The sequence below is a fragment of the Castor canadensis genome, chromosome 19 (assembly GCF_047511655.1).
Source record: "Castor canadensis chromosome 19, mCasCan1.hap1v2, whole genome shotgun sequence".
NCBI classification, from domain to species: domain Eukaryota; kingdom Metazoa; phylum Chordata; class Mammalia; order Rodentia; family Castoridae; genus Castor; species Castor canadensis.
Genome location: NC_133404.1, coordinates 40,556,544 through 40,700,111, shown reverse-complemented (window position 1 = coordinate 40,700,111; position 143,568 = coordinate 40,556,544). Strand labels below are relative to the sequence as shown.

Below are 143,568 nucleotides of genomic sequence, written 5' to 3'. Positions count from 1 at the left end.
GTCCTGTGTGGCTTTCTAAATTTAAATTCATTTGAGTTAAATAAAATTTAAACTTCAGTTCCTCTGTCATGCTAGCCACATGGGGGCTAGTGCCTTCACGAGGCACTGTAGATAGGGAAGGTTTGCATCGGTCAGGGGTTCCCCTATAAGAGGATTTTGAGGCAAAGGTCTGTGTGTCTGCATGTTCTAGACAGCCTCGTTTCCTTCCAGAGCCTCTAGTTACCTGCATTTTCACCAGTAAGAGCAGAGGGAGAGGAGAGCTCTTTTGTTTCAGGACAATAGTGTGAGATGTTGGAAGAAACAACGTTCCCTGGACACTGATTCCAAGGACGCTCTGTTTCTGTCTGGTGTCCATGTTGCTCCCTTCAGAACAGCTGTTCCCACTTACAGTGGGGTCTCATGCAGCGCAGCGTGTCTCCTCTGGAGGCCTGGCCTCTGTCACATTACAGGGAGCCGCTTTTCTGCAGTTCTAGGACTCTCCTCCCCTCCGCACACCCTGACCCACGGCCCATGTGGTCACAGGGAAAAATGCCGATCCCTCATAGATTCCCTGTCACCAAGAGGTGTCCCTTACCAGGGACTTGGCCCTTGGTCCAGATCTCCTTTTCCTTCTCTTCCAGCTGTTCCCCAACCTGCCCCTTTGGTGAATCACAATGTCCGTGCTACGGACCCCCCCGGGCACCTTCCAGGGCTCATACTTCGGAGCTCCTAGCTGACCTCTGGTAGCATTCTGCACTGTCCCTTCTGTCTTGAATGCTGGCCTCCGAGATGCCTCACCCTCCTCTCCCTACCACTCCACCTGCCCCTTTACCGTCTCCCCTCCCCCTCCCTCTGTCCCAGCTGCCCCCCCCCCTCCTTGCAGCATTTGCTGTGCTGGTCTTCTTTCCTCACTCTGCTTTGTCTCATCCCCAGGTGGCTCTGGTTAGCATCTCTAGGTCAGGGATGATGGTTACACATTCTAATTCGCCATTGGTTAATTACTAGTCACGCTTAACGTCTTTACACCATCGTGATCTCCTCTATGTCTGCCTGTGTAAAAGCAGGCTAGAAGCAGAGCAGATATTGGATGTTGGACAGATTCCAATGCACATCCTGGCCAAGGCAGGGCTCTGGCACTGGCCCCGCCCGACACTGTTGGGCTCTTGTGTTTCTGCACCCTTTCTGGGTCTCCACCCCCCGAAATTATTCAGCTACCCTGCCCTAGCCCATAGCTGTGCTCTTCTCCAGGACTGTCAGCCCTTCTCCAGGGTCCCCACACCTCATTCCCAGCACTCCTTCCCTCACACCCACCTTATCTCCAGGGCCTAGTGACCGCTGCCACCTTGCTCCTTCTCATCCCCTTCTGGACATGGCTCTCCCACCTCCACCATGCAACAGTCCCTATCTTTTGAACTTCCTACTGTCTGTTCCTTCCTAGACTCTGGGCCACTCAACTGCGTTTAGGGACTTCACATCTCTTAGACCTCTTCTGTTCCTCTTCCTGACTTCCATTTTTGGGACTTCAGCACTGAGACAGCCCTCTTGGACCACATCTTGCAGTAACCTGGCTTAGGCCACAGGGACTTCTAGTTCAGCTTTGCTTCAGACACCCACATAACTGAACTGCACCTCCCGTAAATGAGCTATGGCTAAGACCTGGCTCTCAAGTTCCTTTTTGATCACACCTGCCCCCTTCTCCATCCCATCAGTTGAGCCCGTTACTCATGGTGTGACTGTTTGTTTTGTTTCGCCCTTCCTTTTCTCCAATCCTTGGTAAGCTTTGGCCTCCACTTGCCTTCTTATCTAGTCTGAACCCCATGGCCCTCCATGCCAACTGAGCCATAGCCAGTGCCCTGAAGGATTCTCACTCCCTTACCTTGTGTACGGCGTGGCCAATTTCCAGTGCTGAGGATATGCACTGACCCGTCTGTTGGTCTCACATACCATCTCCTCCTCGAGCTTTCTGTTCCATATCTTAAGTAGTAGAGGCCATTTCCACTCAAACACCAACCACATTTATGCCTGTTTAATGGAACTTCATGTTAACTTAGCCACACCCGTCTAGCCTCCCTAGACTGTGAGCTTCAGGGCAGTGAGTGACCGTGCCAGACCTCTGTGCTCTGCCTTTGTGTTTGTGACTAACTCACATTGGCTCAATTTGGCTGAGTGGACAATTTTTGCCTTTGGCAGTGATCACTCCATCACTTTGGGCTGACAGTACTCAAATTTATAAAAAGCAATATGTCTTTCCAAACTAGGAAAAAAAAAGAATAGAGGAAAAGAATAAAGGATCCCAGTGGGGGGAGGTATCCATGCATTTTTAAAAAAGAAATTCTGGAGGCCTGCTGCCAGGAAACAAGGAAGTGTGCCACACAGGCTGATGCCAACACTGTTCATGCAAACACTCAGGACCCAAGCACTGGGCTCTGCCTCTTCTCTGTCTGCCAGAGGGCAAGCATACATCCCACACATCCTCAGGGCAGAGTGGCTTTTACCAAAGTCCAGTGCTTTAGCAAAGAAAAAAATGTCTTGATTGGCCAGCCTTCTGGGAATATGCAAGAGAGTGGGGACCACTTTGGAGAAGCCAAGACAAAGGACTGACATGAGTGAGAGTGAGAGAGAGCGAGAGAGAAAGAGAAACGGCTTAAGACTGCAGTTTTACTGGCCACTTGGAGAATGGGAACCACAAGTGTACACCGACAGCTCACGACAGTAAAGCAGTGGGCATTTTCCAACACACTTGGGAAAAGAAAGCCCACACACAACCAGCTCCTGGAGCTTGGGCCAGGCATCCATATCTGGGCTCATGATCACTGATCCTTGAGGTCTTCAGTGTCCTCCTGTTTGTAGGTTCTCCTGGGCTGTGTCTTCTTTTTCAAAGCCCTCTTGTAAATAAAAAAAAAAAACTTCCTAAAGCCACAGCTCGAGGAAGATTTCACTTTCAGGAAGCACAGAAGGCATCCGTGCTTGCTTTATGACATGTGCCCCTCACTCCATCCTGCAGCCTGACTCCTCTGTTTTGGTAGTACTGGCCTTGACCTCAAGGCCTTGCACTTGCCAAGCAAACTCTCTACAGTCAAGCCTCCAGCTTTCATGCTACTGTAGAACCCCAGCCAGTGATCAGTGGGGCAGGCACTCAGGTCATTTTTTCCTCTCCTTTCTGCCAGGTCATGGTCACTATTCCTTTCCCTGCTCTCAGGCCTACAGTGATAGTCCTGAGTGCCCACCACCTTTTGTTTATCCTCTTGACCCAAAGGGCCCAGTCCTCTGTTGAAAACCTCCACTTAAGCTTTTCTTCTAAACCCTTTCAGCTGTCTGTTTCTTGCTTGGGTCCTGATAACTGTCAATTGCTCCAGGACCTCTGCCCACCTGAACAAAGAACAAAGCATAGCAAATGGCAAACAGCAGTTCTTGAGTCCCCTTTTTTTTTTGCTCTTCTATTTGGTATCTTTACTTCTACTGTCATCCATGCAGAAATTGCTATAGTTCTTAGACCTTTCATTATACAGCAATTGTTTTAAAGTTCTTTATGCATTGTGTTTTTATGTAGGGTTTTTTTTTTGGCAGTGCTGGGGATCAAATCCAGGGCCTCACACACTAAGCAGGTAGGTGCTCTACAACTGTGCATCCCAGCCCTGTATGCAGTTGTGATGGAGCCCCTTCTGGTAGTGGCTGTAACACTGCCTTGGGGTCGCTGGTCTCAAGACCACCGGCACGTCTTGCTAAAACTAAGAGAAGGCAGACACATTTTTCCTTCTAAATTCTGGTCTGAATTGGTCTTTCCTATTCTCCAGTTCTAACACAGCTCCTCCTGCCAATGTGAGGGGCACTTGTGGATTTCACTATGCTGAATTCAGGCAGATCCAGGGCTTGGCTGGCTGGGCACTGAAGCACTCTCCACAGTGCTTCCTGCAGTTGTTCTGGGAGAAGCGCTGCTTCATGTACTTGGCTGCTCCATTTCTGCATCTGTGACTCTCACTCTTGACCTTCTCTGTAAGGACCTCTCCTGTCCTGTAGAGCCCTCGCCCTCATTTTCTGAGCCATACCAGGGACTGCAGACCTTTGACTGAGGTAGCCAGTCCTGACTGGATGCCCTGAGCTGTGCCCATCTGGTAGCACTATGGCTCCATAGCAGCTCACTCTCCTGCACTTCCTGGTTTGGGGTGCCCCAGAGTCCATCCCACCATCCACCCTATTTCTAGCTGTTTCACATTAACCCTCCCCCCCCACTTTGAGACACTCCCTTGGGTGCTGGCACTGCCAAGGCCCACGGAGTTTAAGATGATGAGCGCCACTTACGTGTGGGAATCTGACCACTCCCAGAAAACCTGAACTGCAGACAACCCTCCCACACCCTCGGTGCTGATTTTAAGTGTGTCCACTAACTGAAATCTATCATAATCCGGAGGTGTACAGCAAAAAGCTCTCTCCTTCTGAACCCAAATTACAAGTTGGTTGTGAGAAGAGCTGCACGATGAACTCTGGCCACCTGGGTTGAGGTGCTACAAAGGAAGTGCGTGACACCAGAGGAGCCTGGAGAGCAGGCCCTTCCACCTAGGGCCACACTTCAGTCCATAATCTCTTTCAGGAGAAAGAGGTGATTGCTGTTTGTTACTCTGGGAGCAAAAACTCAAAATTACTAGAGATGGTACAGATAATTTTTATTATCTCATAGCAGAGGGCAGAGAGAGCCAGGGCCACAGCTGCATCTGCAGCTTCCCTTCTGTCTGGAGAGGCTCAGTCTCACTTGTGGGCACATCCACCTCTTGTCGTCGATGGAGGTGCACAAGGACGTGAACCTGCCCTGAAGGAGGGCCTGAGGGTTCCAGCAAGCCCTCCTGTGGAGACAGCTCTGACATGAGCTTCTGCAAGGTCCACTGATGTGAGACTTGAAGTCAGTTCAAGTGCAGGCCTCCTCCTATCACAGCCTCCGAGCCTTCCTGGGACGGCAGCCGTTGTGTGGGATGGGGGTGTTGTCTGTGATTGAGATCACCTCCAGGCCCCCCATGGTCAGCCCCTTGATGGCAGACTGGAGGGAGCAGAAATAGAATGGTCCTAGAACAATGGTCACCGTCTCCACACAGTAAAGGGATGGGGAGTGGTAGGGAAGGGGGAGAGCAGGGAGGCTCCTCGGCTCCAGTGCTATCTGCTCTCCCAGAGGTCTCCCTCCTGAGCCCCTCACCCAAGCTCTCAGCTGTCTACCTCTGCAACTGCACTTGCCAACTCCCCCCTGTAGTTTATAACCTGAGAATAGGCTCCTTGGAGGCCTTGGCATGCTTCAAGAATCACACTTCTTTTACTTTACCTGGCTTTACTATGGAGTGTGCACCTCATTATCCTTGTGAAGTCAGAGAGATGTCACCTTCTCTGGGAAGCTGAAGGTCATCCCTCCTGGGCTTGGAGCTCCCTGAAGATCCCCAGCACCCTGGCCCATGCTTCACCACTGCACTCACTAGTCTGTGCTGTGGGACTGGTCTGTGCCAGTTCATGGGAACCACCTTCCCAACCCCAGCACACAGCTGGCACTCATGAAGGGTCTGATGAATTAAACTAGGTAATCAAGACTTGCTTTGAGGGGCTGCACCCGACAGGAACTTCAAGCCATGCCACAGAAACCCACTAAAGAAGACTTTCCCCTCTCTCCACACCTAGCTCTGAGGAGCTCACATGCACTGTGAGACCGGCCAGCACTTACCCAGCGCCCTGGCCCCAGGCCTTTCACCACGACTCGGACGTGGGTCACACCCTTCACTGTAGCTTTCTGGAGAGAAGCGTAAGTGGTTAGTGCACCCCAATCTCTTGCTACTGCTTCAAGGAGGAGGGGCATCGCACGGGCAGAAATAAACACGGCGGCAGGGGCAGCTAAGAAGTGAGGACAGACGGCTGCAGAGATCCACAAAGTGCAGTGAACCACAAAACTAAAATGCATGGCATCTTTTAGCCTAGGACAGCACTGCCACCTAATGGAGGTTTCTAAGTATCGCTCAGATTTTTCTCAGCTGCAAGTGTAGAATTTCAGACCTTGAGGTATCATCTTGAGTTTCAAGGCAGAGCTCAAATATTCACTTAAAAAGTATTATTTAAAATCTTTACAGGTAAATGGGTCTTTTTAAATCATAAATGCAGTTCATTACAGAAACTGGGAAACACACAATAGTTGCTCATAAGCCACTGTACAGGAGCTGGGGCTAATACTAGGATTTCTTTAATTGTGTGAGTCCATCCACCGATGGACATTTGTAACATTTTGATTTTTGATGGTCATTAATGCTTAGCAATCAAAATTTCAGGGTGTCAAACTCTGTTTGAAGATCAAGGTTGTCTTCAGGGAAGACTTCTGGCTGGGAGGGTAGAAACACATAGAAGGCTGCACACAGACTGTGATTCCAGGCCAAGCTGGCTCCAATCAGGGAACTGAACTGGCTGCTCAGCTCTGACCAAATCACACACACTCTCACTTTCACCTGACCTTTAGTAGATAATGCTGAAGGTCTTTGAAGACTTGTGATCAAGTGTCTGGAACACAGTGGCTGTTCAATAAATATACCAATCGCAGTACACTGACTATTTGCTTCTAGAAAGGCCTGTAACAGTTCACCCTGGAACTGGTACATATGAGATTCCTCACTATACTACACAATCTCTGAATAAACTATCACCCCCACCCACTCCACTGGTCTTTAAATGGAGGGGAGGGTTTGGTTCTAAAGCCTTCAGTACCCTGGCTCTCTTCATCTTGAAACGAACCACGTGTTTTACCTCTAATAAAGCTAAGAAAGAAGAGAGAGCCTTTCCACACAAGCCTCTTCAAGCCACCTGCAGCATCAGAGATCTAACAAGGGCTGGCAAATACCCCACTGCTTCCCGGCTAATTCAAGGAGAATTCTCCATGATCAGCCCATGGAAGGCAGAGCACAGCACACAGAGAGCCACAGTGCACACACACTCACCGCGGCGGCGGCTATGCCAGCTGTCTGCGCTGCGATGCCGGTGCCCTTCTTGGCATTCCGAAAGCCCTCTGTGCCACAGGAGGTGCGGGCCAGGGGCACATGAGTGGCAGAGACGACCTGGATCTGTGTGCTGGGAAAAGCAGAGGAGATGTGGATGTAAGTGCTGCTTTTTTTTTTTAAGGACATAAGTTATATTAGCCTGAGAAGGGAAGGGAAAAAATCCAGTTGCTCTGGTTTTAAGTTTATCCAACAAATGCTGAAATGAATCCTGTGGTATTTCATCTGTGCTGTACACTGTGATCTGTCGTGCTGTTCTTTATGTTGTGTGGCAGGCAGGCTGTGACCAGACACAGATCCCACTTCCAGGTGGGGGCTGACCTGCAAAGCTGTCGAGAATGTCAGTGATGCTTCTGTGGCTGAGCACCCCCATGACACCTGAGTGTGCACCACACAAGAACAATCTTGTCACTTTAAACTCATCATTCCCTTAAGGCAGAAGGCAGAGCCTAGGTGCCCAAGGTGAGTGCAGGAAAGCAACAGCACTGATTTGGAGCTTTACATTCTGGTTAGTTTGTTAACAAGTCATGTATTGGTAACTGCCCCTCTCTATTACGTATCACCCCTCTGCTCCCCAGTACTTAGCAGGACTTTGATACACTTCCTCCAACTCTCGAGCAGGACCAGGAAATATTCCCAAGGCAGGCAAGAAACCAATGTTCACAAGGTATTTCACAATTTCATGAAACTTAAATAAACTTTACAAAGCCAAACACGATGGAGCTAGCCCTCGGCACCCTGACTTCTACTCCAAGAAGCGTTAAGGCAGAAGAAACCCAGCCAAGACCTGCCTGGTACTTCCTTCCTGCTTACTTGTTGTAGGATGCTTTGATGTGCGCAATTGGGATCTCCTCAAATTTCTTTCCTGCCCACCGCAGAGAGCTCTCCTGACCTGGGACTGGAGGGTAAATGCTGCAATGAGAAGAAACTTGCTTAAAATTATCCTGATTTTTAGAAATCTAAACCACAAATAGTACAGACAAACCCAGAATGAGACCTGACAGCCCTCAGCCTGGTCCTGCTCTAAAGTGCTCACATCACTCCTCTTCCACACACCTTCTGGGGGGCTACCAGGTATATGTGAGTGCTATGGGGCTATTTTTTTTTTTTTTTCCTGAGGATGTGCCTTGTACTTGCTAGGCAAGCCCTCTGTCACTGAGTCACTGCCCTGACCTGGGGATATTTCTTGACTTGCTGACTTAAGATGTGTCCATGACTTTCTGCTGAGAAAAAATAATCCACGTCCCCACCATCCCTTGTCTCTGCTAGCATAATCACATCATGATTTTCAAGTACTTTATGAATTACTTCTTTTTGCAGTTTAAAAATAGTCAAACTTCTGTTTCTTTACAATTGTAAATTAGTGTGGGTGTTCCAATAAAACTTTATTTATAAAACCAGGCAACTTGTCTATAGTTTAACCCCTACTCTAGACCAGTGGCTCTCAATGTGAGACCTGTCAGTCACCTGTGAGCACCAAGATACTTAAGACCCAGTTCCACCATGGTCTTAAGAATGGCGTGGAAGTCTATTTTTCAAACACCCAGGTGAAGCAGATGTGAACTCATTAGAACTGGGAACACTGGCTTAGCCACTATATTGAGTTCAAAGTCTTTCAGCTGTCTGTCTTCTGACTTTCTCTGGGTCTTCGTTTCCAGGTGGAAGAACTCAGGTACAAATCCAGGCGTAGGTTTAGCAAGGGAAGTCAGGTCGTGGACCTAGGAGATCGGTCTCAGTTCAGAGCTTTGCTTACCAAGCTGTGTGTCTTAAAAATTTAAACACACACAACTGTCATTCAGTGTTCCAGATGGGAGTAAACCTGCTATTCACTCTGCCTACACGACCGTATCAGGTTCATCTCATACCCACACAGGCACGCTGTTTCTAGTTCAACAAACTCCATTTTAGAAAACATGCTATAATCTGAGCAACCTCCCCCCATTCCTTGCCCCCCCGTTTTTCCAGGGATATTTTCAAAAACAAAACGGAACAAGAGCACAGTGCGCTGCTTCCTGTGGGCCTGATCTTAGAGATGAATTAAGAGTCTCAGCAGGTTGCAGGCTTATCAGTTTACATGCCAAGAAGGAAAGTGGTTAAGTCTTGGAGACCACATTCACGTTTAAGGATGATCACCGCCTCACTGATAAATTCCCCTGGTGACTTGGGTGTCAACAAATACAAAGGTACTAAAATCTGACTGTTACCGGTGTAATGCTTTTTTTAGACAGCAAGAATATGGAACCAGGAAGGATACAGAACATGAATCATTTAACTGAAGGAATGGCCAAAATCAGGTTTTAAACCTCTCAGGCTCGATGGATAAACTAACAGTGATTCATCCGAGGAAATCCTAAAAGAAAAGACAAAGCTTTCTGGCACTGCTCACCTGCCTCTTCCTACCCACCTTCACACCAGTGTAAAGTGAAAGGGCAATCCATTTTCTGATTACTGTCAGATCAGCTTTTAAAAACTCAAATATGTAGAAAAACACACAGAGCCCAATTCCTGGCTCAGTGTCCGTTAGTACTCCTGTCATGACTGGCAGTGACTTCAATAAGATCCCTCTGACCTCTCGGCTTTTTGTTTCCTTCAATGGTCACGTGTCCTCTGTGCTACCTTGGCACCCCCAGGATCACACTTTATCAATACTTTATTACCCTATCATAACCTTGGCTTTAAGCACCACATTCCACGGCCACCACCCCCTGGCATCCACTTGCTCTCCTGCTATCTTCACCCCCACAAGGACCTGCAGTCCAACAATTCCACCAGCTCCCTCCACCTCTCACACACCTCATGAGCCCACTTCTCTCCTCACCTGAACCAAATCCAATGCCCCTCTCAATCTCCTGTTCCCGCTTATTTAACTACACTCTCCTGGCAAACCCCAGCCCTGGATAAAGCCCTATCTCCAGCCATTCTGAGCCTGTGCAAATACACAGCAATGCTGACTGGTGCATCTCTGCCTCAGGGCCTCTCAGCCTCAGCACTAAGATGCTTCTTTGATGTGAAAGGCTGTCCTGTGAGCTGTGGCATGGTAAACAACATCTCTGGCCTGTATCCAATAGACAGCCCCCAGGTTATGACCATCATAGGTCTTCAGGCATTACTCAAAGTGTCCTGAGAACAAAATTGGTCTGCACTGAGACTCTGGTCTGCTTTAACGATTTCTAGCATCAAGCAGGCCCTCCATGCTGCCTGGCAATCATCTCCAGTCTGATTACCTTCTGTTCCCTGGATGACTCTTCTAGACCTTCTTTTATCTCCTTAAAGGGCCACCTCCTTCCTGCCTCTGATTGGCAGCAATCTGAATCTCCTCCAGCTTCTGTCTCTCTTATCACACTGCTTCACTTGTGTATTGGCCCCTCAAAGCCACTGCTCCAGCAGTGTTCCCACACAGTGTCATCGATCTTTCCCCTCTCTACTGCATTGTCCCCAGCAGCAAAACACAGTCAAGTTCCAAACCTAAAAAACAAACCCAAAGCTCCCTTAAAATGCCCATTTCTCTATTCCCCCTATAGAAAAGCCCCCTAAAGAGCTGACTGTCCTTATGTCTCTTCCTATCTCCTATTCTCTTGGAATCCACGCCAATCAGACATTAGCCCCTACCATTCCACCAGAAATGCTCTAATCAAGGTCACCACCAACCCCACATTGTAAATCCAATGAGAATTCCTTTGAGTGCCTTGCTGACCCCTCATATAAGCAGCATTTGACACGACTGATATATCCCCAATTTGCACATTAAAAGAAAATCTGCTGCTGGTTGCAGTGGCTCATGCCTGTAATCCCGGCTACTCAGGAGGTAGAGATCGGGAGGATCTTGGTTCAAGACCGGCCTGGGCAAAAAGTTAGTGAGACCTTATTTGGGCATAGTGGAATGTCCTGTGATCCTAACTAGGTAGGAGAACATAGGTAGGAGGATGGCAGTCTGAGGCCAGCTCTGGGCAAAAATGTGAGACCCTACCTGAAAAATATCTATAGCAAAAAAAGGGCTGGAGGTGTGGCTCAAGTGGTAGAGTGCCTGCCTAGCCAGCAAGGCTTGAGTTCAAACCCCAGTACCAGCCCCCACCCCTATTCCCACAAATCATCTTTCCTGGTTTTCTTACTATCTGGAAGTTCCTTGTCTCACTTGCTGGTTCTTCCTCATCTCCAAAACTTCTAACAACCTACATTGTATCTCTACTAGTTACTAGGCACCCAAACTCCTGCAGTCTCCCCATCTTAATAAGTAATGTTTAGGCCAAACATTCTGGAGTCTTCCTGTATTTCTCTCTTTTTCTCACACCTTATATTAATAAATCCTGTTAGCTAGACCTTCCAAATATATGAGTGTGACCATGGTTATCACCCTGGTCTAAACCACCATCAGTTCTTGCCTGGATTATCTCAATAGTCTTCTGAAAGCTTAGAAGACTTCTCCCATCTTCCATTTTTGCTCTCTATGATCAACACAGTGGCCAAAGAGACTCCCTTTAAAATGTAAGCAAAAAGATCATGTCAAACCTTTATGCAACTCTTAAGAGAAAAAGCTCAAGTCCTAGAGACAGCCTACAGAATGTGGTTGTGCACACTTATTGGAACTGCCACCTCCCTCTGTTACACTCCCATGTTCTGCTCCTTTTCTGTCTGCTGTCTCTCACCTATTGGAATCTAAGTTCTATAGGGGCAGGTCTTTTTATGTTTGGCCAGGGATATAGCCCCAACACTTTGAATAGTGCCAGGCACTGTTGAGTGAATGATCACAACAGAATGTTGGTTTAATTCCCTTTAGCAGCTCCTCACTGCCTGCAGTGGGGTAAAGTATAAAAGCACCAGGATGACAAACAAGACCTTCACCATTCTGATCCTTGTTGTCTTATTAGCCTTACCTGCCACCACACACATAAATACACCATGTTCTTTCTAACTGCATGCCTTTACACAGACTGTTCTTTGTCAACAGTGATCCCTTTCAGCTTGTCCATCTGAACTCCCATTCAAATCACTTCTGAGCACCACATGATCAGTTTTGCCTGATTTCCTCAGAAGCAAGACACTTCCTTCACACCTCCAACCAGTTCTTAACTCCATTATGCTACTGGTCAGACTATGTTGGCAATATTTGCATGTCTGTCTTCCTTGGAAGACTGTGAACTACTTGAAGGGAGGAACCGATTTTCTATTTCCAGTACCTAGCATGGTGTCTTGGCAAATAGCAAACTCCCAGTTAATGTCTATTAAATGGATGTGTGTACATGGCCTACATGCAGAGCTAGTGCTGCTGCTACTGGTGGGAAGCTAGATGTCAAATCCTAGGGCTGAGCACAAAACTCACCCTGGACCTTTGACCAATTCCAAGAAGCGTAGGATAATCTGTTCCAGAGTGTAGTGCCCGGCTCTGCACATTTTGTGTCTGAGACAGGGAAAGCTGTTAGTCTGACATGAAATCAGGAAAGAAAGCTAATTATTTATTATACATATTTGGTATTTACTCATTCATCCAACAAATGCTCACTGAGCAGCTACTTTGCGTCGGATCTCATCTTCATTTCATTTTCCACAAATGACCTCTCTAAGCATTATCTCCACTTTTAGATGAGAAAGCTGAGGCTCTCACTGATGGGCACAGGGCTCCACAGGGGGCCAGTGACAGCGTGGAGAATTCCCTGGTCCTCTGACTCTGAAGGGTGGCGGGCAAGAGTGTTGGGGTGCAGGTCTCCCCAGCGCTGGCTCGGAGCTGCCCTCACCTGAAGCTGCCGCGGCTCGGTGTCGCCTCCTCAACTTCCTGCGTGGCAGCCGCGTCCTGCAGTTCCTGGGCGCCGGTGTGGATGGTCCGACATGGGGCCCGGGCTACAGCCCTGCGGAAAGGAAAACTCCGTGAGGTCCTGGTCTGGGTTAGCTCACTGGGGCCCAAGTGGCACTTAGACACGGGCAGGAGCGTAGTCCCAAGGATGGCCGCATTCTTACCCGGTTCCCTGGGACCGAGTCCATGACCGCAGGAGCCAAGACCTCGCATTTCTTACAACCTGCATGACTTGAATTGATCCCAGTGAGGTCCCGTCTGCGGCGTCCTGCGCGAGGCGCCAGCACCATGAGCTCCCGGAGGGGAGAGCGCAAAAGGGAAAGTCATCTGATTGCCCTTGGTAAGGGGCATTAAGTATTTTCATTCCAATTTAAATGTTCTATAAAACTATAGTTACGAGCTCACCTGGAGATTCCTCCCCTTTTAGTATTCCGACATGAGAACTTCGCTCCCCCCCTCATCATGTTAAAATGGTTCGGTCCACTAGGGCCCGGCGCTGAGCTCTAGCCCACCTTGCTCCTGCCGCGTTGCCTTATGGGAACAAAGGATTGGCTGAGGTCCCCGCTGGGAGCCGCGGTGCATTGTGGGAGGCCAAAAGATGGCGACGCCCGTGAGGCGAGCTCTGTTAGGGGTGGCCAGGGGCTGGCGGCAGTTCGGGAGGCTCTGCGGTGGTACCTTGTGTTCTCGCAGCCTGGCCGTTGAGGCCGCACCTTCAAGCAGTGGGTCTCCTTGGCGCTTGTTGGGCGCGTTGTGTCTGCAGCGGCCACCGCTAATCTCCAAGCCTCTGACCCCATTGCAGGAAGAGATGGCGACTCTTTTACAGCAGGTAGTACCGAGATGCGGGCTGCAGGGTGATGAAGGGAACGCGGTAGCTGCTTGCGGGCCTTGGTTCTATCCAAGTCTCTGTGACCTTGAGCTATCCGCGAGATGGAACTAGCCTTACTGAGCTGGGTTTGTACATAATAAGCGACCAATAAATCGTTTATTTTCGTTGGCTTTCTCCGTGTCACTTCGGGTAGCTCTTTGGAGATGCTTTCTTCCCCGTTTATTCACCACAGTAGAGGTGGGATGTTGAACAGGAATCAGCCCCTTTCGCAAGGAGCTCGCAGAGCAGATGAGAGAAAGTTTTTGGAATGTGATGTGTGTTAATAAAATACAGGAGGCAGTTGGCCCATCTGTAAGACACCTGTGATAAACTCGGCTGTTTTACCTCACAAGGCTATTTCTGTGAAGGGCAAGTGAGAAAATTTGGGTAAATATGTGTGTAGTGGCTGTCAGGGTGTTATTAGGTCCCCACAGTTAGTAACTAGAGGGTGTTAATTTCCCCCAGAATCTGAAATGTTTTTGTCTTGGGCACTAGAGCTATTAATTTCTCTGGAACACTCTTAATTTACTCATTTCCTTACTCACTTGACAAATAGTCATTATTCAGCTTACAGGTATCCATAGCTCATACGATGCATCAGACTGTGTTAAGTGGTAGAGATGCAGTAGTGAATAAGACAAACATAGCTCTGGTTTTCAGAGAGCTTCAGTGCAGTGCTGTCAGGGGTTCACTCAATGACCACAATCATGTGACTTACTGCAGACTCTGGGGAGAGTTGTAAAGGAAAACACAGAGTATCTGTCCACAGGAGCAGGCAGCTAAGTTTGGTTTTATGGGAAATGTTGAGAAAGGGAGGTTTAAAATGCTATCAGAAGGATGAGTAGAATTCTGGGAGAAAGAACACAAGGAGAAGCATTCTATGAAGAAGAGACAACATGTGTCTGTAAAGTCCCTGAGACAGGAAAGATGAGGAAGATGTGGATCAAAGACTAACATGCTTGGAATGTGATAGGTGGCCGGTCATGCCTGTCTCTGTCCTGTGTTCTTTGTAGCCATCTTGACCCACAATCACATTCTGAAACTTTTGGCAAATGTAATTCAAGGATAAAGGGCAGGAGGCCTTTTTAAAATTGTTTTCTCCCTGTGCAGTGTCTTGATTGTATTTCTGGTTATATTAATTGGTAAACTTTTAAATCTGTCAAGGGTGCTGTTTTTACTTCCTGTATTGCTTTTTTTTTTTTTTTTTTCATTTTAATTTTCCAGATTGAGATAGAGAAAAGCCTGTATTCAGACCATGAACTCCGTGCTCTGGATGAAGCCCAGCAAATGGCAAAGAAGAAAGCTGACCTCTGTGATGATGAGCAAGACGAACAGGGTGTATTCCTTGTGCAAGATTTGGAAGATATGTGGGAGCAGAAATTCCTACAGTTCAAAACTGGAGATCGTATAACAGGTTTGTGATCTTTTTAGGCCACTAGTAGGGAGGGAAAGTGGGATATTCTGGTCCCCCAACTGAAGCACAATTGCTTACCTTTTGCTAAGTAATAAATACTTTCTAATAACAAAACAATTTTCAGGAAAGGAAAATCTTTTCCTTATTCTTCACATCCACCCTAATACAAATTTTAAAGGCTTATGTTATTTTTGAATGGGAGTTAAGGGTGTTGGGGTAGCCTTTTTTCTTTCAGTTAAACTTCGTTAATGCTAGCTGAAGTTCACTCCTACTCTGTGTCAGAGTGGAAGAAATTAAGCCATTTCCCTCTAACTCTGTGTTTTATTGCAAATCCTTCTTCATGCAGGAATTTCATTAAGTTCTATTGTCTTTGTTTCATAGATGAAGACTGAAGAATAGAGAAAACAGGGGTCAATTAGGGCAGTAATAGTGTGAAATCCAATGATACTATTTTTTCTTTCTTTTTTTTTTTTTGTGGTACTGCGATTGAACTCAGAAACTTGCCCTTGCTAGGAAGGTGCTCCACCTCTGAGCTACATCCCCAGTCCTTGCTTTTGAATTATTATGGGTGTTACTTCTTCTTCAAAGGCTCAAACTATGTTTTGTTCTTAAGAGGAGATGTTCAGCTCTTGGTTTCCTATTCCATCTTTCACTTTCCTACAGAGTGTGAGACTCACCCTGCAAGAAGTCAGTTAGAGATGGGTTAGGGTTGTAATCTGTCTCTAATTTCTTTGAGTGCAATGTTGTGTGGTTTTCCCTTAAGGAAGACTTTAAAACTCACAACTCCTTGGATCTGGCAGGTCACAGTTTTCTTGCTTCTTATGACTCTTTTTCTTTGTAGAAGCAGATAAACAAAATGACCGAACCTCATTGAATCGGAAGCTAGACAGGAACCTTGTCCTGTTAGTCAGACAGAAGCTTGGAGACCAGGATGTTTGGCTCTTGCCACAGGTAGAGTGGCAGCCTGGAGAGACCCTCCGAGGGACAGCTGAGCGAATCCTGGCCACAATCTCAGGTGAGTTCTCTACCTTCCTCTAAATCCCACAAGATTCACTTCAGACTCAGCCAGGGGACTTATAGGCCGACTGTGAAAATGGGCTTAAGGGTAGAGAGTGGGAAGGTTAATGGACACTGATGTTTATAAAAATTTCAACTAGAGAAATCCAGTTAGAAGTTTCTTTGGAACAGGTGAGTGTCTTGTCTTTGTCTTATTCAAAATGGATGTTCCTTCCATTCTCTCAGCCTGCTCCTCTCCTGATCCTTGCAACCTTGTTTGTTGGCACCACTGCTTATTCATTCACTCAACTAGAGACCTCAGGGTTATCACTGACCTCGTTCCATTGTCCATATCATTGAGTCTTACCTGGTCTGTTTCAAATAGTCCTGTCTTTATTCCTGCAGCTTTGGCTGGGATCCCCTTTACTTCTCAGTAGACCAGAGCTTACCAACTATTGTACTATTGATGTTTGGGGCCAGGTCATTCTTTGTCAGGGGATGTTCTGCTTATTGTAAGGTGTTTAGCAGTGTCTCTGGCCTCTGCTCACTAGGTGCCAGTAGCACCATGTCATCCCCCCACCCCCACACCCCCTTCTCTGTGACATCTAAAAGTATCTCCAAATATTACCCAGGGAACAAAATTATAGTGGTTGAGAAACACTGTTGGACTATTGAAGAAGAGGCTAAAGAAGTTCCCCTTTTGCTTTGTGTCATACACTTTAATGCTGTTAGCATGAGCATTCTGAAACACAAATCCCTGTGACTTCTCTGCATGGAATTCTTCAGAGGTTTCCCGTAAAAGGTCAGACTCTCAGTCGTAGCCTACAAATCCTTTTTGCCCAGCTCCCAGTCTCATCAGTCTTCCATCTTGCATTAATGGTAGTCCAAGCTCTAACCCAGCAAATCTTTTGTACTCTTTGGATTATGTGGCCTTTTATGCATCTCTGCTTTGGGGCGTGTTGGTCCTTGACAGAGTGCCGCCTCCAGGTAGAGAGTTCTTCCTCTCCTCCCGGTCTCCTGTAGCCCTTTGTGTGCCCTTATTCAACGCACACATGTCATTTTTGCCTACCATTTGCCGGGCCCTCTCTGGCAGTGGTGTCACAGTGATGGATTGGGCTTACATTCTGGTAGAGAATGCACTCCTTCTCCTAGGCCATTGCAGTACACCTGCCGATTAACACATTTCTCTCCCCAGCCAGAAATTTGAATTCTCTGAAGGTGTGGGCAAAATCTATTCCTCTTTATGACCCACTCTCAGCAAAGTAGCTGGCACATACTGATACTTGCTGGGTAAATGGACTTGGTGGTGTAGGTGCACAGTCACTTGACTGGCCGTACCCCAGCATAAGTGCTCCTAACAAAACATTAGCACCCAGTGTGTGTCTCTTGACCCCTTCTCACCAGGGACTTTTTTGGCCTGGAGGAGAGGCAGCAAGGTGCAGTGGCTTGTGGGGAATTGTGCTACTCTCAGACTCTCAGCCATCACAGGAGTTGGCAGCTGGGTTTTGTTCCAAGATCTTTGTGTTCAGGGGCTCAGCTGTCTCACACTAAGCCTCTTGCCCAACATTACCTCCTCTGTGCCATGTGAGAGAAGGTTCTACCTCAGCCCTGTGCGTTCCTCCTTGTAATAAGTGAGCATTAAAGCAAATAGAAAAAGGTATATTTATGTTTAATAGATGCATGTAAAGTGAAATGTATTGATTTATTGCAAATATATTTACTGCAAATTTAATATGCAAATAATATAAAGGCAAAAAAAAAGGTGCATTCTTTCTCCACTGGCTCCACACTTCCATGTTTCTGGAAGTGGAGTTAATGAGTCATGTATGCATGCTTAAGCTGCTGATAAGTACTGCCCCCTGTCCTCCAGAAAGTGCATAGCAGTGAATGCTTCGGGAGGAGTGTACAGGAGTGCCTGTTTGCCTAGACCTCACCAACAAGTGAACTAGTTCCCTTTTAGTTTTTACCTGTCCAGTTGGTAAAAATCATCTCTCGTGGATTAGTACGTCCTCTTTGCTAGTGAGATTATCTCTGTTTTATTTATTTATTTTTTGTGTGGCGTCATTATTGCTAGGCAAGTGCTCTATCACTTGAGCTGTACTACTAGCTATTTTGTTTGTAATTTGTTTTTGACACAGAATCTCTCTACCTTTGCCTGGGCTGATCCTCCTGCCTCGACCTGCCTAATGGCCACAATTGTATGTGTGCGCCACCAAGCCTGATAGAGACTGACCATCTTTTTACGTGTTTATTGGCTGTGTTTGTTAATTCTGTGAACTGCCTATTCAGAGTCTTTTTCATGTTTGAAATAGAGCTGCTTTTTCTTTTTAATTTGTTTTTGGCAGCACTGGGATTTGAACTCTGGGCCTTATACTTGCAAGGCAGGTGCTCTACCACTTGAACCATACTCCCAGCCTTGATTTGAGACTTTTAAGTCCATCTTTTCCAGATTATAGAAAAGTAGTATGCATTATTGGGAGCTTGTTTGTAGGTTTTAGCAGAGGAGCGCAGCTACTCACATACCCTTGACTGAAGAACGGTCCTCCTCTATCGGAGATGGTCGTCCTCTTTGACTGAGCCAGCCAGATCACCGAATCAACCCTGGCGATCAATGGGGTGACAGATGTCACAGCCAGATCACCCTCACATCCAGTATGCATTATTGAATTAAGTGCAGAAAATTCTGGAAAGTATAAAGAACATAACCATATAATATCAATACTTAGAGATACCTACTGCAAACATTTTGAATTGTGTCTGAGCTTACACCATATATAAATTCTTCAACTAATTCTAGTAGTGTTTTTGCTTTTTTAATATAAGGAAAGCAATTCATGTCTGTGGTTAAAAATTACCATATAGCATGTAGTGAATGCATCATCAGAAGCAAGTTTCCCTCTCAGAGACAGTCCCCTTTAGCAGTTTTTCAGTCTTTTAGAGATGTCTGTGCATACACAGCACATAAATAGTTTACATTTCTGTTTTCCATATCATGTGGACACACACACACATACGGTTAGATTCCTTTTTTTCTCCTCTTACAACTTGTTAGCCTTTTTCCATATCAGCATATAAATTCTGATTTTAAAACATTTTTAACACCAGCATACTACTTCATAATATTTAGGTATGTGTTTGACTCGTTTGTTGCTGCTACAAGTAAGGCTATTGTTCACGTTCTGTGTACTCAGCTTTTATCACATGTATTTGGGAGAATGAAGTTCTGCAAGTGCAGTGATTAGGTAAAGAGTATGTCCAATTAAAACTGATGCGTCTGGTCAAATAATGGCAGTTACACTAATTTATATCCCCTTAATATATGAAAGTACCGATTTTCCCCTTATTTCTCACAAGCAGTGTATAGCTCAGGGCTTTGTTTGTTTGTTTGTTTTTGGCAGTATTGGGCTTTAAACATTGGGCCTCAAACCTGCTAGGCAGGCCCTCTACCACTTGAGCCATGCCCTTTTTGCTTTGGTTATTTGTTGGGGCAGGGTCTTGTATTTTTGCCCAGACCAGCCTGGAACTGCAATCCTCCTACTTACGTTGCGTGCGTAGCTGAGATGACAGGCATGCTCTGCCACGCCCAGGTTTTGTTGAGATGGGGGTCTCACTTACTTTTTGCCCAGGCTGGCCTTGAATCACGATTCTCCTGGTCTTCACTTCCTGAGTAGCTCGGATCACAGGTGTGAGCCACTGTGCCCTGCTTAGCTCAGAGTTTTTGAACTTTACTAATATGGTTGTTTTTCTGTATCTGCTGGGTATTGTTTCCTCTGGTATCAAAGTCTGCAGATGCTCAAGTCTCTTACATCAAATGGTATAATCTTTGTATACCTCATGTACAGTTTAAATGCTCTAAATTATTTATGCATGTACAATGTAAATATTACACAAATAGTTCTACTGTATTGGGAATGACAAGAAAAAAGTCTATATGTGCAGTACAAATGCATTCCCCCACCCCTCCCCCCCGAATATTTTCATTCCACAGTTAGTTGAATACATAGATCTATAGTGAGATGTTGTTGTTGTTTTAATTTGTATTTCTTTAATTATCAGTGAGTGAGTACCTTTTAATGTGTATCTATTTTTAGGTGAACTTCCTGTTAATATACTTGGTAAAATATTTTCCAATAGGTTATCATTTTGTGTTTGATTTCTTACTCATTTTTCCATGTAGAAAGATTTATTTTTATGTAGACAGGTACAAACCTTTTCTTTTAGTTTTTTTTATTTTTTATTTTGTATCTTGCTTAGAAAGGCCTCTTCCCTTTTCAGAAATGATAGGGGAAGAGGCTGGGCCTAGAGGCTCACAACTGTAATCCCAGCTACTTGGGAGGTGGAAGTAGGAGGATCAGGGTTTGAGGTCAGCCTGGGCAAGTTAGCAAGACTCTAATCTCAAAAAATTAGCCAGACATGGTGGTGTACATCTGTAGTCCCAGCTCCTTGAGAGGCTGAAGTAGGAGGATTGTGGTCCCCAAAGTGTGAGATCCTATCTGAAAAACAAAACTAGGACAAAAAGAGTTGGTAGTTCAGGTGTCAGAGTCCTTGCCTAGTAGGCACAAGGTCCTGAGTTCAGACCCCAGTACCACCAAAAAAAAGAAAGAAAAGATACAGGAAATACATCACATTTTCTTGTATTTGTTTTTTTAAATGAAAAGTTTAGAAATATGGAAGAACTCAGAAAATATTTATTGCCCAGGAAACTACGTCTTTTGTGAAAGTTTAAAGTTTCTGTTGACTCGTGGACTTATGGTGTCAAGTTTGATCTGAGTACTGAGGTTGGGATCAGGTCTGTTTTTCCATTTAGCTAAATAGTTCTTCAGGTGCCATGTAGTAATTTTTCCTCTATTTGCCCATCCTTTGAAATGCTGAATTAGGGTTATTGACCCTAATTGTAGATTGTACATACAGTCTTTTAACTTTATGACATTCTTGCCCTGTAGAAGTCAAATCTGAGCTGGGTATGGTGGTGCTCTTCTGTAATTCCAGCACTTGAGAGGCTGAGGCAGGAGGATCACAAGTTCAAGACCAATCTGGGCTACTTCTGAGTTTCAGGCCAGTCAGGCTACATAGTGAGATCCAGTCTCTAAAAACATCAGGAAAAAAAAAAAACAACAAAAAACAAAAAAAAAAAGAAGTTGAATCTGGGGTCCTTTTTGTGCTTTGCATGTGACATCCTTAAAGGCAGTGAACTTTGCTTTAGGGCTACCAAGTGTCCTGGTTCTTCATCAACAGATGGTAACTGGCTGAGTGCAGAAGCTGGCTGCTCCGACTGTCATTCATGCTGCCTAACTGCAGTGCTGACTTCCGGTCTCAGAGCAGAAGCTAGGACCTGGGAATGACCCAGAGAGTTTGGCTTTCATCGGCCAGGAAGTGCATGGGTTCAGGGTGTGTGGGGGGTTCTTTTCAGAGATGGCCCTCCACCTCCCTCATAGGGGTCACTTTTACCTTGGGCTACCAGCAGCTTTCACAGAGACTTCTTGTGAGTTGGAGAGCCAGAATAAATATATCCTTATCTATGATTCTCTTCTATTTTTCCTCCTCAGAAAACAATATGGAAGCCAAGTTCCTAGGAAATGCACCTTGTGGCCACTACAAGTTCAAGTTTCCCCAAGCAATGCGGACAGAGAGTAACCTCGGGGCCAAAGTATTCTTCTTCAAAGCACTGCTACTAAGCGGAGACTTTTCCCAGGCCGGGAAGAAGGGCCATCATGTTTGGGTCAGTAAGGATGAGCTGGGGGACTATTTGAAACCAAAATACCTGGCTCAGGTTAGGAAATTTCTTCTGGACCTCTGATGAACAGGACTACCCATGGATGATGTTCAGACAAGCCAGGGTTAGAGCCTCAAGGCATCCTGTGATTGCCCGCCATTTGCAGGGAATATGAAGCAGCTGTGTTCTGAAAATTAAATAAGTCTGTCATTGTGCAGGGCTCAGCTGACTGGCCCTTTGAGGACTTCTCCCAGTGAAGAGAGAGCCATCTGTTAAGGTGCAGAGAATCACATTACTTTATAGTGAGTTAACTGGCTTACTGGGCCCAAGAAGAAAGAACAGAAGGAAGCAAATTGACCTAAACCTTGAGTTCTGTGAAGCTTGTAGGTCCGTGAGAAAAACCTGGTTCTGTACAGGGTGTTAGCCCTTTTCCATTTTGTTCTTCCTTTCCTTTCCATTTGGTATGAAGGTGTTTTAACTTAGCCTAGGAAATAATGACTTCTTTGCCTCTCTCCCTTTCTTTTTAAAAGTGTTTTATATTTAAAAAAGAATCACGTTATTCCTGTTTTGAAACAGTCATGCAAACTAAACAAGTTCAGTTTATCTCCATTCTACAAATGGGGGAGTCGGGGCCGGCCATGACGAGGCTTAGTCAGACTTCCCATCCCTGAGGCAGCTGGGGAAGAATGCTGGCCTCTCACCTCTCTCTTGAGGCTGTTGGCTGTTCAGTGTGTTGTTTGAGTCATCGCTGGTTCCCAGTTCCTGGTACACAGAAGGTACAAATAAACATTTGCTACATGAGTGCAAGAGGGTGAACAAGCAGGTATAACTGTCCCAGGGAAGGATCCCATCAGACTAGTTTCCCGTCATCTGGCCTCTGGGTTAACTGCCTGGCCCTTAGGATGTGAGCTTGTGAAGTAGGATTTCTATTTCTATATCAGTTGTAGCTTCGGGGTTTTGCACAGAGTTGGGGAAGTCACTACATGTGGTCCAGGTTAGGTTTCTAGTCCTGATATCCCCCACCTTGCCCTTCACCTCCTACACATGTTCTTTCCTGAGCTACTGTGGAAGGTGTCCCCTCCGTGAGGCTTGCTCATCAGGACTGAAGCCTGGGTACAGCCAGAGGACCAAGATGCACTTACTGGGTTCTTGGAAAACATCATGTATGTGAACTGTGCTGCCTAATGTTAGGGTCTCAGGTACCTCTGACTTAGAAGGAGCTAGAAGGGCGGGAATCACCAGGGTGAAGAGGTAATTATTTTCATAACCACACATAAGATGCTCTGCTCTTCACAGCATTGTTTCTGGTTTTACTTTGTTTTGTTCTGGTTTTTTTGGTAGCGTGAGATTGAGCCCAGGGCCTCTTGCATGTTAGGCAAATACTCTGTCACTGTTTCTTTAGTAGAAAGCAGCATTGTTAATTGGTAAGTGAGACATGGTGTCAGGGTAACCTGACATGCTAGTAGTTCTTGAGTTCCCGTGCGATTTTCCCCTAGAACAGGACAAGATTGAATACCTCAAGAAAAAATGGAAAATTTCTTAACCGTGCCTTACTTTATTGCAAATAGGGACTAGCTTAGCAGCTTCAAGAATCTCCAGTAGTTCAGAGCTATGGTTCATGTCTATAATCCTAGCTACTCAACAGGTGGAGATAAGGTTGGTGGTTCAAGAGCAACCTGGGCAAAAAAGTTCACGAGATCCCATTTTAATCAATAAAAGCTGGACATGGTGGTGCATGGCTTTCATCCCAGCTATGTGAGAAGCATAAACAGAATCACAGTCCAGGCCCACCCAGGCATAAGCAGGAAAGACCTAAAGCAAAAAAGGACTGGGGTGTGGCTCCAGTGGTAGAGCAGCTGCCTAGCAAGCACAAAGCCATGAGTTTGAACCCCAATACTGCCAAAAAAAAGAATCACGAGTAATGTTTCTATTATATTCGGCTATCTGGCGAAACAGAATGGAAAGAAGGAAGTTGTGAAGACACCCTTGGTTTTAAAAAATTGATAGAGAAGGCCCCATCCTAAGCCATGTTTTTAATTTTAATGGGCCCACCACTCAGGAAGTGGCGTGTGCCCAGGATTCAAGGCTGCCAGGGACTAGTGTATGAGGCATGGGATTTGACTGCCCGGATCTTCACTGGGCTTGCTTCCGCACTGTTAGTGCTCTGCCTGTAAAATTTTACAGGTTTTGAGTGGTCTTCCCCAAACCCTTTTTCTGCTGTTCTGCAGTGTGATTTTCCAGAATGTAAGGTATTCAGCATTGGAGGGAAATTAGTGTGTTTGCTGAATGCCAGCTTGAATCTTTCGTTGGCAGCCAAACCTGGTCAAAAATTGTTTCTAATGTATCCTTTGGGGAAAGAATGCCAGGGACAAACTTAAGGTGATGGTCTGTTTTAGGGATTGGTTCCTTCAAAGCAGAGAGCTTGGGAGGACAGTGCTGTGTGTGGTGGTAAGGGGGTTTGGAGTTGCAGGTTAAGGTGTGTGTGTGTTTGTGTGTGTTTAAGGTAGGGTGTGTGTGTGTGTGTGTGTGTGTGTGTGTGTCAGGTTAAGGTAGGGTGTGTGTGTGTGTGTGTGGCAGGTTAAGGTAGGGTGTGTGTGTGTGTTGCAGGTTAAGGTGGGGGTGTATGTGTTTGTGTTGCAGGTTAAGGTAGGGTGTGTGTGTGTGTGTGTGTTGCAGGTTAAGGTAGGGTGTGTGTGTGTGTGTGTGTGTGTGTGTATAAAACATGTAAAACAGACTGCTCAGCTCACCAGAAGTTTCATTTTACCTGGGCCCATCCTCCCTTTCTCTCTCTGTCATTCCTTTCCCAAATGATTTCCGTCTCCTGGTTCCCCTCTTTGCTGGCTCTGTGGAGCACATACTGCTGCACTTACAAATTTGTTTTCCTGGTAACTTACCTTCATGGCGATCTGTTGGGCCATTTTTGCTTCTAGTTACCACTTTATAAGATAGTCTGATGGTTAAACCCAACTGAACTTCAAAAATTATGCAAGTAAATCAGTTTCTCTCTCCATGAGCACCAGGCTTGGAGGATCAGAAAAACAGGGTTTGAATTTGTGACCTCAGACACATCCCAGCAACCATCACTGTAAACAACAGTGGAGTGGTGAAGCCTTAAGGACAAGAAAGGTGTGAGGCCCTAACCTACAAGGTGCATTTTTATTTAAGCCAGCAGGGTAGATGTCATTATTCCTATTTCATCAATTAGAAAATACACTCAAATAAGTTAACTTGCTCTGAGTTACTTGCTGCTATGTAAGGGACCAGGATTCCAGCTCAGATCTGTGTACACAGCTAGTTCTGAACCTATCTTAACTTCTTTCTTGTTTAACATGAAGATGCTGCTGTGTCTTGGTTGATGTGATAATGTATTTTAAAGTACTTAGCACCAGGCATGACTTGCTATAAACACTCAGTAAGTGTTTCCCTCCTTCCACCATAGTTAGGCAGATCCTGCCCCTGAATTCGCTGTATCATCAGTAGCTGTTACGACTCACACTCTCACCTTTTCTAGGGTATTCGTGGTTGGCGAGTGTTTCTGACCTGTTTGGAAAGGGACATGGTAATGTGGATGTTAATGGATTCCATGAGCCCATCTTAAAATGGCGTGTGGCAGGTCAGTCCCATGACTGCAGCCAACTGCATAGGCCTGTTAGCCCCATCCCACTGTGGGTCAGGCTTATGGGGCACGAAACACAGAAGAGACCTGCTCACTTATTCTATTACCTCAGCAGGGGAGGAGACGCCACTGAAAGGTCAGCATCTCAATTATTAAGAGCTTACATATTGCTGAGCTGTAGGCACGCACAGCAAGATAAAACCTGTTGGCCCCAAGTCTCAAGGCAGCCCCACCCCCCATCCTTTTCTCTTTTATTTCCTAGAAGCTTCTGGAGCCTGGATTATAGCCAGTCACTTTAGACTGTCGGTCACCTTTCACCTGCCTCAGGATTTCAGTGCTCAAGACAGGAGGTGAGCAAGGAAACTGCTCATTTCTTGCTTCTCAGAGGCATCAGGAGTAGGGGTGGGCTGGTGGGTCCCTGGGAGTCAGGGATGGGGATGGGTAGGTGTACTTGAAGCACTTTTGTGCATGTGTATATACACACACACACAACCTTGGCTACCCTATTCTGCACCATTTTGAAGTGGGGCAAAAAAGCCAGCAGCTGGTTTTGTTGGGATGCTGTGGTGGACAGACACACTACTGATCACTGAAACAGTAGGTTCCCTGCCCCACGTAGCTGCTGAGTGGCTGAAGAAGGGCCAAAATTGAAGAGAGAACACTTCAAATTCTCCTTTGGCCCAGTACAGGGAAAGCCATCCTGATACATTTGGGAGAGGATTCATGAGACTAGAGGCCTTTGGGAGCATCAGGGCTGATAGGTGGGATAACATCCCAGATAACACCATGGTGGTGTACATCTCCTGATCAGGAAGCCTGGGGGTAGGTAGAACTGAGAAGAGGACATCACAGGCTGAAGCTAGGTGAGGATGGAGGGGTGGGGTTGTTTCATGGCTGGTGGGCGGGGTCGTATGCATAAGCACCCCAAGGTGGCAGAGTTTGCCTGAGGAAGGCATTTCTTAGGTGCTGAGAGCCAGTCCCTGGAAACCCTCACACACCTGGCCTTAGGCTGCTGCCTTGGGGCAGCTTCTTCCCTCTCGGGGTCAAGGGTTAGGCATTTGGGAGAATATGAAGAGGACCCAGAATCATACCGAGTGCCATGAGGTGCTCACACACACTTTGGGGATCCAACATGGTGTCCCCTCACATCGCAAGCTCACTCCAGAGTGGGAGCCTGTGGGTGAGAACAGTGGATGGAAATACTGTAAAATACTGGTTAGAGTATGATTTATCTCACATTTAAAGATCCCAGTCTAATAGTTTGAATTCATAAAAGTCATGTGCGTATATTATGATTTTCCAGCTCTGCAGTATTCCTTGGTCCCCATTTGTTTTATTGCTCTCCACACATGCTAATCTACAGGTAACTATCAAGCAATGAAATTTTATTTTTTTTTGTGATGCTGGGGATCGAACCTAGGACCTCTTGCATGCTAGGCAAATGCTGTACCACTGTACTACTACCACTGTACATTAGCCCTGAAGCTTGTTTAAATCCATATACCCAAAGGAAGCTGGGCCTCAAAGGTGACAAAGTAGAATCCCTCCCACCCTTTGGGGGACGTTTTTAAGCCAGCAATGGAAGTGATTTAAGCAACCAAGTTGGGTCATTCTAGCCTTAGTTGATAAGAATATGTGATTATGAGTAGAGATTGGAGATTCTTTTTTGACTTGGCACATAGACAAATTTGAAAAGCAGGTGTAAAATTTTAACTGAGCCATGACTGCAAGTTGAAGAATTTAACTTCTTGAGCGATGACACTCATTTGGCTGGAAGAGTATGTTTGTGAAAACAAATTTTAATGTTTCTTGTAGTCATACCTCAAGTAAAACCTCTGAACACCATCATCCTAGCCATTTTGTGTGCATGAAAAACTTAGCATACATATCTATTCCCAAAGAGGATGCATGGCCACAATTTTTCTGCCATATACTAGAGGACAGTTGTGTTCTCTACACCCCCATCTCTGTTTTCTCTCTCTGCCATTGTGCTGTGCTGTGCTGTCTGTCATACACACACACCCTTGAACATCACATCACACAGCTTTGATCATTCACATCACATATACACCACCTTGGACATTCACAGCACACATACATACACACCAAGAGCTTTAAATATTCTCATCACACATCCACATACCCTTGAATGCTCACTTCACACACAAATCCTTGCATGTGTGTTCCTATCACACCCAGATACTAACCCTTGAGATCTGTCTTGGATGGTCACACCAACATACACACATACATCGCACACCTTTTTGAAACTGATACAATACACAAGCATGCGCTTGAATATTCACCTCACACACTGGTCAGGTCATTTGCCTGTTGCTCTTATATTCTTTCCTGCTGTGTTTTGCTTGTGTGTGTGTATGTGTGTGTGTGTGTGTGTATGTGTATGTGTGTGTGTGTATGTGTGTGTGTGTGTGTGTTGGGGAATATGTGTGAGGACCCCTGTAAGTTACATTTCTTGCTAGCTGGATTTGGTCAGTAAGGGGCTGGTGAGAGACTGAAGGGAAGAGAAGTCAGGTATTCCCCCTCATCCTGCACTTAGGTGGCATTCCCAGCATCTCTGTGGTTCCACATTCCCCTAGCAGCTTCTTTGTGACTCACACACTTCCAGAACGGTAACTCCACCTCCTTCCTCTGTCCCTCCAGTCCCACAAGTGCTGGTGGCTTTTACTCCTTGTAATCTCTGGGTTGCCTTACCATCTTCTCTTTCCACTTTTCAGTCTTTCTAATGCTTTTATAACTGGTTCCCTGTATTGAATTCTGTCTTCTGAGCTACCTGGCATGGGCTCTTTTTTTCCTAACTGGATCCTGACTGATGCTCAGCCAACACCCACACTTTATAATATACTGGGGTTCGTCATGACAATTTGATACGTGCATATAAGGTACCCTCTCTTACTTCCCTTATCTTCCCTGATAGTCTCCTCTCGTGTCTTTGTTTTTCCTCTAGATTCCATGTAAGAGAACATCTGGTATTTCTCTCTCATGTTTATTTCACTTAACATGATATCCATCCCCCTCCATTTTCCTCCAAGTGACATGATTTCAGTTTTCTTTATGGATGAATAATTCGGCCTAGTGTATGCTATGTTTTCTTTATTGCTCTGTTGATGGACACCTAGGCTACTACATGACTTGGCTATTGTGAGCAGTGCCATGATGGACATAGTCATGCAGGAATCTCTGAAGTATGTGGGTTTTGATTGCTTTGGATTCATGCTGGAGCAGCACCCATTATTGGAATGTCCTCACCCTTGGCCTATAGCCTTTCCTCTGCTTGTGGTCGGATCTTCCTTGGATCAAACCCCTGTTCAGAGCACTCATTGGAATAGTGACAGCCCTTGCCCTGGCTGCTCCATGTTTTCTTCTGGGGTGGAGCTTGTTGCATCTCTGAATCCCTGAACTTTGGCCCTCTGCAGATGGATTGCAAATGACAGCAGTGACAGCTGCCACCCAGCCTCATGGAGATCCCGATCTTCTTAGGCTGAGTCCATTTGGGGGGTTGGAGAGTGACCTTGTGGAATGTTCAAGGGGCATTGTACATGACCAGATTTTTGCATCAGTAATCCAGATGTGGCTTCAGAAGTAAGGGACCATCATAGTGTAGTCTAAGAAGGAAAGAGTAGGGCTATCTCTGTCTCCCTAAAATTTAGGTACACTTATGGTTCCCTAAATCTTAAATTCCCAGCTCTGAAACTGATTCAGGCAAGTCACACTTGGCCTCAGCTTTCTTGTTTCTAGAATGATGGGCATTGTTACCAATCATGTATTCCTGTTTGAAAAATGCCTGTGGAGCTGCTTAATCTTGAACAAGTTTTATGCCCGCACTCAGGCCTCATTTTCCTCACCGGCAGCATAAGAAAGTTGGATGGAAGTTGCCATTGGTTGATTGGCATTGGTTCTCTGGGTAGGTTCCATGCAGTACATGTAGCGTCCACATGGAGGCGCCACACACAAATGTATACACTGCCCAGTCACTCTAGGACAAAAGCGCTGTGAGTCGCATTTCTACTCTAAGGCCTTCTGCCATGTGTGCACCACTGGGTGGCCATCTGCCTGTTATGAATCAAGTCCAGGTACTGAAGACCAATGCAAATACACAGCTACCGTGTGAGGCAGAAGTCACCAACCAAATCATTAGCACACGAGAATGAGCTGATGGGATTAAGCAGAATCATGATGAGGATGTGGGAATTCAGGAGAGGTAAAATTTGAAAGGGTGGAGAGAACGAAGGAAAAAGGCAATAGCACTGGCCTCCACACGTGTTCCCGTGTTTTTGATTTAATTGAATGTATTTTTACTTGGGGCCGTCTGATCTGGATTCTACCTGTAGTCCAGTGCCCTAAATTTCTGTGATCCTCACCAGATATCTGAGGAAAGAGAGTGCAGAGCAGGAGGAGTGAAAGGGACTATCGGCTCCTCAGCAGCAGAGCTGGGTCACAAGTCTAATTCTCATGAACCAGGATGCCAGCCTCAGGAAGGATGCCCCAGGGAAACAATGAGAGGGTGGGGAGCCCTGTCACCTCGGGGTGGTGACAGGGAGGTGGTGCTGGCCTCGGGCTCACATATGGCAATGGGCAGAGCAAGGGTGGGGCTCTTTTAAATCATTTACTTCCACCTCATTTCTTTACATTTGGGGGCAATGAGGCCCACAGAGGGAGAGTCACTTGTCTTAGGCCTGAGACGGAGCAAAGGGCAAAGTGAGAGACAATGGGAGTCTTGATTTCCAACCTGGGCATCATGTGGGCTCTGCCTGGCCCCAGCAGGGATCCCTGGTGCCTGTTAGGAGCCCAGGGACCAGCCCTGCTGTCCTCAGGTACCAGGCTCCTAGGAGCCAGTACTGTCCTGGTTCTTGCATCTCCTAAACCTGGCAGAATTTCTTGGCCTTGGAAGACCTGTTGCATAGAATGGAGGATTACCCAGCAGGCCAGGCCTGTGGAGGCGGGAGAATCAGGCTCTTGGCTCTGCACAAGATAATGCATATGAAGAAACATTAGCTCATCCAACTTTATGGATTATGTGGAAATCAAACCGTAGCAATCTCCCTGGCCATCTGCTCTTAATGACATGAGCCAGGACCTCCCAGAGGTCCCCACCCTATGCCCCATGCAGGACTGGGGCCAGGGCTGGTCATGTTCTTGATGCCTGGGGTCCTTGTTTCAGGATTATCGGAGGGGCCTGGAAGGCTAGCCGGGTGTGTGCCCTCAGTATCAGTTGTAGCCAGAGCAGGGATGCGGAAATCCATTCATTACCAATAATACCACATATGGAGGGTCCACCTGTTTTTGTAATGAAAGCTCGGCTTTGCATTTCAGAAAGCATCATTAGGCACATTTCTGGGGCCAGGGTGGTGGGAGAGACTTTTTCCCAAGGTAAGATGGTCATGTGATTCATCCTTTTGAAGAAGGGGGGCCTGAACAATGGGGTACACATCTGAAGCCCCCGGCCTGCCCTGCCTTTGAGGAAAGAGAAGTCAGGTTTTCTGTAGCTGGTAACTTGGGTTCTTTGCTCATGAGTGACAGGAAGTCCCTAGCCTTCTGGAGCTTTTGGAAGGGAAAGAAGAAAGATTTTAGCTCCAGCCCACCAAGTTTGAGCTCAGCTCTGTCACCAAGTAGCTGTTTGACTTTGGCAAGTCACCTGCACTTTCTGTCCCCTGGCTCTCCATCTGTAAAATGTGGATACTAATAGGCCATGCCTTCTGGAGTTGCATGTATATATTTATTTATTTTGTGGTGTGGGGATTGAGCCCAGGGCATTTCACATGATAGGCAAACACTCTACCACCCAGCCCTTCGTAAAGCCTGCCTGTCACCAGGGTCCCTGAACCTAGAGAACCCGAGTCTGAGTGGGGTTTAAGCTGATAATTAGTGCCAGATGTATGCTGATGGAGATAGGGTTGGTGGCAGTGGTGGTGGTGATGTGATGTGTTGTAGTTTTTGCCATTTCCCATGGTGTTAGTACTCTCATCATGGCTGATTTTGAGTCCTCACAAGTGCAGAACTGGGAAGAGGTACTCGCATCTGACTCCCAAGAGTTGGTGTGATCTGATTCTTGTAGGCTGCATCCCAGTACCCAGTGGGATAAGAAGGCTACTTCATAAATATTGTAAAGCTGGGGGTCAGTGGTGGAGCACTTGCCTAGCTTAGGCGAAGCCCTGGGTTTGATCCTAGCACTGCAATAAATGCAGATGTTTATAATGTTTGATAAATAGCCACCACCTCAAAGGCCCTTGCCCTACTCCATTAGCCCTGGCCTCTCCCCTAATGAGTTTCCCAACCTTCCACCGGTGCCTTCCCTGCATAGTTCTGAAGTCCTGGCTCCAGTGTTTCAGCTAGGGTTAGTTCTGAGTGGTCAAGGCTGGGCCAGTCCCAAAAGGTGCCAGGTCAGTGTACTGAGTGGCTCTGATTTATCTGCATGACACCCAGCCACAACTATCAGCTACTTCATGAGTCCCCTTCCCCGTATTGTCCCCAGGCATGGCTCTAAGACGAAGGTGGAGCCCTGTGTCTGAAGGCTGAATTGGGGCAACAGGGAGTGTCTAGCTCTGTTACTGCACATGGTTTACCTAAGTGATTAAAAAGGCAGTCAATAGGACCTGCATTACCAGCTTGGAATGCAAATATCATCACATTTCTTTTATTTCTCCAATTAGTTGCTTGAGCAGTCTTTATTATTCAGAAGTTTAAGACCTCTTTTTTGAGGCTTCCTGCCTCATTGAATTGTTGTTGGCTGGATGTGAAGGAAGTAGACCTATTTCCCAACACCGGGCAGAACAACAGCTAGTGTTGGGTTAGTCTGCTGGATGGCAGTCCGTGTTGGTAACTTGTCATCCTGCCCCTGCTCAGGACTTCCAGCCTGACCCATGTGCCAAAGTGGTTGGATCTGATCTGGGGAGTCTAGAGCCAGGTAGGCAGCAGTATTGAGTATAGGGAGCTGGAGGTGAACAATAGAGCGTGGTGGGGTCTGTGGTGAAGTGGCACGTGCCCTCTGCCAGCCAACTGTGGCCATGTGGGAGCATGGACTCTGTGTGGCCAGATTTTTCTCACGTTTTCAAAAGAAACCAGATATATGTGGGGTTTTATTTTTGAGGCATTCTTTGCATACAATAAAACTGGGTGCCAGTGGCTCACACCTGTAATCCTAGCTACTCAGGAGGCAGAGAACAGAAGGATCAGAGTTTGAAGCCAGCCTGGGTAAATAGTTCACAAGACCGTAGCTCAAAAAACCCATCATGAAAAAGGACTGGTGGAGTGGTTCAAGGTATAAGTCCTGAGTTCAAACCCCAGTACCACAAAAATAAAAACAAAAACAAAAAACCCACAAATCTTAAAGAATTTTCACATACGCATATCTTTTACATAGGTAACCTCATCATATAAAGATCAGAACTTTTTCACCACCGTGAAAGATCCCCTGTGCTCCTTCCTTCATTCAGCTCCCCCCAAAAGGTAACCACTGAGTTCAATAGCGACACTTTGCTTTGTCTGATCTTGGACTTCCTATGACTAAAATCTTACATACAGCCTGCATTATTTTGTTCAGTATAACACCGTCCAGGTTTATGTACATTATTTTTTGAGATGGGATCTCACTACACAGCCCAGGCTGGACTCAGACTTATGATCCTACCGCCTCAGCCTCCCAGATAGCTGGGATGACAAGTGCGTGCCACCTCTCCCGGCTCCACTCTCAAGACACATCGCGTTACGTGTACCACTAGTTCCTTTCTTTTTCTTGTTGAGTAGGACTAAATACCCAAATTTGTTTAGATAGGGTAGGGTAGGGTATTGTGAATAAAGCTACCTGAATCTTTTTTGTAGATGCATGCTTGATTATCTTGAATGCACATACATGAGTGGTACTTGCTGAGCTGTAAGAGAGGAAAATGCAACTTTGTTAGCAAATGAGAGTTTCCCATAAAAGTTCTGTTGGTTTATAAGTGACACTCTCACCAGCAACGTATGAATTCTAGTGGCTCCACGTCTTCCTCAGCTCTTTTAGCTCTTCTAGTGAGTATTCAGTGGTACCTCACTGGACCTTTAATTTATATTTCCCTGATGCATGAGGATATCGAGTGTCTTTATGTGTATTTATTGGCTTTACACATATTTATCTTCCTTTTCAAGGACTGGGGGTGTTGCTCAGTGATCAAGCATTTGTGTAGCATGTACCAAGGCCCTGGTTTCAATCTCCAGCACTGCAAACCTTAAAAAAAAAAGGTTGCTATTTCAATTCCTTTTTTCTTTTTAATTGGGGTACCTCATTATTATTTTGTATAATATATGTTTTATGTACATACATTTCATTTAAGTTATGTTTAGGTTTTGTTAATCATCCCAGTTTGTTTGTTTGTGCAGTACTGGGGTTTGAACTCAGGGCCTTGTTTGTGCTTGCTAGGCAGGTGTTCTACCACATGAGCCACACCCCCAGCCCCAGTGACTTCTATTTTAATCCACTGTGGTCAGAGAACAAACGCAATGATTTTAGGCTTTATCAAGATTTGCTTTATGTCTCAGCACAGGGACTGTTTTGTTTTGTTTCTGGTGGGACTAGAATTTGAGCTCAGGGCTTCACACTTGCAAATCAGGCATTCTACCACTTTAGCCAATCCTCCAGTTCATTTTGCTCTGGTTATTTTGGAGATGGAGTCTCACGAACTATTTGCCTAGGTTGACCTCGAACCATGATCTTCTAGATCTCAGCCTTCCAAGAAGCTAGGGTTACAGGCATGAGCCACAGGTGCCCAGCACATGGGCTATTTTGGTGACATTCTATGTGAATAATGAAAATTATATTCTGTAGTCGCTGAATACTGTTTTCTGTGAACATCAATTAGATTAAAGTAGTTGTATTTATAGGTGGACCTGTTAACAGTGTCCAAACTACCTAAATGGTTGAGTTTTTGATGAGTTGCTCAATCCATTTCTGAGAGGATGTGCTAAAGTCTTCAGCTATGATTGCAGGTGTGGTTATTTCTCCCTTAGTTTATGGTAGGCTTTGCTTGAAGCTCTGTGGTTAGGTGGGTATGTGGGTATGATGTTAGGTCTTCCTGTTGAGTTGGTTCTTTCATCGTTATAGTGTGCCCTTTTATTTCCAGTAGTTTTTTTTTTCTTTCATTTTTCTTTTATTATTCATATGTGCATACAAGGATTGGTTCATTTCTCCCCACTGCCCCCACCCCCTTCCTTACCACCCACTCCCCCCCTCCCGCTCCCCCCCCTCAATACCCAGCAGAAACTATTTTGCCCTTATTTCTAATTTTGTTGTAGAGAGAGTATAAGCAATAATAGGAAGGAACAAGGGTTTTTGCTGGTTGAGATAAGGATAGCTATACAGGGCATTGACTCACATTGATTTCCTGTGCGTGGGTGTTACCTTCTAGGTTAATTCTTTTTCCTCTAACCTTTTCTCTAGTACCTGTTCCCCTTTTCCTATTGGCCTCAGTTGTATAAGGTATCTGCTTTAGTTTCTCTGTGTTAAGGGCAACAAATGCTAGCTAGTTTTTTAGGTGTCTTACCTATCCTCATCCCTCCCTTGTGTGCTCTCACTTTTATCATGTGCTCATAGTCCAATCCCCTTGTTGTGTTTGCCCTTGATCTAATGTCCACATATGAGGGAGAACATACGAGTTTTGGTCTTTTTTTTTTTTTTTTTTTTTCATTTTTCTTTTATTATTCATATGTGCATACAAGGCTTGGTTTATTTCTCCCCCCTGACCCCACCCCCTCCCTTACCACCCACTCCACCCCCTCCCGCTCCCCCCCCTCAATACCCAGCAGAAACTATTTTGCCCTTATCTCTAATTTTGTTGTAGAGAGAGTATAAGCAATAATAGGAAGGAACAAGGGGTTTTGCTGGTTGAGATAAGGATAGCTATACAGGGCATTGACTCACATTGATTTCCTGTGCGTGGGTGTTACCTTCTAGGTTAATTGTTTTTAATCTAACCTTTTCTCTAGTTCCTGGTCTCCTTTTCCTATTGGCCTCAGTTGCTTTAAGGTATCTGCTTTAGTTTCTCTGCATTAAGGGCAACAAATGCTAGCTAGTTTTTTAGGTGTCTTACCTATCCTCACCCCTCCCTTGTGTGCTCTCGCTTTTATCATGTGCTCATAGTCCAATCCCCTTGTTGTGTTTGCCCTTGATCTAATGTCCACATATGAGGGAGAACATACGATTTTTGGTCTTTTGAGCCAGGCTAACCTCACTCAGAATGATGTTCTCCAATTCCATCCATTTACCAGCGAATGATAACATTTCATTCTTCTTCATGGCTGCATAAAATTCCATTGTGTATAGGTACCACATTTTCTTAATCCATTCGTCAGTGCTGGGGCATCTTGGCTGTTTCCATAACTTGGCTATTGTGAATAGTGCCGCAGTAAACATGGATGTGCAGGTGCCTCTGGAGTAACAGTCTTTTGGGTATATCCCCAAGAGTGGTATTGCTGGATCAAATGGTAGATCGATGTCCAGCTTTTTAAGTAGCCTCCAAATTTTTTTCCAGAGTGGTTGTACTAGTCTACATTCCCACCAACAGTGTAAGAGGGTTCCTTTTTCCCCGCATCCTCGCCAACACCTGTTTTTTTTTTTTCTATTTTTTCCTTACACTTGCCAGGCAAGTGCTCTTCCACTGAGCTAAATCCCCAACCCCTTCACCAACACCTGTTGTTGGTGGTGTTGCTGATGATGGCTATTCTAACAGGGGTGAGGTGGAATCTTAGTGTGGTTTTAATTTGCATTTCCTTTATTGCTAGAGATGGTGAGCATTTTTTCATGTGTTTTCTGGCCATTTGAATTTCTTCTTTTGAGAAAGTTCTGTTTAGTCCACATGCCCATTTCTTTATTGGTTCATTAGTTTTGGGAGAATTTAGTTTTTTAAGTTCCCTGTATATTCTGGTTATCAGTCCTTTGTCTGATGTATAGTTGGCAAATATTTTCTCCCACTCTGTGGGTGTTCTCCTCAGTTTAGAGACCATTTCTTTGGATGAACAGAAGCTTTTTAGTTTTATGAGGTCCCACTTATCTATGCTATCTCTTAGTTGCTGTGCTGCTGGGGTTTCATTGAGAAAGTTCTTACCTATACCTACTAACTCCAGAGTATTTCCTACTCTTTCTTGTATCAACTTAAGAGTTTGGGGTCTGATATTAAGATCCTTGATCCATTTTGAGTTAATCTTGGTATAGGGTGATATACATGGATCTAGTTTCAGTTTTTTGCAGACTGCTAACCAGTTTTCCCAGCAGTTTTTGTTGAAGAGGCTGCTATTTCTCCATCGTATATTTTTAGCTCCTTTGTCAAAGATAAGTTGCTTATAGTTGTGTGGCTTCATATCTGGGTCCTCTATTCTGTTCCACTGGTCTTCATGTCTGTTCTTGAGCCAGTACCATGCTGTTTTTATTGTTATTGCTTTGTAATATAGTTTGAAGTCAGGTATTGTGATACCTCCTGCATTGTTCTTTTGACTGAGTATTGCCTTGGCTATTCGTGGCCTCTTGTGTTTCCATATAAATTTAACAGTAGATTTTTCAATCTCTTTAATGAATGTCATTGGAATTTTGATGGGAATTGCATTAAACATGTAGATTACTTTGGGGAGTATCGACATTTTTACTATGTTGATTCTACCAATCCATGAGCATGGGAGATCTCTCCACTTTCTATAGTCTTCCTCAATCTCTTTCTTCAGAAGTGTATAGTTTTCCTTGTAGAGGTCTTTCACATCTTTTGTTAGGTTTACACCTAGGTATTTGATTTTTTTTGAGGCTATTGTAAATGGAATTGTTTTCATATATTCTTTTTCAGTTTGTTCATTATTAGTGTATAGAAATGCTAATGATTTTTCTATGTTGATTTTATATCCTGCTACCTTGCTATAGCTATTGATAATGTCTAGAAGCGTCTGAGTAGAGTTTTTTGGGTCTTTAAGGTATAGGATCATGTCATCTGCAAATAGGGATATTTTGACAGTTTCTTTACCTATTTGTATTCCTTTTATTCCTTCTTCTTGCCTAATTGCTCTGGCTAGGAATTCCAGTACTATGTTGAATAGGAGTGGAGATAGTGGGCATCCTTGTCTGGTTCCTGATTTTAGAGGGAATGGTTTTAATTTTTCTCCGTTAAGTATAATGCTGGCTGTAGGTTTGTCATATATAGCTTTTATATTGTTGAGGTACTTTCCTTCTATTCCTAGTTTTCTTAGAGCTTTTATCATGAAATGATGTTGGATCTTATCAAAGGCTTTTTCTGCATCTATTGAGATGATCAAGTGGTTTTTGTCTTTGCTTCTGTTAATGTGGTTTATTACGTTTATTGATTTTCCTATGTTGAACCACCCCTGCATCCCTGGGATGAAGCCTACTTGGTCGTGGTGAATAATCTTTTTGATGTGTTGCTGAATTCGGTTTGCCATTATTTTGTTGAGGATTTTTGCATCAATGTTCATTAAGGAGATTGGCCTATAGTTCTCCTTTTTGGAGGTGTCTTTGCCTGGTTTTGGGATATGTGTAATACTGGCTTCATAAAATGTGTTTGGCAGTTTTCCTTCCCTTTCTATTTTATGGAACAGTTTAAGGAGGGTTGGTATCAGTTCTTCTTTAAAGGACTGATAGAATTCAGCAGAGAATCCTTCAGGTCCTGGACTTTTCTTTTTGGGGAGACTCTTGATTGCTGCTTCAATTTCATTTTGTGTTATAGGTCTATTCAGGTGATTAATTTCCTCTTGGTTCAGTTTTGGATGATCATATGTATCTAGAAATCTGTCCATTTCTTTAAGATTTTCAAATTTATTTGAATATAGGTTCTCAAAGTAGTCTCTGATGATTTCCTGGACTTCCATGGTGTTTGTTGTTATCTCCCCTTTTGCAATCCTAATTCTACTAATTTGGGTTTTTTCTCTCCTCATTTTAGTCAGGTTTGCCAGGGGTCTATCGATCTTGTTTATTTTTTCAAAGAACCAACTTTTTGTTTCATTAATTCTTTGTATGTTTTTTTTGGTTTCTATTTCGTTGATTTCAGCTCTTATTTTTATTATTTCTCTCCTTCTATTTGTTTTGGGATTTGCTTGTTCTTGTTTTTCTAGGAGTTTGAGATGTATCATTAGGTCATTGATTTGGGATCTTTCAATCTTTTTAATATATGCACTCATGGCTATAAACTTTCCTCTCAAGACTGCCTTAGCTGTGTCCCATAGGTTCCGGTAGGTTGTGTTTTCATTTTCATTGACTTCCAGGAACTTTTTAATTTCCTCTTTTATTGCATCGATGATCCACTCTTCATTAAGTAATGAGTTATTTAGTTTCCAGCTGTTTGCATGTTTTTTGTCTTTACTTTTGTTGTTGAGTTCTACTTTTACTGCATTGTGGTCAGATAGTATGCATGGTATTATTTCTATTTTCTTATATTTGCTGAGGCTTGCTTTGTGCCCTAGGATATGATCTATTTTGTAGAAGGTTCCATGGGCTGCTGAGAAGAATGTATATTGTGTAGAGGTTGGATGAAATGTTCTGTAGACATCTACTAGGTCCACTTGATCTATTGCATATTTTAGATCTTGGATTTCTTTATTGAGTTTTTGTTTGGATGACCTATCTATTGATGATAATGGGGTGTTAAAGTCTCCCACAACCACTGTGTTGGCGTTTATATATGCTTTTAGGTCTTTCAGGGTATGTTTGATGAAATTGGGTGCGTTGACATTGGGTGCGTATAGATTGATGATTATTATTTCCTTTTGGTCTATTTCCCCTTTTATTAGTATGGAATGTCCTTCTTTATCTCGTTTGATCAATGTAGGTTTGAAGTCTACTTTGTCAGAGATAAGTATGCTACTCCTGCTTGTTTTCGGGGGCCATTGGCTTGGTAAATCTTCTTCCATCCTTTCATCCTAAGCATATGCTTATTTCTGTCGGTGAGATGAGTCTCCTGTAAGCAACAAATTGTTGGATCTTCTTTTTTAATCCATTTTGTCAAACGGTGTCTTTTGATGGGTGAATTAAGTCCATTAACATTAAGTGTTAGTACTGATAGGTATGTGGTGATTCCTTCCATTTAGTTGTCTTAGTTATTTGAAGGTTTGATTGTGTGTACCTAACTTGATGTTACTCTCTACTTTCTTGCTTTTTCTTATCCTGTGGTTTGGTGCTGCCTGCCTTTTCATGGTTAAGTTGGGTGTCACTTTCTGTGTGCAGGATCCCTTGCAGAATCTTTTGTAATGGTGGCTTTGTGGTCACATATTGTTTTAGTTTCTGCTTATCATGGAAGACTTTTATTGCTCCATCTATTTTGAATGATAGCTTTGCTGGGTAGAGTATCCTGGGGTTGAAGTTATTTTCATTCAGTGCCCGGAAGATCTCACCCCACGCTCTTCTTGCTTTTAATGTTTCTGTTGAGAAGTCTGCTGTGTTTTTGATGGGTTTACCTTTGTATGTTACTTGTTTTTTCTCTCTTACAGCCTTCAATATTCTTTCCTTAGTTTCTGAACTTGTTGTTTTAATGATGATATGTCGTGGAGTAGTTCTATTTTGATCTGGTCTGTTTGGTGTCCTGGAGGCCTCTTGCATTTGTATGGGAATATCTTTCTCTAGATTTGGGAAATTTTCCATTATTATTTTGTTGAATATATTGCGCATTCCCTTCGCTTGCACCTCTTCTCCTTCTTCGATGCCCATGATTCTCAAGTTTGGTCTTTTGATGGAGTCAGTGAGTTCTTGCATTTTCTTTTCACAGGTCTTGAGTTGTTTAATTAATAGTTCTTCGGTTTTTCCTTTAATTACCATTTCATCTTCAGGTTCTGAGATTCTGTCTTCTGTTTATTCTATTCTGCTGGATTGGCCTTCCATTTTGTTTTGCAGTTCTGTTTCGTTCTTTTTTCTGAGGTTTTCCATATCCCGGCAGTTTTCTTCTTTATTGTTGTCTATTTTTGTCCTGAGTTCATTTATCCATTTATTCATTGTGTTCTCTCTTTCACTTTGGTGTTTATACAGTGCTTCTATGGTTTCCTTTATTTCTTCTTTTGCTTTTTCAAATTCTCTATTTTTATTGTCTTGGAATTTCTTGAGTGTCTCCTGTCCATTTTGGTTGACCCTATCCAGTATCATCTCTATAAAATTCTCATTGAGTACTTGTAGTATGTCTTCTTTTAAATTATTCTTGTGGGCTTCATTGGGTCCTTTGGCATAGTTTATCTTCATTTTGTTGGAGTCTGGATCTGAGTTTCTGTTCTCTTCATTCCCCTCTGGTTCCTGTACTAATTTTTTGCTGTGGGGAAACTGGTTTCCCTGTTTTTTCTGTCTTCCCGTCATTGTCCTTGGTGTTGTTACTGTCCCTGTACTGTGTGTAATTAAGTATTTCCTAGCTTGTAATAATAACAATGGTAATATTTAGAATGGAAGAGTGAGCTGAGATGGAAAGCAAGAAGTTAAAGAAAAGGGGAAAACAAATATACAGACAAGAGTGAGAAAGCGGGAAAACAAATATACAGACAAGAGTGAGAAAGCAGAACAAGGTATCAGACAAGAGAGTTTCAAACGTATAAACAGGGAGTGTTAGTGTACTAATCGACAGTAAGCTGAACAGACATTAGAGAGACAGAGAGAGGATTGAAAATCAAAGATAAAAAAATAAAAAATAAGTAAATGAAAGTAATATCTATATATAAAAATGAATTAAAATAAAATGGAAAATAGAAAATTAAAAAAAAAAACAAACCAAAAAACTTCCAAGTTTATATGCAATGCAATTTCAGTCTTAATAATTTGGATGTCCGTCTCAATCTCCAGTCCTGGAGTTGGTGCCTCAGATGTTGTTCTGTAGTTGTCTCATCAAAGGGGATGCATAAAGTAGAACAAAACTACACTCACACACACACACACACACACACACACACACACACACACACACACAAAAGCCCCACCAAGTGTCCCCAGTTCAAATGCAATACAGTTTCAGTAAGTTTTTCGGCTTGCAGGTGTTATTCGGTTGTTCTCTCATCAAAGGTAGGGAGAAAAAGAAAAAAAAGCGTCTGGAGGCAGTTCTGAGAGTGGTATCTGCAACTGTGGCTCGCCTGCCTGCTGCTCTCAGCCTGTAGCTGGCGGCGTTATTTATGCAGATCTCTGGGGTGAGCTAGCACTCACCTGGTCCCACAGGCTTTGTTTGCTCAGAGTTCTCCTGTGCGGGGGCCTCTGCTACATGCTTTCCCCTTTCCAAGCACTGGGAAAGGTGACACTGCCCCGCGTTGTCAGGCCTGCGTGTTTATTTACAGTTCACTCGTGGGAAGTGGGTCTTCCCTCCTCTCACAAGCTTCCCCGCTCCTGGTTGCTGGGCGCGCCCCGCTCCTGCCAGAGCCTCTCCGGCCCGTCCGGCTCGTTTATTTACAGTCCCAGGAAGGATTCCCTTCCCCCAATCTTCAGCGCTCAGGGCGCCCCACCCTCTTTCCAGTGTCTTAACTGTTCTTATTGCTTAGTACTCAGTTTCTCTTTTTTTCCCGGGTGGAGGTCAGTCTGTCCAGGGGGCTATGCTGCTCTGGCCCAGGCTTGTCTGTGGGGGAACCGCGGTACCGCGAAGCTCACCTGGTCCGCATCTTCCCGAGCCTATGGGCGCCGGCCACTGGCCACCCGGGGACCCTCCTCGTTTCTCCGTTTAACGTGAAGTGGAGATTCTCTGCGCCGGCTGGAGATGTGGAGAAGTCAGTTATGCCTTTTCTCGGTGATTATGCCTGCAAAGTGTGTCTCCAGCGTCTCTCCAAGATTTCACTATAGGAGGGTCGCTTTCTGCTTCCTACCTCTAGCCGCCATCTTGGAATCTTGGTTTTGGTTTTTTGAGATAGGGTCTCATCATGCAGCCCAGGCTGACCTCAAACTTATGGTGCTACCATGCCTGGCCCTATTTCTAGTAATACTCTTTATTTTGAAACCTATTTGTCTGATATATATAGCTTTCTTCTGATTACTCCTTTATATTATATCTTTTTTCATCTTTTTTAGGGGGACAGGGTCTCACTGTATAGCCGAGGCCAGCCTGGGAACTCATAATGCAGCTCAGGCTGGCCTTGAACTCGTAATCCTCCTGCTCCACCTCTTGAGGATTGGAATTACAGGTGTGTGCCACTTTTTTTTTTTAATCTGTTCACTTTCAAACTATGTCCTTATATTTAAAGAGCCTCTTGCTAATGTGAGCTTGTTTATACAAACAGTTAGTCTCTCTCTATTTTTAGAAGTTGAGTATCTTATGTATTTATAATTAGTATAACTAAAGCCCCTTCCTATATGTCCAGTCTCTTTATATCTTTGGTCCTCATTTCTGGATTTTTTTTTTTTTCATTTTTCTTTTATTATTCATATGTGCATACAAGGCTTGGTTCATTTCTCCCCCCTGCCCCCACCCCCTCCCTTACCACCCACTCCGCCCCCTCCCTCTCTCCCCCACCCCCTCAATCTGGATTTCTTTTGAATTAATACAAGTATTTTTTATTATCCTATTTTATTCCTTTGTTGAATTTTTTTTTTTTGAGATAGGTTTTGGCTATGTCAGCCAGGCTGGCCTTAAACTCATGATTTCCTGCATCTGCCTCCCCTCACCCCAGTAGCTGAGATTACAGATGTGTACCACCATGCCTGGCTAAATTATACTTTTTAATATGATTTGAAATGTTTACTCTAGAAATATATGCTTCCTTAACTTTTAAATTTTAATAAACCACGTATGCCCGTCAGCTTTTCATTGCTCTGACAAAATACCCCACCAACTTATAAGGAGGAAAGGATTATTTTGGCTCATGGTTTCAGATTCTGGTTGCTTGGTCCCATTGCTCTGGGCTTGTGATGGCTCAGTACATTGTGATTGGAACACATGATGGAGGAGGTTGCTTATCTCATGGCAGCCAGGAAGCAGAGAGAGGAAGTGTCATTGTCCCAGCATCCCCTTGAAGGGGATGGACACCCCAATGACCTAACTTCTCTCCACAGGTCCTCACCTCCAAACGTTTTCTCCACCTCCCAGTAGTGCCACAGGCTGATGACTGAGCCTTTAACATATGGGCCTGCAGGGGATGCTCAAAAACAAACCACAATACCATGTAATTAGTATTATATACAATTAACAGTGTAAGAATCTTTTTTTTTAGTAGTGTGGGGAATCGAACCCAGGGTCTCATGTATACTAGGCAAGCTCTCTACACAGAGCCGCACTCCCAGTCCAATACAAAAATCTCACAAAGTATAATTTCTTTACTTACTCTTGTATCATTTGTGCTATTTATTTATGCATTTTACAACTAGACATGACAATAAGCCACACACTTCAAAGATTTTTTGCTTTAGTCAGATGTATTTGTGTACGTATTTGTAAATATTTACCCTTTTCCTGGACTCTTCATTCCTTCAATTTCTTTTTAAACCTTGTGGTGTTGGGGATGAAACCTGGGGCATTTGGGTAGGACTGGGGTTTGAACTCAGGTTTTCAAGCTTGCAAAGCAAGTGCTCTACCACTTAAGCCACACCTCTAGTCCATTTTGCTCTGGGTATTTTGGAGATGGGGTCTCTTGAACTATTTCTTCAGGCTGGCCTCCAACTGTGATCCTCCTGATCTCGGCCTCCCAAGTGGCTAGGATTACAGGGGTGAGGCACCCGCACCTGCTTTTTCATTCCTTCTTGAAGATCCCAGCTTCCATCTATTCCTCAGCTGGAAGAACTTCTTTTTATGTTTCTTTTAGTTCAGTCTGCTGGTAACACTTTCTTCTTTTGTTTTTCTAAAAATGTCCTTATTTTGAATTGTTTTTGTAGTATTTACAATTATAGAGTGACAACTTTTCTTTTAGCATCTAAACAATGTTCCATTATTTCCCAGAATTCCATTGTTTCTTTTGAGAAGTTTACTGTACATCTTTTTTTTTTTTTGGTGGTACTGGGGTTTGAACTCAGGGCCTCATGCTTGCTAGGCAGGCACTCTACCACTTGAGCCACTCCACCAGCCCTTTTTTGTGTTGGATATTTTTGAGATAGGGTTTCATGAACTATTTGTCCTGGCTGGCTTCAAACTCATAATCCTGATCTCTGCCTCCTGAGTAGCTAGGATTGCAGGTACCTGGCTCCTATGTACTTTTAGTAGAGCATTTTCATTGAACTTATGTCACAATTCTTCCTTTTTTTTTTTTTTTTTGGTGGTACTGGGTTTTGAACTCAATGCCTCATGCTTGTGAGGCAGGTGCTCTACCACTTCAGATACCTCACCAGTTCTTTCCTAATTAAACCCCAACTTTATTTATATGAAACTGATTTTTTCCCATATTACTCTGATGATTTTTTAAATTCTTTTTTTTTCTTCTCTTTATGCTTCAGTTTCCCTGTTTTTCTTATTGACCTGGTTTTAATTTTACCCATCTACTTGTTATTAAGTTGCTTCATTTCGGTCATACATTTTTTTGTGTGTGGGAATCTGAAATTTCTATTTGATTTTACTTTAAAATTCCTGCTTCTCTGATGAAATTCTCTTTTTACCCACTACATTTATGCTGTCCATTAATTTCTTAAAATATTCGTAAGTGGTATTTCAAAACTTGCCTGTCAATTTCATTTTCTGAGTCATCTGTAGGTCTGCTTCTATTGACTATTTTTCTCTTGAGTATAGTTGCTGTTCTCTACCTTTATTGGAATTCTGGAGCATGAGCTAGATGTAGTGAATTAAAGAACAGTAAAAATTGATATAGGTAACATTTGTCCCCTGGAAGGTAATGTCCTTTCTTCTCCCAGCAGCAAAAATAATGGTTCCATTGGTTTCAGATGTCTTGAGGATAGGATCAGGCCTCTTCCTACAAGTCTAATTATTAAATTATTATGAGATCTCTCTCTGATTTGCTTTCTATTTTTCCATTCTGTGGAAGGTCTATTGCTCTGCTTTCCCTAAGTCTGGATGTTGCTATACATTCATGAAAAGTCCTGTGGGGAGAACTGGTGGCCAGTGAGAATCCAATCTGTTGTCAGGCATGGTGGCACACACAGGTAGTATCAGCAGTTGGGAGGCTAAGGCAGGGGGACTACAGGTTTGAAGCCAGCCTGGCCTATATAGCAAGACTTTATCTCAAAAAAAAAAATACAACCTGTTATTCTAGCTTTTATGGTCATTAATCTTGGTTTTCCTTAGTTCAGAGCAAAGTAACCACCATCTATTGCAGGTTTCATTTTCTGGCTGCCCATGTCCAAAAAAATAAAAGCAGCCATTGGTCTCTATTCACTTATGAGAGGCTTTGTCTCTAGAGTTCAGTTCATTGAGCTTTTTCTGAATCCTTAATTCTCCAGTGGGTTTACAAAACATGCTTTGGAGTTTGATGTTTTCTCATTGTTGTTGTGTAGGAGCAGAGTGATTGCCCTTCATGATGTTGTCCAGCCTAACTGGAAGTCCAGATCTGTTCTTTTAGTGGGAAATCATCCTCTTTTTCAAGGCAGTGAAAAATTCAAATATTTAAAAAAATATTGTACAGACCAAAGGAAAAGATTCTGTGAGTTAGTAGGCTTCTTTGAATCCATGCATTATAAATTTGTAGTCCTTGATCTAAAGTAATTCAGCAGTGAATTAGCCTGTGAATTATTGTACCATGTTTCTTTCCTGAAAAATGATGGGAAGTTTCTGTTAAGACCTGCTTGTGCATAGAGGATATTCCATGTTTAAGTTCTCCTATTTCATAAGGGTCATGATGAGAAAATGTTAAAAATCTGTTTGATAAGGCCATTGGTGCTCACAGATGACAGTCCTCCAAACCACTTGGAATCTTACAAGGCCTACCCTGAATGAAAACACAATAGGATCTTCTGGTGGGCAGAAGAGGAAGAACTCAGGTTGCCAGGGTCACACATGTGTGTATGTGCACATATGCATGCATGTGTGTAAGTGTGCCCTGAGCAAAATTAATTACCCAGGAGTCTTAAATCAATTCCAGTGTCATCTTAACCCCAACACCCTGGATATTACGTCAAGCTTTTCCAAGTCCAGTGAGTGTCTGAGGTGTGGACCCGAGTGTTTCTCAGAGCACCCAAAGAGTATTTAACAGCTTTAGGATCAGGGGCTGATGGGAAATGAGCCATTCCTAGTGCAGCACACCTCATTCCAACAGACTTTACCTGCTATTAATAAAATCCCATTTCCCCATCCATTTCATTGTGAACAGTTAATCTTATTCTTCTCTAATATAACTTTTAATGAGCCCAATGATCAAACTCTTGACAGAGCATACCATTCTCTAGGATTTGAAGTTCTGTCAAAAGTTTTTCCCTGGGGCTTGTAGCTGATCGGTGAAAGAACCAGGAACCTGATCTTTTGAGTATGGAGGGCAACATGGCGAGTGAGAGGCAAAGAGTGTCCAAGTTCACTGTGATGCTCCGATTTGTTACAGATTTCCTCCCTGGAGCCCTGCCATGCTGATTAAAGCAGTTGATGACTGATATCTGGGGAGGGCTCTTTGTCTTTGTTCTGCAGCATTTTCTCTTCTCCCATCCCCAGTCTTTTTTTTTTTTTTTTTTTTTTTTACCCTCAGGCCTCTGCTCCTCTGCTGTCTTCACTGTGACTGTTTCAATACAGTGTTAAGAGTTTATTTGATTACCTTTCTAAAGCTGAATAAGCCATTCCTTGGTGGCTTCTCAGAGTTCTTACTTTTGGTTAGCCATTTTTATCCTTCTTGAAAATTTAAAAATCCTCCATTAATTAAATAAATGCATACAAACACATACACATTTTTTGATTAGGTGGAGAAATGCTCCAAAACAACGCCATGCTCATGTATGTCTTTATGCACTGTGTTAAGAGAAGAAGGGACATGCTTAATGAGGCACTTTGCAGAAATTCAAAGGTTAATTTAGAAAAAAAAAACAAAACAAAACAAAGGTTAATTTAGAAGATTCAATAAATACTTGGAAATGCACACTGTTATTATAAACATTTTTATATATAGTTCAAAATAGGTGACACATATTTAATAGCGAGGCTGTAAAAATTCTAAATTTAATTTGGAATTATTAAATAAACAAATGCTCTAAAGCTTATCAATTCTCTCAAAGGCAGTAACCAAATGGACAGGCGTGTTTTTCAGTGGCTGGAGTTATTATTTAAAAACAGCAGGCTCAGCGGAATCTTGGGGAAACAACCCTTGGATTTTATATGTCAATAAATGAGGTTCAGAACTCAGCTCAGCCCTGGCCTCAAACCTAGCAGAGGCCTAAAGAGGGCGAGGAGGTGGGGGCACAGTGCTCAGCTCTGCATCTATTCCTGCCACAGGGTTCTGTGTCCCAGGTGACACAGAAGCAGGACCATCCCTTGATCTGTAAGAAAGAAGATCCTGCTGTCTGCCTCAGTGTGTGGGAAATGGCTCTTTATGGCTGATGCATTCTACACTGGGGTAGCAGGAACCCAAACTCCAGCACTGACATCTTCTCCTTTCTCTGTACAGTGGACAGGAAGTAGCCCATACTTCGGGTTGAGAAATGCTAAGTTTGAGACTTGTCTTCACACTCAGCAGTGGGGGCAGTCACCTAGCTTCACTGATCTTCAGTTTCATACTTATATAGTGAAGCTTATAGCTGAGCATGGTGATGCATTTATGCATTTTAGGGAGGCTGAAGCAGAAGGATTGTGAGTTTGAGGCCAGCCTGTGATACATTGAGACCTTGTCTCAAAAACGAAAATGACAGCAACAAAAACGAGCCTGATATTGCCCTTCTTAGAGGGCTTTTGGGAAGATAAAGTTAGATAACAGATAAAAGAGTGCTTGGTAAATTACATAATGGGTTGCCTGCAGAGCTGGTTGTGATTAGCAACTCTGAAGATACTCCATTCAACCCGAGAAGCAGGTATTAAGTGCTTACTGTGCACCAGGCAGACCCAGTACTAAGCACTTCAGGGGGCGGGTAGAATGGTAAGAATCATCTCTTGGTAGAAGGCTTTTCCATGTGCATTTACATCTTAGTGGAAATTCCCTTTTAGCAGTATTCCAGTTTAGGATAACTTGGGATGTACATTGTTTGTATTCCAAGCATCCATTCTGCATTTTCTCACAATTATCATTCACAGCCTTTCACCCAAGGATCTGCCCCTTCCTCTGGGCTCATGTGGTTTGGTTGGATGCACCCCCAGCCCCAGGGGTAGAGCATAGGCTCAGCTTATGCCCTCAGTGCAGTTCATTCCCCTGCTGACAGTGGTTTGTTCAGGATCTAGCCTATAATATAGGCCAAGCCAATCAGAGCTAGTGAGATCCAGCTCTGGGATTTTGTTTGATTAGTGAAGATGTAGATTCACAGTTTCTCATAGGACTTGAACCTGGAAGTATGTGGCATGGGAATCACTACAGTCATTTTGTGGTTATGTTGGGAGAGCCTTTCTGAAAATGGACCTGATCCAGTGAAAGCAGTCCTTAGAGTTGAAGAACCAGGTTTGTGCTCGTATTCTTTGAGTGACTGTATCTAGCCATGCCTGAAGCAAGACCTACCTCTGAACTTTTCAACTGCATATGGTACTGAGTTCCCATTTAAATAAGGACAATTTGGATGCAGTGTCTGTGCCTTAACTCACACCAGGAGACCCTAAAGAACCCCCAACAGGCTCCTTGAAGGCATTATTGAAACTATACAAAGCAAATATTCCACCTCACGGCTGCCTCTACTACTCCAGCTTCCAGATGGATACCTACACCTACTGCAGACCATGAAGCAATATCAGGACCAAAATCTTTCAACAGGATATCCACCTGCTGCCAAGCCAGATATGCCTGTCCTGGGACAGTGACCTAGCCCCTTCTCCCAGTGGCACCAGGCCTGAAAACGCTTTCCAGCTGTTGACCACTGCCCTCTCCCTCTCTTGTCTATATGTTTATATATGTGTATATGTATGTATTTACTGGTACTTGGGTTTGAACTTGGGGCTTGTGCTTGCTAGGCAGGAGCTCTACTGCTTGAGCCGTGCCTCCAGCCCTTTTGCTCTGATTATTTTGGAGATAGGGTCTTGCTTTTTGCCTAGGCCAGCCTTGCCTGGGATCCTCCTAATTTAGGCTTCCTGTCATAACTGGGATGACAGGCATGCACCACCACACCCAGATTTCTTTCTGTTGAGATGGGGTCTTGCAAACTTTTTGCCTGGGCTGGCCTGGAACCACAATCCTCTCAATCTTAGCCTCCCAAGTAGCAAGGATTACAGGAATGAGCCACTGGTGTTTGGCTATCATTTCCACCCTACTTTTTTTTTAAATCGAGTTCTAGGAGCCAGCCTCATCCAGAGAATCTTTTATGACTAAGTAGGGGAAAACACAAACTATCTTCCCTTTTCTGTACCACTCACTAATCCTATCCAAGATGTCCCCAACCAAAGAAGAACATAGCCATGGAGGCTATCTAGGTACAGAAAGAGGAGGAGACTTGGTGGGCTAGTTTCAGGGTCAGGCTAAGCAAGCAGCTCTCTGCATTTCTTGTCCAGTCCTTCCTCCTTCTGCCACCCCAGGATCAGTTTCGTGTATTTTCATATTTTTGCATTGTGATATCTCAGATGCCTTGAGATGAATGTGGTCTGTCTTGGCACATAGTCTTTTAAGGACCAGAGATGGATTTGATTGATCTGGGTCATAAAGCAGCTTCTTATTTGGTATTCTGCTCACATCTCAGTCTAAAGGAGGTTCTTATGACAAGGTTGGGGATGGGAAGCTTGTTTTGGGATAAAGGCTCAGGTGGAGCAAACCTGAAGCCAGTCAGTGGCAGATACAGGATGGATGAAGTTGGATGGGTTGTTCCTGGGGACCCAGTTCAGTTCCTGATCTGCCACAGATCATTCTCCTTTGGACTCATTATTCCTCTGTAGGAAATAAGACTTGCTGTCATTTCCCTGTTGGGGAGTTTACTGCAGGGTAAGCTCTTCCAGTGAGATTTAGAAAGCTGGGGCCAGCCTGCAGTGAGTCTGTGAGTGAGTTTGTAACTCTGCCTCTGCCTGCACCCTACTTATTCATCTGATGGGGCTTCCAGTCCCTGGAAGGGGCAGCTCTCTGTACCATGATGATTACAACAGGAGTGGATATTTGACCTAATCTGTTCAGCGCCTCAATCAAATCAGTTGTCCCATGAATTTGAAACAGAGACTCAGAGAATGAGTTGGAGAGTTGTGAGGCTGAGGATGGAGACCTGTGGCTAAGTCAGGTTAGCCCAGTGATGCCCATGAAAAGTCCAAGTTATGAATGAACCAGAACCACAGTACCTAGATGAAGCCATTCTTCAGAGAGACCTAGAAACATGGCACTACCCAGAAATAAGGGGAGAGAGAGGAGAGAGAACCTAGAATGACTTTCCAGTTTTTGTAAGAATTACTTTCGTTTCCTGCTCGTCTTTTCCTTGAGTTTTTTTGGTAGCCCTTGAATTAAACCTCTGTTAGTTGAGCTAGTCTGGGGTGGTGATCCTTTATTAAGACAACGCCTCTCACGCTGCACCCCCAGTTCTTCCCAGGCAGCTCCACATGTTTGCTGAATGCATGCGTGTGCCATCCAGGGCTATGTGTCTGCCACATACAGCAGGCCCTGGCCCAAGACCAGAGCCATAAATACAGATGCTTCTATCTGAATGATGGCATTGGTGTCACGAGCAATCTATGTCAGAAAAATAGGCAGTTACCCATCTTCCCACAATGTTGGAATTTACTGAATAACAATAATCCCACAAGCAACATCAATTTTGTTGGCTTTAATTTGCCAAGTACTACCAAGTTCTCTTGAAAGCCATGAGTCTTTGGCAACATAGGTTGTTTTATTCCAATCTTAATTATTAATATTAAATCTCAGATCACACATTCTACTCCAAAACATAATACTTCTTTATATGGAGGAAGCTCAGGATGAGTGACCTGGTGATGGGGTCAGTATGCTTTCCACATTTTGGTCTTGGGGTGCTCCTCCTTTTGTAGTCCCAGGTGAGGGAGTTCTATCTGGTGTGATTGATAAGTTCATGTGTCTGGTGTTTCTGATATGATTTGATACATTTATAGATGTAATGGTTTATCGTCACACATAAATTATTTATCAGTTTGTGCCTCATGGTGTGCTGGCAGATGGTAGTTGTTTACTTGCATAAACAAGATGTACTTATAGTCAAAATGGAGTAGCTTATATCAAATCTCTTGCTTTATAAAATGAGTAAGTCAAGGCCAGGCATGGCCTTAAAAAGTTGCTGTTCTGTACAACAAAGAGTGACCCAGAGCAGGCCCAGTCTTTCTTGTTGATTAGAAGGGGGCAAGCCACTGGATGTTTCTGGGATGTTGTGAAGGAGGCTTAGCTTTAGGAACAGAAGGTAAATCACTCTAGCGTCTTCTTCACTACCGTGTGGGACAGGAACATTGCTTGCCTCCAGAGTTCTTCCTGCCCTTTTACAGCAAAATGCTTTCCCTTTGCCTGAACTGAGGTGTTCCCTGATCCCCAGGGTACCCTTAATCAGTCCTGCCTTGATTCTTTGAATCTCAGTCTCTTTCTTCCTCTCCTTCTTTTCTTTCAATATTGAAGCCTGCATACCTAGCATTGAATTTGGGAATATACACTTTATATAATGGCATGCCTTCTATGGGGTCTTTGGCAATCTGAGGGGAGATGTGGAGCTTTAAGGCCCTGGGGACTATGGAGAAAAGGGGTTGCTGGAGTCCAAGCGACACTCAGAGATACAGGAGGAAGTGGGAGAAACCAAACATATATTTGCAGCCCAGTTACTCAGGATAGTCCAATTGCTGTAGCAGAGAAATTCAAGATTGCAATGTCTTAACACTATAGAATTTTATTTTTTGCTCAAATATGAGTGTGATATGGGTGTTTGGCAGGTGGCCTGCCATGTGGTAATTCAGGCACCCAGGTTCCTTCCATTTTGTAGCTCTCTCATCTCCTAGGACCTGAAAATACTCTGCTGGATGCAAAGGAGGGAGAGGGAGAAGAAAAGAGAGGAGAGAGAGAGAGAGAGAGAGAACGAGAACTTTCAATTCTGCTCATATTCTGTTGCCTAGAAATTCAATCTAATGACTAAAGTACAGGTTTCATTATTTAGGTATGGGGAGGTCAGCAGATCTGGTCACTGCCACTGAAAGGATATAGTTTACCGCTGATAGTTAAGTAGAGGGGGCGTGCAGGGTGGCATGGGGCCACACATGGAAGCATGGGGTCAGTCAGAAGGCCAAGAGAGCAGGGGAAACTTCAGGAAGGAACCAGTGAAGCGGAGCAAGCAGTTTAGGACTGGCTAAGGTGGGTGATTTCAGCTGGCGGTGGTGGTGTCTGGCACCTGGCTTTCGGTGATGAGGGTGGGGGGTAGTGGCCTGTGGTGTCAGAGCCCAGTCAGGCAGGTGGTTAGGGTGTAAGCTTCAGACTCATTAGTTTGCCTTTGAAGGGCGAGTTCTTGGGAGAGTCACTGTCTCTAGCCCTCTGCTAACACTGGGCACTGTCCCCTAGCACAGTGACATCCAAGCTATCAAAATATCAGTCTAAAAAACAGTACATAGTTCATGGCTCACACCTCACTGCAGGGAAGACCAGGAAACGTATTCTGGCTTCATCGAAGTTTGGGGCTAGTGAGGTCATTTAGTGTCTACATAACTAAGTGGAAAGAGCTTATATTTGGAGTTAGAAGACAAGGGTTGAACTCCCAGCTCTAGAACACGTAGCTGTGTGAACTTGGACAAACCACCTTTCTCAGAATATCAGTTTCTTTCTTTCTTTCTTTTTCTTCTCAGTACTGGGGTTTGAACTCAGGGCTTCATGCTTCTAGGCAGGCACTCTATCACTTGCACCACTCCCCAAGCCCCCGTTTCTTTAGCTTTAAAAAGCGCCACACCTCACGTTGGGTGGTTGTGAGACTCACACAAGATGGTGTAGTGGATGCTTTTGGCAAAATCCAGAGTGCCGCTCAAATGTTAATTTTGTTTTTTGCAATTTTTCCAAGTTTGTGGCCTTAGGTACCTCTTCCCCTCCTCCTAAGGAGGGAGCCCTGCTGTCATTTAAATGCAGGTCCCACCCCAACCTGCTTGGAGAGGAACCCTTTGGCTTCCCAAAGCCACATGCAGTCCCTAGGAAGGTCTTTATAGAGAAGGCTGAGGATTAACAGATGTGGCTGGGAGATTTCCTGCCGTATCCAGCCGGGAACACATGTGGCCCAACAGGAAAGATGCTGATTAGCGTTCTGCCAAAGCTTTGTAAAAGCAGTTCTTTTTCCTATTTTAAATCAGTACATGCTCATTAAAGAAGTAGGGTTAAAAATAGAAAAACACAGAAATAAAGAAGTAAAGGCACTCCTAGTACCACTGCATAATCACTGGTGACATTTTGTTTCTGCTTTTCCCCTTTCGGTATTTTCTCACTAGGAAATAGCATTTAATTCATTTATTCTTAACCAAAACTTCATTTTGATACATAGTACATATAAAATTCAAACATTATAGAGGATTATACAGTGAACAAGGATCGTCCTCCATCCCCCCCCACCGCCTCCTCCCCAGTTCCCTTCCTGGAAGGCAGCCTTGGTTACCAGTCCGTGTTTCCTTCCAAAGTTAATCAATGCACATATAATATATGCATGTCTATCCTTTCTTTTTAAATGTGTTCTACTTGGTCTATACTCTCTTCAATAGCTTGCTTTTCTACATAGCAACCTATGTTAGAAAATGCTTCACATCAGTCCTTGGGGAACTGCTTTTTTTTTTACATTTTAAAGGCTGTATAATAGTCAATTGTATGGATTCTATCACAATTTATTCAACCAGCCTGACATTGAAGGCTGTTTAAGTTGTCTGCAGTCTTTTCATTTCTGAACGATACCACTGTGAAAACTCGTGTGCATCTGCCATTTCATATCCATATGTGCAAGCATATCCATAGGATGACTTTTGGGATGAAAGACTCTGCACGTTTTAAATATTGTGGTTGCTGCCTCCATAAGGGTCACGTGCATCGAGAGTGCCTATGAGCGAGCGTGTCGGTGTCTTCACGTTCTTGCCAACAATCTGTTATTAAGCCTTGTCAACTTGGCCAACGTAATAGGTAAAAATGATATCTCATTTTAATTTGCAACTCTTTTCATGTGTCTAAAAATGCACTCGATTTCAGTTACTGTTAACTGTTTTATCTTTCTCACGTTCTCCTACTGGACAATTGAGCTTATTGATCTGCAGAATCTCTTTATATATTATGCAAATTAGCCTTTGTGACATGTGTTGCAGGGATTTCCTTCACTTTGTTAGTCTTCTGATGATTCTACCATTATTTTTCATCAAGAAGTTTTTTTATTTTTTGAGGTTGAGGTAATCAGTCTTTTCTGGGATTGTTTCTGTGTTTGTATCATACTTTGTGTGTGTGGTATTGGGAATCAAACCCAGGGCTTTCTGCATGCTAGGCAAGTGCTCTGCTTCTGAGCTCCACCTCAGTTCTGTGTCTCACTTTTAAAAAGACCTTTTCTGCTTCAAGAATATAAAATTTCTTCTGAAACTTTTGAAGTTTTATTTTTATACATTCAAACATTTCTTCCATCAGGAATTCATTTTAGTGTAAATAGTAAGATCTTTTTTTTTTTGTGGTACTGAGGTTTGAACTCAGGACCTTCACCTTGAGCTACTCTGCCAGCCCTATTTTGTGATGGGTTTTTTTCGAGATAGGGTCTCTCAAACTATTTGCCCTAGCTGGCTTTGAACTGTGATTCTTCTGATTTCTGCCTCCTGACTTGTCGGGATTACAGGTGTGAGCCACCAGTGCCTGTTTTGAGATCAAGTTTTTTTCTCCCAGCTAGACACTTAGTTTGTCCTAGTACTATTTGTTGAATTCTGCATCGCTTGTTCTACTGATTCAAAACATGGAGTTGATCCTGTGCTCTACATTCAGCACGTTTCTGGAATCTGAAATCTTTTATTAGGGCTAAAGGTGTAGCTCAAGTGGTAGAGTACCTGACCAGCAAGTGCAAAGCCCTGGGTTCAGAGAAGGTCTGTGTGAGGAGGTAACATTTCTAATGAGGCCTGAAGGGATTGCCTGGCTAAGTATGGGAGAGTGGCAGGGCCTTTCAGAAGGAGGAACCAGACTCATGACAGCTTTGTGGCAGGAAAGGCCTTTGTATCAGTCTGCAAGGGCTGCATAACAAAACTACTTGTCAGAGTGACAGTGCGGCTTAAGCGACAGAAGTTCATTTTTACACAGTTCTGGAGGTCAAGGTGCCACAGGGTGGATTTCTGGTGCACCCTCCCTGTCTCTTTGGCTTGCATATGGCTGCATCTTGCTGTGTCCTCACATGACCTGTTCTCTGTGTATTTAATATAAGCTCCTCTTCTTCCTATAAGTACACCAGTGCTATTGATTAGGGGCACTCATTTAATCTTTATAGAGTTTTCTTTTAATTAAAAAAAATTTGTCGTAGTGGGGGTTAAACCCAGAGCCTTACAATTGAGTGCTCCTCCGCTTGAGGTACAACCCTACCTAGGCTTATTTAATTTCCTAAAGACCGTTTTCCCATATATCATATTGGGGGGTTAGGGCTTCAAACTGCGAATGCTAGGGAGTGGAGGTCATAGCTCAGTCCATAACGAACTTGGTGCTTTAAAGGAAGCAGCAGAGAGAAGCCCCATGTGGTTGGCCTCCCAGTCAGGGAGCAAGTAGTCCAAGGTAAGGCTGAAGAGGCAGGGGGAGGGGCCTGATTAGGATTTGGGTCCTGGATTGAAAAGCTTGTACTTCATCCTTAGACAATTGGGAACCTGTGAAGGTTCTTAGGTAGAAGAAAGACAGGTCAGGTTTACATCAGTATTTTTAAATCTCCTCTCTTAAAATGCATAAAATGCGGTCAGGTGTGGTAACTCGTATCTGTAATCCCAGCTAATTTGGGAGATCAGGAGGATTGTAGTTTGAGGCCAGCGCATGCAAAAAGTTATCAATACCCTCCCGCATTTCAACCAACAAGCCAGGTGTGGTGGCACACATCTGTAATCCCAGTTACTCAGGAGTCATGTTTAAGAGGATCTTGGCCTGAGGCTGGCCCAGGCAAAAGCATGAGACCCTATCCAAAAACAAACAAAAAATCCCCCCAAAACTAAAGCCAAAAAGGGATGTGGGTATGGTTCACGTGGTAGAGAACCTGCCCTGAGTTCAAACCCCAGTTCTGCAAAAAGTAAAATATGTAAGATGCTTGCTGAAAAGAGGAAGACACTTCTGCAGGCCCTTGTAGGGCGCCTCCGACACAGTCGTCAGATCAGCCTCCTGTGTTGAAAGCAGTGAGACCTGCATATTTAACCAGCAATTATCTTCTAATTAGAAAAGCATGGCTTTGCCTTCACAAAGGGACAAATACCTTTAAAAACTGAATCACATTAATTGAATAAATCTTTTACCAGATTGTTCTGAAAATTCTAGTCCTTTCATTATGAGCCCCATTGAGTAAAGCTTTCAGCAAGTGCTGGTTGATCTAGCAGACACTGAGGCAGCATTGGGAGTTCAGGTGTTTTACCAGGGAGGGGCGCCCAGCTCTTGGTGAGGTCAGTGCTCATTTGGATGCTCGGGGTGTCCTGGCAGGTTCATGGGAGCAGGGTTACTCAAAGTGTGGGTCACAACCAGTAGCATCAGCAGCAAGTGGGAGCTTTCTGGAAATGCAGACTCTCAGGCCCCACCCCAGACTGTTGAATCAGAATCGCTGGGGCATGGCCAGGAAATTTGGGTTTTTTTTTTTTCAGTTTTATTAGGATAAATTTGTTGTACAGGGGGATTCATTGTGACAATTCCGCCTACGGTTATATTGTACATTGGTTAGATCACCCCCACCATCTCCCCCTCAACTCCCTCCCTGCCCCTCTTAAAGCAATTACAAGAGGTTTCTTTGTTCTATTTCATATAAGTATATGAAGTCCATCGACCATATACCCCACCCTCATCTCCTCCATTCACCCTCCCCCTTCCCTCAAGTGCCCCCTCACACTATACCTATTTTACAGTCCTGTCTTTCATTATTAATTCCAAAGTCAACGTTCAAATGGGTTTCTTGAAGTATTCCTGCTGTGAGTACACTTTACTTTGATCCATTCAACCCTTTCCATTACTCTCCCTTACCATTTTGCCTCTCACCCCTCATTTTTCAATAGCTTTCAGTACACATCCTTATATCCTCCACCTTCACAGATGTTGATATTGTTGATTGTCATTCTCTTTTCCTTTTCCTCTTCCTCTGTGTTCCATGAAGTAGTTCATTGTTGCAGACATGTTTGACATATAAATGTGTACATGATCATGCTTGTTTCTGAGTACATGTTATCTTTTGGATCTATCTTCCACATATGAGAGAACACATGCAGCCCTTGTCTTTCTGAGCCTGGATTACTTCACTTAACATGATGACCTCCAATTGCACCCATTTACCTTCAAACCACATTGTGTCATTCTTCCTATGGCTGAATTAAATCCATTGTAGATATGTACCACATTAGGAAATCTGTTTTAAAAAGCTCTTTGGGCAATTCCCAGGCCCATGGAAGTGCCCAGAGGGCAATTAACAATCTTTGTCTTGCCAGCCTGTCACCTAGTGGGTCCTCAGGAAGTGGTACTCACATAGAACCTCAGTCCACTTTACAGATAGATTTGGAGCAACTACAGAGTGCTCACCCATCTCCTAGGGATTATGAGTACACGAGAGTCTCTGTCCTCTAAGAATTTAATCTAAATTCTTTTTTCTGGCATGGTGGTTCACACTTGTAATGTCAGCTACTTGGGAGACAGAGATAGAAGGAATGAGGTTTGAAACCAGCCAGGTCAACAAAGTTAGCAAGACCCTATTTAAAAAAAAAACCAAGCTAGGCATCTCAACTAATCCCAGTTACTTGAGAGGCAGGAGGATTGTGGTCCCCAGTGGGCAAAAGTGAGAGACCCTATATGAAAAATACCAAAGCAAAAAGGGCTGGGATTGTGGCTCAAGTGATAGAGCAAACTCAAGGGCCTGAGTTCAAACCCCAGTACCACTGGAAAATAACATCTATGTTGCCATGTAAGAGGAAAGTCCAGGATTCTGTGGAAGCCCAGAGGTATATCCAAGGTGGATCAGTTATTTGGCTGCCCAGTGTCAGTCCTTCCTTCTTGGAATTTATACTTTGTAGGAACCACTGATCTTCCACCCTCATTATTTATGTCAGAACTGCTACCATCTGGGTAGTCTGGGCACCTGTAGGTTGTGAGTGCTCCAGGTTCTTGGCAAATTGAACAAAGAATTGGATAAACCACACAGAAGTAGCAAGCAAAGCGTAGATGTATTGAAGGTGAAAGTACCTCAAGCTCCCGATTCTCCTGTTTCTGTTGTAATCTAAGGCCAAAGCTGGGGCTGAAGGGTTCGTCTGAAAGGGGGCTTGAGAAGGGCCTCCCTATCTGATTCTTTTTTTTTTTTTGGTGGTGGTACTGGGCCTTGAACTCAGGGTCTTGCACTTAGAAGGCAGGCACTCTACCACTGGAGCCACTCCATCAACTCTATCACGATTGACAGCTTTGATTGATAGGAGGATGTTATATAACTTGTTTTGTACTTCACATGCTCCTTTCCAAAATGCAGCAGAAAAAACCCACCAAAGGGCTCAAAACCGCAATGCTAATGATATGCTAGTGACCATGGGGTTAGCTAAAGACAGGGTCCTGGTCCTTCTGCACACAGGCTGATTCCAAGACTTTCCCTTCTCCACAAACTTCCTCTTTATCATGATGTAGCTGCTATTGTGTTGACCACAAAAAAGAGGTTCCAAGGACATTACTAACCAGATGCTTTCTGAGGAGGGTACACCCTAGGTGGGATTTGGGGCATGTACTAAGCAAGGCTTTTAAACTCAGTGCCTACACCTTGGGCCATTTGAACAGACAATTTTGTGATGGGGTTTTTTGAAACAAGGTCTTGCAAACTATTTGAACTGTGATTCTCCTGATCTCTGTTTCCTGAGTAGCTAGGATTATAGGTGTCAGCCACCAGCGCCTGACTTAAGCAGGACTTTTAATGATATTTTATCTGGTCAGTCTCCACACCCTCTTGACTGACCCATACTTTCGTGTTCTTCTTGGAAACAGCTGTGTCCATCCCAGACCCCAGCAGTGGTTGAGGCTCACGACCCAGGACCCAAAAGACACTTTAGCGTGGCCACAACAGCCCTGCCCCCCCAGAGCCCAAGAGAGGTAAAGAACTGCAGCGGAAGTCTGAGAAAGAGGCTCCTCCTTACTGGATGTGAAGTTGAGTGGCTATGAGGCCTCCAGCTGCTGCTGTCGCCTGGCCATCCCAGAAGGAAAGTCTCTTGAAGACTAGATAATTTGTGGAGAATAGAATGAGGCTAAAAGACTGAGCCCCTGGCCCTGGTGACACTGTTTAAGCCCTTATACTTAGAGCCTGAAGCTAGGCCCTCCTGGAATTTTCAGATATGTCAGATAATAATTTCCTTTCACCTAGCAGTTTGGGTTGGGTTTCTTATCATTTACCAGTGAAAGAAAACCGATTTTAAATATCAAAACACAATGAGAACACCCTATTTGAGTATTTCATGTGACAGAAATACAGATGTTCCTCCACTTATGATGAGGTTTTGTCCCCATAATATTGTGCATTGGCAACATTGTAAATCCAGTTGCATTGGATGCACCTAAAGTGTCCAACCCTTTGCACAGGCACACAGCCCACTACAGAGTACTGGTTCCCTTGGTGATCATGAGGGTGACTGGAAGCTGCAGCATCCACCGCCGAACAACACGAAAGAGTGTCACACTGCATATAGCTAGCCCAGGAAAGATCAAGATTAAAAACTCAGAGCACCATTTCTGCTGAGTGCATGTTGCTTTCCTACCATTGGAAAGTTGAAAACAGTAAGTTGACCATTGTGAGGACTGTCTTTGCTAGTGTTTAATCCTGGTTTTTAAAAAATTAGTATCTAAAATTCAGTTTTAAGTCACCAGTGAAGCTAAAGCCTGAATTTCTTTCAAATACAATGTATAAAATGTGACACACCAACTAAAAGTGCTAATTAGAATATTAACATTAAACAAACATCATTATTCCAGAATTATTCTGACACAGCATTTTGCTGTCCCCAGCCCTGCCGCTTCCTCTCCATGCACACTCCAGTCAGAAAGGGAAAGCAAAAGTAGGGAGGCACTGGGGTGCTGGGAGCGGCAGGGGGTTCAGTGGGATATGAAAGTAGGCCATAGGGCAGGGTGCAGGCAAGTGGAAGGTAGGGGAAGCAGACAGGATCTAGGACCCACTCTGTCCACCCTGATGGTGCATTCTCTAGCATCCAGCCACATGGAGGGTGATAGTGAGCCATCTACAGGGCATGGCCACCTTCTGCTTGGGTGTTCGAGTCAGTGGTTGTCCTGGCTGGGAATGGACCTGATTGTGGTTGGTCCCAGGATCTCCCCAATTTACAGGATGACCTTGGAGGGACCCTTAGTCCTGAAAGAGTCTCACCAGGAGGGGAGGGCAGGGGATCCTCCCAGCTTGGACCAAAGGGCATGGCCATAAGCTTCTGAATGGAGTGATTGTACACTGAGTATACTTTACCTGTGAAACTCATCAGCAAACCATGCTGGAAAAAAGGTCATTCTGGGTGACTGTGGTTAATTAATAGCCTTGAAGGTGATTCCTGGCTGTATGCTTGGGCACAATAATGACCTTGCTCTCATCCTCCATCTGAGGACTTCCTTTTCTTAGATGTGCCCCTAGTTGGCCTGGGAAGAGGACTGGCGAATTGAAGGGGCCCTGATACTTACAGCATACTCTCTCCCACAACACCGTAAGCCCACCCACAGAAAAGAATGTGAATACTCAGGTGTGCTCACTTGAGACACAGGTAGACTTGGGTTTATCTTCAGACATGTGGGAGGCAGCCATGTTAAAACCTATTTTATTATGGCTTTAGGGAAATTGGGGCAGGAAAGGAGAGGGAAAGAAAATTGCCATTTACTGAGTATGTACTGAGTGACAGACATAAACTACAGACTCTCGTAAAAACCTCACGGAAACATGGAGAGGTAGGTGTTATTTGTGCCTACTTGACAGATGGTAAAATAAAGAATTGAAGAGGTTAAGAAAATTGCCCAGGGTCACACAACTAGCACAAGGTGAAGCTGAAATTTGAACCCAGGTCCACCTGGCTCTAAAGGCCATACTTACCTACTCCACGGAAGGTGTGGCAGCACTGAAAATTGACAATCATGAGTTACAAATACAAGCCTTCTCCTGCTCATTGTCTGGGTGACAGTGGGCACAGCCTGTGACTTTCGGCCCTCAGGTCCCCCAGCTCTAGCTCATTGTTGCAGGGGCCTCTTGCTGGACCAGCAGAGGAAGAGCATCTATTTGGAGGTTGTAGTGGAAATGGTCCCCAGACAGGATTATAGGAAGGCCATGCATTTCCTTGTCTCTTTTGTGTTTGTCACTTTTTTCCTCCAGATGGGACAGAACTTCTTCTGAGTCAAGTGCAGTGTTGATAAGTCATTGTGAATGTCTTCAATTGCTGCCCAAGGAAAGGGTGAGAAATGAGCAGAGTGTTTAGGACCCTGACGCTCCTCATCTCTGCCTCCCTCATCCAAGCAGTTCTGTAAGCATTGGCCCTGGACTCAGGGCCTCGGCTAAGGGCGTGCCTACTCTTCTGTGGTTTGGGACTTGCCCTGTGCCATACAGCTGGTGCCATCTAAAGACGGTCTGGAGCCATTTCACATACCACATGTTAATTTACTCCAGATTGTCCCACTCCCAAGGTTCCCACTTATGACTTGGCAAATACCACCTTCCTTCTTTGCCCAGGGCACTTTGGAATCTTCTTCTGCCTACCCTGCCCTTGGCAGCCCATCCCACCCAGCTTCTGGGACCTTCTAGCTCAGTGTAGCTACCATGCCTTCTTTACTTCCATGGGTTCACTTAGGTTCAGTGGGCAAGACATGGAGAGGAAGACTGCCTATATCATGACAGATGTGTGGTCTGGTCAAGAGATTGGCCATGTCTGACCTCAGGTCTGGTTTACCAGCGTCACTACTCCGGTTTGGGAAAGTTGTGTACACTTTGGAAAACACTGAATCTGTAAAGAACCGAAGGAGTCTCCCCAATGCCCCTCTCACAGCCAGGAATACTGAGGTTTAGTGTATTTAAATGCCTTGCAAATGGCATACAACTTATTTTTGGCAGAACTGGAGTGAGATTTCAGACACCGAACTCCTCTATTTTGATGTTCTCTGCCCTCTGCTGCACAGTTGAGAAAGTTTTTTCTTTGAATATAGGTTATTTTTTTTCCCCAAGAGGGATAGTCATTTCTTTATGTCAGTCCTAAGCAGCAGACCAGCAAAGAAAGGAAACCATGTACCGGCACTTTGTTAGGTGCTTTTACAAATATTTCAGAGAGGCAGATTTTGGGGGATCCATTTTATTTTTATTTATTTGGTGATTCTGGGATCTGAACTCAGGGCTTCCTACTTGCTAGGCAGCTTGAGTGGCACTTGAGCTACTCCTCCAGATCCTTTTTGCTTTGGTTATTTTTCTGCTTAGGATTTTGATTTTTTTGCCAGGGGCTGGTTTTGGACCATGATCTTCCTACCTTGCCTCCCATATAGCTGGGATCACAGGTACTCACACTACACCTGGGGGGGGGTCTCTAATTTTTTCCCACGCTAATCTCAAACAGTGATCCTTCCCATCTCTGCCTCCTGAGTAGCTGGAATTATAGGTGTGAGCTACCACACCTGGATTGGGGATATGTTTTAGGGAAAACTAAAGCTTAGAGAGGACAAATGCCTTTACAAGTGACCACTAGTAAGGGATAGAAGAGTGCTTCAGACTGGCTTGTTTACTTCTAAATATGAGAAACTTTAAATTGTGTGTGGGGGGGGAATGGGAATATATGATGGTATATGTGTGTGAGCAAGGAATCAAGAAATTGAGAGAGAGTGAGAGGGAGAGAGACAGAGAGAGAGAGAATTGCGTTTTTCCAGGTGCAGCAGGACAGAACAGAGGCCCTTTGTACCAGTGAAGAGCAGGTTGCACAGGGTAGCCTGATTCATTTCCTGTCCCAGGGCTGCTCTCCGGAGGAGGTAGAGGACCTCGTAACACACGGAAGTTCTAGAATGGCAGACTTCGTATTCCTTCCCAGTAGAATTGGTCCAGCCTGCCATGTTGGAAAGACTCCACAAGAGCTCAAGGCAAAGAGGGGTGGCCAACTGTCCAAAGGCTTGCACGGCAGCCTCTGTAAGGCTCTTCTTACAGGCTGGATCAGATGGCACAGAGGGTGCATTCTCATGTGACTGAGGTTACCAGCAAATTCTGGATTTTCCCCTGGCACGCCGTTGAGCATGGGACGGGGGCTGGTGTGTGTGGGCCCAGGGCCTCTCATTCTGGGGTTGACAGGAGCCATTTGGCTGGGCCTCATGCTCACCGAGGGCTTCAGATGTGGGCTCATGCTATGATCCCCAAATGAGGTTACACACGCAGCCAGAGAGATAAGCTGACAAGACGAGGAGGAGAAGGCATTCCTCAGCTGGCTGTAAGCACATTGCATTACCGAAGCGTGCTGCCTGCCGTGCCCCAAGAATGAATAGTTCGTAAGTCCTATCATTTCTTTGTGGATAACACAATTATATGGCATTTCAAACACACAACGGTAATTTGTTAAATGTAAACATTTCCAACAGCTGCAAATTTCGGTGCCTGCTTACAGCCATTTCTCATCCTTGAACATGCTGGAAATCTCAAAACTGTAAGTGGCGTGGGTCTCTCGTGACCACTGAGGACCATAGGTGTGGGTCCTCATGTCATTGTCGTGGAGGATACTTGTGTGAATATAGGTGAAAGAGTGCACTTGTGAATGGGGGAACATTTGAGTGCTTGTGTTTGTGAGAGAGTGTTTACACACTGCTGTGTAAACCAGGGGGAAACCATCCTCACTTGTGGGGACTGAGGGTAGGCAGTGGGGGCAGGGGTGCTGTCAGAGCGCTGCAAACCCAAGACATCAGGGGCATAACTTGATTTAGTGATTTGGCCCGAGGAACCCTCTCAAAATAGAAAAATCAAGGACCCAGCATGGAGGCAGCCTGTCTGGGCTCAGGCGGGTAATGAGTACTAACAAGGGTTGATGGAGCCTGGGAGTGATGGGCTGAGATGGCCCCAAGCTGCCTGGCACCCTGGACCCTGCAGCCATCCAGTGCTGCCCAGCCTGGCCTAATGCTATAACTCACGGAGCTTCTCGTTGATAAGGTCTGAGGGAAAAGAGGGAGATATCCTCTCCAGCCACAGTGGAAGGACAGTGGGTTCTTCAGAGTCCTGATAGAAGATGCCCTTGTAGGCTGGAAAAGCTGGGATCCTAGGCAGAGCTTTCTCGAGGCTACTCAGAGCCCACTGCAACAGGGGCTCCTGCCTATGCTTTAAAAACATATTTCCCAAAACACCTATATAACCTAATGCATGTTCAGTTTAGAAAATTAGAAAATATAGATCATCATAAAGAAAATAGAAATGGCTTCACCCAGAGATAACAAATTTCTTGGGCGGAAGCTTCATGCATCAGCCACAGAGACCGGGCAGGATCTAAAGTCGTCCATAAGGAGAATTGTCACCCTAGACAATTCCTCTGGGGTGTGCCATACTGGGGGCAGATACACCTTCTCTCAATCTACACAACAGCCGTTTTCCTCTGGGTTGGACTCCATCACTGTTTTGCTGGTTGAGCTCTAGCAAAAAGCAGTTGGCTTGCATTGAGAGGACAGGTTGTATGAAAAAGGCACATCTTGAAACATGAGCGTCATACTCAGCAGGGGAGGATGCTCACATACTAGAAGCAAATATGAACTGAGAGGGACTGAAATTCCAGCAGCCTTGTGTTCCCATCTCTCTCGCATGCTCAATGAGTAGAGTGTCAGGTCAGATTGCCTTCACTATTTCTTTAAAATTTGATTTTAGTTTTGAATTAGCATACATTAATACTACAAGGGAATGTCATTGTGATAATTCCATATGCACATAGGGTGTCCTTTGTACAAGTCACCCCCTCCATTATAGTTCTATTCCCCCACTCTTTTCCCCCTTTCACTATTTATGATAATCTCTCTCTATTTCTCTCTGTCTCTTTCTCTGTCCCCACCCACCTTCTGGAGTGTATAGAGTTGAACTCAGAGAAGCTAAATGCCTGCATGATGTAACTACTGTATATCATTTCCAGCTTTCCCTAAGTATGTGGATAAATCCATGTGATTGACAAAAGAGGATTATTTTCATTGATTATATCCAGAAAATCCTTCTGTATAATATCTGCATTTTTGTTTTGCTCATTTTACTCCTGGCACGCCACTGAGGAAGTAAAATCATACTTTGTGTAATTCTGTTGTCAGTCTCTTACTGCAGGGCAGTTGCTTTCAAACTTTTGTTATCCTCTCAATTGTGGCAATAAATTTCCTCCTACAGGAATCTTGGCTTTCCTTATGCCAAGTTACTTTCCTCAAAGAAATTGTCTTGGTGAGGGATTCTGTATCAAACCCATTTACAGTTTCAGCCTTTGGTCACAACTCACCTGCTGCTCTTATCCAGGGAAGGGAAGGAGCTCAGAACACTTTGATCATATCCTGGATTGAGGTGCATTGGTCCTAACCGTGTGGTTAAGGGCATGCAACAGTGGGTCCAACCTAAATTCTGCTTGACAGATTGTCAGCCATCTTCTTTGGTTTCCTCCGTCATTTGCCCATCACCATGGGATTATTTCCCCATCATCAGTAGGATGGACAAGACTCAGATTATCCTTTGTTTCTTGAAGCAATGAAGATGATGCATTAAATTGATGGTGTGCTGTACAGATTTCAAAGTGGTTTGATAATTCTTATCAAACCACTGCAAGGCAGGCTCTATTACAGCAAGGAAGGGAATGGAGGTCCAGAAAAATTAACAGAGGTTAAGTTTACAGATATCAAGAATAATTGGAAACCAGACCTGAATTTTAGTGCAGCAAATGGAAAGTGCTGGTGAGATTCCAAGGCAAGAAGAGTCAGGGAGTCAACTGAAGGCTGTGTGGCTCACCATCCCATTTGTAGCCTACAGGACTTCCTGTATGGTGGACAGCTGCTGTTCTGGCCTGCCCAACATCCATTTCTCTTTTCCTTTGGCAACATTCTGATTTTGGCTTAAGAACTCCCCTTAAGTTAGTGGTTGCTAACTTAGAACATACGCTGCATTTTGTCAAGCAACACCTCCAACCCGCCAGATGCCTCTGCACCGGTACTGTAACTTCATAGGCCATTTCTCCATTCTGTAAGGCTGTTGAGTGATGAAACACTTGGGAGGGGTCCATTCTTCCCTTCAGACTTCATGCTGCTCTCACCGTTCAGGGATGGCATATTTTACTTCCTTGGTCATAGCAATCGATTCAGTGATGAACGTGCAACACAAACTGGAACAAGAAGATTTAATCTGGGGACACTGGGGGAGGGGCAAGAGAAGCTCTCTTCCCACAGGGTTTGGAGCCTCCAGGATTCACTAGGAAGGGAAGAACCTACTTGAGAACAAAGTCAATGCAGAGGGAAGCAAAGTCTGGAAGTGGAGATGGATAGAACAACAATCCTGATGGCATTAGTATTATCTGGAAATCCTACAAATGCTGAGACCTGCTGCTCGACCTGTACAAAAACACCAACTAGATGACCTCTGCACTAGACCTTCTGTTAACAGCTCCTACCAAGCTACCTAGGAGCCATGCTGGCTTGACCCCACTAGTCTTACTATTTACCTGACTGTCCTCCTTTCTGCTCCATAAATCTCACATGAATACATTGCTCCAAGGAAGCAGTTTTATGTCTGTATGTTACTGAAAAGGGAGCCTGGGAAATGTAGTTTTTGGATTCTGTTTTGGAAATTAAGTGTTTACAATGTGGAAATGTTAAAAAAAAAAATTGGAGATGTCACTGTAGTCCACCCCTCTCCTGTCTAATGGCAACACTCTTATCGTACTTATGTTACCAGCAAAAATAGTGAGAGTAACCTTGGTTGCCTGATGTAATATAGCTGTTGCTTGTGCAAATGAAAATTCACTCCCTCAAAGGGAGGATCCCAAGTTTTATTAGTTGTTACATCCAGATCTGAGTTCAGGTTTTCTGGGTGATATTTATTTATTCTTTACTTCAGTCATAATATCATATTAATAATATTTAATTTCTTCCCCCCACTTTTTGGGTAGTACTTGGATTTCAACTCAGGGCCTTATGCTTGCTAGGCAGGTGCTCTACCACTTGGCCATACCTCCAGCCCTAATATTGATAGTCTGTACCCTGTGGATTAAACTGTAAGGCTAACTACCACCCGTGCAGACTATATTGTACAGTAAAGAAAGAGATGAGACAGGAAAAGGATATTTATTAAATATAAATAAATGTGTACATGACACAACAAAGAAGAAATGTGGAAAGCACAGTTCTGTCCTTGCAGAACTTATTTCTACAACTGGTCACAAGGTTTTTGGTATTTATAAAGTCTTTCTTCTACACCCTCCTGTTCCCTTTGTCCTCAGCAAGTGAATTCATGATGATTTATTTGCTGGGGTATCCCAAACCTCACTCCTAGGGTATTTGAACACTTGATGGCTCTTCTCATACTGGGTTAAAAGTTACCTTCTGCTGACTTTTTCAATGGACATGGCAATTTTAGACAAGCTCCAGAGAATCCCTGGGTTCACAGAAAGTTTTTTTTTTTTTTGCCTACACTTATCATGGTAGTCTGCTTTGGTGGTCTAGATCAGTCATTTTGCCTGACAAGGCAAAGAATGTCAATTTTTTGACATTTCAGATGTCCAGGAGGAAGTCTTAGGTTCAATTTAATGGCATTGAGTGATCGTGTCCTTTGTAAAAGTATCCCCCTTTGGCCCAAAGACTCTAAGCTTTTGGATAATGAATATAGACAGGGCAGACCATCAGCCTACCACAATAATTCTTTAGATGTGTGTGAATCCCTGGGCAGAGCAGTACTGTTGAGAAAAACCAAGATTTTAGATAAGGTGTTCAGTAAATCCATGAATTATGTGATTTTGAGAAATGTGGAAGACAAGGAAGATGCATTAGTTTGCCAGGGATGTCATAACACAACACCACAGACTGGGCAACTTACACAATGGAATTTATCTTCTCACAGTTCTGGAGGCTAGAAAGGCCACGATCAAGGCGATGGCAGGTTTAATTTCTTCTGTGCTTCTCTGATTGGCTTGTAGACGTGCCTCTTCTCACTGCCCTCACATGGCCTTTCCTTCAGGCTTGTGTGTCCCCGATGTCTCTTAGTATGCTCAAATTTCCTCTTTGTATAAGGACACCAGTCAGACTGGATTAGGGCTCCTACTAACAGTCTCATTGTAATTTAATCTCCTTTTTAAAGACATTATGTCCAAGTATAACACATATCACCTGCTCCGTCCAGGTGAATGCAAAAGGCTTCTGAATCCTCTCTTTTCTGGGGATAGAGAAAAGCACGTTTGGAGATCAGTGGCTCAAATACCATTTTCCCGGGGCCATGCTTAGTTGCTACCCAAGAAATATAACACAGCTGGAATTGTAGCTGCAATTGGAATGATTAAACCTACAAAAAACCTACTATTATTTTCCAAGATTCATTTCTTTCTTTCTTTCTTTCTTTTTTTAAAACAAAGGCCAAAAGGGAGAATTAAATGGGGCCTTCACCTTTGAAACCCTTGATAGTGGCATTAATCCAAACAATGCCCCAAGGAATGCAGTAATGAATGTTTTGCCACTTTGTTAAGAAAGAGAGTGCCAGAGACGCTGACTTGACTCTTCCTACACAATAGCCTTTGCCCAATGGCTCACAGAATTGACGCAGGGAATTCTGACCATGGCCGAGTATTACTTTTTCAACTCAACAGTCATGAAATGGTGAAATAGCCGTGTCAGAACTCACAGCCAACTCTCCTTAACCCTTAATTCCTCAAGCTCTACTTTAGCAGTGTATCATGCTGATAGTCCGTGTTGCCAGCTCTTAGTTTTAGCTGAAAGTCAGGGTCAAGTAATCCTGTAGAGTTCTAGGTATTCTCTTCTCCCCCCTCCCCCTCCCCTCCGCCCCCCCCACCCCGCAAGGTACAATTACCCTGAGAAATATTTGTTTGTCCCTTTGGTAACAATCAGGTAAAAGCTTAATAGTACATTCCATGATGTTGTTATGTAATTGTTTTTCAAGGGTTCCAGTTCTCCTTTTCAATCAGACAGCTGTGGCTCTGTGAGCTGATTTATGTTTGGGAATTGGGGGGAAGGCAGGGAGTCTCCGTAATGGTCTTGATAACTCAATCTTCTGCTTACCAAGTCCAGCATTTTCTGACATGCACATCAAGTAGAACCTTAGGGGGTAGCACTTTATTTCAGGCACAGAGGCCTCATTATTTAGAGTTCCCTATAGGTAAACCGTGCTGTTTCTCTGGCCCTGCTGCCTATTATGGTTACCACATCTACCTTTTCTCTGGTAGCTGAATACATCAACTGGACCTTTGCTGTCCTGAGTTTTCATCATTGTCACTTAAATCAAGGTGCTCATTATAATAGCACCTCCTCCAATTTTTAGAGTCCACCTAGAGTGGACTACCTGGCAGCTACTGGTGGGGTTTGCAGGGTGCTGATGGATCCTCCCATCTGTGCACTTCTCAATACTGTGATGTCCTCTGCACTCTCTTGGAGGCTGTTTCTGGAAGGAGCTGTGAACACGTGACGTAGCTGCAATAAGGTTTTATCTACCCAGCTTTTTGAATTTTTTCCTTTGTCACGTTCTTTCTGGAATCTTAACTTTATAAGTTGACTCTAGCTCCCTTCCTTCCTTCCTTTCTCCCTTTCTCCCTTTCTCCCTTTCTCCCTCCCTCTCTCCCTCTTTGTCTCCCTCCCTCCCTCCCTTCCTTTTTCTTTCCCTCCCTCTCTCCCTCCCTTTCTTCCTTCCTTTTGGCAATATCAGGGTTTGACACAGGGTCTTGTGCTTGCTAGGCAGGCACTCTACCACTTGAGCCACACCTTCAACCCTGACTCTAATTTTCAACCCATCACTCAGCCAAATAAATAGAATAGAGTCAACTAGTCGCTTAAATCCATATTTCAAATCTAGAATCTCTGGTAGGTGTTAACACATTGAAAATCCAACCTGATCTAAAATTATGCTTTCTTTCTCTGTTCCAGGTCCATAAGACTCCATTCCTACACATTTCTTATAAATATTTTTAATTTAAGAATTAACACAGTAAAATCAATTTTTAGCATATAATTCCATGTCTCAACATGTATATGGATTTGTGTACTTACCACCACAACCAACATACAGAAAAATTCCATCACTCCCAAAAAACTGCCTTGCACTACTTCTTTGTAAATACATCCTAACCCTCCTCCTAACCCCAAGCTATAGTTTTATCTTTTTGAGACATATGAATGGAATCATATATGTGCAATCTTTTGAGACTGGCTTTTATATAGCATAATGACAGTGAGGCTTACCCACATTCTTGGTATGTATTTGGAGTCCTTTCCTTTTCACTACTGAATACCTTGTTGTGTGGAAGGGCCACAATCGTTCATTCATTCTTCGGAGGAGATTTTGGTTGTTTTCACGGTGAGTATGAGTACACCTTCTTGCAAACATTCATGTATAGGTTTTTGTGTGAATGTTCAGTTTTCATTTCTTTAGAGGAAATGCGTGAGGTGTGGGGTTGCTCAGCCATAAGGTAAGAATGCACTTGACTTGATAAGAAACCGAAAACTACTTTCTAGAGTGACTGTACTATTCCTCATTCCCACCAGCAATATCTGAGAGTTTCACTTGTTTGCCAGTTTTGTCAGCACTTGGTATTGTCAGTCTCTATTTTATGTTAGCTCTTCTGATAGGTGTGTAGTGGCACCACAATCCAATTTTGTGTTTCCTGAATGACTAATGACACATCTTTTATTTGTTAGTTTGCCATCCACATATCCTCTTTGTCCAAGTATTTCACCTATTTTAAAATTGGGTTGTCTGTTTTCTTACTGTTGTGTTTATGTATATATTTATATTTATATCTATCTCTCTTTATATATATTCTGGATAGAAGCAATTCATGAGATATGCGATTTGAATGCGTTTTCTCCCAGTCTCTATTTTGTCTTTCCTTTATCTTTTCATCCTCTTAATGCCTTTCTCAGAGCACAAGTTTGTAATGTAGATGAAGTAAAATTTCTTTAAAGATCACTTTTTTTTTTTTTTTTATTTTTATTTTTATTTTTTTTTTTCCATTTTTCTTTTATTATTCATATGTGCATACAAGGCTTGGTTCATTTCTCCCCCCTGCCCCCACCCCCTCCCTTACCACCCACTCCACCCCCTCCCGCTCCCCCCCTCAATACCCAGCAGAAACTATTTTGCCCTTATCTCTAATTTTGTTGTAGAGAGAGTATAAGCAATAATAGGAAGGAACAAGGGGTTTTGCTGGTTGAGATAAGGGTAGCTATACAGGGCATTGACTCACATTGATTTCCTGTGTGTGGGTGTTACCTTCTAGGTTAATTCTTTTTGATCTAACCTTTTCTCTAGTTCCTGGTCCCCTTTTCCTATTGGCCTCAGTTGCTTTAAGGTATCTGCTTTAGTTTCTCTGCGTTAAGGGCAACAAATGCTAGCTAGTTTTTTAGGTGTCTTACCTATCCTCACCCCTCCCTTGTGTGCTCTTGCTTTTATCATGTGCTCATAGTCCAATCCCCTTGTTGTGTTTGCCCTTGATCTAATGTCCACATATGAGGGAGAACATATGATTTTTGGTCTTTTGAGCCAGGCTAACCTCACTCAGAATGATGTTCTCCAATTCCATCCATTTACCAGCGAATGATAACATTTCGTTCTTCTTCATGGCTGCATAAAATTCCATTGTGTATAGATACCACATTTTCTTAATCCATTCGTCAGTGCTGGGACATCTTGGCTGTTTCCATAACTTGGCTATTGTGAATAGTGCCGCAATAAACATGGGTGTGCAGGTGCCTCTGGAGTAACAGTCTTTTGGGTATATCCCCAAGAGTGGTATTGCTGGATCAAATGGTAGATCGATGTCCATCTTTTTAAGTAGCCTCCAAATTTTTTTCCAGAGTGGTTGTACTAGTCTACATTCCCACCAACAGTGTAAAAGGGTTCCTTTTTCCCCGCATCCTCGCCAACACCTGTTGTTGGTGGTGTTGCTGATGATGGCTATTCTAACAGGGGTGAGGTGGAATCTTAGTGTGGTTTTAATTTGCATTTCCTTTATTGCTAGAGATGGTGAGCATTTTTTCATGTGTTTTCTGGCCATTTGAATTTCTTCTTTTGAGAAAGTTCTGTTTAGTTCACATGCCCATTTCTTTATTGGTTCATTAGTTTTGGGAGAATTTAGTTTTTTAAGTTCCCTGTATATTCTGGTTATCAGTCCTTTGTCTGATGTATAATTGGCAAATATTTTCTCCCACTCTGTGGTTGTTCTCTTCAGTTTAGAGACCATTTCTTTTGATGAACAGAAGCTTTTTAGTTTTATGAGGTCCTATTTATCTATGCTATCTCTTAGTTGCTGTGCTGCTGGGGTTTCATTGAGAAAGTTCTTACCTATACCTACTAACTCCAGAGTATTTCCTACTCTTTCTTGTATCAACTTAAGAGTTTGGGGTCTGATATTAAGATCCTTGATCCATTTTGAGTTAATCTTGGTATAGGGTGATATACATGGGTCTAGTTTCAGTTTTTTGCAGACTGCTAACCAGTTTTCCCAGCAGTTTTTGTTGAAGAGGCTGCTATTTCTCCATCGTATATTTTTAGCTCCTTTGTCAAAGATAAGTTGCTCATAGTTGTGTGGCTTCATATCTGGATCCTCTATTCTGTTCCACTGGTCTTCATGTCTGTTTTTGTGCCAGTACCATGCTGTTTTTATTGTTATTGCTTTGTAATATAGTTTGAAGTCAGGTATTGTGATACCTCCTGCATTGTTCTTTTGACTGAGTATTGCCTTTTGTTGCCATGTTAGAAAAACCTTTGTCTAACCCAGGTTGTGGAGGTTCTCTCATGTTTTCTTGTACAAGTTTGACAGTGTTAAGCTTTACATTTGGGTCTCTGATTCATTTTGAGTTTTTCTTTTTAAGTAAGTTGTGAGGTTTAGGATAAGGTTAATTTTCTTTCTCTTTTTTTGGTACGTAGATGTCAGATTGTCTTAATACAATTCATTGAGGGGCATTTTTTTTACTGAATTGGTTTTGTACCTGTGTCAAAAGTTGGTTGCGTCGTATATTGTTGATCTACCCCTCCCATTCTGTCCCACGGACCCCTACCTGCCTGTCTTGTCACCAGAGCCACACCATCTTGGCTACTGTATGCAGTGAGCCTTCAAATTAGGTAGTGGGATTCTTACAAGTTGGTTCTTCTTTTCTAAAACTCTCTTAACTAGACTTATTCCTTTGCCTTCCATATACATTTTGGAATTAGCTTATTTTTATCAATAAAAATCCCTGCTAGGCATTTCATATCTTTTTTTTTTTTTCAGGGGAGAGCATGAATGCAGTCCCCCACTACCACAAATTATGCAGTCGAGTTTCCCACATTTGGGGAAATCGCAGGGGTCAGCACATCCGGAGTGCAATGGATAAGCCTCGCCCTGCGAAAACCACCTTTGTGATCATGGTATCTCCCCTGCCAGGTAAGTATGGCATTTCATATCTTATGTAGGCTTTATATTGCAAACATTTTGTGTATTCAGGAAGATAAATACCATATTACCAGTATTTAAAAAATATGTTGCTAGGGGATTAGTTTTTATATAACACGATTAAGATGAAAGGACTATTAACATGTAAAGTAAATATGATTATTTTCTCTTTATTTTTCCCTTTTATACAATGTATCACTAATATACAATTTATGAATAAGTCTGTGTGATTTCAACTACCTTAGTTTTTTTTGGAAACTAGAGTTCTGGAATTATTTTGACATCAAATACTCATATATAACTAGCTCTCTTTTTCTTTTATAAAAATTTACTTTCACCATTAGTTAAGTAATCAGTTATTACTCTGATGGTACCTTTGTGGTCCATCAGATATGTATTTATAAATGTAAGCACAAATAAGTACACACAGGACATTTAAAAAACTGAAATGTTCAAGGCAGTTTATGTGATGTTAATAAAAATCTATTCCCATAATCAAAAAAAAATTCCTGCTAGGACTTTGAATGGAATTGTTTTTAAGCTATATGTCAATTTGAGGAGAATCGATGGCTTTGTCTTGTTGAGTCTTTCAGTTCTGCTATTGAGCCACCAAGTGAGTTTTTAAATTTGTGCAATTGTATTTTTTAGTTCTAAAATTTGTATCTGGTTCTTTTTCACATAGTCTGGTTTTTTTTTTTTTTTTTTTTTTTGGCTGAGGCTTTCTATATTTGAGAAGATTGTTACTTCTGAAGCATTTTTATAATAACTGCTTTAAAGTCTGATATTTCAAAGATCAGTGGCTTCTGCTGATTGTCTTTTTCCATATGAGTTTTTGTTTTGAGAGTTTTTCTTATTTTGTATTGTAGCCTGAACATTTAAAATATTACGTTAGGAGATTCTGGGCTTTATTTAAATCCTATGGAGAATGTTGATATTTTTTGTTTTAGCAAACAATTGATCCAATTGTGTTCAGGCTACAATTTCTAATCAATCTTGAGTGGGTTGAAGTTTCAATGCTAGTTGGATTTTCAAAAGCAATGACACTCAGATGTGTCTCACTTGTAGGTCACCATGTGACCAGTCAGGCTTGTGGGCAGTGGTCTATACTGTAGTTCAGTCCTCAGTCTTTGTTCTGTTGTTTAGGGTCCAATCAACACATATGCAGCTCAGGGAGTGAGTCCAGGTTTTATAAACTATTACATAGGATAGTCTCGGGTACTGACCTGAGACTTTTCAGGTACTTTTATTTTTGTTTCTGTATCCAGAAATCTGAGACCGTAGACACCCTTACCCTGTCTTATATCTGGAGCCATGTGATGCAAGAAAAAAGAAGTCACAAAAGCTGTGAGATTTGCCTCACTCTCTTGGGACTATGACTCCTCTAGTTGAAGATAAAGGAAGGTTTCCCTTCCTCAGGGTTTAGGAATGTGAAGACCCATACTATCACTTCCTGTCTCCTCCCTTTGGGACTGCCTAGGGTTTGATCAGGAGGGGTAATGGAGAAGTTTCTCACTTTCTCTGTTAGGAATTCCCTTTCTTTATCCTTGACTCAGAACTAGAGGACTCCTCCTTAGGTTCTCTGTCCATGCCTGGCATTTGTTTATTTTTTTCTGACTTTCTTGAATTCAGGCTAGGGTATATCAGAGGAAAAGCAACACTCACCATCAGTTCATGATACTTTGAGTTCTGGTCTAAGTCCCTGCCTTCTACTATTTACTTTTCAGAGACTTCAAAAACAACAACAACAACAACAACAACAAAAACCAACCTACATGCATACAGTTAAGGTTTCAGCAAGCTTACTTTATTTTACCTAAAGCCAGAATCTCCTCATCATATTTTTGATACTATAAATGGCAAGATAATACATTTCCTTTGGTGTCTTGACTTTTCTGCCATGTCTGACTTCTTACTTGACCTCCTGTGATTTGTTCCTCACTATGTGTATGGAGGCAATGAGAGGATAGGTGGAGGGAGGTCTTAAGGAGAACCCTTACAATGTAGCTCTCCTAGGTGAGGTCACTGTACAGGGTAGAACCGGCTTCATGACACAGGGAAGGAGGGAATTCAGTGGGTTTTAGGGATTTGGATACGCAGAGTCATTTGAACCTTCCAAAATATCACTATTCAGTTCTTGGGGTCTTACTTTATCCTAACAAGTGCCCTTTCCAAGGACGTGCTAGGGCTTTGAGCCCAAGCTTCAGTGCAATTCGGCAACCATAGCACCAGACCCAGAGTCTGAGTTTTAGTTATACCAGCCCTGCTAGAGATAAGTAACTCCTTCTTTCTGGGCAGTCATAGAAACTCAGTTCTCTAACTACTTGCAGATGAAAACTTAAAACCTCAGGCTTTCATTTCTACCTTCCAGATTTACCAGTGCAATTATAAATCACTAGTCTCCTCCATAGTCTTTGCACACTGCAAGCTTCTGATAACATCCTATCAGAGCCACCACTCTGACCACCAAAGCCTTCATACTATACTCATTAGTTCAGGTAGGCTCTGGCAATATTGAAGGAACAATTTTGTCACTAGATGTTATATATAGAGAGAGAGTGGCAATTTCACATCCTTTATTGGTAACTGGATCCTCACCCATCAGATTAGATCAGTCAGTCCTATACTCTCCTTTTCCTCAAAGATTTGCTACTTATATTGTTTAGGGTTTTTCTTGGAGTTCAGCTGCAGACAACAGAGTTTGTTTTGCCAAGTTTAAGCGGGAAAGGAATTAAAATAGTATATGTGGTAGGCAGAATTCTAAGATGGTCCCCAAAACTTTCTCCCTGCTTTACGCATGCCTTGTCTAATCACTCTCTTTGAGTGTGGGGGCAGAGACTTTGAATATGGCAGGAAATCAGGCAATTTTGTTACATCATATGGCAAGAGGAATTTTCCTGCTATAATTAAGATCCCCAATAAGTTGACTTTGATGAATAAAAAGTGAAATTATTCCAGGTGGATGTGGTCTAATCAGGCTATCCCTTAAGAGATACAAGAACTAGTATAGAGTGTCCTTCTGCTGGCCTTGAAGGAGCAACCTGCCATATTGCAGAGACAGCCATGTGGCAAGGACACAAAGCAATCTCCAGAAGCTGGTTGTAGTGCCTGATTGACAGTTATTAAGATTCAGAGACTTGAGTCATATGGCTATAAGGAAACCAATTCTGCCAACAGCCTGGGGGAGTTTGGAAGTGGGTCTTTCCCTAATCACGCCTCCTCATGAGGATATAGCTAATGGCATCTATATTTCAGGGAGATCCTGAGCAAGGGACTTGCTGATATGGGCTTGGCTCTTGATCCATGGAAATTTTGAGATAATAAACATGTTGTTTTAAGCCACTAGGTTTGTGAGATTATTTTACACAGCAATAGAAAATGAATATGCTATACTAACAACCTGATAGGATTTCTAGAAGGCCCAAGTTAAAAAACTGTAAAGCCTGAATTTACACAGCCAGGAGATAGGTCCAACAATGAAAATGGTTGTAGCTGGATCCTGCTGCTGCTTCCACTGGGTACAACAGCATTTATGAAGCCAAGGCTCCAATACCATGACTAAAGGCTGTCTACTGTAATAGGGTCAGAGAGCATGCTATTCCAATGCTGTTTTCTCCTCTGTGACAGATAATGACATTTCTACTTACTTCAATAGGTAGTGATAATGGTTGCATGAAATTAAGCTTATAAAGTGTTTTTCAAGTAAGCAAAGCACAGCTCTTAATATTTTCTATATATTAGACATTATTATTCATTATTAATTTTCCCAAGGCCATGAAAATAATAAGTAGCTCAAGTGGGGACTAAGTTTGGGTCTTTCTGCTACCAAAGCCCAATCTCCTTATTTTCATTCCCCCTCCTTTTTTTTGTGGTACTGGGGTTTGAACACCCCTCCCCCTTTTTGGCAGTACTGGGGTTTGAATCAGAGCCTTGCACTTGCTAGATAATTGCTCTTTCCATCCTTTCCTGATGTTAGCAGGAAGAGTAATGCAGGAACCCAGTTTTAAGGGAGCTTCCATTCCCATTGTTAGCCTCTCCCTGAAGAAATTCATCTAGAAGAGACCGAAGAAGTCCTTCATAATACAGCATGAAAGGCATATGCATTTGGTTTTTACTGAGTAGATGTCAGTGTTATTAACATCCTCGTTAACAAGTGCAGAACTTGGTTTGGAATTCTGAAAACAACCACATGAGCTCCTGAAGACCTCCCGAAACTCCCCAGATCAGTTTCTCTGCTTTCCTAGTAATCGCTCTCTGACTTCTGCCTCTGGTGTCATACACTTTGTTCAAAATATACATCTACTTTTCTCCTCTACTAATTGTCTGAGGTTCCTCTCTGCTTGTCACTGGGAGGAAAGGGTGTGAAAATTTGAAACTTATGTCTTCGCTGGGTATGGGAGGCGTGTGTGTCTGTGTGGGCATGTACTTGTTCACGGTGTGTATGGGGGTGGAGAGCAAGGCAGATGGTTTGATGATGATGCTATAGACCCTCACTACTAATGCAATGGAAAGGAATTCTGACCAATAAGAGTGTAGAGTGAAGGTGTTAGTGAAGCAGGATCTGCGCTAAGGGCTAAAATGGTACCAAACTCAAAGGTACCAAGAAGGAATATATATAGCTATGTTCAGAAATATGATCAGTATAAAACAAAAATATTTTAAGCCAAAATGTTAATTAAAAATTGAAAAATTAAAGGTGGCAAGTACTGAGGGTGATATTTTCTGGAAAGATATGGGTGGCCAATCACTGTGAAGAAGTCTGGTTTTTTTTTTTTTTTTTTGGCAGTACTGGAATTTGAATTCAGGTGCTCTACTGTTTGAGCTATGCCCCAGTCCCTTTTGCTCTGATTATTTTTAGAGTTGGTCTTACTTTTTGCCCAGGCTGGCTTGGACTGTCATCCTTCCTATTTTAAGCTAGGCATGTGCTCCTATGCCCAGCTTTCCCCTTCCCCATTGAGATGGAGCCTCACAAACTGTTTTTTTTTTTGGTCTGGAACCATGATCCTTTCCATCTCAGCCTCATGCATAGCTTGGGATGACAGGCATGTACCACCATGCACAACTGTTGGTTGAGATGGGGATCTCATGAACTTTTTGCCCAAGGTGGCTTTCAACTACTGTTCTCCCATTCTCAGCCTCCCAAGTAGCTAGGATTTCAGGTGTGAACCACCAGGTAATCAAGATACGACTACATGATATGACTACAGATCAACATATACCCCAAGTATTAGTCACTACCCTTGATTATGAACAAGAAAAATTGTTTTGCTTAATTTAAACAAAAAATGGATTTACCTGGAAGGATATTGGAGACTCACCAAGTAAATGCAGAAATCTGAGAGCTGGATTTCAAGCTGGCTCAATGTGCATAATAAAAATATTTCAAGAGATATCTGGCTTTGGGTAATGGCAGAGGACTTTACATCAGAAGAAATCTCTCACAGACAGTGTTTAAAAATTCTTGGTTCAGAAATCGCTAAGATAACAAAAAAATTCTTGCAAAATACTGAAGATAATTGAAAGCACAGAAAAATGATCGAAAGAAGGCATGAAATAAGGAAACACCCTAAGCGAGGTAGACATTTACCTGACTTTTTTCTTGAAGACACTCCCAGTTTGATCAATGTGTGGGAACAGAGCTCAGTCAGTGGAATTCCTAACGGCTTGAGTAGTCAGAGATTGGAATTCACATCTGCCAGCATGGCTGAAAGTTGAGGGGAGTGGATATCCAGGAAAAGAGAGGGTCATGTGAGAGTCACAAATTCTTATCTAACTCCTGAGCTAAGAAGACCTGGGGCAAGACTCCAAGGAAGCCCAGAAAAGAATTCCAAGGATCTTACTATTCAGATGTTACCACAACTCCCCAGCAATGTGGACACATAATTTAGAATTCAAGGTCTGGAAAGTTAAAAAGGCATTACAAAGATTTTTGATAAAATGTGAGAAGAGCCAAACTCAAATGGAACATTTAAAATATATATATTTAAAATTAGCTAACTCAAAAGACACTGGAAAAAGGAAGAATACAGAAACAAATACCAGTGAAGACAAATAGCAAAAAATAGCAAAATGATGAATCAAGCACATCATATCAACAGATTTCTTTAAAGGACTCATACTAAACACATCAATGAAAAGGAAGAACTCCAGAGGAATAAAAGATTAAGATCCAACTATATGCTGTCTACAAGAAACCCACTTTAAAGCTGATGGCATACACAGATTGATAGTAAAAGGATGGAGAAATATATAAGTTGTAGGTGCTTAGAATTAGTCATATTTTAAATATTCTATTTGATTTCCTCTATTGGTATTGTTATTTATTTTATTTTATTTTTTGAGACTGAGTCTTGCTATATAGCCCAGGCTGACCTCAAACTCACTAAACAGCCCAGGCTGACCCTGAACTCATGATGCTCCTACCTCAGCCTCCCAAGTGCTGGGCTTACAGATGTGAGCCACCGTACTCAGCTCTTCCACTGCCATTTATGCCATCTCTCTTTGCATTATATTTGGTGGCTCTCTTAGGATTACAATATATATCACTTACCTTGTCACAGTCTACCTTGAACATATGCTTCTTATGTGTTAGAAAACTGATATGAATAAATTGTTATCAGACTACTTAAAAAGTATTTCTGAGATAAAAGGGTCATTTTATAATAATAAGAGGGCTAATTTATCAAGAAGATATAACAATCCTAAATGTGTTTGTATCCAATAACAAGCTGTAAACATACAAGAAGCAAAAAATGATGGAACTAAAGGAAGAAAAAGAAAAATCTACAGTTGTAATTGGAGATTTTAATATAATCTTGCAGAAATTCATCGAACCAGTAAATAAAATATCAATAAGCATATAGGAAATCGGAAATGCCATGAACTAATTGACAATTACAGAACAATACAGCCAACAGCTGTAGAATATGCATTCTCATTATTTTGCAAAGCATGGCGTATTCATTATCCTCAAACAGACTTGGCCATAAAATTTATCTTGACCAATTTTCTAAAGTCTGAAGTAATACAAGTTATGTTCTCTGAGCATAAGCAAAATAAATTAAAAATCAGTAATAGTAAGATAGAAGTGAAGCAGTATACTTCTAAGTAACTCGTAGGTTATGGAAAACATAAGAGAAATTAGAAAGCACCTTGATCTGAATGATAGTGCAAAAATAGTATATAAAAAGTTGTGGAATGAAGGTAAAGCATTATAGCCTAAAATGTCATATTAAGAAAAAAAAAGTTTAAAGTCAACACTTTGACTTACACCTTCAGAAGCTAAAAAAGGATAAATGAAACTTAAAGTTAGTAGTGAAAATGATATAACAATGACAGCAGTAGAAATCAATAAAGCAGAAATAGTTAAAGAAAATGGAGATGACAGAGAAAGTGTTAGTGAATTTGAAGAAGACGGATGGATAGAAATGCTATAGTCTGAAGTAGAAAGAAATGATTGAATGCCAAAGAGGATAAAGCATTGGGAACCTTTGAGGTGACATCCAAAGGTCTAACATCTGTGGAATTGAAGTCCCAGAAGGAGAGGCATGAAGGCAGAAAAAATTAGTGCTTGAAATATAACGGCTAAAAATTCCCATTTTGTGAGTACATAAATGTACCAATTCAAGAAGATCAGTGAATCTAAGGATAAATACAAAAAAAAAAATCAGAATCAGGCAAATCATAGCTAAACATCTAAAAGCCAAAGATAAGGAGAACATCGTGATAGCAGCCAGAGAGAAATGACACATTAGATGTGTGGTGACAGTGACCCAAATTCCCATTGACTCAGAAATCACAGAGGCTGGAAGATAGTAAGAAAAATCTGTCAAAATTCCCACTGACTTCTCAGTCATCAGAGAGGCCAAAAAAGATACTGAAAAAAACATCTATGAAATGCTGAGTAAGCAGAATTCGATCTCCAGTGAGCATGTTCTTCAAGAATAAAAGTGGAAGACATTTTTACAAAAGAAAACCAAGAAAATTTATTATGAGCAAGCTGGCACTGCAAGAAAGCACAGGGAATGTCTTTAAACTGATGTCAGTTGGAAATTTGAATCTTTAGCACCGGAAATGGTAAATACCCATGTAAATATAAAAATTTTGTCACAAAGCAAACTCCAGGTCCAGATAGCTTCACTGGGGAACTCTCAAGTAGTTAAGAAAGAAATATGATAACTTTAAAAACCTTTCAGACAGTAGAGGAAGAAAGAACTCTTCCCAATGTGTTCAAAACAACAAGGAAAAGGATGCTGAAAGAAGTTACCCATACCCATTAAGAATATAGAGCAAAATATTCAAAATATCAAATCTGATCAAAATATTAGTCAGCCAAGTCTATCAAGACCAGATCATGGCCAAAAGAGACTTCTTTCAAGAATCCAGAATTGCCTTGCAAATCCATCAGCTAAATTCACTACACGAATGGCATAAAGGAGGAAGAACATATGAACAACTCAGTAGTGCAGAAAAAAAAAAATCAGAGCTGCCCACTTGGGTAGCTGATGTCATCCACAAGAGCAGAAAGTTGTGGTCCCTTACCTCATTTCTGGATTTACATTGGTTCATCATCTGCGAGCTCTTTGATTGAAGGATGCACAGTAGGGTTCCCACTTAATAGAAATTGCAGCTATTATTCGGGGTCCTTATTCCAGTGAAATCAACAGGAAAAGGATGAAGTTAGTGAGTAGGGGATAATCAACTCTGACTACCATGAGAAAGTAGGTTAGCCTCTACACAATGGGGACCGGGAAGAGTATGTTAGGAATCAAAAGAATTCTTTGGGAGCATATTTTGGTGCTAATGAACCAACAGACAACAATTAGCTCAAATAAAGTCAAGGAAACTAAGGGTTTAGACTCTTGGTGATGACGGTCCAGGTTGTGCAACCAGTGAAGCAATCCAGACAAGTCAAAATGGACACTGGGTGAAGGTGATGATTTATAGCAGTTGAAATAAGTCCAGCGCCAGCTGCAGTGGTATAGATGTAGCAAGTTTGGCTTGCTAACCCTCTTTTGGTCTTTTCAAGAGAATGCAATCTGCTACCACTATGAATAATTGGATTTGCATCTCCGTCCTTGGGAAACTGCAGGTGTCTTGTTCTGATATGAGAACCATACATTACAGATGGGCCTGCATCGATATGAAAGGCATAGTTTGTGTGGAGTCAGTTTGTGTGCCACCTGAGTCCCTGTGGTCACATTTTCCTCTCCCTGGGCCTTGGCCACCTGCCTTGGTCTCTGGTTGAGCAGCTGTCACAAGAGCTCACACTGTTGCTCTCGCAGCAGTAAAGCCAGATTGCTGTTGCTGCTGTCAGCCCCACTACAGATGGAAGATTCTAGCAGGTTACTGCACAACCAGTGGGGATTGCTGCTGTGCCAGTCCATGCTCTGGGCTCCAGAAGCTGTGGATTCTCTAGAGGTTGCTTGATGAGACCAGGTTACACATCTCAGAAAAGCAATGGAGTGGATACACTATAAAGTTGACTTTGACCAGTGGCCAAAGTCAGTGGAGGCCAGGAAAGAGCAGATAAATTCTTTTCTATTTCTCTCACAAATAACTATTAAGAGATAGAGGAGAAGAACTAGGAAGCTCTTAAGAGATCTGAAAGACTGATGCATTTGCTATGAACCATCCCTTCTTTGTTAAACATTCTTTTTTTTTTCTTTTATTATTCATATGTGCATACAAGGCTTGGGTCATTTCTCCCCCCTACCCCCACCCCCTCCCTTACCACCCACTCCGCCCCCTTCCTCTCCCCCCCACCCCCTCAATACCCAGCAGAAACTATTTTGCCCTTATTTCTAATTTTGTTGTAGAGAGAGTATAAGCAATAATAGGAAGGAACAAGTGTTTTTGCTGGTTGAGATAAGGATAGCTATACAGGGAGTTGACTCACATTAATTTCCTGCGCGTAAACATTCCTTTCAATTTGTTCTCTTTTCTCTGCCTCAGTTTCCCTTCCCCTGATACTGTATTCCTCCTCATGAAGTGTTAGCAGGTGGGTTTCTTCCCAAGAAGGCTGGGTAAATACAGGTGGTAATCAGAATGCCATGTTATTGACATGGAGGATGATGAGGTTGGTGAATGTGGTGGTCATGATAGAGAATGATGGTGCCATGGGTGATGATGTAGGGACAATGGCGATGACTTGTACAGTCATGACAATGCATAGTGACATTTTAGGCAACAACGGACCTCACATATGACAGCAGTAGCATAGGATTAGTATAACGAAGCTGAAGTCTTCCTATGGTTAATGGTGGTGTAGCAATGTTCATGTCATAGGGTAACCCATTATCCACATGGGTGGTGATGCTGGTGTGTAAACAAACCTTCTAAGCTGCCAGTCTTGTAAGAGCATAGCATATACAATATGCACAGAACACAATGATTGTGAATAGCAAGCAAGGATGTTACTGTTTTATGTATTTACTGCACTATTCTTTTTTTTTGGTTAGAGTGTATTCGACTTACAAAAGAATTATTTACTGCAAACCAGTCACCATGTTGTGCCAGTAGCAGCCTCCTCCATTGCATGTTTACCATAGCTTAATGGCATCAGGAGGCCACGTTGAGTGGTTGCCCTAGACCGTGTGGGTCTGTATAAGTGTGCTATGTGATGTTTTCATAATGATGAAATTGCCTGGTGATGCATTCCTCAGAATCCACCCCTGTCATTAAGCAATGCATGACTATGTTATAAGGATGGTGAAAGCCCAGGACGTCCAGGGGTGTGGTAGATCACATTCACTCACATTTGCTGTTCTTCTCTTTGGTTCTTTTTCCTGGAGGACGATTATAGCTCCCCATACTTTTGAACTTCAGTGTGGCCATGTGACTGGCTTTAGTCAATAAGGAAGCTATAAAAGCCAGCATGTGTTTTGGCCATGTTCACTTTTCTTTCACTCTGATGATTGGAATTTCCAGTGGAGGCAACTCTTTGAGCTGTGTTTTTGGAGTAGAGCTGTTGTTAACCAGTGACAGACATGTAGCATGGGTAAGAAATTTCTCCTTGAAAGCCATTGAGATTTTAAGGAGTATGAACTACAGCAGAATCCAGTGTATCCTGACTTATATGAGGGAAAGGAAGTCCACCTGAGAAATGTGTCTATTGTTTTAAAAAGTTATATCTCCACTCAGTAGGCAGAGACAAGAGGGTTGCAAGTTCAAGACCAGCCTGGGCTACAAAGCCAAACCATGTCTCAAAAAAAAAGTTATGTTTTCCCTCAAATGAAACTTCTGGATAGAAGTTTGGGGAGAATCATAGTCCGTTTTAATTTGGCCAAAAGAGAAATGAAAACGACTGTCTTTGTGGGCTGTGGCAGTCTCTAGGTGATTCCACACTTGTGTGTCTGTCTTGGTGGACTCTTTATTAACTTAGGGAGTTCTTCAGGGTTCTGACGAGGTGTGCTCGTGTGCTGAGGGGCTGCATGAAGCAGGGTAGAGGAAGTGGGGGCTGTCAGGCTGAGGAGTGTGGTAGGGAGGTTTCCGATGTCCTTGAGTCTTGCTTAGCTAATGCAATCATTTGTGTGAGCCAGGAACCCATTCTCCCCACCTCCTCCACCCGCCCATAGGGGGTTATGCTAATGATTGGCTTGGGCTGATTTTCATTAATGCTCTTTACTTACAGGCGGATGAATCAATTATGGAAGACACAGCTTTCTCTCTTAGTCAGTTTTGTGCTTCCTTTCTGTCTGTGGGGCAGAGGGTACTGAGCCCTGTCCTCTTTGGGGTAGTTAGTATGGAAGGAGCAAATAAGGAGGGTGTGTATGTTGGGGATCAGGGCCGGGGTGGGGGCAGAAGGATAGAAGTTGGCTTTGTTAGCAATAGTTGAGGAGTGGAGACTTGGACAGTAATGATTTAATTGAGTTTGCACCCTCCTTCTTGTCCCCACCTCACCCAGAATGTGCAATCCTGATTAAAACCAGGGGTTGGGAGAGACAGCACTCTCTGTGGAGGACTGCAGTGCTCCCTGGCTAGCAGAAATAAGCACAACTTAGGCTGCTTTCAGAATGTGGGGCTGCCTCGAGGCTCCCTGACCTACATTTTCTTTGTAAAGGAGGGAGTGTGTGTGTGTGTGTGTGTCTTTACAGCATAAAGAAAAAGCTGTAAGGGTGTGGACATTCCTGCAGGCAGCATGAACTTACTGAGCACCTATTCTGTGCTACTCCATAGGGAGTGGAAGCACCTAGAAGAAAGGTAATCATGGCTGTTTTCCATCCTAGTGTGGCAAGAAAGGTGGAGCTTGAGCAGTTAAGGATGTAGTAATGCTTCTAAGGGGAACTTCAATTGGGGTCCTCCCTTTCCTTGCCAGGATAGTCAAGGAGGAAATGATGTTTAAGTTGAGAATGGGTAGTAATTAGTAGTAGTGAATGTATTAATGAATTATTTTTTTTTCTGGTGATGCTGGAGATTGAGTGAATTAATTTGATGCTGGGATTGAACTCAGGGCCTTTACCACCAAGCTATAGCCCTGCAGGCCCTACTGAATGCTTTTCTATGAAATACGTACTCATGAGTAGGTGTGGGTACATACATACACACAGATGCACACGCAAAGTGTGCTACTCAGGTAACTGAGTAAATGAATTAGTCCATGGAGAAAAATTTCCCTTATTGCTAAGTTTATAACGCATTAAACATACGGGTGATTTTTTATTGCCAACAAATTAGATGTCAATTTTTAGAAAATTAATTTTATGTTTCCTTGCCCTCCTAAAGAGCATAAGTATTGCTTCCTTCAGGGTTTTCTCTGTGAATGTCATGACTATGATGCTTGGAGAGAATGCTTGCTTCCTGAAGATTTATTTGGGAGTATGTAATAATTTTATTCCACAGAGATGGCTTCAGCCTGCTTTGCTTTTTGAGTTCTTGTGTCTGCTTTTTATAGTTTGCTGTCGCTTTCTGTGCTCTCAGGCTGTCAACTGTCACTTCCTGCAGCTGTCAGCCTGGCTTTCTCAGGGCTCACCACTATCAGCATCTGCCCTGCCCCCAACACACACACACAGACATACACACAGACACACACACACACATAGTCAGACACACAGACACACACACACACACACACACACACACACACACACACTCTCTCTCTCTCTCACACACATGCAATGATTACATTCTAATCAGGTATTGCTTGGGACTCAGTGGGCTTGGCTTTTCTAAACTGTAATGTAAAGATCCCTAACACAGCCCCTGGCTCAGCAGCTTCAGTTTCACCTGGGAACTTGTTAGAGATGCCAAATCTTGGGTCCTATCCCAGACCTGCTGAATCAGAGTCTCTGGGGGTGGGACCAGTGATCTGTATTTAACAAGCTGTCCTGGTGATTCAGATGTCCCTAAGTTTGAGAAGCAGTGCTGTAAGGAAGGACAAATAGGGACCAAGAGAGCGCCTTGTCGCTCCCCCTGGACAAGCTGCATGTGTCTTAGAGCATCAACCACAGTCTATGCTCTGTCCTTTCTGGGTTCTGTGATGTGTTCAGTGGAACTGGATAGTTTCAGGATAGCTGAGTTGTGGGAAGGTGTGATGCTGCATGTGTGTGAGCCTGGTGCATACAGAGAAAGAGAAAAAGACAGAGAGACAGAAAAGCCAAGGCCCAAGAGAGAGGTGTGCCTTCTGCTGGACTCCCCTGCTCTTGGCTGCTAGCATCTGCCACATGTCTTGATTTTCCAGCCCCAGCCTGAACCCTCCAGCTCTGGGTCCTAGTGGTCTTTTCTTCCATATAATAATAGTGCCTGGAGGCCAGGCCCAGGGTCAGGAATGCTCTGAGAGCCACCAGCTGGCCGTGGTGCTGCTAGAGACTGTCCAAGTGGAGTTCTCGGGAAGGACAGCTGGGATATGTGTGGGAGCCTCAGAGATGCATGGATTTTGGTTTGTAAACATGGGCCTGTTAAATTTAGGGTGGGCCACGGGCCTAGGAGAGCTCCGTAGCATCATTTGGCAATTGCTGCACATTTTGAGTGGTTTAAAAATCTTGCTTATTCCTTATATAGTAGGAGGTCTGTTTTAGCACAGCTTGTCGTCAGAGGGGAGGGAAGAGAGGACGTTGGCATTGGGTGAACACCCACTGTGTGCCAGGTGCTTTGCATAAACTATCTCATTTTGTCTGTACACCCTCCCCCAAGGGCTGGGGCTTATTAACTCTGCTTTACAGATGCAGAATGAGAGCAAAGGTCTGAGCCCAAGAGGAGTCAGTCACAGTGAGTTGGATCTGCTCCCAGCACTGATGCATAGAACATGTTTTATGAGTAGCTGAGCCTTGGTAACTGGCGGATGGTATGTAGTGGTGAGGACTCTCTGCCCATACTGGGAGCACAGAGCATAGTCCTGATGTCAGAGAGAGAGAGAGAGAGAGAGAGAGAGAGAGAGAGTTAGTTGCGCATGGATCCCATGAGGTGCTCCTCAAGTTCAAAGTCCCAATGTCCAAATCAGTTTGGAAACTGTCAAAAAGTTATAGTCTACTCTTGGAGATGATGATTTAATTATATCAGGCAGAGTTAACCAGACATAAAGAATCAGGAGGAGATTCTCAGTGACAGAATTATTGCAAGGACTTGGCTCACATGGTGGTGGGGGTGGGCAAGGCAAGTCAGAAGTCCCAGGGCAGCTAGAACTCTCAGAAATGGGGTGAAACTGCTGTCTACAGGTGGAATTTTTTCCTTTTCAGGAAAACTCCAGCTCCACTCTTAAGGGCTATGGATCCACTGAGTCAGGCCAACCCAGATTATCTAGGCTAACCTTTTGCTTAAAATCAGTTTATTATGGGTTTGAAGCATGTCTACAAAATACTTTCATGCTAACACCTAGATAGGTGTTTGAAGTTGACATTCAAACCTGATATAATTAGGATCTCAAATGTCCCCCACGAGCCATGTGTTGATGGCTTGGTTGCCAGCCTGGAACACTGTTGGAAGTAGTAGAATCTTTAAGAGGCAGGGCACAGTGGAAGGAAGTCAGATCACACTGGGAGTATGCTCTTGAAAGGGCTATGGGAACTCCAGCCCTTTCCCCTCTCTCTCTCTCTCTCTCTCTCTCTCTCTCTCTCTCTCTCTCTCTCTCTCTGCCTCCTGGCTGCCATAGGTAAACCCTCTCCTCTGTCCTGAAAGTCTGCCATTATGTCTATATTGCCACAGGCCCAAAGCAACATGGCCAAGTAACCATGGACAGAAACCTCCAAATCCATGAGTCAAAATAATCCTTTTGTTTTTATAATTTGAGTATCCAAAGTATTTGGTCGTAGCCTTGGAGAGCTGACTAATACAACATCAATAAATACTCTGAGAAGCTCCACTCAAAAGGCGTTTTGATTTCGTTGGCTCTATTGCTTCCTAAAGTTGTTCGAACAACAACCTCCATTCCAGCTTTACATAACCAGTGTTCTCCAGGACACTTTGGAAGCTGATGGCCTGAGCTTTCTGGCCCTACCTCAGGGTTTCTGTACAGAATCTGCATCTCTGGCCAAGAGCCCAGAGTATGAATCTGTTCAGTGTTTGGTGACTTGAGGTCAAGGTTTGTCCATCTCAGCCCTATTGACGTTTTAGGCAGATAACTCTTTGTTATGGGGCTTATCCTGTGTATTTAGGATGTTTAGCAGGATCCCTGGCCTCTACCCTCAAGATGTCAGTAGCATGCCACCTCTCCAGCTGTGACAACCAAAGATGTCAAATGTCCCTGGGGGACAAAATTACCGCTGTCAAGAATCAGTAGTGTAGAGGAAGAAATGATGGGAGAGCACAAGGGCTTCAGAGGCTCAGCAAATGAGGCTCGAATCACACTTCTTTGGTGAGAAGCTGAGCAGTCAAGCCTGCCATTTGGTGACTCTGTGGGGAAGTTATTTTGCTTTTGTGAGCCTCAGTTTTCACCTTCGCAAAACGGGGATCATGACACAGGACTTGTCAGGTTATTGAGGGACTGGTTGGAGTAGAGTCTTCAGGGTCCCTGGATTCAGAAGTTATTATATCTGTTAGCTCCTTACTCTTCTGAAAGGGAAACTACCATTCAGGCTTTCACGAGCATCCTAGGAGAGTGGAGTTGAAAAGGTCTTAGGCATCTGCTTGTGTCTATTCTAGCCTGGCTCAGGGCCTGATATTCCAGGGTTCCAGGCCAGCCATAGTTCTTCCCTCTGCCTGTGTGGTTGCCCAGGTGTCCCAAACCCACTGCTGCCGAGTCTACAGACAAGCTCTAAGGGTGTGGAGAGGCTTTAGGCCTTGGGCTCAGCAGCTCCAAGCCCCCTCCAGGCCTCTTCTGGAGGCTGCTCAGGTCTCCCTTCCCCGCAGTCTAGAGATTTATGAATGGTGCATCCCTGCACAGCTCCGGGATGGGCCTTGCCAGGAGGTTTATTAATGGGCTTTCATCTAGCACTTTAGGTTTGCAAGCTCTCTCTGTTCCTCTGGTTCCTGGCCGGATATGGGAAGGTGCACCACATCAGCAAAATCTTCTTCTTGGCTTGGTGGAAGGGGTGATCTAGAGGCCATCCTTCTGGAAGCCACTGGGATTGGAACCCACAGCCCTCCTTTCTCTTCCCTTGGCTGTTTCTCTTCCCATGGACTGAGCCATGTTGGGAAGCACGTAGTCTATATGACATTCTCTGCTCAGGATGGCAACTGCTGCCTCGGGCCATGGGACAGTGGAATACCAATCTTGGGGCAGAAACTTTAGGCTTTGGGCATTGGCACCTACCATCAGGATGATCTGAGTGGGGGCACTGAGCCTCTAAGAGCCTCAGTTTACTTAACTGTGAAGTGGTATAGTCATGGCTATCCCATAGGATGGCTATGAATATTCACTGAGACACAGTTCTGAGAGGCTTAGGAAGGGTCGTCCTCGTTCTCTGCTTCCTTGCCCAGCACAAAGAGCACAAAGTCTTATGCTGATCTGGGACTTCCTTGTTATGTTGGGGGCATGAATTGTAGTGGGGCATAGCCCCATGGATGGAAGCTGGGCCACTGAGACACCTCAGTGGGTGACAGCTTCTGACCCATTCTTGGAAGGGACACTATCTTCCCAGGCAGAGATGCCTAAGGAGGGACCTCCACACCAGCCCCTTACACTCTGGGAGCCATCTGTGCCTGCAAGCAGCAAATGGGTGGAGGAACGGAACCTCTTAGCTTTTCTAGACTGCTAGTCATGTGTCAATAAAGGAATGAATGAATTCAGAGTCACATCTTCCTGAACAGTGATCTGAAGTGGCTGCCTCAGTATCTCCTGAGAAGCTTATAAAACACAGATTCCAGGGTCCACCCTGTCCAGGGGTCAGGACTGTAAGGGCAAGGCTCAGAAGTCTGCTTATTACAAGAGCCCCAACTACCTCTGATTCAGGGACAAGCTTGGGAAAGGCTGTCTGGATGTCTGCATGCCCAGACCCCATCTGCATGGACCCTATAGGGTTCCAGAGCCCACTCAGTCAGTGGTTGTGTTAGTTCTGCTTTCTCTGAAGGGTGAAGTGAAAGTCTCTGTGAGTGTCACAGATTCTGGGAGGTCTTTTTGCTCCACTTTCAACAATCCTGCCAGAGTGCCAGGAGGCTACATGGCAGTGCTCTGCGTATCTGTTTCCTGTATTTTTTACTTGAGAGGTTGACTTAGAAGAGTCCTGAAGTCCCCTTCAGCTCTGATGCACTGTGCTCCCAGGGAGGAGCCCCAGAATCCCAAGGAGCAGCCACTCATAGCGGTCCTAGGGGTGACTGAGCTCTTGGTGGTACAGATGTGCTCATCTTAGAGGGCAGGGCAGAGCTCAGAATAGTCCTGTGGCCACATCCAGCCCTGTAGTTCTGGATGTGCCTGGTGGGCCCAACTGTCCCCTTGCCAAATTCCCTATCTCTTGACCTACCACCCACCCCCTATCAAAACAAAACAAAACTGTGGTGAATAACGGAGCAGTTATAAGCCTAAAGAAGATGGAACCCCTTATCTACACTGCATTATCACAGAGCTCACCTATCTTCCTGGGTCATTTCTTCATTCAGCTAACATTGGCTAAGCATTCCCTCCAGGGAAATAGAAGTAACAGTCTTTGAGCCCCAAGAAGTTATAGACTAAAAGGCAAGAAGACAGACACACAGCCAAGAAAGGCTTTGAAATACAACAGGTGTCTAATGGACAGACATATGCCCAGGGCCCCAGGTGGTCTCCTTGGAGATGCAGCTGGAGAGGTAGACAGGACCAGTTCTTAGCTTCTTTGCCAAAAAGACAGACTTAACTTTGAGCTCAGTGCCTCCTCACCCCACATCCATCTGTCCCTAGTCTGGCAGAGACCTCAACTCCACCAACCAGTTCCAGTTTCTGGCTTGGTAGTGTAGCTCCCTTGGCCCGTTATTACAGGGCACAGAATGGCCCTCTTGACTGCCCTCCTCTCAGGACTTGGTCTTCCAGATGAAGAGGACACTCTCTCCTCCTCCCTCCTCTGCCTAACACAATCTGGCCTCTAAGGGACCCCTGGGGAAAATGAGCACAAAGGAGCCTGGCAGTTTAAAGGCCCTGTTATTGCACTGCTGGTTTCTAGCACTACTCTGGTCTTCCCAAGTTAAAGAAAGTTTACAAGTCCCCGGAAATAGCTCAGGTGTAGGAAAGCTATGGAGATGCTGGCTAGAGCACAGAGGGAGAAGGAGGGAGTAGAAGTGGGAGAGAGGGCAGGAGGCCAGGAAAGGAGGCATCTAAGAGGAAGTTCTAGGGATAAGCAATGAAAAGAAAGAGAATTTAGCCAAAGTTCTTTGGGAATTCTGGGTTTTCTTAGCACAGTCAGAAATGTTTACTTCATGCCTGTTGGATGTGCCCTGTTTCTAGAGGACAGGGTCCATCATTGAACTGAACAGGCAGTCCTTGTGGTCAAACTCATAGCCTAGTTGAGAAACACAGAAGCACACATGCAAACGTGCAGGTGTAATGTGTCAGGGAGTTAGGCCTCAGAAGAAAGAACAAAGCAAAGTTAGGGGATAGAAAAGGACAAAGTTGGCCAGGGTGGCCCAGGAAGACTCCCAGGAAGTCTTTGCAGAGAGTAAGGACCAAAGGAAACAGGAGACTGAGGGAGAGGGAGGAAGGGCCAAGGCCCCAAGCTGGGAATGTGCTCCTTCTGCTCAAGCAATAGCAAGAGGCTTAGTGAGACTGGGATGGGAGGGTGAGTACAGAAGAGGGTCTGAAATAGAAATGGGACAGGGGAGGCAGAACCTGAACCAGAAGAGCCTCATGAAGGAGACTGCGTGTGGCCAGATGGCTTCCATCTTCTTACTGAAGCATGAGGTGAGATCAGGGGCTGAGAGGGAGGTATGTTGGATTGGGGGGAATTATTGAGGAATAGAGCATGGAGGAGGTATATGGAGAGAAGAGGAGGCATTCAATAAGTCATGAGAGAGAGAAGAGAAGAGAGAAATTTCTAGAAAAACATGCTAGGATTGCTGGACAGTATTGAGGGCCCTTTGTGACTTGAGATCTTGAATTTAAGGGAGTGCTAGACTTGTTATGTGGTTTGCTCTGTTGAGTGGCCAACATGGGCCAGGCAGTAAGTGGAGGGAACATGGACAGTTTCTTGCCCTTGGGTAAGAATGCCCTTGCAACTTTTTAAAAAAAATTTTATTTTATTCATATGTGCATACAATGTTTGGGTCAGTTCTCCCCGCTTCCCCCACCCCCTCCCTTACCCACCCCCTATCCCCTCATTCTCCCTCCCACCCCCTCGCTACCCAGCAGAAACTATTTTGCCCTTATCTCTAGTTTTGTTGAAGAGAGAGTATAAGCAATAATAGGAAGGACCAAGGGTTTTTGCTGGTTGAGATAAGGATAGCTATACAGGGAGTTGACTCACATTGATTTCCTATGCATGTGTGTTACCTTCTAGGTTAATTCTTCTTGAACTAACCTTTTCTCTAGTTCCTGGTCCCCTTCTCCTATTGGCCTCAGTTGCCCCAAAGTATCTGCTTTAGTTTCTCTGCGTTGAGGGCAACAAATGCTATCTAGATTTTTAGGTGTCTTACCTATCCTCACCTCTCCCTTGTGTGCTCTCACTTTATCATGTGATCAAAATCCAGTCCCCTTGTTGTGTTTGCCCTTGATCTAATGTCCACATATGAGGGAGAACATATGATTTTTGGTCTTTTGGGCCAGGCTAACCTTACTCAGAATGATGTTCTCCAATTCCATCCATTTACCAGTGAATGATAACATTTCGTTCTTCTTCATGGCTGCATGAAATTTCATTGTGTATAAATACCACATTTTCTTGATCCATTTGTCAGTAGTGGGGCATCTTGGCTGTTTCCATAACTTGATTATTGTGAATAGTGCTGCAGTGAACATGGGTGTGCAGGTGCCTCTGGAGTAACCTGTGTCACAGTCTTTTGGGTATATCCCCAAGAGAGGTATTGCTGGATCAAATGGTAGATCTATGTTTAGATTTTTAAGAAGCCTCCAAATTTTTTTCCAGAGTGGTTGTACTAGTTTACATTCCCACCAACAGTGTAAGAGGGTTCCTTTTTCCCCACATCCTCACCAACACCTGTTGCTGGTGGTGTTGCTGATGATGGCTATTCTAACAGGGGTGAGGTGGAATCTTAGCGTGGTTTTAATTTGCATTTCCTTTATTGCTAGAGATGGTGAGCATTTTTTCATGTGTTTTTTGGTCATTTGAATTTCTTCTTTTGAGAAAGTTCTGTTTAGTTCACTTGCCCATTTCTTTATTGGTTCATTAGTTTTGGGAGAATTTAGTTTTTTAAGTTCCCTATATATTCTGGTTATCAGTCCTTTGTCTGATGTGTAGCTGGCAAATATTTTCTCCCACTCTGTGGGTGTTCTCTTCAGTTTAGAGACCATTTCTTTTGTTGAGCAGAAGCTTTTTAGCCTTATGAGGTCCCATTTATCTATGCTATCTCTTAGTTGCTGTGCTGCTGGGGTTTCGTTGAGAAAGTTCTTACCTATACCTACTAACTCCAGAGTATTTCCTACTCTTTCCTGTACCAACTTTAGAGTTTGTGGTCTGATATTAAGATCCTTGATCCATTTTGAGTTAATCTTGGTATAGGGTGATATACATGGATCTAGTTTCAGTTTTTTGCAGACTGCTAACCAGTTTTCCCATCAGTTTTTGTTAAGAGGCTGTCTTTTCTCCATCATATTTTTTTAGCGCCTTTGTCAAAGACAAGTTGGTTATAGTTGTGTGGGTTCATATCTGGGTCCTCTATTCTGTTCCACTGGTCTTCATGTCTGTTTTTGTGCCAGTACCATGCTGTTTTTATTGTTATTGCTTTGTAATATAGTTTGAAGTCAGGTATTGTGATACCTCCAGCATTGTTCTTTTGACTGAGTATTGCCTTAGCTATTCGTGGCCTCTTGTGTTTCCATATAAATTTAATGATAGATTTTTCAATCTCTTTAATGAATGTCATTGGAATTTTGATGGGAATTGCTTTAAATATGTAGATTACTTTTGGGAGTATCAACATTTTTACTATATTGATTCTACCAATCCATGAGTGTGGGAGATCTCTCCACTTTCTATAGTCTTCCTCAATCTCTTTCTTCAGAAGTTTATAGTTTTCCTTGTAGAGGTCTTTCACATCTTTTGTTAGGTTTACACCTAGGTATTTGATTTTGTTTGAGGCTATTGTAAATGGAATTGTTTTCATATATTCTTTCTCAGTTTGTTCATTATTAGTGTATAGAAATGCTAATGATTTTTCTATGTTGATTTTATATCCTGCTATCTTGCTATAGCTATTGATGGTGTTTAGGAGCTTTTGAGTAGAGTTTTTTGGGTCTTTAAGGTATAGGATCATGTCATCTGCAAATAGGGATATTTTGACAGTTTCTTTACCTATTTGTATTCCTTTTATTCCTTCTTCTTGCCTAATTGCTCTGGCTAGGAATTCCAGTACTATGTTGAATAGAAGTGGAGATAGTGGGCATCCTTGTGTAGTTCCTGATTTTAGAGGGAATGGTTTCAGTTTTTCTCCATTAAGTATAATGCTGGCTGTAGGTTTGTCATATATAGCTTTTATAATGTTGAGGTACTTTCCTTCTATTCCTAGTTTTCTTAGAGCTTTTATCATGAAATGATGTTGGATCTTATCAAAGGCTTTTTCTGCATCTATTGAGATGATCAAGTGGTTTTTGTCTTTGCTTCTGTTAATGTGGTTTATTACGTTTATTGATTTTCATATGTTCAACCACCCCTGCATTCCTGGGATGAAGCCTACTTGGTTGTGGTGAATAATCTTTTTGATGTGTTGTTGAATTCGGTTTGCCATTATTTTGTTGAGGATTTTTGCATCAAGGTTCATTAAGGATATTGGCCTATAGTTCTCCTTTTTGGAGGTGTCTTTGCCTGGTTTTGGGATATGTGTAATACTGGCTTTATAAAATGTGTTTGGCAGTTTTCCTTCCCTTTCTATTTCTTGGAACAGTTTAAGGAGGGTTGGTATCAGTTCTTCTTTAAAGGTCTGATAAAATTCAGCAGAGAATCCATCAGGTCCTGGACTTTTCTTTTTGGGGAGACTCTTGATTGCTGTTTCAATTTCATTTTGTGTTATAGATCTATTCAGGTGATTAATTTCCTCTTGGTTCAGTTTTGGATGATCATATGTATCTAGAAATCTGTCCATTTCTTTAAGATATTTGAACTTATTTGAGTATAGGTTCTTGAAGTAGTCTCTGATGATTTCCTGGACTTCCATGGTGTTTGTTGTTATCTCCCCTTTTGCATTCCTGATTCTACTAATTTGGGTTTTTTCTCTCCTCATTTTAGTCAAGTTTGCCAGTGGTCTGTCGATCTTGTTTATTTTTTCAAAGAACCAACTTTTTGTTTCATTAATTCTTTGTATGGTTTTTTTGGTTTCCATTTCATTGATTTCAGCTCTTACTTTTATTATTTCTCTCCTTCTACTTGTTTTGGGATTTGCTTGTTCTTGTTTTTCTAGGAGTTTGAGATGTATCATTAGATCATTGATTTGGGATCTTTCAGTCTTTTTAATATATGCACTCATGGCTATAAACTTTCCTCTCAGGACTGCCTTTGCTGTGTCCCATAGATTCTGGTAGGTTGTGTTTTCATTTTGATTGTCTTCTAGGAACTTTTTAACTTCCTCTTTTATTTCATCAATGACCCATTGTTCATTAAGCAGTGAGTTATTCAGTTTCCAGCTGTTTGCATATTTTTTGTCTTTTGTTGTTGAGTTCTAGTTTTATTGCATTGTGATCAGATAGAATGAATGATATAATTTCTATTTTCTTATATTTGCTGAGGCTTGTTTTGTGCCCTAGGATATGATCTATTTTGGAGAAGGTTCCATGGGCTGCTGAGAAGAATGTATATTGTGTAGAGGTTGGATGAAATGTTCTGTAGACATCTACTAGGTCCATTTGATCTATTGTATATTTTAGATCTTGGATTTCTTTATTGATTTTTTGTTTGGATGACCTATCTATTGATGATAATGGGGTGTTAAAGTCTCCCACAACCACTGTGTTGGTGTTTATATATGCTTTTAGGTCCTTTGGGGTATGTTTGATGAAATTGGGTGCGTTGATATTGGGTGCATATAGGTTGATAATTGTTATTTCCTTTTGGTCTATTTCCCCTTTTATTAGTATGGAATGTCCTTCTTTATCTCATTTTATCAATGTAAGTTTGAAGTCTACTTTGTCAGAGATAAGTATTACCACTCCTGCCTGTTTTCGGGGGCCATTGGCTTGGTAAATCTTCTTCCAGCCTTTCATCCTAAGCCTATGCTTATTTCTGTCGGTGAGATGGGTCTCCTGTAAGCAACAAATTGTTGGATCTTCCTTTTTAATCCATTTCATCAAGCGGTGCCTTTTGATGGGTGAATTGAGTCCGTTAACATTAAGTGTTAGTACTGATAGGTATGTAGTGATTCCCGTCATTTAGTTGTCGTAGTTGTTTGAAGGTTTGATTGTGTGTACCTAAGTTGAAGTTACTCTCTACTTTCTTGCTTTTTCTTTTCCTGTAGTTTGGTGCTGCCTGTCCTTTCATGGTTAAGTTGGGTTTCACATTCTGTGTGCAGAATCCCTTGAAGAATCTTTCGTAGTGGTGGCTTTGTGGTCACATATTGTTTTAGTTTCTGCTTATCATGGAAGACTTTTATTGCTCCATCTATTTTGAATGATAGTTTTGTTGGGTAGAGTATCCTAGGGTTGAAGTTATTTTCATTCAGTGCCCGGAAGATCTCACCCCATGTTCTTCTTGCTTTTAATGTTTCTGTTGAGAGGTCTGCTGTGATTTTGATGGGTTTACCTTTGTATGTTATTTGTTTTTTTTCTCTTACAGCCTTCAATATTCTTTCTCGGGTCTCTGTATTTGTTGTTTGCCCATGCAACTTGTACTTCTGAAGAACTAAGTCAAGGTTACAAATAACTACAGGTCAGAACAGTAGGAGATCATTCAGGGAAGAGGCTAGGCAAGTTGTGAGAGGCTTTGTAAAGAGCAGGGTGTGGCAGAAAGACTTTCAGGCAGACAGACCTGGACCCCAGGTTCCCATCGATGTGCTGGGTAGTCCGAAGCAAATAGCAAAAGTTCACTGAAACCCAGATTTTCTAAATTACAAAATAGGGCTAATTCTACTACCATAATAAGGCTAGAGTAATGATTTAATAAGGAGTTGATCACTTGCCTAGCAAGCATGGGACCCTGAATTCCATTCCCAGTATTGCCAAAAATAAAATAAAGAATAAACAAGGAGCCACAAGCAGAAGGAGTGTGACAAATGGCAGCCATTGCTGTTATAATTTAGGGCAGGAGTTGGCAAATTATGACCCATGGGCCAAATCTGCTCTGTCGCCTGTTTTTGTGTAGCCTGTGAGCTAAGAATAATTTTTACATCTTTCAATGGTTGAGAAACATCCCAAAGAAGAACAATATTTCATGACACATCAAAAGTGCATGAAATTCAAATGTCAGTGTCCATAAATAAAGTTTTATTGGGACATAGCCATGCTTATTTATTTACATGTTGTCTCTGGCTGCTTTTGCTCCACAACTGTAGAACTGAGAATTTAGCTGTGACACAGACTGTATGTCCCAGAGTTTAGAATATTTACCCTATGGATCTTTACAGAAAAAGTTTGCCAATCTCTGATCTAGAGGAAGGGCACTGAGAATAATTTGCCTTGAGTCTGGCCTTGCTTGCTGGGCTTGCTTGCTGGCCTTGCTTGCTGGGATCACCATGGATGAGCTCAGGTGGAAGGGTTGGGGAGTAGGGAGGGTGTAGATCTTAGGCATGTTGGATTGACGGGGGAGGATTACTGTAGGCAAAGTGAACCCCTTGAGTACAGGCAGAGTTTATTTGAAAGAATGGCTTTGATTGGGAACCAATTTCTCTATCTCTAGCAGAAGCAGGACAGGTAGGAGGCTGCACTAAACAGCAATCGCCCCTGGACAAGGGCTGTATGTTTTGGGATGGGGCTCCTGGGCTTGGATATCTGAGCTAATTTCCAGGGAAGCAAGATGCAGTGCCCTCTTTTTAAAGTAGATAGAATTAGGGCCAAAGGAGCATAATAGGAAAAACAGACCTCTGTATAGACTAGATCCCTAGCAGTTGTGTGTGGCATGACAGATTGCTATGTGGCAATCTCCTGTTTTGTCCCAGTTAAGTTATGGCTGCCGATCCAACCCTTGTTGAGTAACCCTTAAGCCTATGAACCTCTGCTTCCCACCATGCTGAGAACCCCAACTACCTGAATTGAAGTCCTCTGACTCCTTCCTTCCCCCTTGGCTTTTCTTTATTTCCCAGGGTTTCTTCCCACTGCCGCTAAGGAAGAGCTGTCGCATTCTCAGCTCAGACTAAGCCTTCCACCCATCCTTTGATCTCCTCCCTTCCCGGCAGCTCCAGGCTCTTGCTCTGTTGATTATACATTTTTCTTGTATCCTCACTCTTGTGTCCACTGGCATTTTCCCCTGTGTCTTCTTATTGGGAAGGTGACTAATATTTAATGAGCTCCTATTATGTGCCAGTCGTCTACTAGGTGATTGTATATGCTGTTTCATTTGATTCTGACAAGAACCCTGAGGTAGTGTATTACTCAGGACTTTCAGTTGACACTGAAAGAAATCCAACTCAAGTTAGCTGAAACTAAAGAGGAAATTTATTGGCTCAGGCCATTGGAAAGTTCAAGGATGAACTTCAGACCTGGTTGGATTCAGGTCCTTAAGAAATGCCCTAAAGAAATTCTCTTTCAAGTTTTCAATTCTCTTTTGTGTTGGTTTTCTTCTCAGACAGGAATACCTCATGTGGTGGCAAAAATGGCCACCAGAAACTTTAGTAGAAATTCCCAAGGAAACAAAGGTTCAGCAAAAAATCTCAGGGCTGACTCATTGGCTTGGTGAGGTTCATATGACCTTTCTTGAACCAATCAAAGAGTTGTAGTCCTCTCTTTGACTGGCCCTGGGCTAGCCAGCCACTTACAGCAATGAGGGAATCAGCCCCATATGTACTAGGAATGAGAATGGTGTGGATTCCTCAAAGGAAAATCACGGTGTTGATGCCAGAAGATAGGAGAATGGCTGATAGACAGGCAAAAATGACAGTTGTCCATCAGAGGGAAATGCTACAGTTCCCATATTACAGACGAAACAATTGTACCTAAAAGAGATTTTGCAAGCACCAGGTTATATAGCTACCACTCAATAGAGATACAGCCTCAGCCCACGTTGGGCTCCTTCTATATTCTACTTTGATTCCTAGGCTTGCCAAGGCACTGCAGAAACTTCAACTTGGCTGGGGTAGAAGAAAGCAGAAGAGGGGATGGTAAGAGGAAAAAAATGTATTCTGGTGAGAGAAAAGCCACTGATTGGGGAAATCTCAGCTAAACCCAGGAGTCTAAATCAATGAGTCGCTAAGGTAGCTATCTACAGTGGAGGGAATTTCTTCTCTGTTTGCTCCAAGTGTCACTATTATTGGCTTGTCCAAAGCTTACACCTACAATTGGGCTTAGAAGGCAGTGCTATGGATACACACAAGCCCTGTTGATTCCCCAAAATAAGAGATCAGGGGCGTCCTATGAATCCCAGGAATGAACCCCCACATTGAGATGAGCTGGCCAAATACCTGTGACCAGATATTTCAGTTCTATATCTACCTGGTACATTGCAAAGAAAGGGCTCTCTGAGCAAGACTGTCAGAGATAGGAACAGTTGCTTAGAGAGGGTGGTTTTCTGATGGTCTAGAAGATACTGCAATAAGGTTTTTTCTGGAAAAATCTGAAAAAGTTCTGTTCATGTACTCATATGGAAAGAAGGAAAACACACAGTTTTTTATCTTTGGGGCCTCCAGATCACAATATGGGGAAAATAAAGGCTCTGGACAAGGCTGAGTGGGGGTGTCTGGGAGTTAGAGAACCATGGGAAACACAGAGTGCAAGGAGGGGTGGCTCACTGGGAGGGGAGTGTGGACCCAGAATTGAACCATCTTGTGGTTCTGCTACAGATTATTCCAAGAGACAGAGATGGTGTCAGAAACTGACATCAGATCCTAAAGAAAGCCAGGGTTGAACTTGAAGACTTCTACAGAAATGTGTAAAGCTTGGTTTTTCTTCCATATGCCTAACCCCACCCAGTTCTTCTGCGTATCCAATCTCCATTCCTGAGTCTGAAGAGAAAATGGGTCAAACATTTGCTACCACAGAATGTCAGACTTCAACCCTATGGGAACCTCAGAGGCCAACTGCCCTCACCTAAGGGAAAACATGTCCTTAATGGGACACCAAGAGATCCTGCATCATGATAATAGTCAAATCTGCCTCCCAGTAACTCCTCAAAATGGTCCCAGATCTGGCCAGTTGGAACCATGTTGAACAAGTGTGTACCCCTTTCAAGGGCTGGTTGGGGAAGTGTCCTCCATGCTGTGTGGTCCCAGCAGAGTGGCTCCCTGTGCACACGTGCACAGGCTTGGCATGTGTTGGGTGGCAATGTGCATCGTTGTACATTCAGGCAACCCAACTGGTGAGTAAATGAGTGGCTATATTTATCTCCGCCTCCCCGGCCCAGGAAAAACAAGCACACAGGGTGACGCCTCACATTATTGTGACAAGTAATTAGGGGATGTGAGACATTCAGAAATTACTTTATTAGACAAATGCTGCTTATAAAACCCCACGCAACTAACGTCCCCAGGGAGTTGTTTCTGGTCCTGGGATTCTGCTACTGTTGGAATTCCAACTCCCTGGAGCCAAGGGGCTCTCTTGGTACCATGTATGGACAAGATGTAGGGATGATGTCAAGTTTGCAGGACTTGAATCTTTGTTCTGCTCCTTTCCACTTGCACAGTCTTAGGCAAGTTATCTTATGCTGTGAGGCTACAGTTTCTGTCTCTGTGAGGGAGAATAATGTCTGCTGTCTGTTTCAGAGTGTCTCTAGCAGACCTTACCACCAAGAGAGCTAGAGGAGCACAGAGAAGTAAGTGGGTGTTACCAGATCCCAGGCACTGGCCTGCCTGTGGAAGCTGGGACTGTTGAAGAGGTGTTTCCAGAGGGCACAAAACATTAGTGGAATGTCTACAGTTGCCAGGGACTGGGCCTAGCCCATGGATCAGAGCTGAACAAGACTTTGCTTTGATTTGCTCATTATCCACAGGGAAGGCACCATCTACTGCAAGATCCATTTGAAACAAAAATTGTAGCTGCACAGAGCCAGGATCAGTGAGTTTTTCTGTTATGCCAAGGGCCAGAGAGTAACTGTTTAGACCTTGCAAGTCATGTTGACTCTGTTCCAACTACTGAACTCTGCCATTGAAGTGCAAAGGTAGCCTTGGCTCATACTTTGGAGAATGTTCCTAGCTATATGTTGATAAAACTATGGACACTAAAATTTGAATTTCACAGAATTTGCACATGCCACAACATATCATTCTTTTGATTACTTTCAAACAATGTCAAGACCAGGGCTGGGAGTGCAGCTCAGTGGCAGAGCACTTGCCTAGTATGAACGAGGCCTTATGTTCAATCCCCAGCATGGCAAAAAAACCAAAAAACAAAATAATATCAAAAGCATCCTTAGCTGGTGGGCCATAGAAAAACAGGCTAGATTTGGCCTGTGTACCATAGATTGCAGACCCTGGCATAGGGGAAGGAACAAGGACATCCTCTCTGGGTACCAGGGAAAGCTTCACTGAGGAGGTAGCATGGGTCTGGGTCTTTGAGAAGGTGGTGTCACCTGGACCAGGTGCTGAGAGAAGGGAGGGCAAGTCTTCCAAGCCGAGGGAGCTGCAGCTTCTGGGCATGGATGCCCGACTGTGGTGTCTGGGCAATGGGAAGTTTGGAGTGGTTGGATTATACTTCAAGGTGGGGAAGGAGGGATGAGACTGGAGAGACAGAGAGCAGGGATTGGGAAGCATTCATAAAGGGTCCATCCTAGGGCCATGGGGCTCCAAGTGCTGGGTTCTTGGGTGTTAGGAAGTTTTACCTGGTCGTGGCAGGAAGGACAGGGAAGAATGTTCCAAGAGACTGGAAAACCTGAATGTGTGTAAGAACCTGAAGGGTGGCAGGAGCAATGGAAGCAAAGCAACTCGAAGTTCACAGATTCCCAATGGAGTGCCATCTATGAATCAGGCAGCCCATGAGGTACCCTTTCTGGATGGCCAGTGACTACAAAGTGATATGACAGAACAAGGGTAGGGAGGGCCTCTCACATCACTTATTGAGGACTCCCTGTTTTCCGGGCACTGGGCCAAGAGAGGTTGTTGTTGTTACTTTGAGACAGGGTCTCACTGTGTACCCAGGCTAGCCTACAACTTGTGATCCTCCTGCCTCAGCTTCTGGAATGCTGGAATTATATACATGTACCACCATGCCTGCCTGGATTGGGCTAGCAGTTTTATTTAATCTCACCGTTGTCCTACAAATAGGAGTTTACAACTTTCACTTTACAGAAGAAAAAAAAAAATCCATGACCCAGAAAGTCTAAGCAATTTACCCAGGGCAGCACAGCTGGTAGATGACAAAGAATAGATCTTCCCTCGAGTTAATACTTCTCTCGGCCATTCTCTTGTGATCACATGGCCCACCGGGAGCAGCTTGTGAGTGTGAAGAGCCCAGGCCATACACCTGGCCATACTGGAGGCCACGGGAGGTAGGAGGGACCCAGGGCATTGGAAAGGTGAGTAGCTCATTCATGTGGAGTGTGGATTTGACTTTGACACCTTTTGGGTGCTCTTCCTTTCTGAAGCCTGTGCCTCTGCCTGATTGGAAGGATATTGTAGTGGACCTGGTGGGTGGCCTCAGTCACCTGCACACAACATCGTCCTCCCAGAAAAGGCACCTTTTCAACACCTGCCAGGACATCTTCCCCAGTCTGTCCCTCTATTCCTCCAAAGCACCCCACTAGCAGTCCTCTGCTGCTCTCCAAGGAGCACATCCTACCCACAGTGGGCAGGGAAGGCTCAGCCACCACCCAGCTCCGGTCTTCTTGTCCGAGTCCACTTCACATCATCCCAACAGAGTCCCTTTGCTGCTCTGGCCCCCCTCAAGGCACAGAGGCTTCTCTGCTGAGAAGCCTCCTATCTCTGTAAATGCAGGGAGCTGCATTCTTCAAGCCACAGTTGGGCCCTGTCCTGATCCCAGTGATGGTGTGTAGGACACATAACTCTAGGGCAGCTGGGTGCTAAGGGCTGGCCAAGTACTTGTCTAGGTAAAAGGGGAAAGATGCGGCTCCAAAAGGAAGCCAGAAGTGTTGAGTCCTAAAGCAGAGGACTGATAAGTAGATGCAAGTCCATCCAAGGAGCCAATTAATGCAGAATTCTGAGGGTGAGATGAGTGTGTTGGGCGAACATTCAAATTATGAACAAGGTACTCATGGGACTCCCCTAGTCAAGCCTACTCCCCTTCAGGATATCATGGCTTTGCTGTGGCATGTGTGAGGGCCATGGTATGGGGTGGGGACAGGAAGGACTTTGTATGTCTCAGGAATGAGGCCTCATAAGGAATAAAAATAAGCAGATAAACCTTAAAATGTCTTCATTTCTACATTAGTTAAATGATTCCCAGAAGCTCCACAACCTGAAGGGGTGGGTTCTCCCAAGCCTTGTCATAGTAATCACCAGACTGTGATCACAGATACTGACTGCAATGTGCTTTCACACACATGATGGCACCTAGTCTTCAGGACAACCCTGTGGTTGGTATCCTCATTTTGCAGGTGAAAATGTTCAAAATCAAATGCAATAGCTCCTCCTGGCCTCCAATGTCATTGCAGAAGTCCCCTTTTGAGGTCTTTCTCCTAGCAGGAAGGCACTGTATTTGCTAAAATGTTAACCAAAAAGCCATACAATTTCATGCTTCAATTTTATGAAGCTTCTCACATGGCAAACGATCAATTGGGGTCTATGCTCCTTCTAACAACACCTCTAATTGTGACTTAGTGAACATGTGACAAGGCACATGAACCCATGGCCTTGGTGAATATATTTACTTCTCAGGGGCAGAGATTCTGTTTCCTGCTCTGTGTCAGCTTCACTTCATGGCAGGTGCTGGCACATAGTTAACACCCAGTCCACACTTGCCTGGTTATCTCTTCCTCTACCCAAATTCAACATGCTCTGCCCCTAAGTCGTTCACTTAGGAAGGCAAAGATGAAATGCTACCAGTTTCTCTCAGATCCTCTTCCCTTTGGGGGATTTTCAGGAGAGTTTCCGTAGCTAACCTTGGAAACAGAGACCGAATTCATTCAATTGAGAGCATTTATATCCTAACTACACTATTCCCATGGTGCATCTTCTTATGCTCCTTAGACTTTGCCTGGTGGGAAGGCAGCGAGAAGGATGTTGGCTTCTTATAATCCCTGAGGGCTACAGGTTCTTGAATACCAGTTTATCATCTCAGGCCTGGTCCCACTACCCACTGTGGGACACTTGCACTTGAGATGATACCCATTCCTGCTTCAAGGCTCAGGAAGAGCTAGTCCTTTGTAAGTGATCTGCAGCCCCCACACTCCCTTCCTCCTCACCCCATCCACCTCTGCCCATCTTTCTTCCAGCTAATGATTGCCACCCCAGCGTTGAAGGGTGCTGCTGGGAGCTGGGGAGGCCCCTTTTTCCAAGTTCTCGCTCCTAGCAGGAGGCTACTGTGTTTGCTAATAGGTGTTAAATGGGAGCATCAAATTTTAATCAGCTTCTTAATGGAGTCTGGGGACCTGAGGAGTTCTCAAGTCTTGCATTATGGTGCTTACTAGAGCCAAGCTGGATGCCGAGAGTGGGAAGGTGGGGTGGGTGGCTGCTGTCACCCACAGCTACTGGAAGTTGAGGTGGTGCTGGGCCATTTGACAACTACTTTCATCCAGAATCAAGGGAAACAGTCCAAGTGGCCAGTGTCATCACTGTGTCCACTCATGGTGACCTACCCATTTGGTGGGAAACAGATCTGGCAACATATATGAGCAATGGAATTAGAAGACCCTGGTCCATATTCTGGGATGTTCAAGTTGAACTTATGATAGTGGACAAATTCCTCAGTGTGGTGGCTTATTATCATAATGGCCCCCAGTGAATCAGTCCTCCCTGGGTCCTCACCCTTTACAACAAGATGTTGTCACTCTTTCAATTCAGAGGCAGAGTCGTTCTTTAATACTGGGTTGGCTGATGGAACATGGCAGAGATATCATTAGGTGAATTCTAGAACTCAGACCTTCAGTTTTTGGTTTCTACTCTCTTGGAATGCTGCCCTGAGACCACCATGAAAGGATGCTAGTGTAGCCCAGAGAAGGTGACAGCTGGTGTGGAGGAGAACCAGTACCTCTGTTCAGAGGACCCACAAGAGAGCAAAGTCCAGGGAAGATGTGGGAGGTAGGTGGGAGGGCCACTGTCCTTGGGAGCTACAGAGACTGATCCAACTTCACAGGTCTCCTGGAAATCTAAGAACAAGTGAAGAATACTGGTGCTGACATCTGGAGAAGGGAGGATGAAGTAACCTGGTTTTGACATGCCTTTTGGGAATGCTGGTATCTTAGTAACTTAGTTTTGAGTTGGTTATAGGGCTGACCATGTTGGGAGCTCTTGCCAGCCCCAGCCAAGTTGTCCAATGACTGTGGTCACATGAGTGAGCTCAGGTAATACCTGCAGAAGAAGGTCAAAGCCCATAGATTGTGAAAATTAAAAGATCATCATCATTTCACTGACTTTGGAATGCTTTGTCACTTTTGAATAGATAACGAAGGCTCAGCTTCACTGAGCCTTGGATTCTCAGCTATATCTCAGGAACAGTGATGAGGACCTTGCTGTTGGGAGGTACATCAATGAAAAGGGCCTGAGATAGTGCCTGGGAGACACCCAGTCTATGCTGGGAGAGTTTGGGAAAGGAGGTGGAGGTCATTAGAAAGGACTTCAACTGCTACAGTAAGATGTGAAGTTATTTAGTGGTGGAGGTGGGACGAGAGGAGAGGAATGATGTGTAAGACATTTCAGAGACAAAACAACGAGGCTTGATGAATGACTGGTACGAGTAAGAGGGATGAGTCAGAGATGACTTGGGGTTGCCAACTTGGGTAAATGAGTAAACAATGCTGCTGAGGAAGCAGGAGGAGGAGCGAGTCTGAAGGGTGAAGATGAGCAAGCTCTACTTTGAAAAGTTGGGTGTGACAGGAGCCATGGGACACAGCTGGGTATGTGGGGCTAAGCTCAGGACAGCAGCCAGGCCACAGCTGGAGCTGTGAGGCTCATTTAAACCTAGTGTCTGGGAACACAGGACAGTGGACATCATGGATTTCTCCCGGGGCTAAAGTGAAGCCTTGTTGGAGGAACAGTTCAGATAACTGGCCCTGCATGGCGTCATGAAGATCCAGTACACAGAGGGTTAGAGCCTTAGGACAGCCTTTCTGGAGGCAATGTAGATTGCCACAGATCAGCAGATTCTACAAGTCCTCATTCTCTGAGTTACTGCTCGTTTTAAAAAAAACCTCAATCTACCATTTGATTCAACTTTGCAAAGCCCATCTATAATACACAAGGAGATGCTTACTGCAATGCCTTCCTGGATGAGGAGTAACGAACGCTCTCCCCTATCTTCTACATTTTTTATGCATACCAAGTTTTCTATAATGAACATTTGATTCTTTTTTTTCGTTTTTCTTTTTTTTTTTTGGCATATAATACTTGAAAAGGATAAAGGCAAACAAGTGATAAAAAAACAAATCAAAACAAGAAGCTTTAAAACTAGAGATTAAGTGCTTAACTTCCAGGAAAAGGGATATCTCATATACCAGGACCTCAAAAGGCAGCAAAGTCCAGGGAACTTGGGGGGAGTGGGAAGGGGATGGCCACTCTCCTTGGGATCTGTAGAGACTAATCAATCCCACCTCTAAGAACAGCTGGAGAAAGATGGTGGTGACAGCTTGGGAGGGGAGGGTGAAGTAGCCTGGTCTTGATGGGCTTTTTCAGAAGGCTGGTGTCTTAGCTTAGTTTTGAGTTGGTCATAGGACTGACCATATGGGAACTCCTGGGGTCAGCAGAAAATGTCCAGGTGGGCCTGGCCCTAGCATTTCTACAGTCAGGCCTATGGCCAGGCTTGGAGATGTGGGATCTGACCAGGAGGAGGACTTTGGATGAAGTCCCCAGCTTTGCTTAGGGAGTTCTGAGATGCAAGGAAACTGGCCTGGGGCCTGGGCAGGGTTGGAGGGGACAAAGACTAGGTAAGGAGGCACAGAAATCAGCCAGCTATCTGGAGTGGCCCGGGAGTGGTGCCAGGCAGTGGAGAGGGAGGCAGAATCTTTGCTTTCCCCAGGGCACCCTGGCCTTGGCTCACCCTGGCCCCAGCTAACCCTGACCCCAGCTGATCCCGACCCTGGCTGATCATGATCCCAGCTGACTCTGAACTCTGTCTGGTACTTGCTAGCAACTGCAGGCTGTTTTCATCCTCCACTTGCTATTGGAGAATGAACTTTTAAAGATCCCAGCACTGGTCTCCATACTCAGGGTGGGGTGGACTGAGTGTGCTGTGGCCAGAGAGAGTTAGACACTTATTCAACTATGGTACAGAACACTTGCATAGAAACCCTCTTTGTTCCAGAGGGGCTATTATTCCTGCTTCTCCTTGGCACAGGGGTCATCTTGAAGGATTCCACTCACCTACTTGTTCGGAAAGGTTCTTCTTATTTTTTGAGGGGCGGGGAGGAGCAAATCATATGAGGTTTGGGAAGATGGAGTAACAGACAGGACGGTGAGATAGTGTGCTATAAAGTAAACGACTGTGTGAAAGTGGGGTGTTAGTGTGACTACCCAGGAAGGGCAGCTGATTTTCCCTTGTACATGAATGCCTCTTTCCCCTGCTGGACTGCTGTAAGTGGTGGTCACGACTATAATGACGGGTAAGATATATTGACTGCTTAATTGGTATCAGGCCCCTTCTAAGCACTCTGCAAATATCATTTTCTCATCCTTATGTAGACCATCCTGTCATGATTTTACAGACGGGGAATGAGAAGCCTGGAGAATTAGATTGGAGCACAGTGCACAGATTAGTGGGCTCTAGAGGGGAGTACAGGAGGGATGCTCCGGGGCCTGCTCCAAGTCCCTGCTGTACCACACATAGTAGGCCCTCATGAAATAGTTGTTGGATTGAACTAAATCTGATTGTTATTCCTAAGAAATATCGTCAGAACGTAATCTCTTTGAAGACCACTTTTGGAATCTCTGTTACCAAGAAAAAAGCAAAAGAGGAGGGTGGGTGGCATTTCAAGAGTTATCTGCCGGTGTGGTTCATTGCCCTCTGATCCCGCCCTTTTCCTACAGTGCTTCCTGCCTGTCTTGCTCTCCTGGGGAAAGGATGAGGATGGAGAGCCCACCATCACAGACAGGAGCTGGGAGCAGAGCAAAGATCAGTGCCCTTGTTGCTGCTGGAGCCGGCAAGGTGGAGGCCAGACGAGCTGGAGCTGAATGCAATTTTTGTCAGAGTTCCCTTCCCGTCTATGAATGCAAATCCTGAATTACAAGCCATCCGGATGACAAGCTGACATTTTAGCTCCAAACATTCTCCTATAATTAGCAGAATCTAATGCAATACAGGGAACGGCTCCATTTTACACACACATTATCGCAATGCTTTTAAATAAGATAATTGATTATGCCTCTGCATAAGAAAGTGAAATATTCCATGTAATTAAAACCAGCATTCCGATCTTGGCTCCCTGACAGGTGATCCACGTGTCAATTTATAAACCTTTAAAGTAGTGCTTACACCCACATTCTACTTTTTAAAGTTTGTGTTAAAAAAAAAACTTTAGAAAATTTGGTTTTTAGCTTTGGGTCTGGAATTCAGATTGGGAATGACTACTGGATTTTGGATTTTCTGGATTCCGCCCCTGCTCCCTGACCCTGTCACAAATTGTCTATGTTCCCCTACTGCATCTTCCTATAGGAGGTGGGGAAACTAAGGCACAGGGAAGTGGTAGCAATTCTTTGAACCAGCCTTGACTCAGTCTTCAATCTCAGAGCTCTGGTGATTAGATTTTGATCTGAGTTCTTTTGTTGAAAGTGGAAAAATGTGTGGTCTGGTGGACAGAAGACAGAGCTGGGATTTGGAAATTCTGGATTCCAGTCTCAGTTTTGAAATCAGTTCACTTCCTTGAGACTCAGTTTCTATTTCATATTGGGGACAACATTAGATTGAGTATATGAAGTGAGAAATCCAGTAGATAGACTCTTGAGGGGTCTGGGTAGGAGAGGGCTGGGTCAGGAGATTGCTTGAATAGAGAAAAGTCAGATATGGCTGTGAAAATCTCAGTGTCCTTGCAATGTGGTGGGGTCCCTAATGCTGCCCATCACTCCTGATCCAACCTTTACCTTCTGGAAATCGAGTGGTGGGAAGGAGATGGGACTGTGTGGTATTAGTAGGAAGGCTAGTTGGAAATGTGGGGGCAGCTCTCTGCCTTGCTAGAACCTGGATATGATGCCAAGACATCCCAAATGGTATTGCCTTTCCTGCATGATCCCACCCACTCTGTCACTCTCCAAGGAGTTAGTTGTGGGACAGCTGATGGGTGTTGGATGAATGCATTGAAGCTAGGAGACTGAATAATTCCAATTATTTATTTCTAATGAGACAAACTAATGACTTCATCCTTATTCTCATGAACCTTTACGGCTTTATCCCATAACCATACTCACCCGATCCTAGCTCCCTACAGCAATGTTAACACATTCCTTTGTGGAGGAAAAACTCTTCCTAGTGCTGTCCTGTTTGTGCCTGTGTAGTGATCTATTCCTACCATAACAAAATGCCACAGACTTAGCGGTTTAAAACAAATTTATATTACATTTCTAGAGGTCATAAGTCTGAAATGGATCTAACTGAGCTGAAATCAAGGTTTTATCAGAGCCCGCATTCCTTCTGGGACTCTTGGGGAAGACAACTTCCTTATCTCGGCATTCCTTGGCTTTTGATCTCTTCTACAAAGATGATCATAGCTATAAAACCAGAAATGGCTGAGTCTGTCTCATGATGCCGTAGGTCTGATTTGGACTCTTTTGTCCCTCTCTTCATTTAGGGACGCTTGTGATTACACTGAATTTACCAGGATAATCTGGAACTCTTCCTCCATCTCAAAACTCATAAAACAGTAAGTCCATTTTGCCATGGAAGGTAACATAATGACAGATTCCAAAGATTAGGATGTGGGCATCATTGGGGGACCATTTTTATGCCTGTCACAATACCCTACCTCTAAGAATAATTGAAGCATTATCTATTGCTTCTTAATAAATTTCCCCCAAATTTAATGGCTTCAACAACACACATGCTATCTCACAATATCTGTTGTTGAGCAATCCAGGTTCGTCTGGCTCTCACAAGGCTGTCACCAAGGTCAATTGGAGCTGTCATCACTCCAAGCCTTGATAAGGGAGGATTTGCTCCCAAGTTCACCCACATGTCTGTTGGCAGCCCTCAGGTCATTGTTGGCCATTGCTAGAGACACCTGCTTCTTGCCACATAGATGACTCATTTTTGCAGGTCACATCATGGCAGGTGGCTTCCAGGGCACTCAAGATGGAAGTTGTAGTGTTTCTATAACTCAGTACTGGAAGTGACATCCCATCATCTCTGCCATGTTCTGTTTGTTAGAAGTGGGTCACTAGATCCAGCCTACATTCAAGGAGAGGGAGTTACACAGGATGTAATTTGAATCAAATCAAGTGATTCTAACTTGTATCAAAGTTCAAGAAACTTTGATCTAAAGAATTTTCTGATGTCTAAAAGAAGGAGTTGAGGACACTGTGGAATAGTTTGAAGTCTGGATCTTACAGAGGATGATGATGGTGGTGATGATGAAGATGACAATAAATTGTTTATGTGAGTTCTTACTACTTGGCAAACACTGTGCTAAGTTACTTATCTCCAGAGCCTCAGCTTTGTCATCTGCAAAAGAAAGAAAACATTTACAAAGGGGGGTTAGATGATGGGGGCCAAAACACAGCTACACAGAAGGAATAAGTTTTGGAGCTCTATAGCACAGATGGATGACTGCAATTCATGATAACTTGTTATATGACTTATGAAGATCAAGGAGAGAAGAGCTTGATAAGGAGAGAGAAAGGCTAATTATCTTGATTTGATCCGTGCACAATGACCCCATGCATGTATTGAAATATCACAGGGAAGCCCATTAATATGTGTAATTAACATATGTTAATTTAACAAGTTTTAAAAACAAAGAAAATAGTATCATTCCAACAGGGGGATTATTGTGAGGTCTAAATGATTTAAGTATGTAAAATATCCAGGGCAATTGTGCCAGAGGCCTCATTTGCATCGTACTTTCTTGTCCTGACCATCCCTGAGCTCCTTTTGGAAACTGAGATAACTACAGAGCATCAGGACACACTCGTTCCGCTGTCCTCAGGCTTCACAGGCTGAGTGAACTCAAAGGTGCTTCTGAAGGACATTGTGCAGTGACCACAGTCCTGATGGGCTGCCCAGGGGGCCATTATACAGGCCTGGGCTGGGGTGAGGTTGTCTGTGTGGTGCACCCAAGTCTTCCGTTAAAAAGCTTAGACCAGCAGCTTAAGCCAAAAGCAGTGACTTTGAGCTATTTTTATCTCCGCGTGACAGAATGGATCCATCGCTCTTCTTGGGTGAGCAGTCTATTCTAGACATGGCTGTCCCTCTAAGGCCTCATCCATTTCTTGTCACTGATGACTGAGCTCTGTGGACAGTTATTACCAGAATTCTCTCACCATTGAGGCACTTCTAGCCCTACCTGGCAGCCTGGCCTGTGGCTATGGTGGGTGTGATTTTTTTCTTCGCTATTTTGCCATTAGTAGGGAAACTGAGGCAGAGTAGATAAGAGTCTTATCTGTTTAGTAATGGCATGAGCTTTGACTATAATTGAGAAGATTCAAGCCTCTTGACAGCTCTGACCCAATGAAGGTTCTTATGAATTATTTCATTGTGTGTGTGTGTGTGTGTGTGTGTGTGTGTGTGTGTGTGGTTTCTGCCAGAAGCTGATGAGGCTAGCAATTGATGACAAGAGAAAAGAAATTCTAAAGTTCTACTTCTTAAGGGGCTGAGTTCAAGGTTCAAAAGAATTTTGCAATATTGAACTTAGGGTCAGAAAGAAACCCTCGCTGTGTTATTTAAGGCAAGTTAGTTAATTTAACCTCTCTCCCTTCTTATTTGTGACATGCTCATAGCAGTCAGCAAAGGCTTGTGCTGCAGTAACAAACAACCCCAGATCTCAGTGGCTTGTAACATCAAAGATTTATTTATTTTTGGTTTTGATACTGGGTTTTGAACTCGGGGCCTTGTGCCTGCTAGGCAAGTACATTGTCACTAGGGTCTCACCCCCAGCTCTTTTTACTTTAGTTACTTTTCAGATAGGGTCTCATGCTTTTGCTTGGATCTGACCTCAGACTGTAATCCTCCTCCTTCTGCTCTAGTGTAGTTGGAGTTACAGGACATGTACCACCATGCCCAGCTTGTTTTGTTGTTGTTGTTTGTTTTTTTAGTGGGACTGGGATTTGAACTCAGGGTTTCACAGCTTCACACTTGCAAAGTAGGTGCTTTACTGCATCAGCCATATCTCCAGTCTACTTTTGCTCTGATTATTTTGGAGATGGAATCTCATGAAGTATTTGCCCAGGCTGGCCTCAAACCACAATCCTCCTGATCTCAGCTTTCCAAATGTTAGGGTTACAGGTGTGAGCCATTGGTGCCTGACCCCACCTTGTTTTTGAGATAGGGTCTCACTATTTTTTTTTGCCTGGTTTGGGCTTGAACTGTTATCCTCGAATCTCTACCTCCTGCTTAGCTGGGATTACAGGCTTACACAACAACACCTGGCTCTCAAAGATTTATTTCTAATTTATTTTTCAGTCCATACTAAATCCACTGAGGGCTCTGCTACATGTTGTCTTCATTCTAGGAGTCAGGATGACAGAATAGTCAACATCAGGAATGTTGCCTGTTTCTGTGGCAGTGGCACAGGGAGAATGAAGTTCAAAAGTACATTGGCTCTTACAGTTTTCACTTGGAAATTAAGAAACACACATCATTCAATTTAAATTTAATTGGTCACATGGCCACCTTTAACCCAGGGTGCAGGGAAGAGCAATTTTACAGTGTGCCCAGCAAGAGGGAGAACTGGAAATATTTGGTGAATAGCACTTCAGGCTATCACAGTTTTTCTTATACCAACTTCCTCATGGGGTTATTCTAAGGATGAAAGGAGATGATGGATGAAAAGCCACTTAGCAAATCACAGTCACAAGTAAAGCATTGTTTAGTTAATGTTTCAGGGCATTCATTTTGGGACAAACACTGTGCTGCATATTTTGTAAGAGCAGAGCACCTCAGACTGCATTCTGGAAGGGCACAGCTTGCCTGGTTTCACTTCTTCTTGGTACTGGAGTCCCCAGGTTTGTGCATGTGACAGGAGGTCTTCTTCACTTGGAGACTTTTGGAGGCTGCCCAAAGTTTTTTGGGGGAAGGGCTCACTCTTGTGTCAGTAGACCAGTACTCCAACAACCAGAGACAATGTGAGGGGGATCCTGATGTCTGGGCTCTCTGTGTCCTCTTCCCTAAGGGGCAGTTGAAGCTCCTAAATTCCATGGATTTGAGGTGGTTGGAGTCTGGTTTGGGTTTTCTTCCATGTGCCTTTTGGTATTCACATTCTCAGAGATGCTTGCTTCAGGCTGTGAGCTCTTTGGAGTAGCAAGCCTTTGTAATAAGGAGGGTCTTGTGATATTTCCTGCCCACCTCAGGGGCTTCTTGGGCAGGTAAGAAAGTCCTTTGGGATCAGCAGTACTTTGTTGGTGACTGTACTCCCATGCTCTCTGACCTTTGACATTTGGGGTTTTAAGCACCCCCCTTCTTTTGATGGGAAGGTTCCTTGCTTGAAGTTCAAATAAAAAGAGATCCCTATGTCCTTAACGTTGTGTATGGGCTGAGAGAAACCCCTCTGGCTACAGTACCTCAGAACTTAGTCTCTGTTCTCATCTTGCAAATGCATGGTCTCATGTCGCTGTACTAATCTGGTGACAGGTAACACTGTTGTCTCCACTTTACAAAGGAGGAGACTGGGGCTCAAGTACCTTAACTGCCTTGGTCCCGCCAAGCAGCAAGTGGCCCAGATGTAAATGCTGTCCTTAAATCCCAAGCCTATGGCCCCTTCCATTCCACAGCTCTCCTTCCTAGCTGTGTTTACTTCTTTGATGATGGAAGAGGGTCCTGACATCAGAGTATGTTAGAGGCAATCTGGCCCAACGTTCTCATTTGACAGGGATTTATAGACAGGTCACAGCTGTCCAAAGCCTCACTCACTCCTATGATTTTCAACTGTACCCAAACCACAGTGATGCTTTCCTTTGTTTATTTCTGTCCACTCCTTTGTCCCACTCAAAAGCATCTCATCCTTATTTTGTAACACCACCCTCTAGAACACCACCTGACCATCTTTTCTCTCCCAGGTTAGGTTTGGTGCCTTCTCTTAAATGGAATGCCATCTATAGACTTCTAGATGATAGGATATACCCATTGTATTACCATAGCTGGTTTACTCACCAGTAAAATGGACTTATCAATAGGATGGACCTCTCCCTGATGACAGAAATAACATTTGTTCTGCTTGCAGCTCTGACTTTTAGCTGACACTTAAAGGCACTTGGAAACTGTTCCTGGATGAAAGGAAGTGAGGAAGAAAGACAGGAAGTATGGAGGGAAAGAAGGAAGGAGGAAAGAAGAGCTCTCAGTGTAGCTTTCCACGTGGGCAGGACAGGGACACCTCCTAAGAAGTTCTCCCTTGTTGTGGGAGCGGGAAAGTCTCTCTGCTCAGTTTGTGGGGGCATGGCCCTTGCCTTCTGAGCTGTTCTTATTCTTGCCAGCCCCCGGAAGAGGGAAAGGAGTGGGGGGGAGGGAATAGAGGAGGTTGCATTGCTCCAAGGCAGGGAAGAGCACTTAAAAAATGTCACTTAAAATCCCTGAAAGAATAAGCTGTAAAAACAACCACACACTCTCTGCTGGGTGACGCAAATCAAAGAGAAATGCGAGGCAATTAGTCACTGGTTCTGAGTAGGAGGCAGGTAGTGGGGGAGGGAGGCAGAACCCCGAGAATGGTGAAGGGCTGGGAGAGCAGGGGGGCGCCTCCCTCACAAACTCTGCATCATCTGTGATGATTCCCCCGTTGCTTTGGGGGAATGTTATTTCTTTTCTTTCTGTGCAGGCCAGAGCCCCTCCTTGTTGTTCCTCTTTCTCTCCCACGAGGTAAGGTGGCATCTTCCATCTTTGCCAGCACAGTCTGGTTCTTAGGTCTAGAGTAGGAGAAATGGGTCCAGGTCTCTGACTAGGGTTCGGGAAAAGGCTGGGAGACTAGAGGGATCATGAGTGTTTAAAGGGGAGATTCTCAAGCCTGGGGCCTCCCTGTTGCTTCCAGTCCCCCACCTTCCTGCCCACTTTGGTCCAAAAGGAATGTCTGCTCTGCTCAGAACTTTCGGGTGCAATACATTCATGCCTCCACCTATTAAGCCTTTATTAAGCATCTGTTGTATGCCAGGGCTGACTCTCACAGAGCTACAGCTTAGGTCAAGAGGATGCACAGGTCAGTAAGTAAATAGGATGTTGAGTGGCAGGGAGAAAGCTAGTGGCTTCGCACTTCCCCACATCCAAGAGATTGCCCACTGCCCTCTATGGGTCTGAGGGCAGTGGATCTCCTTCCTTTCCTGGGTGTGTTGGTGGTCCATGGTGTGAGGAAGTGTGGGATTACATGAACCTCCACACTACAAGGGCACTGGACTTTCTGGTGAGAGAGGTAGGGAGGTAGATGCAGGTAGGGAGGGCCCTTCGGTTGGTGTCAGGGGCCAGGGTCATTCTGGGCCTTAACCAGTGCTATTCACAGAGTGGCCCCACATCACCACCAGCAGCAGCCCATGGGAGCTTAGACATGCAAGTAATGGGCTCCACATTGGCTCCACATAGGAATCTGTTTTTGACTAAAATTCCAGATGATTTCATTGTGGATGGAAATTTGAGATGCTCTGTCTCAAGAACTAGGTGAAATCCCAGCTCTAGTCCTGTGGGAAGGATGAGGTAAATCTAGTCCCCTTCCTTAATTTTATAAATTTTATAAATTTCCAAGGCTTTCCTAGTCAATGATGATCTTGATTGGATGATTCCCACTAAGAGGTTAATAATCCCTGTTCTCTACATGGATATTCCTGCTAGTTATATGGTTAATAATCCCTGTTGTCTATATGGGCCTTTGTTTTCATATTGCTTACTACCCTGGAAAGGGGCAAAGGCTCCTCTTGACCCACAGTTTTTGCACTGTCACACCTCTCAAACACAGCTCCCATGAGGCAGTGTGCATAATAGAGTCCCCTTGTGATCTGAAGACATCGAGAGGAGAAATACTGTAGCACTTACAATGGAGAATTTCCCTTCCTTCCCCTCCACCATTTCTCACAACTCAAGTCCCCAGTGATGTCTCTAGCTTTCTCTCTCCTTCCTCCTTTCTCTTTTCTGCACATTTCCATGCATTTAGTTTGTCAGGGAGCTTAATTCTCCAACCCAGCCCTCCAGGATCCCACACTGCACCTCCAAAACTCCGACAGCATGGTTTCTTCCCTATGAGGTTCTTTGGTGCTATCTGGTAAAATAATAGTTTTCTTTATATAATAATACTTTAGCAATAGGGCCTCTTCCTTATTCCTAAAGGGGCTTCTGCAGTTGTAGCCAACATGAGCCTATGCCTCCAGGCTGCAGTGTAGTGAGCTGCCCCTCCCACACCTGCATCCCCTTGACCTGGAAAGCTTCTCCTTGGCCTCCTTACTGACTTGGTTCACAGGTGGATGCTTCACTCCATCAGACGAATTCCTTATCAGTGTCGCCTTCCCTTGCTTCTTCCTTTGACAGTTGTTGGTCTCTCAAGACCTTTGCTCATTCTGCAAACTCTTTTCTTTCGTCTTTAGGATCCCTTGGTCCATGGGTGCTGGCTTCTTTTACCACCTCTAACCATTCCCCCTTTGCCTTTGCCTCCAAGAGTGGGCAACCAAACCCCTGGCTTTAAGGAAGAATGTTTCCTGATCCCAGCCAGGCCTTGATAACTACCTAAGCGATGGCCTCTTACTCCCCCTCAGGCTTATTATGTACATTTTACCTATTTTTCAAACCATGGATTCGACCGATGCTATTTAGGCCTTCAGGGTAAAAAGCCCATTGCTTTTGCACCATTGTGAAGCTGAAAAATCATTAATTGAGTCATCAGAAGTTGGGGACTGATTGTGTAGCAACTTGTGATTGCTGTCATCATCATTGTCATTGTCACCTTCATCATCCTATCAGCATCTTATTCCCCATCCCCTCCATTGCTCAGCAGCAGGAAAGCAGTAGGGGTCCTGAACATAGCCCTGTTTTTGAGTCTACCAGGTGTGCTGGGGCAGAGGAGGCTCCCAGAGCTTCCTGCATGTCTTGGTCCTAGCTTCCAGGCTCAGGGGGTCCCTAGCCCTGGTTTGAAGCATGTCCTGGACGTAGAAGGAGACCAGCTCTGTCTGTCTCCCCCAGTCTTGCCCAGTGTATCTGTGGATCTGGTTGGAGTGGTACTCCTGGACGCACAGGATGATGCTAGGATAAGTTTCTTCTGGGAACTTTGCAGCTTCCTCGTGTTCTTCCTAAGTCTTTGGGACATAGCACGCATTCCAGTTAAAGATGAGTTAATGACATGGCTTCTGATATAGTTTGCCTGATAATAATGGAACGAGATATTAATCAGGAGAGCGATGGAGATGCTCACCACTGTCCTCCAGCTAAGGGAAGGAAGGATTCTTTTGGACTCCAGGATTGTGGATGGAGTGAGGTGAGGGCACTATTGCAAGAACACGACTTGAGTTCTCCAGAGTTTGCAGGCGTAGGGCTGAGACTGATGTTGGCCTGAAAGTGTCTAAAAGCTGTAGCTGAATGAAGCCACTTTTCTCACAAGAGCATGGAGAAAGGGTCAGGTGAGGGGCTTACCTTTCCAGATTCCAGTTGAATTTTTCTGTACTTGTCAGGTGCTGGGATTGGAGCCATGTGGAAAGGGCCCCATGCAAGATGACTTCCCAATAAAACAGAAACTGTGTGTGTTGTGCCACTGAACATGGGCTCTGGAAGGAGAGGTGAGGCACCATCTGGGAGGACTCCCCTGCTTGGGGGGAGGCTGTGCAGAGAGAAGTACCAAGTGAGGAGTGCAGGGCTCTCAAACCTCCCTTCCCCCAGTCAATGGGCACTAGTGACAGATGGCAGCAGTGCCAGCCAGTGAGAACTTTTGTGACCCTTGTTCTCCCTTGGTCCCCAGCTCCCTATCCTGTTCCTAGATGAATAGGGAACAGCGAGTGACTGGGGCCAAGGGTGAGGCCAGGAGCATGGAGAACCTTACTTTCTTCTTTCCCCAGTGCAGTTCCTCCTGGGGAGGGGGAGATCCAGCTCAAAGGAGACTCAAGATTTTCTATCAGACACTACCAGATTTCCACTACATACAAAACTGTTAATGTTTGCAAATAGCCAGAGAATATACGTATATTTCACTCAATGTGTCATGGGCAGAGAAAGGAAGTCATGTTGAGAATAAAAACAGAAGCAAAGGTGTTGGTGTTTGCAAGCCAGCAGGCTTGTCCAATGAGCTGACTGCACCATAGTTATACAGTAACACAGCCTCAGATCATTGACTCCCATGGACAGAGCAGTGAGGCAGACGATTGTCTTATTGTTTCTCATTTGACTTGACTTCAGCTAGGCTTACATGGCATGCCAAGGTCACCCAGCTAGTAACCAGTGAATCTTTGTTCTTGGTTGGACTGGTACCAAAGTCTGGCATGAGCCACAGCTATCCACAGGAGAAGCAGAGGGAGTCACATGTTGAGTGACTTCCACTTTCTGACCTCAGGGGTGTCCTTTCTTTGTCACTTTGTAGTGTTTAGGGGAGATGAAGAAGAGGGTCTTGGGATAACAGCTGAGCTTGTCAGAAGAAAGAGACAGAGGAAGAGAAGGTCTTCGCTGACCTTCTCTGCATTTTGGCCTGTCTGCCAGGTGACTGTGTATACTATTTCCTTGAGGGCACCCTGCCATGGGGCAGGGAGTTTCTAGGGGACCTAGATTAAAGGCAAGTGTGTCAGTACCTATTGTGAGACATCGTGAAGAACACAGGCAGCCTGCTCTGGGCACTGGGACCAGCTTCTTCCTCTCCTGGAATCTACCCCCACACCTGCTTTCTCTCTCTTTCTCTCTCTCTTTCTCTCTCTCTCTCTCTCTTCTCTCTCTCTCTCTCTCTCTCTCTCTCTCTCTCTCTCTCTCTCTCTCTCACACACACACACACACACACACACACACACACACACACAGCCCTCCTGGTCTGTGTCCCTCAGAGCCTCCTCCCTGGACCTGCAAATGTGGAGGGGTGACGCAAAGACACAGAGCATCAGAGACTAGTCACTTCTGCAGAGATGGCAGGGGACAGCCAGCAGCATCACCTGCAGAGAGCTGGTACTGGGGGATGGGGAGGCCCATCAGTGGGTTTCTTCCTCTGGTCATCCTGGGGAGGCCTCTGCTGCTCTGCTTCATTCTCTAGGGTTCCTGTTAATTCTTCTGATCTCCTTCCAAATCATTCCTTTCCCACAGAAGATGAACTAACTAGAGTTGTGTTGATTGTCTGCAGAAAATAGCCTGACCCATTCAGCTCCCATCCTTAGAACTGCAGGGACATTTACACTCTGACCATCCCCACTCCCAAATTCCCCCCAAAGAGTTCTCAGGGGCCTCCGGGTTGTGGTCTAGGGGACAGCCTGCCTTACCTCTCCTCCTGCCTCCCTGTCTGTCCCCACAAGGTTGTGCATCCTTGACCTGGCCTCTTGTGGTCTTTTCTTGGGCATCACACCTCTCACTCATTTCCCTTCTCACTTCCCCTTTAACCTGTCTCCTACCCGGTATTAAATTTTCAGCAATTGCACATTGCTGCCAGCATCAAAGGCACGTGATGTGGTTGATCAAAGATTCAGGATTTAAACAAAACAAACAGCTTCTCTCTGTATTTCAAAAGTCGATGACACTCGTGCAGCTCTGTGTCTTCAGCACTGTGCCGTGCTGAAGCACGATCTATGGGTGGTTTATAGGGAGCAATCATTAGGTCAGGGCATTTAATGTCAGGACTTTTCTTTTTAAAATCGAGACTCATCTACCCTTCAGAGTGCTGCCATACGTACAGGACATCCAGAGAGCATGAGGTGAGGTGGGGACATTTCCCTCACAGAGAGCTTTACTCCCCATTTGAGGGGTCTCTGGTGATACACCTGTTCTGTCACCATCACTCAGTGCCCATACTGGCAAGAGCAGGGACTTTCAGGCCAGAAATGACTTTAAAGTCTAGTTCTGTCATTTCCTTTGTGCTCTTGGGTAAGTTACTTAACCATTCTGAATTTCAAGGACCCATCCGGAAGTAGGGTAGTGGAGTAGAAAGAGCAGAGTCTTTCTGCATGCTGGCTCTGCCACTTACATGTTGCATAGGGAAGTATGCCCTTGGGATCTTGGTTTCTGAATCTGAAAAATGAACACAAACCTACCTACTTCACACAGTTGTTTTAAAGATTAAATAAAAAGTAAAGCATCTCAAGTGCAAACTCTGTATATGTTAGGTGGTCAGAAACGTCACTTTTAAAACCCTTATTTTGAAGGAAATAAAGTCTTCTAGAGCAACTCCTTTCCCAGATTGTAAGTGGTGCCACCATCTTCCCCAAAACCCAGCAGTCCTTTGTGATTTGTATGTTTAAACACCATAGCCTTCCTCCAGCACCTAATTCAATAGCAAGTTCTACAGATTGATTTCTTAATACCTCTTTTTTTGTTTTTACATTTTTTAATTATTATATTATTGTTGTACTGGGGGTACCTTGTGAAATTTACAAAAATTTCTACAATAGGTCATCCACCCCTTTCCTCATTTCCTTTATCCCTCTTGCCCCAATCCTGGAATAGTTTCAACAGGTCTAATTTTTCCATTTTTAAATATAAGTACATTGTATTTCCACCACATTCACCCTCCTACATCTTTTCCTTTTATCCTCCCCCCTCCCACTTGAACCAACCCCCAGACAGGACCTGTTTTGCCTTCTTGTTCTCTGTTTTTGAAAAAAAAAGACATTTTTGTTTGTTTAAGATTCTACACAGGGGGTTTCCTTGTGACATTTCCATGTATACATGCATTATAACCCGGATTGGTTCATCCCCTCTATCTTTCTCCTTTCTACCTTAGTCCCCTTTTTATGGTGGTTTCAACAGGTTTAAAAATTCTGTATTCATTCTTGTATAAAAGTACATCAACCATATTCACCTTCTTAACTTCCTTGTTTTACCCTCCATCTCCTATTCACTCTACTTCTAGCCACCATCACCTCTCATTAGCAGTTTTAAGATATGGCACCAGGTTTTTTGACATTCCTTGCATGAAAGGGTGGGGTTAATGTTCTTTCCCCTTAAATATGGGTGGGCTGGGAATTCTGGGACCCATTGATTACGATGGAAGTGAAGCTTCTGCTTGGTTCTCCTAGAACACCTTTTTTGGTTGCTAACTGAGCTGCCATCTTGTAAGGAAGACCATGAGGGGCATGCATATGCATTCCAGGGAATAGTTCCAGCTAAGTCTTGCTTTGCCATCTCCTGCCATTTTGGACTTCCCTGTTGAGGTTCCAGACATCATGACCTCAGATGAGACATCTCCACAGGGCTCTTTCTGAATTCTTGAGCACAATAAAATGATTAATGCTTTAATTCCCCTAAATTTGAGGAAGTATGTTATGCATTGATAATCAGAAGATGCTCTTTGGCTGTAGCCATGTCTTTCTCACCTCTTTCCCTGCTTCTGCTAATACCTATTCTCCACACAGCCGCCTCAAGAATCTTTCAAAAGCACAAATCAGATAACATCACTTTGCCAGCTAAAACCTTTCCAAACATCTCACCTGCTAGGCCTACATGATCTGTTTCTCTGCTGCTAGGTGCATGCTGGTGGTGGGTCACTCTCATCTTCTACTGGAAGCTAGATGCTAACAGGACACGAAAAACCCATTACAGTTTATATCCAGATTCCCCATTCCAGGGGCCAGGCATCATCTCCAGTACCTATGTGGATATTTGTCACTCACTGTTGTCCTCCCTCTTCCAGGATGAACTCTGTCCCTCCAGCCCTGTAATGGCTTGGATCTTTTTTTTGGTTTTTTAGTTGGCTTTTTTTGTTTTTTGTTTTTGTTTTTTTGTGGTACTGGGGCTTGAACTGAGGGCCTACACCTTCAGCCCTTTTTTGTGATGGGTTTCTTCAAGATAGGGTCTCTCAAACTATTTGCCCAGGCTGGCTTTGAACCTCGATCCTCCCAATCTCTGCCTCTGAGTAGCTGGGATTACAGGGGTGAGCAACGGCACCTGGACCATCTTGGATCTTCAATGTCCCTCAAAGGCTCATGTGTTGAAGGCTCGGTCCCCAGCAGATGCACAGTACGCCAGGAGGCAGTGGAACCATAGGAGGTGGTCTTGGAGGAGGCAGGTCACTGGAGGTGGGCCTTTGCCGGCACACAATACCTTAGCCCTCCCTCTCTCTGCTTCCCAGCTGCCATGAGGTGAGCAACTTTGCCCCACCATGTGCTCCTACCGTGATGTTCTGCCTCACCACAGGTCCAGAAACAATGGAGCCAAGTGACCATCACCCGAAACTTCTGAAACAGGGAGCCAAAGTAAATCTTTCTCAAGGTGATTTTCTCAGGTGTTTTGTCACAGCTCTGGAAAGCTAACACAGGATCTTCCCCCCCCCCCCACTATCTACTTCTCCTCTTCTCTGCTTCAGCTCCTGATCTGGTCACCCAAGCCCTCTGCCCTCTTCACTGTCTAGCCTGGCCCTCTTGGCAGCAGTGCTTGTGGAAACAGCTCAGTATCAGAAGCAGGCAGGACTGCATTTGAATCCCGATTTACATCCAGTGCGCATTATCTGAAAGCAGGACTATCATTACCCCCACAGAGCCCTCCTTTAGTTGGGGACAAATGCCTGACAACTCCAGGACAGGTGCCCAGAGGATGCAGTCATGGGCGCATGTGGCCAGTGACTATTCTCCACAGATGCTCTGGGTTGGGGGAACACTCAGGCTGTCTCCTGATTCCTTCACTCCTCAGCCGAGGTCAGCAGTGGAAATTCCAGTCTAGAAACATCCCCTAATCTCCACTTCCTGTCTTTAAAGTGACAACTCATAGTAGTTTCTCCTTAGGGGTCGTGAGGATGTAAGGTGTTACAGATGACTCCGCAGACTCAACTCTGAGGGCTCTGTAAGCACAAAGCCTCAGCAGGCCGGAGAGGCTCTTCAGAGTCGGGTTGGCTCCCCACTGTCTCCCTAGCCGATGAGTGAGGAGGTAGTGACTGAGTATGCTGGAGAACACGATGCCCAGTGTGGAGGCTCCCGACTGTTGCCACGTGGCACTGGGGAGAGCTCCTGATGGCAACATGAAAAGCGTAATCCTACGTGGATATTTGAAAACTAGTCAAAATACCCCAAACCCTTTGCAGGTGTTTATGACCTTCCTGTACTTTTTAGTGATAACTTCTCTCTTGATTTCTGTCATTATGACATTGCCCTTTCTTTCTTTCAAATGAAGCCATATTTTAAAGACAATGTCATAATTTGTCATTTATGTGTTTGTAGTTAGACTTAATAGAAAGAAGCCTTAATACTCTAATGTGTAAAATGTAATTGTCTACTTAAGAGAGTTGGTTAAAAGACACTTGGAAGTGAGAACACTGGCAAAGAGGTCAGATATTAGATTTACATACCCAACTGACTTTTTGATAAAAATAGTAGATTTAGCACACTCATCTAAATTCACGTTGTTCTGAAACACAACTGAAACTATTGTAAAGGGTTTCTTTCTGCCATAACTCTGTAAGGTTGGGGAGAATGAGATTGGAGATAACATTTTGAGAGCTAGAAAGTTGGTGGACGAGTTGGGCAATGGTAGCTCACCTCTGTAATCCTAGCTACTTGGGAGGCTGAGAGCAGGAGGATCACAGTTCAAGGCCAGTACCAGCAAAAAATTCTTGAGACCCCACTTCAACCAACAGCTGGCCAATGTGGCATGTATCTGTCATCCCAGCTACAGCAGGAAACAGAAAATAGGAGGACCATGGTCCCAGCTGGCCTGGGCAAAAAGCAAGACCCTTTTCCCAAGATAACCAGAGCAAAAAGGGCTGAAGTCATGGCTCAAGTGGTAGAATGCCTTTCTAGCAAGTGTAAAACTCTGATTTCAAACCCCATTATTAAAAAAAAAAAAAAGAAAAGAAAAGAAAAAGGAAGGTTGATGGGCAAGTGGTAACTTGTGTAGCTGACTTGCAAAAGAAGAATCCTAAACCAGCAATGTAAAAAGTCAAGAACCAATCAAATTCACATTGCAGAATCCTCAGAAGCTCAGAGGTTGAAGCATCAGAAACTTTTGGGCCTGGAGGCAGAGAGGGAATAAAGAGAACAGGAGGAAATCTGTGTAGGAAGGAGTCTTGCTTAACGGTACCAAGCATCTGCTTGGGGAAATGCAGCATTTTGCAGATAGATAGTTGTGATGATTGCACAATATTGTAAATGTAATCCATGCCACTGAAATTTACACTTGAGTGGTTAAAGTGGCAGATTTAATGTTGTATATGTTTTACTACACAAAAAAAGTCATGCAGCAATTAGTCCCTTGTATCCCTTCCCTCATTCCTTGCTGCAGGGTAGGAAGTCCTTCCATCCTGGCCAAAATATGAGTGGTTTCTTTTCTGTAGAGAAAAAATTGAGGGTACCAGCTCCAGTTGAAGTCAGGAGTACATGGTGAAAAGAGAGAGACAGAATGACTGGATGCAAACTGAACACTTCATTTCCCAGGCATTCTCCTCTAATCCTTCCTCTCCATGAATCGCAGGACACAGACTTTGAACTTCCTGATAGGAGATTGGAAGAATAATCTCTGAGCAATCTGAGTATTCAGGGGGAAAGGCTTGAAGAAATTTAAATTGAGGTTCCCTAGCAAGTCCCTCAGTAGCCTCACTGGACAGTGTAGTTCACAAACGAGTCCCACCAATGGAATCTGGGCTTCCAATCAATGTTTTAGGCTCCTGTTCTTAACTATGAGCACCAGAGAGCTAAAGAAATACCTTAATGTGAAAGACTGTGTGATCCTGAAGGAAGTAGTAGGCAGACAGAAAAAGGCAACAATAAGGAAACAGATTTTGAGAGGAGAGGAAAATGTTAATAAAAAGGTTTATCATGAATATCCTTAGAAATATAAAAGGTGGTATTTCTTTTATGAAACAAGAACATGATGCTATCAAAAAAAATTCAGAGAATGAAGTACACCTTTAGAAATTAAAAACTATGACAGAAATAAAAAACTGTGTAGAAGTTTGAACAAGTTTCTCAGTATACTAAAAAGACAGGAAAAATGCAAAACAGGAGAGAAAAAGTTATGAAGAGTTTTGATGTAGGACTTTTAATATCGCAGTCATAAGGATTTCAGAAAAATAAAATGAAGAAAGTGAATAAGGGAAAACATTATCAATGAAATAATTCAGGAAAATACCCCATAACTAAGGGCATGGAAATAAACCAACACTAAAACGTCTTATTATGAAAATTTAGAATGATCTTATTGTATTAGTTTTCCATTGCTGTGTAGTAAGTTGCCACAGACCTAAATAGATTTAATTAATACCGTTCCCATGGGTCAGGGTGTGGACACAGTTCACCGGAGTCCTCTGCTTAGGACCTCAGAGGCTGCAATCCAGGCTGCTTCCCATTAGAACATAGGGTCTTTTTCCATGCTTACATGGTTGTTGGCAGAACTCAGTTCCTTGTGGATGTAGGACTGACGTGGTTTGAGTCACAAGAGTGACTATCCCTCACCTTTGCCTTAGAATGTAACCTAATCATCCTCCTGATTGATAGCTAGAAGCAGGTCCTAGTTTCTGTGTGCACTCAGATTACACAAGACTGATTGGAAGTCAGTTTAGAATTCTGCTTACTACCACTGTGGACCAAAAAAAGCTCTTAAAACTGTTCAGAGTGAAATAAATAGGTTCATACAAGTGGTTAGGGAGTGGAATGGTTCAGACTTCCCAATAGCTAGAAGATAATGAAGTGGTGCTATCAAAATTTTGAAGAGAAAGGATTTCCTACCTACAATTTTATATCCAGACAAACAACCTACTGGGTGTGGATGTAGAGTACAGACATCTTTGGAAACAAAAGATCTCAAATAGTCCCACACATTCTATATTAGAAAGCTACTGGAAACTTCTCAATGTAAATCAAAGGAGTAACTAACAAAAAGGAAACATCTGATCCAAGAAACAGAAAATAAGAAGAATCCCCAAATTTCCCAACTCTAAACAGGTCAGAAAAGGTTGGGGGTTGGGGGAAGAATTCATCAAGGTGAAATTGATGGGTGGCTGAGGTGAGCAAATGTGATGAAAGAAGATTTAGACAATTGGCAGGAAGCTTTTGGTTGAACATAAAAAAATCAAACAGTATAATAGATAGTTACTAACTCTAGGGATAGCAAAAACTTGTCTAGGAAAGGAAATGGAGTCATGGTTTAGTACCTGACTCATCTTTGAATAACTGTAAGTTCATTACAATGTAAATACTAAATGCTGATCCAATGAGAAGAGCAGAAAAATAAGATAATTTTGAAAGGATGGTGTTTTGGGTTGAATTGTGACCCCCACCCCAAAGATGTTGAAGTCCTACCCCTCAGTGTCTGTGGATGTGATCTTATTTGGAAATGGGTTCTTTATAGATGATCAAGTTAATATGAGGTCATTGGGATGGTCATCTAATCCCGTAAGACTGATTTCCTTGTGGAAAGGGGCTGGCTGGATGTGGAGACCAAGACACAATGAGAACAACATGATAAAGACTGGAATTGTGCTGCTGCCAGCCAGGGAATGCCAAAGATGTCTAGCAAACTAGTAGAAGCCAGGAGGGAGGCCTGGAGCAGACCCTTCCTCATGCTCTTGGAAGGAAGCCACCCTGTGGATACCTTGACCTCAGACTTCCAGCTCTCATACCACAAGAATAAATTTCTGCTGTTTAAGTCACCCAACTCATGGTATTTTGTTATAGCATCACTAAAAAATTAATACAGTGTGCTGATGGGGGGCAGAGAAAGGGAGAAGAGGCCAGCACTTGGTCTTCTTTAGTGGCAAGTTAACTGATAATTCCTACAAATCAAGAAGCAAGAAATAGCAGTGTTATCATGGTATTTAGAGCTACTGGGGTAAATACTAAATGTATCATCCAAAAGATCTCAAAGCTGTTGCCTCTGGGGCTGGGTAATGAGGTCGGGGAGGAGAATGGCTGGAACTTGGTGTTTGTCTTAGGAAGCGTTTGAACCACATGCCTCTTTATCACATGTGCATAGACTGATCAAAATAGAAACAAAAAATTCAATGTATCAGTAATGGTTAACTAGAAAATATAACACAGAAAAAAAAAAATCCCATGCACAAGGCAATAGAACCTGGGTAACCTGAAATAGGACACATGCCAAGTCTTCATGGAGAAAACCCTAATATTTCCCTGAAGGATAAAGGTCAGTAAAACCTGGCAGAACATGTGGTGGAGGAAATGACAGGGAACCATCAGGGTACATTTGAGGGAGGAACCATTCAATTAAGGGGGAAAGATTGCCTGATTCTGCTTCCGGGAGCCAGACTTCTGCTTCTGGAAGTAATGTGGATTCTGAGTGACAACCCAAGGAGTAGAGGTCTAAGGGGGGTGGGGAGACATTCCAGAAGGAGAGAAGAGAGAACAGCCTGACTCAGTGAATGTGTGCTTGGGGATCAGCAAACATTTACCATGAAGAAGAATGGACATGATGGAGCATGGTGGGAGATGAACCTGGGTGGTGAGGCAGACACCAGCCATGCATGCATGGGGAGATTTGCTTAATTTCATAGGAATGGGATCCTTCAAGGGTTTTCAAGCATCAGTGTAAAGGGGCTGGTGGAATGGCTCAAGTGGTAGAGTGTCTGCTTAGCAAGCATGAGGCCCTGAGTTCAAACCTCAGAACCATCAAATATCAGAGTGAGGCAGAAGTGATGTTTTTCTCATGGAGTGAGTACTCATCAGTGCACGATGTCAGGATGGACAGATAGTGCTACTGGCTTCAGTTCTTCAGGCAGGCTCACTCTAAGGACACCACAAAAAATTATCATTTGCTTAAAAACAAATTTCTTATAGTTTTGGAGACTGTGAAGTCCGACATCAAGGTGCCAGCAGATCTGTGGTCTGGTGAGGGGTCTCTTCTTGGTTTTCAGATGACCAATGTGTCCTCACATGGCAGAAAGCAGACAGGGCAAGCAAGTTCTCTCATGTCTCTTCCTGCAAGTGCACTAAGTCCATCATGCGGGCTTCACTCCTGAGATCTAATTACCTCCCAAAGGCCTTATCTCCAAATACCATCACATTGAGGCTTAGGAGTGTAATACATGAATTTTGGGGAGGCACAAGCGTTTTTTAAAATTAGAATATATTTGTTGTACAGGATTCATTGTGACAATTCCAAATAGGCTTATATTGTACATTGGTTAGATCACCCCCGTCCTCTCTTCCCCTCCACCCGCTCCCTACCCCCTTTAAAGCAATGGCAAAAGGTTTGTTTGTTCTATTTCATGTAAGTATATGAAGTCCATCCACCATATACCCTCACCTTAATCGCCTTCATTCCCCCTCCTCTCCCACTAGTACCCCCTCACTGTACCTATTTTACAGTCCTGTCTTTTGTTATTAATATTCAAGTTGATGTTCTAAGGGGTTTCTCAGTGTGTCTCCACTGTGAGTCTACTTTACATGGGTCCATTCAACCCCCTCCATTACTGTCCCTTAGCCTTTTTCCTTCCACCCCCCCATCCTTCAACAGATTTCAGTACACATACTTGTATCCTCTCCCTTCACTGATGTTATGTTTTATGATATAGTTGATGCTCTGTTATTCTCTTTTCCTTTCCCTCCTTCCCTGAGTTCCATAGAGTAGTTCCAACAATAGAAAACATGTCCTACATCTGAGTTTGTATATGATCATTCTTGTTTTTGTGTATATGTTTACCTTTGGATCTATCTTCCATTTATGAGAGAAAACATGTAGCTTTTGTGTTTCTTATCCTGGTTTACTTCACTTAACATGATGTCCTCCAATTGCATCCATTTGCCTTCAAACCACATGCCATTATTCCTTACGGCTGAGTAAAACTCCATTGTGTAGATAGACCACAATTTCTTAATCCATTCATCAGTTGTGGGGCACCTGGGTTGTTTCCAGAGCTTGGCTATTGTGAGCAGTGAGATGCACATTGGTGTACAGGGGTCTCTACTGTAACTTGTCTTTCGTTCCTTTGGGTAGATGCCTGGGAGCTTTGTCACTGGATCATATGGCAGGTCTATCTCTAGTTTTTTGAGGAATCTCCATACTGCTTTCCATAGTGGTTGTGCTAACTTGCATTCCCACCAGCAGTGTATGAGGGTTCCTGTTTTGTTACGTCCTCACCAGCATTTGTTGTTGTTATTGTCCTTGATTTTGGCCATTCTAACTGAGGGAGATGAAATCTAAGTGTTGTTTTGATTTGCATCTCTTTTATAACCAGGGAAGTTGAACACTTCTTCATGTATTTACTGGCCATTTGTACCTCTTCCTTTGAGAATTCCCTGTTTAATTCATGAGGCACAAATTTATAGTCTGTAGCACCCCGCCCCCCGCCCCCGTGCAATCCACCCAAGACCTGGTGGCCACTGATACAGGAGGTGGTGATGGAGTTATTAGCCCACCTGAAGAGGTGTATTTCAGGGAGGGTTTCTATCATCAACACCTCCAAGGGAGGAGGCCCAACCCAGGAGGCAGACTGTGCTGTCACTTGGAGCTCATACCACCTTCAGTTGTGCTTAAAAACTACACACTGAGTCTCCTTTCCAGCTAGGGGTGACATACAACTTGCCCTGGCCAAAGGGATATAAGTGGAAGTGGTAATAAGTATGGCTTCCAGGACGGTTTCTTTAAATGACTTGTTCTTTTTATTGCTGTGCCTGAATACAGATTTGATGGCTAGAGCTCAAGCAACAATATTGGCTCAAGAGGTAAACAGAGGTCATGTCTGGTGAAGCTACCAGGGAGAAAGCACCCGGCTTCTTCAGGATTCAGTAGATCAGAGCTGCTATATTTTCCCTGGACTACTAATGTCTTGATTTTTATTTTAGAGAAAAATACTATCTTTTTGAACCATTGTTAATTTTGGACTATTCTATTACTCATATCCAAACCTAATATTAGAAAACACAGCATTATAGCAGATAAATTTTACTGAGGTAAAATTTGACCTATTAAATAAAGACAGGGTTGTCTGCAAAGGAAGACTGTGACACAGGAAGTGTAGGAAAGACAAAAGCAGTTCAGGTGATTCTTAAGTGCATAGAATGAGAAAAAAAAAATCCAGATCAGTCATGAATAGACAGCCTTCTTACTTAAACCCAGCTAAACATTTCCTCATTTCTTTAGTGATAAGAAATGAAAAATTAACAGGAGAGCCTCGCTAAGCAGCATAGAAGTTCTACTTAAGACCAGCTTACATTCTTTGCCAGGCTATTCGTTTGTGAGTCCAGAGGGACCAAGGAGTTTTTCCACTTAATCTCTGAGTACTTTGAAACTTTAAAACCAGCAGATGCTGCTTCTTTATGCTAATAAATATTTTACAGGTCATCTCTTCTCCAAAGAGATCAGTTCAGCTTAGGGGGTAAATCGGTGGGGCAGGGTAAATCCCTCCTTTCCCCACCCCAATCAGTGAGTGCCTCTGTCATGAGGAGAGCTCACTGCCTCTCCCCTCCACTCAACAATGTGCAGAAGTGAAGGGCTTGAAACCTATGACCCTCCCTCGTTATCAACCAAGGTCCATCTCTATCTCATCACCCCCGCATCCCCACCTTCACTTGTGTTGCTCCTGTCATTACCCCTGTTTTTTCTTTCATGGCATTCACCCTTCTGTATTTTGGTTTGTTTACTGTCTATTCCTCTTTCTCCATCCCTTCATAGATTATAAATTCTTCAAAGACAGGGGCTAATTCTTTTTTAGTGGCTAATGTGTTCCCAGGAGCCAGCACAATGGCTGGCTCATCGTAGACACTGAATAACATAGGGGCTGGATGAGTGAACATTTCGGGGACAGCACTTTCACCATACTCTGCTTTTGGGTCCTTGAGCAGAGTCCCAGTTTTCTCCTGAATTTATATCTGGTTTATGGGCAGGGCTTGTAGGCCTCAGTCTGAAGTTTGTGTGTTTGTCCTTCTTCCTCCTCTCTTGCTGACTGTCACGGATGGTGCATGCAGAACAAGTTGCGTGCTAAGTACTTTGTCTTTTTGGAGTGAGTCACAGCACCCAAACAGCAGTTATCTTTTCCCCAGCACTTTTAAGCATTTATCTTTATTTTCAATTCCATCGCATTTGTGCATCTTTTATCTCAGCACTTTAAAACTTTCACACTCACTGGACACAACAGGATTAATAATATTTGGAAAATGGCTCAAAAAGAAGTAGAATCCAAGCAAGATTGCCACTTCCTAGCTGAGGACTCTATGGTCCATGCTGAAAGGACACTGCACTTTAGGTATCGCCACCTGCTGGTGGGAAGTCAAATTGACCCAATCTTGTTTTTAGCTTTGCTTTGTTTGTATCTCTGAAAGTTTGTCACTGACAAATTCAGAATTAGGGAATTAAAAAAAAAATCTGTAGTTAGTTGTATGTAGTTATGAATCCAGAGTATTCTTTTAATCTTTTTTCATAATATGAGTTCAAACTTTTTTTTTTTTTGGTGGTACTGGGTCTGAACCCAGGGTCTTGCGCTCGCAAGGAAAGTGCCCTATCACTTGAGCCACACCTGTTTTTGAGATAGGGTCTTATGTTTATGCCTGGGGACTGCCTGGACCATGATCTTCCTAATTATACTTTCCACGTAGATGGCATGGCAGATGGACACCACCTTGCCCAGCTTTTATTGGTTGAGATGGGGTCTTGCAAACTTTTTGCCTGGGTTGGCCTAGAGCCATGATCCTCCCAATTTCCACCTTCATGGTAGCCATGATTACAGGCATGAGCCACTGCTCCTAGTCTCAAACATTCTTATTTATTTGTGTTGAATCTCCAAGAGCTAATGACTTAAGAAAGGTTCTCCTGGTTATTGCTATGGTTCAGTTTGTGCCACCTTGTACTTTGTGAAGAGGGGACATCTATTCCCTCTAAAAAAAGAAAAATCTGATGAAATAAATTCAGGAACCTTACTCTGGCATATTCAGAATATGGGTTATCAACTAACAGTTCTGCTTAATTCATGTGTATTATCACCTAAAAAATTTTAACCTAGTGTTTCTCAAACTGGCTTGACCACAGAACCCTTTCCTTATGTAACACCTAATTTTACCATTTTCTTGGGGACAGGCTGAGATACATATTTATCTGGTAGCATACATATTTATTTTAGACTTAAAATTTTGTGTAAAAAGGGCCAAACAAACCAATGCTCATAGCACTCCTGCCAGAACCCTGACTTTGTAAAGCTTATTTCAGTCCTGGTGTGTGACACCTTTAACCAGCAGACAGACAACAGCATCTGCTTGACATTCTGGGAAGGGTCTTCATGCTGCTTACTTCAGGAATACCAAACACCTTTTCCCAGCAGGCAATGCATTGGCTGAGAAATTGTTGCATTTGGTAGAAGAGAAACACGAGAAAATTCCAGCAGCTACAGGAAGGTTGGAAATGCTTGTTTTATTTTTTGAGTAGGCTCATCTTGGCTTCTGCACGTCTTAATATGAGTAAGACAATTATTCACAGTGTGGGTGTGGCAGCTCGGGAGGACAATGATGGAAGTTCCAGTCCACAATTTTCTTTATTTAATGTGCATCTTACGGATCCAGATGATAAAAAATGTTCCCCTTTTCTGAGAGTTCAATCTGAGAAGACCCCCATGGCTGGGGAGTTGCTTAAATAGTAATCACCACACCAAAATTCTACAGTGTGCTTGGAGGAAGGGCAGGAAAGTGAGAGGTTGGGTAGGTGAGTTATAAAGAATTAGAAATTTTCCTGGCTGTTTGGAATTTAAAAACCAAGGACCTAAGCTCAGGAAAAAAAAACTGTGTGGGAATGATATGATATGATATGACATGGCATGTGTGTGCCCATGCTTGATGATTAGATGTTAATAACCTTGAGCAAGGTCAAGGTGTGAAACTCTCAGTGTCCAACTACCCTGTAAGAATGGCAGGAAGTCAACTGACCATGCGTACCTTATTTCCATTACTCTGAATGCTTTAGGGTGTCCTTCCAGTCCACATTCATGACAGGTGTTAATCCTGACAATATTGCTGGTGCCAAGTGGTCACAGATGACCAGCTGACTGCTTGGTCATCATCTCCAATTGTCTAAACAAAGTTAAATTTCTGATTTGAGTGAACTGATACGGTGGTTGATGCCAGAGGAATGACCTCGAATGAACTTAATTCCATGAAGAATATTTTTTGAAATCTATTGATAATTTTTGGTCCTTCGCTTGTTTCCTTGCTGTAAGTATCTTCAGCATGGATTCCTAGGGGTGTGGTCTAGTTCTTTCTCAAGAGGATTTTGTGCTGCTGTCATAATCATCATCAGCAGCTTCCTTACCAAACTTTACATTTGTAAAGCTGCCTTCATCAGGACTCTTGGTGGCAGCTGGTAGTGAGTCAATTCAACAAGACTTTATTTGCTTATTAGAGTAAAGGTCCAGAGGTAGAATGGGATTCACCTACTCCATCTAAATAACATCTCCTCTTTAGTCTCTCCTTACCTTGCTTTAATTTTTCTTTATAGAACTTAGCACTACTTGGCATTTTGTTATGTATCTATCTAGTGTTTGTTTATTGCTTGAGCCAACCACCAGAATGCAAGCTGTGTAAGGGTAGGGTCTCTCCTTTGTTTATCATCAAATGCCAAGAATCTGGAAATAATCATGGAATATAAGACCTTAATTATTAATTGTTGAATGAAGGAAAGAAGGAATGAGTGATGAATGATATCATCAGAAAGTTATCTTTAAACATCTTTCACTCTTTCTCTGTGTTACTTTCATTTTCTGGACTGCCCCTTCCCTTGTGAGGGTGATGGCATCCAGCAGAAAGAGAATGTCTTTAGCTGAGTAGAACCAGCCTTTGCTCACTGGCCATCTTATGTATATGAGTACCCTTCAGCCAATGAGTATGGCCAGGAGGATGGAGTTAGCCTTAGTGAACCACAGAGTCTGAGGAGGGTGTAGCTGGACACATCTAACAATACATTGCAGCCAAAATAATAGAATTTATTAATTGCTTTCAGTTGCATGATATTAACTAATGTTCACAAAACTTTCTGAGGAAAGCAGATCAGAATTATCATTCCCATTTTACAAATGAGAAAATTGAGACCAGGGAGGATATGTTTCTTCAAGCAATTAAGACCAGGGGGGGCTCCCCCTTAACTTCAAGTCTTCTTGGGCCCCACCCAGCATTCTAACTACTGTATCAGATCACCTGAAGAAGGGGCTTAAAAAGTGGGAAAAGGCAAGAGATTTGATTATTTTAAAATCCTAAAAGGACTTTTACTTCTCTGGCTGGGTGATTTGACTTCTCTTGTGGATCTCAGTGGATCCAGCTGTTTGGAGTGATTGGTAATAACTAAATGGTTTTGCCTAGTGTGAGGACCGTGAAGACTCAATATGGTGTGAAGGAGTAGTGATAATAAATTTTCTGAGTACGATGACCTGAAGCTGGGAAAAATAAATGGCACTGTATTTAGACAGTTCATAATCCCTTCTGGGGAGCCATGCCCAAGCATCGAGGTTTACCTCCCTGCCAGCTTGGCACATGTGCATAGAACACCAATTTTTTGAGTTGAGGAGAACCTCAGGGAGCATCTAGTTCTATAAATTCACCCACTACTTTATGGCCTAGTGAGCCAAACTCTTAGCACCTTATGCTTGTTCTCCCCGCCCACACACACACAAACACACTTGGTCCCAGTGGTTGTGTCACTTTCTCTGTCTTGTTCTGGGGTAAGTGATAGAATATTTAGGTTTACCAGTTACGGAATAATTTTGACTGGGAAACACTGACCTGGTAGTTCACATTTTTAGGAGTAGGCTGGCAAAAAGTAAAGTAACTTGGCCAAGATTGTGTGGTGATCTTTGGAGGAACTGAGTCTTAAACCCAGACTTTTAATTTAACTCCAAGTTGTTTCTAGTAAGCTAGTGTGCTTCAACCTTGACTGAGTCCCATGCCAGAGGTTCTGTGTAATTGGCGTGAAGTGTGGCTGAAGTAGCTGGACTTTCAGAGCCTCCTCAAGTGGTTCTGATGTGCAGTCGTGGCTGAGAACCATTGAACTACACCCTGTTTCACACATTGGGGTGAAGTGTAACGCTATTGGTTGCTTCAGAAGAAGGTAGAGGACTTTGGGGTTGAAGCAAGCTGGGTTGTAAGAACAGATTACAGGATTATAGGAGAAGGGAAAACATCTAATATCTTTATAGAATCCACCTTGGCTGATGGGGGAAATCAATACTGATGTCTTAATGGACACTGTGTTGGGGATGTTGCCACTATTGGCTCATAGTGCTTTTGTGCAAGTTAGAAAAACATTCCCTCTAGGCAGACACAACCCTGCAGGTGCCCAAGTTGGCAAGAAAATGGTCACCTTGTGAATTTTAGAAAGAATCCACTCCATCTTGAAGGATAGAGTCCTGCAGCAAGTACACCGTCTAGTGAATTGAACAAGGACTGGAGTTGTGCCCCCACTTGCCACCTGGGATTGTTTGTTGTACAGTGAACAACCTTCATAAGAATTATTACAGTCTGAGATCAGGGAGTCCAAACAACTAGTCCCGTGCAACTAGAAGCTGAGCACCCAACTTTTCTTGACTTACATCCCTGCTAAGTTCATCTCCTGTTGTGCAAATGTGGTCCTAATACTCTGCTCCTTGCAGTGATAAGGAGACATTGGTTGGTAATGTAGAAATTGCTAGAGTCTTTGGGAGGTTTCCATGATATGTCAGGGCAGACGAAGCTGAACACAATCAGATACATTCCCTAAACCTGAAGAAGCTGGACCTTTGGAAAGCTGAAGCAAAGATGCCCAATATACAGCATGAAACCAAGAAAATAAGATGGCTCAAGAGAATCAGACGATTGTCAAAAATATAACTTAAAATATTTTTTCTTGTTACAAAAGCAATCTAAGCCAATTGCAAAAAAATATGGAAAATAGAAAGGAGCCTAAAGAAGAAGAAAAACCCACTTGAAATTTTGCTATTCAGAAATAGCCACTAACGGTTTCCTATTTATCCTTTTAGTCTCTTTTCTATGCTTGTAGATACACTTATATATACTGAAAAATGGGATCAGAGATACATAAGACTGTTTTGTAATCTGATTTTTAACGTAACTGCATTCCATTAACACTATCCACGTAATTAGTTATTCCTCTACCTTGTTAACAATTGCATGGTAATATGTTTAACAATACCATAATAATCGAATCTATCAATATCTATTTTGGGACTTACATTGCTCCCATTTAAAAATATTTTACATAGTGTTTGTTGAACGTTCTGTGAGTTTTATCTTTTGCCACATGTGTTAGGATTCTCCAGAGAAACAGAACCAATACTACATATATAAATCTGTAGGGGGAGATTTATTTTGGGAATTGTTCAGTCTGAGTACCAAGTGTGAGAACTAAGGAATAGGAAAGGTGTGTGTGTGTGTGTGGTATGCATTCTGATATCTAACGTCCTGAAAACTAGTAGTCAAGAGCTTGAATGTTTAAAGACAAAAAGATACATATCCCAGCTCAAAAAGAGAATGAGAGAATGAACCCTTCTTCCACTTTTCTCTCCTGCTGGGGCCTTCGGTTCATTGGATAAGGCCCACCCACATTGGTGAGGGTGGATCTGCTTTATTTATTTACTGATTCAAATGCTGTTCTCTTCTGGAAACACAGACACAGCAGAAATCCTGTTTGACCGGCTATCTGGGCATCCTTTAACCCAGCCAACTTGACGCATGGAATTAACCATCAAAACCATCCTGACTAAAGTCTTCAAAGTCAATGTTAAGGTCAAACACACCTTACAACAGAAGATGGTACCATTTTCAGCTCCCACCAGCAGTGGATGAGCATACAGGTTTCCTGGAAGCCCTTTCAAGTAGGTCAGAACAGTATCTCTGATTTATCAGTTCTTCAACTCTTTTTTTATATTTATTTGTGACTCATATGATCTCATGTAATTTTTCTTTTTAGCAATTCTTCAAGTCTTAATGAGTCCTGAGATGCAAGGGCAGAGATTGACAACTTGAAAATGGGACATCCCAAAGAGCTGGTTCCAGGACTGTTATCTCACTGCAAGGTTTCAAGAAAGATGTTTGTCTTTGTGTTGAACTTACGGATCCAGAAGAACTAACTGAGCCCGTGTGGTCTTTCCTTCTGTCATCGCAAAACCAAGGGCAAAGTTCATTCTAGGCTGCAAGTTCATAGGCATCCTCATTTCGTGCACCTGGCTGCCCAGCAGTGCTGTGAGCACAGTGGGGTGAACTTGCCTTTGTAAAGGAATTAAAAGACCTGGGAGGGCCATGATGCATTTCCCTGCTGAGAGTATGGGGAGCCACTGAACACACTGCCAAGTGAGGAGGACTTAGGATTCTTTTCTTGGAAACCTGTTTCTACTTCTTCTTCTTTGGTAACAGTTTAATTTTCATCATAAAAGTAATGTACACCCTCTAAAGAAATTGTGGAAAATATAGGAATATAAAATGAAGGAGAAATCACCTATAGTCATACTACCCAAGGACAAATGTCTGTACATATCTTTCCTGCCTTTCATGTGAATGTGTTTTTTTGTTCATGTGTCTCTATTATATAGTTGTAACCACACTGTCTGAATTCTTCTATTCTTTTTCTCACCTTAATATCATCATGCATCTTCCTTGCTATTACAGTTTCAATAACTTTTTGATTATTTAATTTCTAGTTATATGAATAAGTCAACACATGTTGTCTATTATTATATAATATTTCCACTTTGCAAATGAGGAACTGATATCCATAGGAGTTGCAAGCTGCATCCAACGCCACAAGACAGGTAAGAAATATAACCAACATCTCATTCATTCATCCATTATTCATTTATCCATCCATTCAACAAACATTTATAGAGGACTTTCTTTTGTATCATACTGTAAGGCTTTTGGGAGGCAAAAACATCATTCCTGCTCATGTGATATTTATAATTTAGTGAACAGTACAGACTTGTTGGGTTATGACAGTGCCCAGAGAAGGGGCACCTACCCAGTTTGGGGTCCACGAATTCTTCCTGGAGAAGTTAATGCTTTCAGTTCAGTCTTTCAAGAAGAATGAAAGTTGAGCAGGGAACTGGATGAGTAAAAAGGGGATAAAGGGAACAGACATGAGAGGGACCATGATATGCTTTGGGAATTGCAAGTAGTTGACCATATGCTTGTTGGGGGAGATGGGGCTGGGCTGGTAGGCAGGTACTAGCTCATGATTAGATTCTTTGCCCTACTAAGAACTTTGGACTTTCCCTTAAAAGCAGTGGGGGGACCCTCAGTGCATTTTAGACAAGAGATTTGCATAATCCTATTTGGAGTTTAGACAGAACCTCAGACAGTGATGTGGAAAACGTCCTGGAAAGACTGGAACCATGGAAACCAGTTAGGACAGTGTGCAGATAAGAAATGTTGGAGTCCACACAAGTAGGATAGTTGGGATGGAAGGGAAGGCATGGATTTAAGGAATAAATAGGAAGCAGGACAGAAAACAGACATCACTTTGTGTAAGGGATAGGGCATTATGATGACCACTGAGTTTGGGAATCCATGAAGCAAAGGGGACAATGAGCTGTGTCATCATGGATATGTTTTGAGCTCCATATAGGACCAAGTTGGTATTAGTGGAGAGAAATGAGAGGCTGTGGAGGAGATGAAGATTTGGAGTCATCAGGGCAGAGGTGACGTTCAGTCTGAAGGCTGAAGAGAATTAACCAGGACACGTGCAGGGCAGTGGTGTTGCTAACTGGTAGTTGTGAACCCCTTTATAGCCATCTTAAACTCATAGACCAGAAATCTGAAAAGTTTAAATAATTTTCTAGGAGTTTATAGGTACTCTGAAGGTCATCCATGGTGCAGAATGACAACGAAACTTAAAGCAGCCTCCCAAAGGACACCAGTGTTCAAGGGCAGGCAGTAGCAGCAACTCTTCAAAGGAAACAGAGAAGGAACTGTTGGGGGCACGCAAGATGAAAACAGTCAGAGAATGATGTCCTGGGAAGGGGCAAACAGCTTTAGGAAGGAAAACATGATCATCAGCGTCAAGTTCGCATGAAGGAAGGTGAAGTTCCATACATCGAACATCAAGAACATTGAAAGGACCCAAGGTGTTCAGTTTGTTGGTCAGTGTTCTGTTTCTAGACCCTACTCTTTTCTCCGACTCTTCTTTGGAGTCTCCAGGGAGAGAGTGTTCATCCACCACAAAGAACCCCTCTTATATACAACAGGGTCCATCTCCAGCAAATTTGGTGCATGAGAAGAGGAAATTGGAAGCAGGGGCTGAGGTTGCAGGTCAGTTATTGGCCCTCAGTTGTCTGACCTGTGTATACGCGTGTGATTTCTATGCAGCTTTGTAATTCTCCCCACAAAAGGTGAGCGCATCTCCCTTAACTTTTGGCTAAGCCATCAGGCTTTTTGTAGTTGGATGCCCACAGATGTGATGCACGGTGTGCCTTGGGCACATGGTTTTGCCCTTTTGAGATGATATCATTGTCCTGAGAAAAACCTGCTTGCTGACTCACCGGCCCTGGGTGTGTCGGTGTCAAGTGAGGTAGAGCCATGTCCTCTGACCCTTGACATCATTGTCACCAGAAAAATGGCCAAAAAATTGCCTTGGTTCTTGCATCCGGCAGAAGAATTCAAGCAAGATGCAAAGATTTAGTAAAAGTAATAGTAAGGTTTCTTAGGAAAGGATACATTTTCAGCAGACTGAAAGCACAACAGGGTCAGGGGTGGAGAGAAAGAGAGAGAGGCATTTCCTATTCTCCATGCGGAAAATGGGAACAAAAACTCAACATGGTGAAACCCATCTCCTGGTCTTATACTGCAGACTAGAGGGAATGCACCTGGTCAAAGGTCATGGGTCTGGGTGGCTGGCATGGTTGTTAAAACAGGGAGGGGTCATTTTGGCCTCTGGGGTGATTTCCTGGATTTGGGTCAATGTCTTGTTAAGAAAGACATTGAGTAAGTATTAGTTCCTGCTGTAATTGACAGAGAGTTTCTGTTTGAAATTCCTAACCTTTGCTTTATCTAGTTCTTAGGTCTTGATGATTAGGGTATGGATTACTCTTGGGTAAAGAGTGAATTAAGCTTTAGGGTCATGTCTGACTTCAAAGCATCCAGTGGTAACTTCTGGGCTCTGGTTACCAGATCTTAAATAGAGGTTAGTGGAGTTGGGCAGGTGAATTACAATTTTTTTTTTAATCTCTTCCTCTTGTGGCCACTGCTTCTAACTGTAACCTATCATCATTAGTGAGAAAGTGTGCATGTTATTGTATGCCATGGAGACTTTGAGGCTCTTTATCTCTGAGCATTTGGGTTTTACAGTCTTCTTTCAATAAAGCGCTGATGAAAGCTGCTATCTGAACTACTTTTCTTGGTCACTACCCCTGGCTCTCAGCTGGGACATTGTACCTCTGCTATAGACTCAGCTCCCTTCCTTCTCAGGATCTGATATGGACAGGAAGAATTGAAGCATTTCCAGCCCCACTTCCTGTTGCCCAAGTCCACTCACTTTTGAGGCCAGCCACGTGTGATCTGGCACTCATATATGAATCTGGTCTTTCTTACCTGTGCCCAGTGCTAATCAGGTGCCCTCCCCTCCTAATTACCATGAATTAGATCACTCATTTACATATTTTATTAGACAGTGCTTCCCTTTAGATATGTATCTCCCAAAGATTCATATGTTGGAAGCTTGGTCCCCCAGTGTGGCAAAATTAAGAAGTGACAAAACCTTAGGAAATGGGGCCCAGTGGAAGGTCACCAAGGCCAGGCCCTCAGAAGGAATTAAAGTAGTTCTGTGGGACCCCAGTTTCTCTCTGCCTTCCTGTCTTGCCACATGAGTGCTCCCTCTCCTACACAGTCCCACCATTATGATGCCATCCATCCTGAGATCTATACCAGAGTCAAGCTGAGATCTCACCATGCCCTTGAACTGACAGAATTGTGAGACAACTAAGCCTCTTTTCCTTAAAACATATCCAGCCTCATGTATTTAATTATAATGCTAGAAGACAGACTAATACAGACATTTATTATATAGCTACTGTATCCCATTCTTTTAGAAACTCAAACTCTCCTTTTTTTATAACTTAGCATTTTTATTAGTGTAGATTAGTTGTGCAGGGGAGTTTCATTGTGGCATCTCAATATATGCTTATAATCTTCCTTGATTAGGTTAACCCCCACCATCACTCTCCCTCCTCCTCTTCCTCCAAGCTCTAAGAAAAAGCAGGGGTGGGGAAGGGGGCTGGAGGTATGGCTCAAATAACTGACTGTTTTGCAAGCATGATGCCCTGAGTTCAAACCCTAGTCCTGCCAAAAACAAGCAAAAAATGAAACGGAAAAATATAAAAATAATCATTTGTTTCCAGGTAAAATAGCCAGTGCATTCTGGTGTGTATAGTGGGTGATCCACTGATGATAAGCACATTGTTATTCTAGAACCTACTGAAATGAAATTTTATTCATAAATCTTGGTTTCCATTTAAAAAATTCTTATATTTTTAATTATAAAAGCAATGCATGCTTGTTTTAACAAATTAAAATATCAAATTGCATTTAAAATTTAAATTAATTGACAAACTCTTGGTTTGCATGGCTCCCAGGGAGCTTGCTGTTGGGTAAAGTGAGGTTTAGCTGTGGCTCAGTCTTGTGTTCTGTATAGCCCTGGGCATGGCTCAGGGGAAGCTCCAGTTTAGTGAGTTGACAAAGTCT

At 43.6% G+C, this 143,568-nt stretch overlaps 2 protein-coding genes, 1 long non-coding RNA gene and 1 other non-coding gene across 6 annotated transcripts; 2 read left to right on the top strand and 2 right to left on the bottom strand.

Annotated features, from left to right (window-relative positions):
- Window positions 1-4,619: 4,619 nt before the first annotated feature.
- On the bottom strand, window positions 4,620-13,146 carry Mrps11 (mitochondrial ribosomal protein S11). 2 transcript variants are annotated; one of them, XM_020175352.2, is made up of 6 exons: window positions 12,936-13,064; window positions 12,716-12,826; window positions 7,800-7,898; window positions 6,930-7,059; window positions 5,675-5,740; window positions 4,620-5,008 (listed from the first exon to the last, which is right to left on the bottom strand). In XM_020175352.2, exons 1-6 carry the CDS (start codon window positions 12,998-13,000, stop codon window positions 4,901-4,903), a joined length of 579 nt encoding a protein of 192 aa, XP_020030941.1. In that variant the 5' UTR covers window positions 13,001-13,064; the 3' UTR covers window positions 4,620-4,900. The 2 variants fall into 2 exon arrangements, with proteins under 2 accessions (XP_020030941.1, XP_020030943.2); XM_020175354.2 differs by lacking the exon at window positions 7,800-7,898 and having other exon boundaries at window positions 12,936-13,146.
- A 192-nt stretch (window positions 13,147-13,338) lies between these two features.
- On the top strand, window positions 13,339-22,362 carry Mrpl46 (mitochondrial ribosomal protein L46). Its single transcript, XM_020175355.2, has 4 exons — window positions 13,339-13,597; window positions 14,861-15,050; window positions 15,892-16,065; window positions 21,593-22,362. Exons 1-4 carry the CDS (start codon window positions 13,370-13,372, stop codon window positions 21,841-21,843), a joined length of 843 nt encoding a protein of 280 aa, XP_020030944.1. The 5' UTR covers window positions 13,339-13,369; the 3' UTR covers window positions 21,844-22,362.
- Window positions 22,363-73,863: 51,501 nt separating this feature from the next.
- Window positions 73,864-74,027, bottom strand: LOC141419356 (U1 spliceosomal RNA). The gene has a single exon (XR_012444134.1). It is a non-coding gene; the product is annotated as a U1 spliceosomal RNA (small nuclear RNA).
- A 9,853-nt stretch (window positions 74,028-83,880) lies between these two features.
- LOC141419210 (uncharacterized) lies at window positions 83,881-143,219 on the top strand. Of its 2 annotated transcripts, XR_012443873.1 has the most exons (5): window positions 83,881-85,024; window positions 111,492-111,563; window positions 138,509-138,717; window positions 138,809-139,646; window positions 140,673-143,219. It is a non-coding gene; the product is annotated as an uncharacterized lncRNA (long non-coding RNA). The 2 variants fall into 2 exon arrangements; XR_012443872.1 differs by having other exon boundaries at window positions 138,809-143,219.
- Window positions 143,220-143,568: the final 349 nt, after the last annotated feature.

What these genes read in the sequence shown, in the direction of transcription:
- Mrps11 (XM_020175354.2), bottom strand. Translation starts at nt 13,135, where the DNA reads ATGAAAATACTTAATGCCCCTTACCAAGGGCAATCAGATGACTTTCCC. An exon ending in CTGGCATAGCCGCCGCCGCG is followed by an intron (nt 5,741 to 6,929) that starts GTGAGTGTGTGT and finishes GCTTCTCTCCAG; the next exon opens with AAAGCTACAGTGAAGGGTGT. An exon ending in GCCTGGGGCCAGGGCGCTGG is followed by an intron (nt 5,009 to 5,674) that starts GTAAGTGCTGGC and finishes TGCTCCCTCCAG; the next exon opens with TCTGCCATCAAGGGGCTGAC.
- Mrpl46 (XM_020175355.2), top strand. Translation starts at nt 13,370, where the DNA reads ATGGCGACGCCCGTGAGGCGAGCTCTGTTAGGGGTGGCCAGGGGCTGG. An exon ending in TGGCGACTCTTTTACAGCAG is followed by an intron (nt 13,598 to 14,860) that starts GTAGTACCGAGA and finishes TTAATTTTCCAG; the next exon opens with ATTGAGATAGAGAAAAGCCT. An exon ending in AATCCTGGCCACAATCTCAG is followed by an intron (nt 16,066 to 21,592) that starts GTGAGTTCTCTA and finishes TTTCCTCCTCAG; the next exon opens with AAAACAATATGGAAGCCAAG.